The 144,179-nt window shown below is 41.2% G+C and overlaps 3 protein-coding genes and 27 non-coding genes across 30 annotated transcripts; 17 read left to right on the forward strand and 13 right to left on the reverse strand.

Annotated features, from left to right (window-relative positions):
- The first annotated feature begins 22,345 nt into the window (after window positions 1-22,345).
- Window positions 22,346-24,058, forward strand: LOC116682811 (tripartite motif-containing protein 16-like). The gene has a single exon (XM_032509788.1). The coding sequence runs from the start codon at window positions 22,379-22,381 to the stop codon at window positions 24,041-24,043; it is 1,665 nt and encodes a 554-aa protein (XP_032365679.1). The 5' UTR covers window positions 22,346-22,378; the 3' UTR covers window positions 24,044-24,058.
- A 1,673-nt stretch (window positions 24,059-25,731) lies between these two features.
- LOC116682819 (U5 spliceosomal RNA) lies at window positions 25,732-25,847 on the reverse strand. The gene has a single exon (XR_004330490.1). It is a non-coding gene; the product is annotated as a U5 spliceosomal RNA (small nuclear RNA).
- Window positions 25,848-33,003: 7,156 nt separating this feature from the next.
- On the reverse strand, window positions 33,004-33,075 carry trnaq-uug (transfer RNA glutamine (anticodon UUG)). Its single transcript has one exon. It is a non-coding gene; the product is annotated as a tRNA-Gln (tRNA).
- A 4,919-nt stretch (window positions 33,076-37,994) lies between these two features.
- Window positions 37,995-38,077, forward strand: trnal-cag (transfer RNA leucine (anticodon CAG)). The gene has a single exon. It is a non-coding gene; the product is annotated as a tRNA-Leu (tRNA).
- A 2,295-nt stretch (window positions 38,078-40,372) lies between these two features.
- On the reverse strand, window positions 40,373-40,444 carry trnac-gca (transfer RNA cysteine (anticodon GCA)). The gene has a single exon. It is a non-coding gene; the product is annotated as a tRNA-Cys (tRNA).
- A 1,203-nt stretch (window positions 40,445-41,647) lies between these two features.
- On the forward strand, window positions 41,648-41,720 carry trnav-uac (transfer RNA valine (anticodon UAC)). The gene has a single exon. It is a non-coding gene; the product is annotated as a tRNA-Val (tRNA).
- A 494-nt stretch (window positions 41,721-42,214) lies between these two features.
- Window positions 42,215-42,287, forward strand: trnav-uac (transfer RNA valine (anticodon UAC)). The gene has a single exon. It is a non-coding gene; the product is annotated as a tRNA-Val (tRNA).
- Window positions 42,288-43,616: 1,329 nt separating this feature from the next.
- On the forward strand, window positions 43,617-43,689 carry trnav-uac (transfer RNA valine (anticodon UAC)). Its single transcript has one exon. It is a non-coding gene; the product is annotated as a tRNA-Val (tRNA).
- Window positions 43,690-43,996: 307 nt separating this feature from the next.
- Window positions 43,997-44,069, forward strand: trnav-uac (transfer RNA valine (anticodon UAC)). The gene has a single exon. It is a non-coding gene; the product is annotated as a tRNA-Val (tRNA).
- Window positions 44,070-44,580: 511 nt separating this feature from the next.
- Window positions 44,581-44,653, forward strand: trnav-uac (transfer RNA valine (anticodon UAC)). Its single transcript has one exon. It is a non-coding gene; the product is annotated as a tRNA-Val (tRNA).
- An 856-nt stretch (window positions 44,654-45,509) lies between these two features.
- trnav-uac (transfer RNA valine (anticodon UAC)) lies at window positions 45,510-45,582 on the forward strand. The gene has a single exon. It is a non-coding gene; the product is annotated as a tRNA-Val (tRNA).
- Window positions 45,583-54,143: 8,561 nt separating this feature from the next.
- trnap-cgg (transfer RNA proline (anticodon CGG)) lies at window positions 54,144-54,215 on the forward strand. The gene has a single exon. It is a non-coding gene; the product is annotated as a tRNA-Pro (tRNA).
- Window positions 54,216-55,152: 937 nt separating this feature from the next.
- LOC116682818 (U5 spliceosomal RNA) lies at window positions 55,153-55,265 on the reverse strand. The gene has a single exon (XR_004330489.1). It is a non-coding gene; the product is annotated as a U5 spliceosomal RNA (small nuclear RNA).
- A 3,712-nt stretch (window positions 55,266-58,977) lies between these two features.
- trnaa-cgc (transfer RNA alanine (anticodon CGC)) lies at window positions 58,978-59,049 on the reverse strand. The gene has a single exon. It is a non-coding gene; the product is annotated as a tRNA-Ala (tRNA).
- Window positions 59,050-59,150: 101 nt separating this feature from the next.
- Window positions 59,151-59,222, forward strand: trnaq-cug (transfer RNA glutamine (anticodon CUG)). The gene has a single exon. It is a non-coding gene; the product is annotated as a tRNA-Gln (tRNA).
- A 301-nt stretch (window positions 59,223-59,523) lies between these two features.
- trnae-uuc (transfer RNA glutamic acid (anticodon UUC)) lies at window positions 59,524-59,595 on the forward strand. The gene has a single exon. It is a non-coding gene; the product is annotated as a tRNA-Glu (tRNA).
- A 19,052-nt stretch (window positions 59,596-78,647) lies between these two features.
- trnal-uag (transfer RNA leucine (anticodon UAG)) lies at window positions 78,648-78,729 on the reverse strand. The gene has a single exon. It is a non-coding gene; the product is annotated as a tRNA-Leu (tRNA).
- An 8,721-nt stretch (window positions 78,730-87,450) lies between these two features.
- Window positions 87,451-88,900, forward strand: LOC116682810 (cystatin-POGU1-like). The gene is given in 4 exon segments (XM_032509787.1): window positions 87,451-87,740; window positions 87,923-87,962; window positions 87,965-88,053; window positions 88,880-88,900. Coding segments are annotated over 4 exon segments (372 nt in total). The 5' UTR covers window positions 87,451-87,518.
- A 3,357-nt stretch (window positions 88,901-92,257) lies between these two features.
- trnal-uag (transfer RNA leucine (anticodon UAG)) lies at window positions 92,258-92,339 on the reverse strand. Its single transcript has one exon. It is a non-coding gene; the product is annotated as a tRNA-Leu (tRNA).
- An 896-nt stretch (window positions 92,340-93,235) lies between these two features.
- On the forward strand, window positions 93,236-93,307 carry trnaa-ugc (transfer RNA alanine (anticodon UGC)). Its single transcript has one exon. It is a non-coding gene; the product is annotated as a tRNA-Ala (tRNA).
- Window positions 93,308-96,696: 3,389 nt separating this feature from the next.
- On the reverse strand, window positions 96,697-96,779 carry trnal-cag (transfer RNA leucine (anticodon CAG)). The gene has a single exon. It is a non-coding gene; the product is annotated as a tRNA-Leu (tRNA).
- Window positions 96,780-106,119: 9,340 nt separating this feature from the next.
- Window positions 106,120-113,915, reverse strand: LOC116682812 (E3 ubiquitin-protein ligase TRIM39). Its single transcript, XM_032509790.1, has 2 exons — window positions 113,658-113,915; window positions 106,120-108,570 (listed from the first exon to the last, which is right to left on the reverse strand). Exon 2 carries the CDS (start codon window positions 108,566-108,568, stop codon window positions 106,922-106,924), a length of 1,647 nt encoding a protein of 548 aa, XP_032365681.1. The 5' UTR covers window positions 108,569-108,570; window positions 113,658-113,915; the 3' UTR covers window positions 106,120-106,921.
- Window positions 113,916-119,656: 5,741 nt separating this feature from the next.
- Window positions 119,657-119,729, reverse strand: trnaa-agc (transfer RNA alanine (anticodon AGC)). Its single transcript has one exon. It is a non-coding gene; the product is annotated as a tRNA-Ala (tRNA).
- Window positions 119,730-123,023: 3,294 nt separating this feature from the next.
- Window positions 123,024-123,105, forward strand: trnal-aag (transfer RNA leucine (anticodon AAG)). The gene has a single exon. It is a non-coding gene; the product is annotated as a tRNA-Leu (tRNA).
- A 10,843-nt stretch (window positions 123,106-133,948) lies between these two features.
- On the forward strand, window positions 133,949-134,030 carry trnal-aag (transfer RNA leucine (anticodon AAG)). Its single transcript has one exon. It is a non-coding gene; the product is annotated as a tRNA-Leu (tRNA).
- Window positions 134,031-135,389: 1,359 nt separating this feature from the next.
- On the forward strand, window positions 135,390-135,471 carry trnas-uga (transfer RNA serine (anticodon UGA)). Its single transcript has one exon. It is a non-coding gene; the product is annotated as a tRNA-Ser (tRNA).
- A 1,932-nt stretch (window positions 135,472-137,403) lies between these two features.
- trnat-cgu (transfer RNA threonine (anticodon CGU)) lies at window positions 137,404-137,476 on the reverse strand. Its single transcript has one exon. It is a non-coding gene; the product is annotated as a tRNA-Thr (tRNA).
- Window positions 137,477-138,215: 739 nt separating this feature from the next.
- Window positions 138,216-138,289, reverse strand: trnat-agu (transfer RNA threonine (anticodon AGU)). Its single transcript has one exon. It is a non-coding gene; the product is annotated as a tRNA-Thr (tRNA).
- A 3,062-nt stretch (window positions 138,290-141,351) lies between these two features.
- Window positions 141,352-141,433, reverse strand: trnal-aag (transfer RNA leucine (anticodon AAG)). Its single transcript has one exon. It is a non-coding gene; the product is annotated as a tRNA-Leu (tRNA).
- Window positions 141,434-141,642: 209 nt separating this feature from the next.
- trnam-cau (transfer RNA methionine (anticodon CAU)) lies at window positions 141,643-141,714 on the forward strand. The gene has a single exon. It is a non-coding gene; the product is annotated as a tRNA-Met (tRNA).
- Window positions 141,715-144,179: the final 2,465 nt, after the last annotated feature.

Genomic DNA, 144,179 nt, shown 5'->3' on the forward strand with positions numbered 1-144,179 from the left:
TGAGAAGAACAATACAAACATAACGTTCAAGGTCTCTATTGTAGAGATTAAATTAAGTAACAATTGTAACTTCACCATTCAATGTAACTATAAAACAGATTTGAATTGTAAAAACATGAGTTACCATTGCCATTCCAGCAATCGTTTATTTTAATGTCTAATACCTTTCTATTAACTCTCTTAATCATTAAAATGACCCATTTTTACCAGTTGCATTTCAAAACCTTTTATTCAAGAGCCCAAACTTCAACACTCAAAGAATCTGGTCATTAACTAACATTCAAGGTTTAAGTGTCCCTTACAGACACAGGTACATATTTCCAAACTGTTACGCGGCCTTCAGTCCGGCCATGAATTCACCCTGTACATACAGCGGCTGCATAAGTGTACAACCCCCATGCTTAAAAAGAGGATTAAAAAACATCTTTAGGAAATTGATCTTAATGCCTTATTTTAAAAAAATAAGAAAATCCGACCTTTAAGGTCACCACTTTTCTTTGTGAATGAATTATGTATTGTAAATAAATAAATAAATAAATGTTCTTCTTTAAAATACACGGGGCATAAAGTCTTGCTGTGATCCTGCGTGGAGTTTGAGGTGTGTTTAGGATCATTATCCATTTGTAGAAGACATCCTCTCTTTAACTTCAGCTTTTTCACAGATGGCTTCAAGTTAGCGTCCAAAATTTGCTGAAATTGTATTGAATCCATTTTTCCTTCTACTCGTGAAATGTTCCCTGTGCCATGAGAACAGCTGATTGTGTTCAGGGGGAGGTTTGCGAGCTTTTGGCTAATTCTGGGATTTTTAACCCATTTATAATCATTTGTTTAATTCCTTTGATCTGTCTTCTTCTTAAATAAACGGAACTAAGTTGAAATTTGACATTTAGTTTCTTCTTATTTTACAGATTTATTCTTTTTTATGACACTGTTATGACATCATACTTCAGTTTATCACAAACATTCAACATCAACACACATCTGGAGATACGTGGTTTTCATTGGACAAGAAGGGAAAAAACCTGAAAAGTAACTTGAAACTCCCCTTCAGAAAATGGCGTAGTGTTGTGGCGATGTTGTGCGTCCATGTCTGGTTAAAACCAGAGATGGCAAAAGTACTCACTTTCCGTACTTAAGTAGAAGTACAGATACTTGTGTTAAAAACTACTCTTGTAAAAGTGGAAGTACTGATTAAACTTCTTTACTCAAGTAAAAGTAACAAAGTACAGGCTTGAAAATTTACTTGAAGTATAAAAGTAAAAGTAGCCTTGCGAATGACAACCATTTTTTATGCAAAGCTACCTGGACCACACACATGTTACTAGAGCACGCTGAGGAACTTCAGTGGACATGGAGAACAAGGTCTTTATATGGCAATGGCTACATTTTAAATGGATGTCTGCCAATAGGCCTAAAACATCACATGTATGATTATTATGACAGAAACTGCAATCTGTAAATGCAGACTGCTGAATCTGTTGAGTAGCGTCAAATGCAATGTACATTAGATATATTCCCATCTATTTAGATTGAATATGGTATTGATGACGTAAACAATAACAATGATAACTCCAGTGAAATGATGTGAAAGTTGAGGACTAGATTAGGACTGGATTAAAGCTGATTCTGGTTTCCAACGTCCCCCCAGGTGTGTCTGTTAAAACAGACGGAGACAACATCTCTCTAGCTAAGTTCCCATCCACTTGTCAACTGAACTACAGTATCTGAAGTTGGTGAACAGGTGAAGACCACACCAAAACCACTAGCTAACAGGTGAATAACACACCAAACCACTAGCTAACAGGTGAAGAACACACCAAACCACTAGCTAACTTGCTTTAAATGTGAAGAACTGTAGACTAATACAACAGGCATAAGTGAACTGAAAACATGAGTTATACGACTTACAGTTCTCAAAGACGCACACACACACACAATCTCAGCTGATTATCCTCCGGACAGTGCTTTTTCTTTTCTCTCACTTTTATCTCCGTGTGACGCGCGCACCCGCTCACGGTGTGAGGCGCGTATCCGCGCTATTTTCCGTCATAACATCTTGTACAAAACGAAAGTAACGAGCCAATTTTGTAAAATGTAAGGAGTAGAAAGTACCGATATTCGTGTTAAAATGTAAGGAGTAGAAGTAAAAAGTCGCCACAAAAATAAATAGTAAAGTAAAGTAAAGATATCTGAAAAACCTACTTGAGTACAGTAACGAAGTATTTGTACTTCGTTACTTCCCATCTCTGGTTAAAACCTCGGCGCTCTGTATCGACCTCTCTTTCTTTCCCATGAGCTGATGTTTTTGAGGGATACCAGCTGATTCCCGTCCATGTTAATGTCTCCCATTCAGGTCTCAGCTCGCCGCCACAGGGGTCAGACCGTTCTCTTAACACAGGGGTTCTCAACCTTTTGCAAGCTGGGCCCCCCCAAAGCTGGTTCATTGTAGTTGGGGCCCTAGTGCCCAACGCCCCACACACCACGAACGATAGATAGATAGATAGATAGATAGATAGATAGGCTATTATTTTTAGGCCCACATTATTATTATTATCATCAGTAGCGGTAGGTATGCCTATTATCATTACTAGGCTATTTTTATAATTGGCAGTAGTACCAGACTTCTAATGTGAGTTTGCAGATATTATTATTATTATTAGTAGTATTATTATTAGTATTATTATGAGTAGTATTAGGCCTATCATCATTACTAGGCTATTGCTATATATTTATATGAGGTTACATGCTTTATTGTTATTATCATCATCATCATCATCAGTAGGCCTATTATTATTACTAGGCTATTGCTATAATTGGGAATTGGCACCAAACCTCTGATATTAATTTATGCTTTATTATTATTATCACTAGATCTAATAGTAGGCATCATCAGCTTGCAGGTTGGTGATATTAATGTGAGACCTGAGCCTGCTTTGCCTTGCAAAGATCCTCAATTCTTGGCTCAATGTTTGATAAACATAGCCTCAAATCATCCTCGATTTGTGCACGATTACGGTATTTAGTTTTTTTCCGTTTTTTCTCCCTTTATTAGATAGAGTGACAGTGATGTGTGAAAGTAGAGAGAGGGGGGTGAAAGGACAGTGATGTGTGAAAGGAGAGAGAGGGGGGAAGTGACATGCAGCAAATGGGCCACAGGCCGGATTCAAACCCGGGTCCGCTGCGTCGAGGAGCAAGACTCTGTACATGGGCACCCGCTCTACCCACTGAGCTGTCTGGGTGCCCAGTATTTAGTTTTGAGTGCAGTCATTTTTGAGAATCCTGCCTCACACAAATATGTTGACGCGAAGGGAAGGAGAATCTTCAAGGCGACGTCACAGAGTTCAGCGTATTCCTGCATCAATGATGCCCAGAAGGACGAAAGAGGGCAGGAACTAAAGAGTTCCTTCAGTCGACTGTTACTCTTCAGCTCAATAAGCTGTTCCTGCATATCCATTGATAGCTCGTTTGCTGTGCACACAAACGGATCTCGAACCCACGCAAAAGATCGATAATCCTCTTTAAAGTACGTTGCAAATTGTTTTAAAATAGTTTGACTCACCAATTGGTAGATTTGTACATAAAATCCATCCGACGCTTTCTCGTGAAGGCGTCAATCACATCGTTGTAAAACTCGTCTTTACGGCGCTTCAGTTTGCATCGTCTCTGACTCGGCGAGGGCTGGAAGACGTGCCGGCCCGGTCTGGTTCCGACTGGATGTTTTGATCCGTTTCAGGGTGGACAATGTGCGAAGCTGTAGTTGCCGGTATTATATGAGCTGACGGTTTTTCCTGCTTGGTTAAAGCTGCGGGCAGGTTGTTCAGATCCAGGACCCGTAGAGGTCCCGCCGCTCACTGTTAGCACGGCCACATAGCCACATCTCTTCTTCCGTACCAGTCAGTTTGAAACGATGCGACGAGTATTTGTCCCTTTTGCTGCAGTAGTCCATTTAAGGCTGGCGTAGACCTCCATCTTGCTATTAGTTCTTTTTTTGAATTAAAATCGAGTTTAGAGAAATTCCTCACCGCTGTGATATCGGCGGACACCGCTGCTGTTATTTTGACTTTGAATTTCGCGGGGATTGCGCTTACAACGTAGCTGGTGTAATGACGTCAGCTACGCAAAGGGACAGTAATATCTCGATTTTAATTGGTTCATGTTTGATATCTAACGGAGACGATTACTGGCATAACACATTTACGTACAAAGGCACGGCAGAGTTGTGCCTTTTGACGTACATGTTAAAGAATACAGGATCGAAGTGCGCATGCGCGGAGGGGTGTGTGTCTTCTCTCTGCTCTGACTGCAGGCTGTGCCTGCTGCGCGAGGCTACTGCTGACTGGGAGTGCTTTTGGACGGGAGAGGGGCTCACGGCATCTCCCGTGGTTGAGCACAGTAGGCCTAACTGCAGAGTGATTCGTGCTTTCGAGTCTACAAACACTACAAAAGTCTCCAAAAACACCATTAAAAGTCGCTAGATTTTTAGCTTTTGAAAAAAAAAAATATATATTATTTTTTTTTTTTTCAGTTTTTTTTCCCCTCCCATCCTGTAGTCTACTCGCGCCCCCCCGGGAGAGAGTCCGCGCCCCCCCGGGGGGGCGCGCCCCACCGGTTGAGAACCACTGTCTTAACACATCCATGGGTCCGACCGCTCCAACACGTTACACTTCTTCTACTTCTTTTTAATTGCGCCTTGCAACCACAGAAGAAGAAGCTGCATACATTGGCACAAAAAAAATGCCCAGATCTGGTGTAGTGGTTATAGACGGTGTGATTTATTTATTTTTTCTACCTTTCAGTTTTCATTAGTCAAACTTCTTTTTACTCAGTAACAATAGGATTTGTAATGTAGCAAAATACAATCCTTTACCTTAAAGTCAAGTACATTTTAACTTGGAAAAATACAAAATACACAACAAAACTGCTCAATACAGTAACTTAAGTAATGTATTTCGTTATTTTCCACCTCTGCCAATACCTCACTGTCCAGTGTGTATTAAATGAACCAAACTGAGTGAACAATGTGAGTTTCCCCTCACCAGATATACGTATAAAGGGATGTCATTCCTCTACATCTGTGTTACTTCTTAACATTAATAGAATAATTCTACAACGTATGAATTTCTGGTGTCAATGTGCATTTGATCCGATGACGCCGTGACATCTTCATAACTTCGGAGTCAGAGAGACGTCAGAACCAGTCCAACCTGGTCCCAGAGCCAGTCAGTGTGAGAGAAGTCCCCCATCAGATGATGGAGTTCTACTATCTGTCCACTAGATGGAGCTAACTGACAATCTAATGAGCTGAAGATCAGCAGCTTGTACAGCAGCAGGTATCTCTCCAAGTGGCCTCCATGGGACATGTACATTGACCTATACATTGTACATTTAGCTTTTAGTACTTACTACCTTGATACTTCCCCCACAACAACCCCTGTTCCTCATGTGGCCCCTTGTGAAAATTAATTGCCCACCCTTTCCCTAGGACAACGTATGTACAAGACTAAATTAATTCACATACATCTGCTCATACGGGCTATTTAGGTGTGTAGAAGCTAGCTGCTGGTCTGGGCTGTGGACATTAGCTTTAGAAGCTAGCTGCTGGTCTGGGCTGTGGACATTAGGTGTAGAAGCTAGCTGCTAGTCTGGGTGATTTGCATTATAACTGTTTATATTTGTGAAGAAAAGAAGGACGGCCCTCAGAACTAACCATGTTTGGTACTTTCACTTTCAAGCGACTGTCTGAAGACGTTTTATGGGACGGTCTGAACTAAAATTGCACATTAAACCTTTCTAAGAGTCTTAAAGGTCATGTGTGACATCTGTTGTTAATTATATTAATGTATCCCACATTATAACACGTGTATGCATTTCTATAGATTTTTCTTTAATTAAAAACAAAACAGTTGAAATTTATGACCCCTTGTCCTATTTTCACTACATGGGAGAGTTTTTTTAATGTAGGTTAGTAACTTTTACTTAAAGTACATTTTAAAATAACTGCTTATTACTTGAGTAATGTTTCATATAGGTATTTTTACTTGTACTTAAATAATATTTCATCAAAGTATTGGTACTTTTACTTGAGTATAATATTTTAGTGGTTTTTCTTTTGTGTCTTTTTTTCCAGAAACGTAGTTTGTCGTTCTGCAGAACCTGAAGAACTCTTTAAGGTTGGGCTGTTAAAATAAGAAGAGTGAGTCCGAGTCTGATCTGGCTCTGGGCTGCAGGGCAGGTGGACCCTGAGTTCTTGCTGCCAGGGTTGTTCTCTGTCTTAAAGGGCTGAGGATGAATACTACGTCTCTGTCTTAAAGGGCTGAGGATGAATACTACTTCCCATGAGTATTTTAATAATGTTCCTAACACTTGATCCGTTCTGTGTTGTTGATGCTGGAGGGACCAAGAAATAAAAACACAAACTCTCAAAACCCAAACCGCAGATCCGCTCACTGACAGTCATGAAGTCGTTTCCTGTATATCGGTAGTTTAATGTAAAAGAAATACAGACACTTTAGGATCCATTTCTGTGTGAAAGGCACACCTCGTAAAAAACACAGACTGTCGTGTTTGTCCGCGTGTAGAGCAGATAGTTAAGTTCTGGCTGTAATAGGCCTGTGTGGTTAACTCAGCTGCAAACGCAGTAATAGAACTCTATCTTTGGTTGGTCTGGAGTCCGGTCAGGTCTACCCGGCAGCACCGAAGCCCGGGATGGGATAGGAGCAACAACCCTCTAATACGCACCCCCCCGCTGCTCTCTGGCCGCTGTCGCCAGTTTGGTGATTCTGGTGAAGCGTAGTGTTGAACATCAGCTCCTCTTACGTTATGCGTGCAATGGAGCCGGCCAGCAGAGTTAAAACACTTCTATTGGAGGATTATAATATAATATATGGTCTATTGGTAAAGCATCATTAATCACTTTAAGGGGGGGGTACATATTGTCCCCACCGGGCATAAAGTAATTCAGATGAGTCAGGGACATGTAGACCAGAAAGGGGGTAGTCCCATAGACCGTTAATATTAATAATATAATCAATATCTATACAGTCTATGGGTAATCCCATGCATCCCCGTTATTTCTTTCCAGCTAGAATATAAAGCTTCCAGCAGGAAGCGTATCCCACAATCCACTGCAACATGAGGTCACACAGGTGGGACGCCGCCTGTGCTCCAGAGACCCGTCGACAAATGTGAGTAGATATTAAATTTATTTCTGCTGCAGTCAGGAGAAAGATGCTTTTATTGTTTTAATTTGGAGATATTCTCCTCACCCAAGAGGGAGGGAGCGGTTTATGTAAAGGTAAATGTCAGACAAAAACAAGTTGTGTTAAAAATATATATTAAGGTAGTAAATATTAACAGCTAAATGTACTTAAAGTATCAAAGTAATATGTGACACGGAGGCCCCTTGGAGAGATACCTGCTGCTGTACAAGTTGCTGATCTTCAGCTCATTAGATGGTCAGTTAGCTCCATCTAGTGGACAGATAGTAGAACTCCATCATCTGATGAAACTCAGTACACAGAGACCTCAAACTGTCTGACGACAGGAAGGTGACAAATGTGAAGGAGGATAAGTCATATCCTGATCATCCAGACAGATTTGACTTCTGGCCTCAGCTGCTGTGTAGAGATGGTCTGACTGGTCGCTGTTACTGGGAGGTCGAGAGGAGAGGAGAGGTTGAGATATCAGTGAGTTACAGAGGAATCAGAAGGAAAGGAGACAGTGAAGACTGTGTGGTTTGGATATAATGATCATTCCTGGAGTCTGTTCTGCTCTGATGAAGATGGTTACTCTGTCTGGCACAATGACAGAAGAACAGTCCTCACTTCCTGCTCTGTCTCTAACAGAGTAGCAGTGTATGTGGACGTTCCTGCTGGCTCTCTGTCCTTCTACACAGTCTCCTCTGACTCACTGATCCACCTCCACACCTTCAACACCACATTCACTCAGCCTCTCTATCCTGGGTTTGGGTTCTGGTCTGCTGGTTCCTCAGTGTCTCTGTGTCCTCTGCAGGACTGAGAGTCTCTCCTGTGGACAGAAACACTGACTGAAGACCAGCTGCTGAAATCAAAGTTCAGTCTGTTCACCATCACACACACTCTGCACTGTGAAGCAGATCTGAGACTCAAACACAAAAACATTCATCTGGTTTCATCTCTGGTTATCAACATTTGAACTGTTTGACTAAAACACTTCATGATATGTCACATCTAAAAAATGATCAACTGTTATTGGTCACTATTAATGTCCTTTGTATTTTAAATCATATTGCAATATATTTAAAATGTGGAAAACAAATGTTTCTATAAACAATCATCATATAGTCTAATGTTTCTAAATGCTTTTTAAAAAATGTATGCGTTTCATCATTTGTTAATTTGATCATATCATGATTTCATTCATCAGTTGTCTCTCTTTACTGGGATTGATACACCCCCCCATAATAAAAAACTATGTACCTCAGTGCAGCCTACTCAAAATAACTATTATATTTCCTTTACATACATAAGACATTTGCACCATAAATCAATGCAGAAAAGACACAAATTGTTGCAGAAAATGAAGTGTCCTCCCCCCATGTTGAACCCAAGGTTGTGTCTTATATTCAACTCCTAATTAAAAGGTAAAGTTTGCGTCCACTAAAGGTTCAGTTGTTGTCTCTGACAGACTCAGATTATTATTCTAAGAGTCTGACAACATTATGGGATGAATCCCTACAGAGATAGACCTTTAGTTAAAGAGTAAGATCCTTTTAGTTTAACATGAATCAGCCCCGAAATCACCATCACCAAACCCACCAGACTCCATGTAAATAATCACTACTTTTAGAGTGTTTAGAGCAGCATATCTCCACCAGACTCCATGTAAATAATCACTACTTTTAGAGTGTTTAGAGCAGCATATCTCCACCAGACTCCATGTAAATAATCACTACTTTCAGCGTGTATAGAGCAGCATATCTCCACCAGACTCCATGTAAATAATCACTACTTTTAGCGTGTATAGAGCAGCATATCTCTACCAGACTCCATGTAAATAATCACTACTTTTAGCGTGTATAGAGCAGCATATCTCCACCAGTCTCCATGTAAATAATCACTACTTTTAGAGTGTTTAGAGCAGCATATCTCCACCAGACTCCATGTAAATAATCACTACTTTCAGCGTGTATAGAGCAGCATATCTCCACCAGACTCCATGTAAATAATCACTACTTTTAGCGTGTATAGAGCAGCATATCTCCACCAGACTCCATGTAAATAATCACTACTTTTAGCGTGTATAGAGCAGCATATCTCCACCAGACTCCATGTAAATAATCACTACTTTTAGCGTGTATAGAGCAGCATATCTCCACCAGACTCCATGTAAATAATCACTACTTTTAGAGTGTTTAGAGCAGCATATCTCCACCAGACTCCATGTAAATAATCACTACTTTCAGCGTGTATAGAGCAGCATATCTCCACCAGACTCCATGTAAATAATCACTACTTTTAGCGTGTATAGAGCAGCATATCTCCACCAGACTCCATGTAAATAATCACTACTTTTAGCGTGTATAGAGCAGCATATCTCCACCAGACTCCATGTAAATAATCACTACTTTTAGCGTGTATAGAGCAGCATATCTCCACCAGACTCCATGTAAATAATCACTACTTTTAGCATGTATAGAGCAGCATATCGCCACATTTATTTCAGCTTGAATGTGTGATACACCCTTAAGGGATAACATAATAACCAGCGTAGCGTTTAGTACGAATTTCAAATTTTATTGGTAAGCAATATTAACGTAGCGGGGAACAAAGAAAGCGGAACCAATGTGCGGGTGTCGGTACACCACGGTGCCCAGGTGACGGACACTTTCCTCCTCTTTGGAGACGAGGATGGCGGTTTGTTTTCTCACTCACTGGTGCCGTAATTCTGCTTTCCAGGTTGGTACTCGGTAAAAATGACAACAGACGGTTTCCTTCTGACGTGTGTATGGTGGACTGAAGCTGTGGGGGGGTAGTTATGGAGTTTATGATGTGTGAAGGCGAGCTAAAGAGCCGCGTTTGTAACCGGAAACGGGTTTTGTAAACAATAGAGCTCGCGGCTAGCTAACAGGTGTGTATCTGGGTGGGATCATAGACAGTTAAAGAAGTGGACCAACAGGTCCCGTTGCTCTGGACGGAGACCAGTGAAGTCTATTAGTAGCTCTTTCCCGGTGATGCTGAGCGTTACTGCGCAGCCTCCAACTGAGCTTGAAGACGTAGATGTGACGTGAGCAACCTGTCTGAAAGTTGTAAGTCTTCTGGTAGCTGTGCAAGAGAAATCTCAATCATTCCCAATCAGCAGAGACGGAGAGGTAGGTATATGTTAGGAGATAGCATAGGTACAGGCTAATTACTGCTAACTAACATGCTACTTAACATTAACATAGGCACAGGCTAATTACTGTTAACTAACATGCTAGTTAATATTAATATAGGCACAGGCTAATTACTGCTAACTAACATGCTAGTTAACATTAACATAGGCACAGGCTAACATGTTAGTTAGCATTAACATAGACACAGGCTAATTACTGCTAACTAACATGCTAGTTAACATAGGGTTGTGTGTGTGATTCTGGGTGCTGGTGCTTCCATCCCCTGGTAATGTGTTATTTCGTGGTTTTTAACGTATCCTGACAGCATTGTTAATTTAAGTTGAACTATTATTCCCAGGTGTATGATGGTTCATGTTTGGACTCTGAAGTCGTTTGAAAATTTATTTACAGCTACAGAGGGTTTATGATTTCCATGATTAGTATAATGGAGGAGTTTTGGAGGTAGAAAGAATAGATACATATACTATAAAATTCCACAGAAATTTTATCAGTGTGCCTCCTACTTGGTGCACATGCAAATAGCAATGAAACCTTTTTAAGACATTAGAACGTGTGTGTGTGTGTCTGTGAGAGAGGGAGACTGTATGTCTGTCTGTCAACATCTATCTGAGTATGGTTGCCTGGTAACTAAGGACCAATAGGAAGCCTTTCATCTCTGTGATGTTATCTCTTTGATCTGTAATCGGTTAACGACTGCACCTGGCACCTGCTGTCACCAGCTATTCAGATACTGAACAAGCTCTCAAACAAATGATCATATCATCAGAGGGATACTAGATATCAATAAAATAAATAAAATAAAAATAAATAAATAAATAAAATAAAATAAATAAAAAATGGTTCTTGTGGGCACCAGAAGGCCTTTGTGAACGTATTGATATAAAATTTATGTGGATAAACTAAAAAATGTGGGCGTATCAGCGATGTAAAAAAGTGCTTTGATCTGCGTTCTGCTCAGAAATGTGGACGATGTTTAACATGGCAGTGAATGGAGGAAGATTGGGAACTCTTGTCATTTAGAAGGTCGCTGAGCGAAAAATATAATTCATATCATGAATTATATTATATTGGCTGAAATTAGACAATAAATGTACACGTTTAATGTATAAATTGGCCATGACAAATTAGAATTGTTGGCGTGGGAGCAAGTTATAGAGAGAGATGAGACCAAGATGATTTTTTTTATCTCCCCACTCTGTCCTCGACTCTAGCTCTGAACATTCCGCCACATGCACACACAATGGAAAATCTGAGATGGTCTGAAATCGGGACAATACGTGAACTGTGATTTTGGAGAAAATCTAAATTCTTCTTTTAGTGATGTTTCTACGTTAAAGTATGGCAATACAGCACGGTCCCAAAGAGAGGGGGTTTTGAGCGATGTTGAGCGATTTCCCGAACTTTTCTCATTCAAGTCAATGAGGAATTTTTCACAGTTTTTTGTTGATTCCATGAAAACCGCGTGGCAAATCTCTTAGAAAAGTCATAGCACACCATTCCCGATCATTACACACATTTCAATGTATTTTGGGTGCACGTGTTGGCAACGCTCCGGGACTAGTAGCGGGACGAAAACCTGGCGGAAGAGTAATAATAAGTATGGGCAATAATAGTCATTGCGCCGCTTGCTGCTATTGCAGCACCTCGGCACACTGAATTATTATTGAAACGGTACAGTAAGGGTGATATTTATTTTGGTAAGGACGAGACTATTTCTGGGAATTTGAGTGTGGAAGATTTTGCCCACTGAAAAATGGGGAGTAAAGAAAATGGTGTTATGGTTCTTAAATTGAAGTGAAATGTTGTTGTTGAGGACTGTTTTATGCTTTTGTGTTTCAGAGAATTTATAATAAACAGAGATTTGGAGACGAGGACGGCGGTTCGTTCTCTCACTCACTGACTCCGTGATTCTGCTTTCCAGGGTTTCTCCTATGAGAGTTAAGTAGTGAACCCCAATCAAGAAAAATCATTTGTTACCCCGGTTACTCGATTTGAACCCCCCCCCCCTTGGGGCAGACGTCAAGCTGGCGACCGGAGCAGGAAAGGAGGAGGAAGAGGAGGAGGAGCCTGCAGCAGTGAAGGAGGAGCCTGCAGCCGTGAGGGAGGAAGAGGAGGAGGAGCCTGAAGCAGTGAAGGAGGAAGAGGAGGAGGAGCCTGAAGCAGTGAAGGAGGAAGAGGAGGAGCCTGCAGCAGTGAAGGAGGAAGAGGAGGAGGAGGAGGAGGAGCTTGCAGCAGTGAAGGAGGAAGAAGAGGAGGAGGAGGAGCTTGCAGCAGTGAAGGAGGAAGAGGAGGAGGAGCCTGCAGCAGTGAAGGAGGAAGAGGAGGAGGAGCCTGCAGCAGTGAAGGAGGAAGAGGAGGAGGAGCTTGCAGCAGTGAAGGAGGATGAGGAGCAGCTTGCAGCAGTGAAGGAGGAAGAGGTGGAGGAGCCTGCAGCATTGAAGGAGGAGGAGGAGGAGCATGTGGTGGAGAAGGTTTTGGACCGCAGAGTGGTGAAGGGAAGAGTAGAGTTTCTGCTGAAATGGAAGGGGTTCTCAGAGTAAGTATGAGTCTAGAATATTAATGCTTGGTGTTCTTGGTCCTGAATATATATATATATATACACACACATTCTACAGCATAACCTTTGGCATTGTATCATGCCCTCAAAGTTGAAGGTTTGGTATTTTGACACTAAGGTGCAGACCCGCAAATAACCTTACACCATGGCAACAGATAAAAGGAATAATCCAAATTAACAGCTAGAGTGAGATGTATTTCCTAAAAACAAAGTGTGAGGAGATGTTCTTCTGTCTGCACTCACCTTTCCAGTGAGGAGAACACATGGGAGCCACAAGACAACCTGGACCTGGACCTTATTACCGAGTACCTGCAGAGACACGAGGAGGAGGAGGAGGAGAAGAAGGAGGAGGGCAAGAGGAAAGGTGTCAGGGAGGCCTCGGAAGACTCAGAGGAGCGAGGGAGCAAGAGGAAGAAGGAGGAGGTGAGTGAAGGAAAGAGGTTACTCCAGACTGAAGAGACCAGGAATCTAATCTCAATATTAATGAATGCACACAGACACTTTCACAAAGAGAGAGACACACACACACACATACACATAGAGAGAGAGAGAGACACACGCACCCACACATAGAGAGCGAGAGAGAGACAAACGCGCACACATAGAGGGAGAGAGACACACGCACACACACAGAGAGAGAGACAGAGACACATGCACACACACATAGGGAGAAAGAGACACGCACACAGAGAGAGAGAGACACACACATAGAGAGAAAGACACGCACACACACAGAGAGAGAGAAACACACACGTGCACACACATAGAGAGAGAGAGAGAGAGAGAGACACGCACATAGAGCGAGAGAGACACACGCGCACACAGAGAGAGAGAGAGAGATTGTCTCGATAATATTACTGTTGCTGTGTTTTTTATTGCGTAGCTGATAGATTTTCAGATTGTTTAATATGACTTGTGCAGCCTCCATATTCAGGTTGTTGATGTTCATGTTGTTGCCTAGCAACGTGTAATCACCAGTAAACAGACCAGCCTGTTGAGCCCCGTGCTTCACTGTTAAAGGTGTATTACACTGTTTGCTCCGTTATGGATGTGTGTGTTGTAATAGATGAGGCTTATTCTCAGTTTGTGTTACTGAGCAACGTGTTCCAGTGTTTCCTCTGTTGGTTGTATTGTGGTGCATCGTCATGGTAACAGTTCTTCTGCCACGCTATCAGAAATAGGGCTGACGCACGTTGGCCCCCGCTCACATTACAATTTAACAACAAGTATTCAGTAGTACACCAATTATTCAGAGGTTATTGGGTCGTCCAGTTACTCATCATGATGTTGTGTTGATGGACGATGAAACAAACAGCTCCTTCAAAACCATCACCGCGGGAGACGGTTTTGAAACGCAGATACCAAATTCAAGCTAAGAAGTGAACATCTAAAGCTAACGTTACATAAAGAGGCTAGCTATTTAACTGTTTATCATCTCACGACTGGACTCTTTGCTGTTGGGACAGACCCCCCCACTGCTAAAAACCCCTAAAGGAAACACTGTCACATGTTCATTATTACAGAGAAATAATTCTTAGTGTTGTTCCTTGTTCTACGATGGTGGCAATAACATTTAGTTTTGGTAAATATTGTTCGTAGTAAGTCAGATGTTTATTCAATTCAATTTTATTTATATAATCACAACAACAGTTATCTCCCAGGTCTTTCATAAAGAGCAGGTCTAGACCAGACTCTGGGATGTTAGTTACAGAAAGAGAGAATTGTAGCAGAGGGTGTCGACCACAGATCCAGACAGCACCAGAACCAGAACCATCTGCAGGAAGTGACAGGAGGAGAAGGGGAGAAAGACAAGACTACGGGAAAGGGAAGAAGTCGAGTTAGTAACATGCAATAACGGGATGAGGTTGCATACAGATGGAGAGAAGGAAGAGGAGAGAGGTGCTTGGTGCATCATGGGAAGTCCCCCAGCAGTCTAGGCCTATAGCAGCATAACTAAGGGATGGTTCAGGACTCTTCTGAGCCAGCCCCAACTAATTAATACAAATTAGTTTTAACTACATCTCAGAGTTTGAATGACAGAAATCTGCTCAGATGAGAACTTAATGAGTGCAACAGATTTTTTAGCAAACGACTGAAAGCAGCAGAACTGAGGCTACAGTTTAATATGTGTATTTATTATAAGTTATATCGTTATCTCGATTTTCAACAACGTTAAGGAATATCTCATATTTTCCTAATACTGTGCAGCACTAATAACTACCCTGAAATTGTCAGATGTTGCATAGTGTCACAATATTTTCATCTGTACTTATGTCATCTTTTAGTCTAAGTTGTTTAATATGTAAATAGTTTTTTCTTTCTAAATGATCTGATAATGTTGTGAAGTCGTTGTTTTCACCTTGGTTCGACTAGTTTATAACTGGACCTATTATCACTAAACCTAGCCATCACGCACCGCCCCCCCCCCACAAGTAACATTTCTAACTGAAGGTTAAACTGAAGAGTGTACAAAGGATTTAGTTTTTAAATTGCCAATCATTTAAATTGGGAAACTTCCCTGAAAAAATGTAGAATATTTCTGAACTTATAAAAGTTATGAGCACTACATTTGCTTCCATAATAACATGTCTTCAACCGGCACATATTTTCCTTCATTTTGTCATAAATTATTGTATGAAGAGTGAGAGCAAGTCCAGGATTTAAGAAGGTTGTTCACTAACACTCTCTCTCTCTCTCTCTCTCTCTCTCTCTCTCTCTCTCTCTCTCTCTCTCTCTCTCTCTCTCTCTCTCTCTCGGTTTGTCTGTTGCTATAGAAACAGAGAAGAGGAGAGAGAACAAAATGTCACCACTGTCAACACTGTGACAAATTCTTCACAAGATCTGGAACTTTAAAGATTCATCAGAGAGTTCACACTGGAGAGAAGCCATACAGCTGTGATCAATGTGGGGCAGCTTTCACAATGAAGAGATCCCTAATAATACATCAAAGCAGTCATACTGGAGAGAAGCCCTACAGCTGTGATCAATGTGGTAAAACCTTTTCTTGGACTGGTAGCCTAGTAGTCCACCGACGTGTTCACACCAGAGAGAAACCGTACCGATGTGATCAATGTGGAAAAACCTTTACTAATAATAGTCACCTTAAATCTCACCAACGTGTTCACACTGGAGAGAAGCCCTACAGCTGTGATCAATGTGGCGAAGCCTTTACTCATAGTTATGACTTTAAAAAACACCAGCTCGTTCACACTGGAGAGAAGCCATACAGGTGTGATCTATGTGGTAAAACATTTATTGTGAGCAGTAGTTTTAAGTCTCACCAGCGTGTTCACACTGGAGAGAAGCCGTTCTCGTGTGAACAATGTGGGAAAACGTTTTCTGGGAGAACTAGCCTTAAATCTCACCAGCGTGTTCACACTGGAGAGAAGCCGTTCTCGTGTGAACACTGTGGGAAAACGTTTTCTCAGAGGGGTAACCTTAACTATCACCTGCGCATTCACACTGGAGAGAAGCCAAAATAGTCTGAACAAGTACATTATCTTTAAACAGAGATGGCAAAGTATTCAGTTCCCGTACTCAAGTAGATGTACAGATAATTGTGTTAAAAAATACTCTGGTAAAAGTAGAAGTACAGATTTAACTTCTTTACTCAAGTAAAAGTAACAAAGTAGAGGCTTTGAAAATTTACTTAAAGTATAAAAGTAAAAGTAGCCTTAGATTGACAAAGCTGCCTGGACCAGAAACAAAGGCTCTTTATTCTTTATATGTCATTACCTACATTTTAAATGGCTGCCAATAGCAAAACATATATAAAACATATAGCTTATTGGGACTCCAGGTTAATAAGATTCTGACCGAGTAGCAAGATATGAATTCAAGTGTTATTTTGTGAGAAGTATGTGTGTATTCCCATCCAATTAGGATCAAGCATCAGTATGAACATGGGGGGGGGGGTGTAGCTCTGCTATGGCTGTGTGTGGTAATAAAAGAAATAAATAACATCGTAAAGGCTACCATACACAATGCATAGGAATCATAAATGCTATTAAATAAAAACAAACCCACTAATAATTACATTATCTTAATGAGCAAGGACGTTCAACAATCGCCATTATGTCGAATCAACAGCCAGGTGCAACCTGGGTAAAAGGTGCAACCTAGCTAACGGGTCCAACCTAGCTAACCTAGGTGAAGAACACAAACAAGCTAACTTTGAAATTTGCCAGAACTATAGACCAATATAACAGCTTAAATGAACTGACGACATCAGTTATACGACTTCCAGTTCTCAAAGACGCACACGATCTCAGCTGATTATCCTCCAGACAGCTAGTTTCTTTTTCTTTTCTCTCACTTTTTTCTCTGTGTGCCGTGCGCGCCCGCTGGCGGTGTGAGACGCGTGTCCGCGCTATTCTCTGACATGCACTCACAATCACACCTGATAGACGACATTTAGTACAAAACTAAAGTAACGAGCCAATTTAGTAAAATGTAAGAAGTAGAAAGTACCGATATTTGTGTTAAAATGTAAGGAGTAACAGTAAAAAGTAACAAAAATAATTGGTAAAAAATCTACTTGAGTACAGTAACAAAGTATTTGTACTTTGTTACTTCCCATCTCTGGCTTTAAATAAGCAAAACTACAAAGAGAAATATGAAAGTGCAGCTTCAAGAAAAAACAAACAATATCTATCTATCTAGATAGATAGATATAGATTGATATGTGTGTATATGTTAATTTAATCAAGTATCCTGTAATGGATACTTGATTGGGGGTGATGGACATACTCATAGAGAGACGTCTTACTCATTATGAATGGGTCCAGCAGGCTCGGTCTCACGCTGTTACTCTACCAACTGAAGTGCCCCGAGAGTAAGAGGAGAGATCCAAACAGGAACGGCTTTACAGAAGAAATGGGTCATGTAACGCAAACATAAACCATATTGATTTGCTTAGTATTTAGTATTATTAGTATTTACTATTTCCATTATTTACACTTTCAAAATAACAAACAAAAAAATGACGTCTGCAAAAGTTTGGGCCCCCTGCTTTTGGCTAATTCTGGGATTTTTAACCCATGTGTAATCATTTGATCTGTCTTCTTCTTAAATAAACTGAACTGAGTTGAACTTTGACATTTAGTTCCTTCTTATTTTACAGATTTAATCTTTTTTATGACACTCTTATGACATCATACTTCAGTTTATCACAAACATTCAACATCAATACACATCTGGAGATACGTGGTTTTCATTGGAACTTCCCTTCAGAAAATGGCGTCCTGTTGTGGCGATGTTATGCGTCCATGTTTGGTTAAAACCTCGGCGCTCTGTATCGACCTCTCTTTCTTTCCCATGAGCTGATGTTTTTGAGGGATAACAGCTGATTCCCGTCCATGTTAATGTCTCCCATTCAGGTCTCAGCTCGCCGCCACAGGGGTCAGACCGTTCTCTTAACACATCCATGGGTCCGACCGCTCCCACACGTTACACTTCTTCTTCTTTTTAATTGCGCCTTGCAACCAGAGAAGAAGAAGCTGCATACGTTGGCACAAAAAAGAAAGCCCAGGTCTGGTGTAGTGGTTATAGCCGGTGGGATTTTTTAAAATTTTTTCTACCTTTCAGTTTTCATTAGTAAACTTCTTTTTACTCAGTAACGATAGGATTTGTAATGTAGCAAAATACAATCCTGCACTTTAAAATCAAGTACATTTTAAAAACTACTTGAAAAATACACAACAAAACTGTCCAATACAGTAACGTAAGTAATGGATTTCTTTATTTTCCACCTCTGCCAATACCTCACTGTCCAGTGTGTATTAAATGTACCAAACTGAGTGAACAATGTGAATTTCCCCTCACCAGATATACGTATAAAGGGATGTCTTTCTTCTACAACTGTGTTACTTCTTAACATTAATAGAATAATTCTACAACGTATGAATTTCTGGTGTCGATGTGCATTTGATCCGATGACGCCGTGACATCTTCATAACTTCAGAGTCAGAGAGACGTCAGAACCAGTCCAACCTGGTCCCAGAGCCAGTCAGTGTGAGAGAAGTCCCCCATCAGATGATGGAGTTCTACTATCTGTCCACTAGATGGAGCTAACTGACCATCTAATGAGCTAAAGATCAGCAACTTGTACAGCAGCAGGTATCTCTCCAAGTGGCCTCCATGTGACATATACATCGAAGTATACATTGTACATTTAGCTTTTAATACTGTTGGAGCTAAATCCTGCTCCGGTCTCAGGGTTGATGTGTGAATCCTTTTTATTAAGTAGAATATTCTAGAGACAAATATGGAGTCAAACTAACCCAGCTCTCCCCCAAATTTTTCTGGCACTTTGGCTCTTACACCCCTAGATTTATCCACTAAGGGTGGGGTCTCCAGGTCACAGTGGTGTGATGTATTTTATTTGTTATCTTTTCAGTTGGAATGAGACTGAAAGTATTTGACCCTCAGTTCAGGACTTGCAAAGCAAAAGATAAGTAGTCTGTTAAAGAGGGACTGAAACCAGACTCAGGAAGCGTCCCCAACAATCAATTACTTCCGACACATTTAGGAGAGGCTGGATTATAATGGAATGTACCAGACCACCTTATTTTAGAGAAAAGGAGTATTGCAAACAACTTAATGCATGACCAACACGTCTTCTTTTATATTGAAATAATGCTTTTGCTTTTTGGCTTAAATGTATAATCTATATTGCAACTCACACACAGTGTTTAAACACATATAACATTTTAAATTCCAGCAGGTGGTAATGAGTTCCAGAGATGGGGAGCAGAATGGCTGCATGCCCACACCAGCTACCTATGGAAGCATATGGTTTGATTCCATGGTGAGGAGCCGTGCCTCAAACTCACTAAGCCTCGCCTCCAGAGCAGCGAATATACTCCTTTTTTAACATGTACCGTCGTCACTAAAGGAGGAAGAGGAATAGCTAAACATTTGACACACAGAGCAGGAGAGAGCAGGAGAGGGACAGAGATTAGCCATAGCTAATTGCTAAACTGGAGTAGCTAACAGCGTTCTAACAACTGTGTGATCAGAGAGGGAGTCGCTGTAAAATAATGAACCTATAAGTGCTTGAGTATAACCAGTGTTTAAATACAATCAGGCACTCAGCCACCAGACTTAAGCAATAAAGCAGAGGTGAGTAAGATTTTGCTGTAGCATAAAAATATTGTCCGTGAGATTGGAGCACCGGAAATGAGACAATACGCTTACCGTAAACATCATCATTACATACCTCTTCACTGAGGCTTATGGAATTTAATCTCTCCTGGCCACTTCTTAACCCCCCCCCCTGTTTGTTAAGCGTCCTTGGGTTTGTGAAAGGCGCTATATAAGTCAAAATTATTATTATTATTATTATTATTATTATCCCGTCACAAGGTAACAAGACTTTGTTTCAGCACCATGGACAGTTCCCTCTGTTTTAGTAACAAGGCTCGGTTTCAGCACCATGAGGTAAGCAATTTATGCGGAACATGTCTGATTCGGCCGCTTTAATAAAAAAACCAAATAGCGAAATCCATCGTCAGCCCACTAAAATGACAATAACAAGCGTGGGAGCTGCTTGCCAGAGAGAGTATCGTTAGGTGCTCGCTTTTCTGGTAGTTGTGTTTATAGCCAGAGTACGCATTAAATCGTTCCAGGAAGTTTAAAATCACAGGAAGTGAGACGGCTGGGGTAGAGATGAACAGGAACAGGTCGTCCGCATACAGTGAGACTTTATGAGTTGTGCCAGATTGCGTGATGCCCTCGAAACCTTCCTCCAAGTGAAGCCAAACGGCCAGAGGTTCGATGGCGATGGCGAACAGGAACAGGGACAGAGGGTAGCCATGTCTGGGGCCTTTCCAAAAGGAGAAAAGAGGTGACAACGTGTTGTTAGTTTGGACTGAGGCCATAGGGAATGAATATAACAATCTGACCCACAGGATAAAATTGTTGCCCAGGCCAAACCAGGCCATTGCCTCGTATAGGTGTCCCCACTCGACCCTGTCAAAGGCCTTCTTGGCTTTGTGGGATACCATGATTTCTGAGGTATCATTACTTAACGAGTGGATGATGTTAAGTAGGCATCTAGTGTTATGTGAGCCATGAACCCTGTCTGATCTAACAAGATAATCTTCCGCCCCCATTGCAACAACCTTTGCGGATATTGTTTTATATTACTTTACAGTGAAGCCATCCTCCCGCGGGGATTTACCGCTCTGTAATGAGTTAATGGCTCCTTGAACATCAGCAGTGGTTATTAGGCCACCCAAGTCGTTCACGGTTTCAAAGTCTATTTGGTGGAAACTAATATCTTTAAGCGGGCCGTCTGCAATGGGAGGGCAGTCAGAGGTATACAATTCAGATGATAATTTGGCAAATATTCCATTAATGGAGGCAGGATGGATGTGGATCGCGCCTGAGTAAGCTCTAATTGCAGGAATTAACCGTGAGGATTTAACTTCTTTTTTTAAACTGGTCTCACTCATAATTTGTGTTGAATGCAGTGGTAATATGTTCCAGTTTGGCATCGCCCTATACATGACAGTTTTCTTTATGGCATTCATTTTAGGTAATTCACTTCCCTAATCTTGAACCTTTTTGTCATAGAACTAAAAACTCTACTCAAGTCACTTTGATTGTTAAACAAACAACAAGTATTAAACTTGTAGAAACTGTAGAGCTTTTTCCATGAAACCTCACACTAAATGGGATTTCATATGATTACATGTAACTCTTTATTTCTTTACGTAATGAATCTGTTGTTTTATTGTTTGTATTGTCTCCTGTGTTTTTTATTTATATATTTGTGAGAATTACACTTAAGGTTTTTGTGCTATCGATGTTTACCTGATTCTTTGTGTAAAGACGTATTTGAAACTCCTGAGAGTTTCTACAGGGTGATGGTCAAAGGTTCCACTTTATCTTGTGCGTTGCTGGATAAGATAATGTGTTGTAGAAAGGTGAAGTGTTAGTGTTGGGTTTTAAACTCAGTGGATTACAGAGGAAATAACAAAGGGCATGAAATGGTATCTTGTTATGCACCTGTGTTCAGAGAACTTATCTCTGACACCTTGTACACACATTCTAGGATTGTGAGATTATTATACAGCAATTTAAGGGTTTATGACATTTTAGTTTCATAACTTTCAGTTGATTTTAAACCAGTAAAAGGAACATTTAAAATTGAGTCAGAGACGTACGGAGACATCAACAAAACCTGAGGAGAAGAGAAGGATTTTACAACTAGAAATGTCATGTTTTCTGATGTAGAGGACGTTTTAACTGAGGTGTCATTTAAAATGAAGAAACACAGTCCAACGTCAAGGTGCCAGTACTCATCCTGCCATGAGTCAATGTTTGAAAACCCCTCCCTGTATTGTTTAATGACAGAAAAGCTGAACCCTGGACCTGGATCCCTTGATAACACAGTCACGGATACTGTAAGTCACAGTCAGAGTCAGTCATCACTGAGAGGTGAGATGGCGCAGAGAGGAGTTCAGCTGGACCGGGAAACCTTCTCTTGTTCCATCTGTCTGGATCTACTGAAGGATCCGGTGACTACTCCCTGTGGACACAGCTACTGCATGAACTGTATTAAAAGCCACTGGGATGGAGAGGATGGTGAGTACAGCTACAGCTGTCCTCAGTGCAGGGAGACGTTCACACCGAGGCCTGTCCTGCTGAAAAACACCATGTTAGCAGATTTAGTGGAGGAGCTGAAGAAGACTGGACTCCAAGCTGCTCCTGCTGATCACTGCTATGCTGGAGCTGAAGATGTGGCCTGTGATGTCTGCACCGGGAGGAAACTCAAAGCCATCAAGTCCTGTCTGCAATGTCTGGCTTCTTACTGTGAGAAACATCTTCAGCTTCATTTTGAATCCCCTGCTTTTGTGAAACACAAGCTGGTGGAGCCGTCCAAGAAGCTCCAGGAGAACGTCTGCTCTCGTCATGATGAGGTGATGAAGATGTTCTGCCATACCGATCAGCAGCTTATCTGTTATCTCTGCTCTGTGGATGTACATAAAGGCCACGACACAGTCTCAGCTGCAGCAAAGAGAGCTGAGAGGCAGAGAGAGCTCGAGGTGAGTCGACAAAACATCCAGCAGAGAATCCAGGACAGAGAGAAAGATGTGAAGCTGCTTCAACAGCAGGCGGAGGCCATCAATCTCTCTGCTGATGAAGCAGTGGAGGACAGCGAGAAGATCTTCACTGAGCTGATCCGTCTCCTGGAGAAAAGAAGCTCTGATGTGAAGCAGCAGGTCAGATCCCAGCAGGAAAGGGAAGTGAGTCGAGTCCGAGAGCTTCAGGAGAAGCTGGAGCAGGAGATCACTGAGCTGAAGAGGAAAGACGTTGAGCTGAAGAAGCTCTCACTCACAGAGGACCACAACCAGTTTCTACACAACTACCCCTCACTGGCACCACTCAGCCAATCAGCATCCAGCATCCAGATCCGTCCTATGAGCTGCTTTGAGGACGTGACAGAGGCCGTGTCAGAGCTCAGAGATAAACTACAGGACGTTCTGAGAGAGAAGAGTTCAACCGTCTCACTGACGGGGACTGAAGTGGACGTTTTACTGCCACAACCAGAGCCCAAGACCAGAGCTGACTTCCTAAAATATTCGCATGAAATCACACTGGATCCAAACACAGCATACACATGGCTGTTATTATCTAAGGGGAACAGGAAAGCAACATTCATGAGTCAAAAACTGTCTTATTCTAGTCACCCAGACAGATTCACTGACTGGTGGCAGGTCCTGAGTAGAGAGAGTCTGACTGGACGTTGTTACTGGGAGGTGGAGAGGAGAGGAGGAGTTTATGTAGCAGTCGCATACAAAAATATCAGGAGAGCGGGGGGGTCGGGTAAATGTAGATTTGGACGAAATGACAAATCTTGGGTGTTATATTGTAAAAACAACGGTTCTACATTTTGTTACAACAAAGTCCAAACTCGCGTCTCAGGTCCTGTGTCCTCCAGAGTAGGAGTGTACCTGGATCACAGGGCAGGTATTCTGTCCTTCTACAGCGTCTCTGAAACCATGACTCTCCTCCACAGAGTCCAGACCACGTTCACTCAGCCGCTTTATGCTGGACTAAGGCTTTATGATTATGAATCCTCTGCTGAGTTGTGTAAAGTGAAATAGACAAAATTCATTTAAGGGTTAAATTCTGAGTTTTAACTCTTCGTCTTTAGTCTCCATGTTTGTTGCTGACAGCTGATTGTTGTCATTCTATTTTTTATATTTTTCATGTGTTTCCACGTATTGTGTTGGTTTTTCTTATTGTTTAGGCTTTTAACAACAAGCTCTCAATGAGCTCAGTTGAGATCTGACAGGTGTGTCTGCAGGTTCACAGCTGTGCTGGGAGGGGTTGACCGGCAGAGACACACAGAGACACACAGAGACAGAGACAGACAGTAGACACAGAGACATGCAGAGACACACAGAGACAGAGACACACAAAGAGACAAACAGAGACAGAGACACACAAAGACACATAGAGACAGAGACAGACATTTCCAGAGGAGAAATCTGAACATTGTAAAATGTTCTAAATTCTTCTTTTATTTTGTTGACATTTTAGAGTTAAAGGTTTTTCCAGACAGGATGTTGGAGATCTCCTTTTATCACTGCATCAATCACAATATGGTGGCAACAGCCATAAAAACACCTGTTAGATAGATATGAAATGTTCCATAAATAAGTTTGTGCCCCCCTCTCCCTCTGTAAAAACCTTCAGAATATAGATTGGAGTGAAACTGGAAAGTTGGGTGCATGGAAGTGCTGCTGAAGTGGAGATTTTTGGCTCAGTCTGAGAAAAACCCATTTAGAGAAAACGGCCTTTGAACATCTGGATTATACATAACATAACATTAACATCTGGTCATTAAAGGAGAAAAGGGTCCAACTAATGAACTAACACATATCAACAGGAAACTTCCCCAGTTAATTACTTACATTAACACAGAGAAATTTTACAGATTTTTGGATTACTACTTTTCTGAAATGTCATGTTTACATATGCAAATGCTAACTTTTGGTGAATTTAGGAGAACTTTGAATGTGCAAATAGACAAGGTTTGGTAAAATGATCACCTAAATGTGTATTTTGGTATGATGGTTTTTAATAAATCTAATTTTTCTTGTAACTGTTATGTTTTCTTTCTCATTTTCTCAGCTTGACATTTTTAGTATAGAATGCAAATCAAATGCTTCTAATGATGAATTATTCCAACTTGATGTCAGATTGGATTTTGACACTTTTTGCTTTTAGGGCAGGAAGGGAAAAGATTATTTCTGTATTTTGTTCTTGCTTTTGATTATTCACTAAAGAAAAAAATCACCTGAGCTTGTTGTGAGCTAGGGGACCAAAAAGATTTGTATTCCTTGATTTTAGTCATTTAATTTCTCTGTCTCACTCCTTGGCCGTCCGAGGGAAGAGGTTTCCCCCCCGTCAGGGTAGTTAAGACTCCTCTTTAACTTTGGATGTGGTAAAGTTTTAGTTCTTTTTACTAGAGACACACACACCCTAGTTAAACTAATGAGGAAGAATTTGACAAATCTAAATTAACCAAAAGCAAGTCCAGGAAATTAGTCTTTCAAATGTTCCAGCTGTATCTGTCAAGTCTTGCTCCCTAAAAACAATAACAGGTCCGACATTCTTTTCCCTCCTTTCTCCTTTTACTTCTTCATAACTATTCTTTTCACTCGTTCCCACTTGGACCTCCACAGGAAATAAAAGATGGATCGTTCCAGGTCTAAAATCTCTTTTCTGGGTGGGATAAAAACAGAGCTGATGAGTAAAAGCAAAGGTAAGCAAAAGCAAGTTGTAGGCTCGGCCAAAAAGCAAAGCCCACCAAAAATAGTTTCAACTCATCGGCGTTCCCCTCCAATGAAGTCTTTAGTAAAAGGCGAAAGACTTGTGCATTATGAAGAGAAACCAGAGTGAGTACAGCCGTCTGCTCGAGAGCAGCAGAAAACCCTAGTGTACCCAGTCGAAACCATCGTGGTAAGCCTCACTGGGTGTCCAAACTAAAATGATAAGAGGCAACTTGGTAGACTCCTTACTGATGTTTATATCTGTACTCACATTTCACTTTTTTTTAAACACCAGCTAATAACAAGTGTTACATGTGAATAATCAATGTGTGAGTAATCAGAAAGCTCACATAAAAGATAGTTGCAAGGTCTACCAAATGTTTAACTTTACAACCTGTAAGCTGTTGGAACCTTGGTTGCCACAAGTTCCCAAACCTCCCCTCAAAATGTCTGTATATTAAAGATTTTCCAGCCCTAAAAATTGACCAGCAGAGCAGAGTGGTGCAGTGGAAGCGTGTTGGGCCCATAACCCAGAGGTCAACGGATCGAAACCATTCTCTGCTATTCCCTATGCTTTGTATAAGCATTAAGTCTGTTGATGTCTAACAAAGCATCTGTTGCTGCAAGTGTCTGGTGTGAAATGTCTCCACCTGCTGAAGAGTAAATTTAATGTCATATTAAGTTTATTTAATCTATAAAAATGGAAACCACAGTGCTCATTTCCGCCGTTACACCCATAAAAACTCGAGTGTAATACAATAAATATACTACACTACAGTAAAACAGAAACTGTAAATCATGTACATTTAAAGTGCTTGTTGTGCTGTCTGATAGTCTGAGGTATAAAAGAGAGAGCATACCGCTTAGTTTGTGTGACAGGAGGTCTTAGTCTACCACTACGTTCTATAACCCTACCAGTCAGATTACCACAGGAGGTAATATCTTCTGCAGCTCTTTTAAAGACTCTACCATAATACCTGCTGGAGATGCCAGGTCCTCATACATGTAAAGCATGAGCTCTACCACTGAGCTACATCCCCTTTTTTCTGAGATAGACTTAGACTTATCTTTATTAATCCTTTTGGGATGACTCCCGCAAGGAAATTGAAATATCACTGAATAAAAGAAGAAACCTGGGTAAAACATGTAATGTTAATGTTGTATATGGCTTCAAAACCTGTAAATGCAACTGCAGTGGCTGGAACTCAAACCTGGGCAAAATGCTTGCGCTGCTACGGTAGAAATCATAGTCAAAAATTAACACACCTGTTGCTGTTCTGCTGGACAATACAATGTTTACTGCAAATCTTATAACACAGACTGAAGATACATGCTAAGAAATACATTGGTGGAGACTGGTGGCTTCCAGTACCTATGAGATAACACAATATTGTTAATGAACGAAAATGGTACATGAGTCATTGAGTCATAGTTGAGTCATTAGTTTGCTACCACCCTTAAAGAATGCCTTTCGTTGTCTCAATGTCAGAAATCTCTGAAGTAACCATCGAATCACAACTTCCATTCAGGTGTTCAACCACCTGTCAATGTATTTTCAGCATCAGTTGTGTTGTTTTTGTTATAGGCTATAAAAGCAGCTGAAATGATTGGGAAGATTTCGGAAAAGCTAACAATTTGGTCTTCAATCTTAATTAAAAAAATGTACGTGGAGACCTATATACTCACACAGAGGCTAAGACTGACCCTAGATGCTTTGTCATGACCCCATGAAAAGGCCAGGACAAAAGACCGTGTGCAAAGGTTGAAGAAAACCCGAGAATACGATTATAACAAAAGAAATGATAATTCAATGATGGTGGTAGTCACTTTAGTCAGTGGTGAGTGTGTATGCATGGATGAGTGTGAGGTATGATGTCAGTGATTTATGCTGGACAGAGTAAAACTAACAAAGATGAGTGGGAGAGGTGCTGGACTGAGAGACCTCTAGGGCCTAGCGGACACGGATTACATCTAGCAGCTCATGTTCATCTGCAAAAACTAGCAAGAATACACACACAACTTCCGTGTAGGCTACTTCAAAATAAAAGCATTTCTTGTGACAGTCTTCAGTATTAAACAAATAAAGTTGTGTACCTTTACATTTTAAACTAAACATTTCACAACAACATTCAGTCAGGTCCGCTATAGTCTGTTGGGCTTTTTCTCTCCGTTTGAGCCGTATTTCCCTTTTTGCATATTCTTCCCCTCCTCGTTACTTTCCATTAGAAGCTGCTGCTCAGTGGGTGAAATATATGGTGCATGCGTCTTCTCAATTTTGCATCAGTAAATCTGTGATCGATACCGTGTTCTATTTGAGAAAGCCGTGAACGTGCACTTATCCCATCTATCTACACCTGGCAAGACATAGCTCCACCTGTTCATCCTGGCTCGGCAAACGTGCAACCGATTAAGCCGCGATGAGCAGATCACACTAAGTCAAGCTGCGCTTTTTCACTTATCCTGGATATCTTTATTCTACTTTTGGGCCACAGGCCCCTGATGCTCTAGGCTACGCCCAACAGTCGGTGGCAGTAGTGCAACAACACATTAGGCTCGTTCGAGATGAGCCAGGTCTGCGCAGAATCGATCACCGGCGATCGGCGCCCGTTGCATGCCGGTTAGATTTGTGTCCGACTTGATCCCAACTTGCTCTGACGTCATGCACATGTGGGCAACGGAAATCTCACGAGAGCAAGGCGGCCGCAGTTCCGAGACGCAGGCGGCGCAGTTGCTTTTCACCGACTGCAAGAGCCAGGCGGACCCAGGCGGACCCAGAGCATGCTGGGAAACGCCAGCTTCTCAGCTGATTTAACAGCTGATTGGTTTACAACATGATGACGTTTTACATAAACTTTTTATTGTTTTTGAATCGGAGCGATTTTAATTACTATTTGTCTGATTTTAAGACTTATTCTGTAGAACACATGTTGTGTGACGGATAGTTAAGTTTAGAAGTCAGAGAGACTAAATCTGATCAGATCACGGATCATCTCCAGTGAGTTGTTAATTAAAATCAGCAACAGGTCGCATGTAGAGCACTTTGACAGCTACTCTGTCATAATTAAAACAACTGGAGACTGTGTACCAGCTGGTATGAGGGTCTGATTATATTTTATTAAATCGGAATCGCACCACAGTGTTTTCATCACTTCCTGTCCAGCCTGAAGGAGCTGGAATCGGCTGGAAACTGTCCGACTTTACCGCAGCTTTTTGTCACCGCCCCCCGCTGCTGCCGCCTGCTCTCGTCCACTTTACAGGCGAGGCGCAGTTCATCTCGAACGAGCCTATTTGCTGGCAGTCTGAAAAACAATGTACTGATGGGGGCGGTCCCTGATATTCCCAGGTGGCATGAACGCACCAAAAGGACACCCACAGAGTCCTGGGGTGTGGTCTAATCAGCCAGATTAACTGGAAACACCTGTATGGGTGTTCATCAACAGAAAGGAAACAGGTGTGTGTATGTTTCTCTAGACGGTATATTAACTCGGCTTTGAACTAGTCCACTCAGCACCGATAACAGGACTCCTAATAGCCACTGCAGAACAACCTGTTGCGATCATGCTGTTTGTCTGGTTTTGCGTTTTTGTTTCTGCTTTCACTGGCCGCTTTGTAACCGGACAATCTCCTCCGCCTCCCGGTAGCTATCAAGAAGTCCCGGTGAACAGTACTGATGTTTTAGAAGCGGCGCAGTTTGCTGTGGTTGAATTCAACAAAGCCAACACAGAAGACGTGTTTAATTACGCAATTCTGGACATTACATCGGCTAAAGTTCAGGTAACGTAAAAAACCTTTTTTCTACTACGGAAGAGGATTAGGGCCAATGTCAAACTTATCACTTAATTTCTGAACTCATGAGTTTCTTCTTTTTGACATTGGCCTTTCATATTCATTGACTTGCATTGTTTTATTATTGGTGATCACATGTCTGAGTCCTGTTTCCTGTCACTTTAGGTTGTCCAAGGATTTAATTACTTACTGGAAATGCTCCTGGGACGTACAACGTGCAAGATTGGCAACACTGCTGCTATTAAAGGCAACGCTGCTGCTAGCGACTGTGATTCCAACTCTGAACCCAAGGCAAGTGTAAGACTTCAGGTTCAGTATGAAACTGGGGGGGGGGGGGGGGTGAGACAGAGACAGACACACACACACACACCTTAAAGCCTAACACTGGTCTGCCCCAGTGTATCAATGTCAAATGTTAAACAAGATGCACTAATTGTTTGCTATTTATATATTTCAGGAACTTAAGTGCACCTTCACCGTTTATGAAATCCCTTGGGAAGATTCACGTGTCCTTTCTCAAAAAGAATGTAAAGTCAACCACTGATTCTGACTGACGTTGTGAATAAACTTATTGACCTGGGTTTCTGTGCCAATATTTATTAAAATGGGCCACTATAAACCAGGGATGTCATTGGCTCACAGATATGCCATTTCTGAGTTGAGTCTCACATTATTCCAGTGAATGACTAGGGAAGCTTGTCTGGGCTGTAAAGCTCAGCTTGTGTCTCACACGGCCGCTAAATGGAGACGAGACTACACCTCCACTCTGCAACCACAGTTCTAGGGACTCTGCATTGAGGCAAGCATCTTAGAGATTCAACTACCCAGACTAGAAATACACATTTGTATATATTTTGCTGTTGGAAGGTTAGATTTCAACTCTGTGGGAATAAAACACATGACTAAATATTCTCAATATTTAGTTAGTGGTTAATGCCCCACCTGGTGGGCATGGTAAGTTCAAAGCACAACTGAATTGGGAACTAGAGGTGCACGCTGGAGTCTGGTTGTCAAAACATGCCAACAGTGGCTCCTGCTACAATTGCTGTAACACTCCACTTGTGTCAGACACATGGCTGCTAAATGGAGATGCAACCAGCCTGCCGAAGGACTCTCGAGGCCCAACTTGTCCAGACAACTAATATATTTTAAAATGGTTCAATTGTCTTTCCCTTTTCACTTGTGTTCTAGACCCACCTTTGGCCGCTTTTCTGTTCCAGTTACCAAATTTGGTAATGTAAAAGCCATTCCCCAGTCTAAAATGTTTTTTTCTTTTTTTTTTTTTCTTTCTCCCCTACAAATTAAGTGCAACTGTCTTGGGGGTCCAGACCCCCAGGTTGAGAACCCCTGAGCTACTGTACTCGAACACATTTCATTGTGGGAAGGCTGTTCTATTTAGTTCTTTTCATTCACTACACTTTTATACAGTGACTTTTGAAGTCCACCTGCCCCGTGTGAGGGTTGAACCTTCAGATTATGAGACTGCTGCCGACAAGGCTATGAAAGCACTTTCAATGGTTGGGAAAGTTTTGTTAAAAACTAACAATATGGTCAATCTTAATAAAAGCAATGTATGTGAAGACCTATGTACTCCACATACATTGCCAAACTTTGCGTAGGACTTGGTGTACGCCGGTTTTAGGTAGTATGCACATTTCATAAGTGAGGGCCAATGTGAGCACAAAGATTTCTTGAAGAAAGGTTTGTACTTTAAAGTTCTAAAAAATGCTGCATTGTTGACAGCCCATGAAAAGTGGCAAGTTATGGTCTGGCAGTTGACTGTCCCTTTTAAAAAATCAATATCCACTACCCTGTCAGAACCCTGTAGTAATGCTGACTTTCCAGTGATGTGATTGGTAAGTGGTTGGGCTGTATACAAGTTTTGATCATATCCATCGGTTGCATGGACGGGACTTCAATAGTCCGGTTCCACCGCCTGATCACTGATATTCTCCATCACCCAGCCAAGATACAGTAAGACAAAATAAATCAATATTAAAATCTTATATTAATTAATTTACTAGTACACCTTTAGAAGAGAGAAATCTGATGTTTAAGAGTCCACATTTAATTCTCCTATTCTTTTGCACTATTGCAAAGTTGCTTTATGTGAGAATTAAAGGACATGTCCTGATCAAAGATGACTCCAAGATTCCTCACAGTGGTGCTGGAGGCCAGGGTGATGCCATCCAGAGTAACTATATCTTTGGATAATGCGTCATGGAGGTGCTTGGGCCCCAGAGCAATAACTTCAGTTTTATTTGAGTTTAACATTAGAAAATTACAGCTCATCCAGGTTTTAATATCCTGAAGGCACATTTGAAGTTTAGCTAACTGATTAGTTTCATCCGGCTTGATCGATAGATATAATTGAGTATCATCTGCATAACAATGGAAGTTTATGGAGTGTTTCCTGACTGATTACATAACAACAACAGGGATTTCATGAATCAATTCATAGTCTGGCTGGAAACAGGCCTTCTCTTGTTTGTGAACGAAGAAGCTTCTTGTTGACAGGTTGATTTCTGTTAATAACAAACAACTAGTCAATAGAAAAGGAAAATATATATATGAATATATATATGATATATGTTCCTACAATCACCACTCTGGTCTGGTTGGAAACTAAAGGATCTAAACTAAAAGGATGTTCCTCTTTAACTAAAAGGTCTATCTCTGTAGGGATCCATCCCATAATGTCACACACTTAGAATAATGATCTGAGTCAGTCAGCAGCAACAACACAACCTTTAGTGGACGCTGACTTTACCTTTAAATTAGGAGTTTAAACAGAGACACAACAGGAAGAATAAATCCATCAAATCAAGTCCCCAATAATCACCATGTGGCCTTGTTTTATTTCAGGTAGTCAGCATGGAGCTGTTCCACATTCCCAGACATTTAAAACAAGTCAATCATTGGCGTTACTCTACGAGGCAGATGAATAAATCAGCTGTTTGCTATTTGAGCTGCTCTGTTTCCTGCTGCTCCGTCATTCTTTAGTGTCCTCTGGAGACAGGTTGCTGTCCTTTATGTCTCTTTTGGATGACATCATCAGTGTCTTTGCTTTAGTCTGAAGAAACTCCAACAGATTTAAAACCACATGCAGTCACAGAAAATACCAACAGGGAATAGAAAATGTCAGACAAAGAATATGAAATGAAAAGTCCCCAAAGTAGGAAAATATAAAGTTAATCTACCAAACAACAATAACTGGAGAGCATCCAATTAAACATGGCCAACTTCCAGTATGTCGGTAATGAAGAGAGGAATGTTTGGACATATTACAGATTCATTTTATTTTTATTTAACCTTTATTTATCCAGGAACTATCCCGTTGAGCTACAGTAACTCTTCTTCCAGGGAGTCCTGCCAAGACAGGCGGCAATAAGTTTCATAATACATAAAAGACAGGACAATGGTTCCATACTACACCACAGATCTCTATAGATACTACAACACATCACACTTAACTTGATGCATACATACAACTTAAAAACAGGTTCCACTGAGATTTGAAGTCAGATCACTGGATTCAAAGTCCAGAGTGCTAACCATTACACCATGGAACCTTCTAAACTTTTGCAAGGGTTTGCTTGGCAGTTTCTTTCATAATAGCCACATGTGTGATATTGAAGGCACACAACAATCACAACAAAGATGAAACAGCAACAATTATTGGCCAACTTAAGTCATTTAGTTAGCTAAGCGTTCAGAGGATGTGGGAAAAAGAAAGTCAAGAACAATTTTAAAGGACTTGCCACAGACAGTGAATACAGCAGAAGATATGTCTACTGTGTACAAACATACCATAACATCTCCACCAGACTCCATCCGAACAAGTTTAAAAAACAGGTGGGCTATCAAGTCTAAAAAATGCCTCCAAAAAAAGAGGCTAAACAGGAAGATGAATATGTGACAATTGACCGTGTAAACGAACTGCTGCAGCAACAAAAAGCAATGTTTACCGCACTACTGGAACAACAACACAGCAACTTCAAAGGCTTTGTCAAGCTAATAATGGACTCCACCAACACTAGACTGGATTCAATAACCAAGGAACTACAAGAAATAAAAACCAGCCTGCAGTACACACAAAAAGAAGTAGATGACATTCAAACTGAGACAGCAAATCTGAAGGAACGCAGCACCTCGATGCAAACAGATATTTTTAAAGTCTGTGACAGCTTGCTGGCTGTCACGGACAAAATGGAGTATCTGGAAAGCCAATCCAGACGAAATAACCTGGTATTTGACGGGATACAGGAGTCACAGGGAGAAAGCTGGTCAGAGACGGAGGAGAAGGTAAAACAAGTTGTGAAGGAAAAATTACAGCTGCAACGCGAGGTGGAGGTGGAGAGGGCCCACCGCACAGGAAAACCTGGAGGAGACCGACCGAGGCCAATTGTGGTAAAATTCCTAAGGCACAAGGACAGAACGGAAATACTACAGAAAACCAGAAATCTGAAAGGTTCCAGAATATACATAAACGAAGACTTCACGGAGGCAATCAGAAGGAAAAGGAAAGAACTCATGCCGGATTTAAGAGCGGCGAGAGAAAGGGGGGACATTGCCTATTTACGACAGGACAAATTGATCATTCATCCCCGGTCCAGCACACCAAAACAACCAAGGCCAGCTAACGTTAATACATAAACAGGTAGGCCTATGAAATTTTGAAACTTTTATCTCACTATGTCACTAAATAAAATACACACACAAACCGGAGATAGTCACTCACTACAAAGTCTGGTTGAATATGAACACCTGGAACTGAACACCTTCCAGTACACTGAACATCACTCACAGGATATGGAAAATGACATTGATCCTGAGAACAATTTCTTTGCTAACATAAACAATAACTGCAACTATTACACTGATGAACAATTTAATAGGTCAATCAAGACCGAACAGCAATTATCCATTATCCACTTTAACAGCAGAAGTCTGTATGCCAACTTTCACAGTATCAAACACTATCTAAAGCAATTGAAACAGCACTTTAACATAATTGCAATAACAGAAACTTGGATAAACAGTGAAAAAGAATCAGATTTTGGAATTGAAGGATATGAAATGTTTTCTATTAACAGAGTAAACAATAGTGGGGGTGGTGTGATACTGTATGTGGATAAGGATTTAAATTACAAGGGGGTGGAAAAAATGTCAATGGCGGTGAATAATTTATTGGAATGTGTCACAATAGAAATATGTATGGAAAAGAAGAAAAATATAATTGTAAGTTGCATATACAGGTCACCTGGTTCGAATATTGACACTTTTAAGGACTGGATGGAAGAGACATTTACAAAAACTAGCGAAAAAGTTATGTTCATCTGTGGGGACTTCAATATTGACTTGTTAAATCCAAATAACCATAAAATGACAGAGGAATTTATCAACACTGCATTTAGTCTAGGCCTCTATCCCAAAATTACCAGACCCAGCCGAATTACTTCTCACTGTGCAACACTAATAGACAATATATTTACAAATATCTTACACAACAATACAGTGAGTGGATTACTAATAAATGATATCAGTGACCACCTACCAATTTTTACAGTTTATGACAGCAACTACACTCTGAACAGACATGTTAATAAACCAATCTCCAAAAGGGTTAGGACAGAGGAAACAGTGGAGGCATCAAAAGTTGATCTGCTAGCACAAGACTGGGAGTTTATTGATAAGGAAAAAGATGTTGACAAAGTATATGAAGAATTCCTAAGAATATTTAAATTATTATATGATAAAAATTGTCCAACGAAAATATATAACAGAAAACAAAAACTAAATGATAGACCGTGGATTTCCAAGGGATTACAAAACGCCTGTAAAAAGAAAAATACACTTTATAGAGAGTTTATAAAACACAGAACCATAGAGACTGAAAATAAATATAAGAAATATAAGAATAAGTTAACTAATATTATGAGATCTTGTAAAAAAGAATACTATACAAAACTATTAGATAATAATAAAAACAATATTAAAGGTATGTGGAACATTTTAAATAATATTATTAAAAATAATAATAGACAGTCTACTTATACTTATCCCCATTACTTCATCGATAATGATAAAAATATTAATAACATGGAGGATGTGGTTAATAACTTCAATAAATTTTTTGCAAACGTGGGACCAAACTTAGCTGAACAAATCCCGGTTCCACAGTCTTTAGAAAGTACATATAAGAAGATAATAGAAAGAAATCCCAGTTCAATATTTCCGACAGCAGTAGATGAAAAAGAAATAATTGATATTGTTAAAGAATGCAAAAACAAACCATCCATGGATCACGATGGAATAGATATAAAAATTATACAAAAAGTAATAGAGGGGATCGCCAAACCCCTAACGAACATCTGCAATTTATCATTTTTAACCGGTAAATTTCCAACAAAAATGAAAATAGCAAAAGTCATTCCTCTATACAAAACTGGAAATAAACACCACTTCACAAACTACAGGCCTGTCTCTCTACTGTCACAATTTTCAAAAATTTTAGAAAAATTATTTAACAACAGATTAAATTTATTGATAAAAATAAACTACTCACTGACAGCCAATATGGATTCAGAAAGAATAGATCAACCTCACTAGCACTAACAGAACTCATTGAAGAAATCACAAACTCCACAGATAAAAAGAAATATGCAGTTGGGGTTTTCATTGATCTAAAAAAAGCATTTGATACAATAAATCCCGAAATATTAATCAGTAAACTGGAACGAATCGGCATCAGGGGGGTAGCTCTAGACTGGATAAGTAGTTATCTGAGAGACAGACAACAATTTGTGAAGATGGGAGATTATTTGTCTGAATGTCTGGGCATTGCTTGTGGTGTCCCCCAGGGGTCAGTGTTGGGACCAAAGTTATTTTTATTATATATCAATGATATTTGTAAAGTATCTCAAGTATTGAATTTTGTATTATTTGCAGATGATACAAACATATTTGGTTCAGGGGACAGCTTACAGCAACTCTTGGAGTTAATCACTTTAGAATTCAAGAAAATTAAACAATGGTTTGACATAAACAGGTTATCAATAAATTTGAGTAAAACTAAATTCATGGTATTTGGAAACTGTAAGTCAAAGCATCAGGCAGAGATACAGATAGAGGGGGTTAGCATAGAAAGAGTATATGAAAATAAATTCCTTGGAGTGATCATAGATGACAAGATTTGCTGGAAGCCTCACATAAAACACATCCAAACCAAACTGTCCAGAAGTATTTCAGTCCTAGCAAGAGCTAAGCACATTCTGGAACCCAAATCACTTCACATCCTATACTGCTCACTACTGTTACCTTATTTTAATTACTGTGTAGAGGTTTGGGGAAACACTTATCAACACTCACTACAGCCACTAGTCATTATGCAAAAAAGGGCAATAAGAATCATTCACAACGCCGGATTTCGGGATCATACAAATTCATTATTTCTAATGTCTAAATTGCTAAAATATCATGATTTAATTAAATATCAAACTGCAGTATTCATGTTCAAAGCAAGAAATAGTCTATTGCCTGGGAATAGTCAAAAGATGTTCACTGAAAGGGAGGGAGGGTACGATTTAAGAGGAAGAGGAAATTTTAAGATTAATAGATGTAGAACATCAAGGAAAAGATTATGTTTATCAATGCGCGGAGTTAAATTGTGGAACAAACTAGATGAGAACCTAAAGCAATGCCCAAACATATTCCTTTTCAAAAAAATGTACAAAGAAATTAGTTTTAGAAAGTATAAAGAAGCACTGTAGAAAGTTTTGTTTGTGTTTTTTGTTTTGTTTATTTATTTATATATATATGAGGGTATGTGTGTGTGTATATGTATGTATGTGTGTGTGTATATATATATAAATATGTGTGTGTATGTATATATATATGTATGTGTGTGTGTGTGTGTGTATGTGTATATGTATGTGGATATGTATGTATGTATATATGTATGTATGTGTATATGTGTGTATATGTACATGTGTGTGTATGTATTTGTGTAGGTATGTGTATATATATATATATAGCAACATAATTATAAATATTGTAAAGCAATGCAAGAATTAAAGGGGTAGGAGTACATAAGTTTTACTTCTTCCTACTCCTTTTCGCACATGTAATAGAGGGATGTTAAAGAAGGATACTTTGTTTGTTATGTTTCTCTCCAATTTTTTTGTTTTATTATTTCTTTTTATTATTATTTTTATTTTTATACACTTTCTCTTGCATGTTCGAAATAAAGATATCAATCAATCAAAACATGAACAGTCTGGTCAAAGACTTAGTGTTGGCACAATTAGCAACTAGCAGTGAATGGTTTTGCTTCATCAACCGCTGGGTTGTGGGCCCAGCACGCTTCCGCTGCACCACTCTGCTCTACTGCACTGTCGGCTTCGGCAGGCATGCCAAACCTGACATCATCCGCCACTACAACCACACCAATTGATTTACCATATTATCCTATTAATCCTCTGTTGGATCAGTCAGGATGGCCGAGCGGTCCAAGGCGCTGCGTTCAGGTCGCAGTCTCAACTGGAGGCGTGGGTTCAAATCCCACTTCTGACAACTAGTCTCTTCATCTGGAACTAATGTCTGAGACATGATTTTGGGAATAAAGAACTTAGCAGTTCTTTTTATTTAAGACGACAAGAATGTGCGCAAGAATGTGCGCAAGAAAAGCAATTGCAAGTACAGCGTTTCGTGAGCATCTTTATTGTCAACACATGTAAAGTTACCATGTGTTTGTACACAGTAGACATATCTACTGCTGTATTCACTGTCTGTGGCAAGTTCTTCAAAACCTGTTCTTCACTTGCTTTTTCCCACATCCTCTGAACGTTTAGCTAACTAAATGACTTAAGTTGGCCAGTAATTGTTGCTGTTCCATCTTCATTGTGATTGTTGTGTGCCTTCAATATCACACATGTGGATATTATGAAAGAAACTGCCAAGCAAACCCTTGCAACACTTTTAAAGGTTCCATGGTGTAATCGTTAGCACTCTGACAATGACCTGCAGAGCAGAGTGGCGCGAGTGTGCTAGGCCCATAACCCAGAGGTCGATGGATTGAAACCACCCTCTGCTAATTGCCGTGCTTCATATCAGCACTAAACATATTTCCAGTCTGTTGATGTTTAACAAAGTATCTGTTGCTGCAAGTGTCTCAAGTGAAATGTCTCCACCTGCTGAAGAGTAAACTTAATATTTATAATAATTCTGGAGGTCCAAATGGCATCTTTGATGGCGGCCAGGGTGAGACACTTATTTGCAAAGTGTATAGCTGTAAATCTGCTTCCTAAAAACAATAACAGATCCGGCTCTCCTTTCCCCATTTTCTGTTTTGGCTTCTTCATCACTCTTTTTTGCCTTACCTCTATTATAAAGTACAGTTCTGCAAACCATGTACATATTAATCTTTGCGGTCGTTGGTATGCAGGTCACTTGATGTAATACAAGCAAATACATAAGGCCCCACCCAACAGTTTTGTGATACGTGGCGTGCAACTGTATGTCAATGATCAAGCTTGTTGCTGTGACCAAGAAACTACCAAAAAAATGACTGATACATAAACAGTTCCAAAATTTCCTTGGATGCCAAATATTTGAATTCAAAGTCAGAATCCAATTGACATCCATTGACATGGACAATTGCTTCTTCAGGTCCTCACCACAAGGCTTTGTACTATGGGTGACCGAGCTTTTTGTTCAGCTGCACCACGGCTCTGGAACCAGCTCCCGAGTGACCTGAGAGCAGTCCAGAACCTGGACTCTTTCAAAGCTGAACTGAAGACTTTTTTATTCAGAAAGGCATTTTTGTGCTGATTGTTTTTATTGTTATTATTCTCCTGTGTAGCACTTTGAGATTCTTTGGAATGAAAAGTGCGTTATAAATAAAATACATTATTATTATTATTATTATTATTATGTAAGAACAAGACAATGCACATCCAGCTTCTATCATCAGTCAGCCATTGCACCCACACTGCTGCTGTATGTGGACTGTGGCTTCTGCATCAGTGGCAAAACAATGGCTGGGCCTCCACCATGTGGTTACCTTCACAGTCTGAGAAAGTATCCACATCTCATCTACTGTATGAAAGGGAGTTAAAAGAAAGAAAACAGTGTAATCTTCCATAAAGGCCAAGCTGAATTTATGTTAATTACAATAGATGTCAACACTAAGCGCAGAAACGTGGTCCACACAAGGATCCTGCATTGCTCAAAGTGTCTACGTACTTGTAATTATGTGGACCATGTTTCTGCCCTAGTTCAATTTTGCTCAACTTCACAAACTCCATACCAGAAATGTATACAGTGAAATCCTAACAGAAGTTATCTCAGGACAGTTTACATATAGTGAAGATCTAGACCACACTGTGTAAATGACAGAAACTTAACATTTCCCAAAAGAGCATGCATTTGTTGTTACATATATTAGGAAAAATGTCTTTTTAACAGGCAGAAACCTCAGACTAAAACTGGTTCATGGTGGGCAGTCATCTGACACAAACAGTTGGGGGAGAGGGGGAGAGAGAGAGAGAGAGAGAGAGAGAGAGAGAGAGAGAGAGAGAGAGAGAGAGAGAGAATGGAATGAAAAGATGACCAGTGGTAATTATGGCAGCAGTAAAGGTAATAGAACTATTACTAATAATAGTAGCAGTTATAGTGCAGGGCGTAGCAGGGCATCCAGCAGGACCATGGCAGCAGCTGCATCCACTACTCAGGTGCCACCACAATCCAAGGAAGTCTGAGAGGGGAGAAAGCACAAGGGCTTCTGAAAAGAAGCAACATTAGTTACCTGCATGCTTTTTTCAAGTATCAACAACTATCATAAAGATGAAAACCTACACACATCCATGCAGGGGGCACCCAGATTTGAACTGGGAACCTCTTGATCTGCAGTCAAATACTCTACCCCTGAGCTATACCCCCACATCCTCTATGTTGGATATGCTTATGGTGCAGCAAAACAATGGCTGGGGCTCCACCATGTGGTTACCTTCACAGTCTGAGAAAGTATCCAAATCTCATCTACTGTATGAAAGGGAGTTACAGTTTTTTACAATTGCTATGACAGATTTTTCAATACTTTTAACAAATTTCCAAAATTATTAACACAGTTAGCACTGCATCCGCATGTGTAAGCTATACTATTACAGTTTTTTTTACAATTCCTATGACAGATTTTTCAATACATTTAACAAATTTCCTAAACTCTTAACACACCAACACACACAAAACACACAACTGGCAAAACAGGTAAATTTCATACTCAAAATCACACATTGTAAACTAAACTCCAAAACTAATTTTCAAAATACAATACATACACACTATGTCTAACAAAACACTGCAAACATGTTTCAAAATCAAATAATTATTCCAAACACTAACACATGTTCTCCTCCAACAGGAACATTTAGTCAATCATAACACAATGACAAAAAACACTCTATCATCAGCTGACATTACAAAAACTAATTATTTTAGATGTGTCAGGTATGCCCTTATACAATAGACAGTATATTGTATTGATTATAGATTGTGTTTTGCACATGCATTTTCAATTCAATTTTATTTATAGTATCAATTCATAACAAGAGTTATCTCGAGACACTTTACAGATAGTGTAGGTCTAGACCACACTCCAGAATTTACAAGGACCCAACAGTTCTAGTAGTTTCCTCCAGAGCAAGCAACAGTGCGACAGTGGCGAGGAAAAACTTCCTTTTAGGCAGAAACCTCGGACAGACCCAGGCTCTTGGTAGGCGGCGTCTGACGGGCCGGTTGGAGTTAGAATGAAGAGTGGAAATAACAAAAATAGAAAAAATAGTAGTTTGTAGCAGTTCTTTGTAGTAGTTCATGGCATAGCAGGGCACTGTGGGCATTACAAGGCACAGCAGGAGAATTTTTTGAAAAATCTCATAAAGTCGTTACTACTAAGAGCTCTGGGAATACTTGACTCAGTAGAGCTGTGACCATCCGTCAGCCAGGCTACAGTGCTGAAAAGAAACCTCACTTCACTTCGTTCACCATTGCATTGTTTTCTGAACCGGAGCTACAATACAGCTACTTCTACAGTCTATGGTTAAGGTCACATTTATATTCAGATTATGTAAAGATATATATCACAAAGGTTCCGTAGTGTAGTAGTTATCACGTCTGCTTTACACGCAGAAGGTCCTGGGTTCAATCCCCAGTGGAACCAAATTTAAAGTTTAAAGTAAGAAATATGTCCTGTTACCGTCTTGCAGGCGTCCCATGAAAAGTCTTAGAAAAGGGAGTGAACGACACTTGACAATCAAAAAAAACCTGCTCCAAAGACATATCGTCTATCTGAAAGACTTCTTCAGTGCGTTTGCATTGGTTTCACTTCTTAGAACCTCATCTCCATCCATTTTGTTTACAGTTTGGTTCTGATTATGTTAAAGATGACAGTATTACAGAGGTTCCATAGTGTAGTAGTTATCACATCTGCTTTACATGCGGAAGGTCCTGGGCTCAATCCCCAGTGGAACAAGTCTTATGCTTTAAAGTAAGAACTATGTATTTGCTACAACCTGGCAATTGTCATTTGAAAAGTCTTTAGAAAGAATTGAATGCAAATAATGAAATATAAGCCCATGTCTTTTCAGAACCTCACCTCCAGCCATTATTTTTACTGTATTGTTACGATTGTGTTAATGATGACAGGACATCAGAGGTTCCGTAGTGTAGTAGCTATCACATCTGCTTTACACGCAGAAGGTCCTGGGTTCAATCCCCAGCGGAATCAGACTTATGGTTTGAAGTGAGAACTATACCCTCTTGCCACCTGACTTGCTTTAAAGGTGCTCTAAAGACGTTTTGTCTCTTCTCTGAAAGACATCTTAAGTTCTGATTTAACAATGGGGAAACCCAACTATTTACCTTTGTGGGGTGGTTGAATGGTGTTTACTGTGAGAATGGTTGATGGTCGTTCAGACTTGGCGTTGGGCATCTCCAAGAACCATAACGATTGTCAGAACTGAAGACTTGGTTGAAGCTGCTCCAAAGACATTTTGTCTCCTATCTAAAAGACGTCTTCAGTTCTTTTGCTTTTGCATTGGTTTCACTTTTCAGAACCTGAGCTAAATCCATTATTTTTACAGTATGGTTCAAATCTCATTTATACACCAGTCATGTTACCATATGTAAGGTTTAAAGTAAGAACTATGTTCTGTTACAACTTGGCAGGCGTCTCTTTAAAAGTCTTTAGAAGGGAGTGAATGACAATCAAATAAAAGCCCCTAATTATTTCTTAGTTCTGACTTGGCAGGGAAACCAAGCTATTTACCTTTGCGGGGTTGTTGACTGGTGTTTTGTGTGAGAATGGTTGATGTCGTTCAGACTTGGTTTCACTTTTCAAAACAGGAGGTCCAACCATTATTTCTACAGAATGGTTCAGATCACATTTATACACCAGAAAGTTCTGGGTTCAACCCCCAGTGGATCCAGACTTATGGTTTGAATTAAGAACTATGCCCTGTTACCACCTGGTAGGCATCAGTTGAAAAGCCTTCAAAAGTGATTGAACGACAATCAAATAAAAGCCCCTAATTATGCCTTTGAAGGTTTTCAGTCAACCAGGCCATATCCATATCTTATTCAGAGAAAAGTTAAACTTAAAGGAAACTGGACTTGCTTTAAAGGTGCTCTAAGACGTTTTGTCTCTATTCTGAAAGACGTCTTAAGTTCTGACTTAACCACAGGGAAACCCAGCTATTTACCTTTGTGGGGTGGTTGAATGGTTGATGGTTGTTCAGACTTGGCCTTGGGCATCTCCAATAACCATAACAGGTGTTTTTACCACAGCCAGGAGCGCTAACCATGGAACCCCTAGCGATCGTCTTGAAAAATAACCCACAAAGGTTAAATAGCTAAGTTTCTCTACCGTTGATTCAGAACTAAAGACTTGGTTAAAGGGCCAATAAAGACCTTCGGTCTCTTTTCGGAAAGACTTTTTAAGTTCTTTCGTTTTTGTATTGGTTTTACTTTTCAGAACCTGAGCTCCATCCATTATTTTTACAGTACGGTTAAGATCATATTTATATGCCAGTCATGTTATGGTTAACCCTGTCATAGAGGTTCCATAGTGTAGTAGTTATTACGTCTGCTTTACACGCAGAAGGTCCTGGGCTCAAGCCCCAGTGGAACCAGAATTTTGGTTTGAAGCAAGAACTCTGTCTTGCTCCCACCCGGCAGACGTTAGTTGTAAAGTTAACGACAATCGAATAAAAGCCCACAATTATGTCTTTCAAGGTTCTCTGTCAACCAGGTCATAGATATCCAGAGAACGGTAAAACCTAAAATAAACTGGACTTTCTTAAAGGTTCTCCAAAGACCTTTTATCTCCCACTGTTGGCAGTGTACCCATGGTTGTACTATCACTGGATTATGGCTGGGCTTTGTTGTTTGTCTAGTGATATATGTCAAAGGAATGAGACTGTTCTTGCTTTAAACAGAGGTTCCATAGTGTAGTAGTTATCACGTCTGCTTTACACGCAGAAGGTCCTGGGTCCAATCCCCAGTGGAACCAGATTTATGGTTTGAAGTATGACCTATGTCTTGTTACCACCTGGCAGGTGTCAGTTGAAAAGTCTTTAAAAGGGAGTGAATGACAATCAAATAAAATTTACTACAAAGAAATGTAGTCTCCTATCTGAAAGACTTCTTCACTTCTACACAGAGTTAATGGCAACATGTGCATATTGTATACACGAGTGGTTAAACATGGAGGTCTGGTTAAAGTACGATGGTATATTTCAATCCAGTCTGGATTATTGATAGACTAATGGCTGTCCCAGAAGGTTTGTTTCTATGTTTCTATGAGAATTGAGGGAAAATCTTGACCAAAAATTATGAAAAACTTTAATTTGGAATTATTGAACTATGTATTTGGTACCACCTGGTAATTGTCATTTGAAAAGTCTTTAGAAAGAATTGAATGCAAATAATGAAATATTAGCCCGTGTCTTTTCAGAACTTCGCCTCCAGCCATTATTTTTACTGTATTGTTCTGATTATGTTAAAGATGACAGTATGTCGGAGGTTCCATAGTGTAGTAGTTATCACATCTGCTTTACACGCAGAAGGTCCTGAGTTCAATCCCCAGTGGAACCACATTTAAGTTTTAAAGTAAGAACTATCTCCTGTTATCACCTGGCAGGTGTCCCTTGAAAAGTCTTTAAAAGGGAGTGACGACAAACATATTTAGTCTCCTATCTGAAAGACTTCTTCACTTCGTTCACCATTGCATTGTTTTCACTTTTCAGAACCAGAGCTACAGTACAGCTAATTCTAAAGTCTATGGTTCAGGTCACATTTATATGCAGGTTATGTAAAGAAAAAGCATTTTACCGAGGGTTCAGTAGTGTAGTAGTTATTACGTCTGCTTTACATGCAGAAGGTCCTGGGTTCTGTCCCCAGTGGAACCAGACTTAAGGTTTAAAGTAAGAACTATTTTGTGTTACCACCTGGCAGGTGTCTCTTTAAAAGGGGGCGAATGACACTAAACAATCAAAAAAAACTACTCTAAAGACATAAACGTCTATCTGAAAGATTTCTTTTGCATTTGTTTCACTTTCAGAACCTGACCTCCATTTATTTTTATTTACAGTATGAATCCGTTTAAGTTAAAGATTATATCGGTACAGAGGTTCCATAGTGTAGTAGTTATCACGTCTGCTTTACATACAGAAGGTCCTGGATTCAATCCCCTGTGGAACCAGACTTACGGTTTGACGTAACAACTACGTCCTGTTACCACCTGGCAGGCATCAGTTGAAAAGTCTTTAAAATGGAGTGAACGACAATCAAATAAATTGTTCTCCAAAGACGTTTCATCTCCTATCTTAAAGACTTCTTTCACCTTTGCATTTGTTTCACTTTTAGTAACTGGAGCTCCATTTATTATTTCTACTGTATGTTTCAGATCACATTTGAGCAATGATTATTTTACAGAAAACACGATAACTGAGGTTCTGTAGTGTAGTTGTAATCACGTCTGTTTTACAAGCAGAAGGTCCTGGGTTCAATCCCCAGTGGAATCAAAGTGCTGTATTATTATGGATCCTGTCAAGTGTGAAATCCATCACTGTAAAAATTCTCAGTTAAGAAACTGCCATTATAATGTTTGTTGTAAATTAACTTTCAATAATAACAATATAATGCATGTAGTCTGACACTCACAGGGGCATTTTGAGTATTTCTGTTTTGCAGTAGCCTAGTGAAGTAAAGAATCGTGCTCTACTACTGAAAACTAACCGGAGGAGCGAGTGCCAGTATTGTCTCCGTCTAACATATTTCGAACATTTCATATTTCATACCACGCCATGAATCGCTCAGTACTTACTTCCCGTACTCAAGTAGAAGTACAGATACTTGTGTTAAAAAATACTCTGGAAAAAGTAGAAGTACTGATTTAACTTCTTTACTCAAGTAAAAGTAACAAAGTACAAGCTTGGAAATTTACTTAAAGTATAAAAGTAAAAGTAGCCTTGCAAATGACAAGACAAACTGACAGCTAGTAAACCTTTGAACATGGAGTCTAATAATAATAAAAAATGTAATATGTCAGGCTCACAAAGTTTTCTTCATTTTCAATCATGTCAACGTCCATAATAGTACATAAACGTTACCGCTAATGTTACCGCTAACGTTACCACTAACGTTACCGCCATCAAGCAGCAATGATTTGCCAAATCTGTTGAGTCGTCTTGTAGTTGTGGGGAAGTGCAACGTATAGTCCCATCCAATTAGTTTCAAATGAAATTATTAGAAACTAAAGTAACAAGCCAATTTTGTAAAATTTATGGAGTAGAAAGTATTATCATTTGTGTTAAAATGTAAGCAGTAAAAGTAAAAAGTCGGCACACAAATAAATAGTAAAGTAATCTGTCTGAAAAATGTACTTGAGTACAGTAACAAATTATTTGTACTTCGTTACTTCCCATCTCTGGTCTACACCACAGATTACATTGAAGGGGTTTTTCTGCAAGATGTGCACTAATACATATCTCTGGCCACTTTGAAACTGAAGGAGTGTATATTAATGTATGTAACTAACTGGACTTCTTCCCTTTCCCGGAGTCTTGTGCTCTCTCGCCCCCAAAGTCTTGGACTCTCTCGCCCCTCTCCTCTCTCCTCCGATTGCTTCCTGCAGGTGTTTCTGACTCTGGAGCTGTGGAGTCTGGATCTGTGGTTGGAGTCACCAGCTGACTCCATGTTCCTGCTCGACACCCTCTGCTGCAATTCCTTTCTCTCTCTTGCTGTCTCTTCTCTGTCTCTGTCTGTCTTTCTCTTCTCTCTGTCTCTCTCTGTCTTTCTTTCACTTCTCTCTCTCTTTGTGTCTTTCTCTCTCTCTGTCTCTCTCTCTCTTTCGCTGTCTGTCTCTCCTCCGTCTCTGTCTGTCTGTATCTCTCTCACTCTCTCTTTCTCTGTCTGTCTCTTTCTCTCTCTCTGTCTGTCTGTCTGTATCTCTCTCGCTCTCTCTTTCTCTGTCTGTCTCTTTCTCTCTCTCTGTCTTTCTCTGTCTCTATCTGTCTCTTTCTCTATCTCTTCTTATTCTCTTGCCTTCTCTGTCTGTCTTTCTCTCTCTGTCTCTGTCTGTCTTTCTCTCTCTCTCTCTTTCTCTCCCCCCCAACCGGTTGAGGCAGATGCCCCCCCCACCCTGAGCCATGGTTCTGCTCGAGATTTCTGTCTCTTAAAGGAAGTTTTTTCTTGCCTCTGTCGCCTAGTGCTTGCTCTTGGTGGGAATTGTTGGGTTGCTGTAAATAACATCACAGAGTATGGTCTAGACCTGCTCTTTTATGAAAAGCACAGTGAGATAACTGTTGTTGTGGTTTGGCGCTATATATATAAAATTGAATTGAATGGAATGACCTGAACCTCAACTTCTTAGCCTCATAGTTGTTGTTTTTCGTTCCTGGATCTGTCTTTCATTCCTGCTGTCTTCCTATGTTCCTGGATCCTGAGGCAGGTGATCATATCGTCACTGAAAACACATCTTTGAAAAAAGGATCATTCTCAATCGTGTTGTAAAACCTTTGTCTTTCTTGGAGTGTATCCAGTCTAATACTTTCTTAAAAATGCATATCTTTTGCCAAACTGCAGGACTGCTTCAGCCAGACAGACTGGGACTTATTTGAACACCAGGAGCTGGAATCATTCACAGGAACAGTACTGGACTACATTAAGTTCTGCATTGGGAATGTGACTGTGGACAAAACCATCCGGGTCTTCCCTAACCAGAAACCCTGGATGACCAGCCATGTCCGTGCACTCCTCAGGGTCCGCGACGCTGCCTTCAGGTCAGACGGACCGAGCAGCCCTGTGTACAGGTATGCTCGAGCTGACCTGAAAAGTGGAATTAAAAGAGCCAAAGCGGACCACAAGAAGTGCATAGAGTCCCATCTGTCCAGCAATAACACACGGGAGGTGTGGCGGGGCATACATGACATCACCAACTACAGGGGCTGTGATTCATCATCAGGAGACTTCAGTGCGAAGCTGGCAGAGGAGCTGAATTGCTTCTTTGCTCGCTTTGAGTCACCACAACCCGCCCCAGCCCTGCCGACACCTCCACCTGGTTTCTGCACTACCCCATCCCTACCCCCATCCACACCTGGTTCCTGCACCACCCCTCTCACCGTAAAGGAGCACGACGTTGAACGAGTACTCCTAGCAGTGAATCCAAGGAAGGCTGCTGGCCCAGATGGAGTTCCTGGCAAGGTGCTCAGGGCGTGTGCTCACCAGCTCGCCCTCATCTTTGCTAGGATCTTCAACCTCTCCCTGGCCCAGGCAGTCATCCCCCCCTGCCTAAAATCAGCCACTATCATCCCAGTGCCGAAGAAGTCTCCCATCACCAGCCTAAACGATTACCGTCCTGTGGCCCTCACCCCGGTAATCATGAAGTGCTTCGAGAGACTTGTTCTCCAACACATCAAGGACTACCTCCCCCCAGATCTGGACCCCTATCAGTTTGCCTACCGCACAAACAGATCCACAGAGGATGCCATCGCCGTAGCTCTCCACTCTGCACTGAGCCACCTGGAGCAGCAGCAGAGCTACGTCCGGATGCTCTTTGTGGATTACAGCTCCGCCTTTAACACAATCATCCCGGACATTCTCATATCCAAACTAGTCACTCTAGGCCTCCCCCCTCTCACTTGTGCCTGGATAAAGGACTTTCTCACCAATCGGCCGCAGACGGTGAGACTGGGCCCCCACCTCTCCTCCACTCGTATGCTGAGTACTGGCTCCCCACAGGGCTGCGTGCTGAGCCCCCTCCTGTACTGCCTCTACACCCACGACTGCAGTCCGACCCACAACAACAACCTCATCGTCAAGTTTGCTGACGACACCACAGTGGTCGGACTCATCTCAAAGGGAGACGAGGCAGCCTACAGAGAGGAAGTCCTGAACTTGGCAGCTTGGTGTTCGGAGAACAACCTGTCTCTGAACACCAAGAAAACCAAGGAGATCATCGTCGACTTCAGGAAGAAGAGCACCGACCTAGCCCCCCTGTACATCAACGGCGAGTGTGTGGAGAGGGTCCACACCTTCCGGTTTCTTGGTGTCCTCATCTCAGCTGACATCTCCTGGTCAGCCAACATCACAGCGGTCATCAAGAAGGCCCAGCAGCGACTACACTTCCTGAGGGTCCTCAGGAAGTACGACCTGGATTCCAACTTGCTGCTGACCTTCTACCGCTCATCCATCGAGAGCCTGCTGACCTACTGCATCACAGTCTGGTACGGTAGCTGCACCGTGGCAGACAGGGAGAGGCTGCAGAGGGTTGTAAGGTCAGCACAGAAGATCACCGGCTGCCCTCTCCCCTCCCTGACGGACATCTACACCTCCCGCTGCCTCAGCAGAGCAGAGAACATCATAAAGGACAGCTCCCACCCCGGCTCTGATCTGTTTGACCTGTTGCCCTCAGGAAGGCGCTACAGGTGCATCAGAGCACGGACCAACAGACTCAAGAACAGTTTCTTCCCGAAGGCCATAACCACCCTGAACTCACATATGCACTGACTCCACAGCCCCCCCCGGCCCCCGGACTGTCTTCTTCATTCCGTCCAACTGTGCAATATTATTGTTATACTGTTACTGTTATATAATACCTCATAGGACACTGGAATCTGTGCAATTTCATTTCATACAGTGCAATATTTAATACATTAACCTTTCCATTACTGTGCAATATTTATTTACTTAATATTAGTACTTAATCATTTCATTCCATCACTGTGCAATATTATTTATTGAGTGTTAACACTTACCTATGCTTATTCAAGCTGATTTATATATGTATACTTGACAGTCACTACACTTTATATCTTTGACTTTATATTTTTGATATTTTATACTGTTATATTTTATACTGTTATATTCTTATATTTTTTTGTGTCAACACTGCAAAGGGATTGCTTTAATCTCGTTGCACAAGTACCGTGTACTTGTGTATAATGACAATAAAGGCATTCTATTCTATTCTATGGTTAGGCCTCGTATCCACACTACTCTGGCAGATGTAGTAGTGGCGATGTAGCCTTTGTAAATAATTAGCAGCTGGTAGATAAATCTCCCCATCGGGGAATCAAACCCCAGTCTTCCGTGTGACAGGCCGAGGCGGTCATCCGAAGTTTCAGTAGTATAGTGGTTATTGCTTTGGAACAAGTTGCACTATTTGAAATATGCCTTTGAGATACAAGAACTTCACTTGGGACAGCAACTGACTCCCAACTTGATGGGAGCAATCTTGCGCTTTCATACTAGGAAGGGCTGACTTTCATCCCGACTGCTTCACACTGGACTTTAATCTGCCCCAGTGGGCGCTATAGATTACTGCCTGATGAAGCCAACACAACCACATCATCTGCAAAGAGCATTAAAGGAACTCTAAGGTGCCCAGACTTGACACTCTCGCACCTCCTGCTGCGCCTTGAGACGTGTTGTTCATGTCCAGGAGTTGTGCTCTTTCCATCGCTTGATGTGAATATTCCCATTTAGGGTCAGGAGTTCTCCTCCCATGCTGAACACAGCCTGAGCCAAGGCCACTTTCCCCTCATGTATAGTCCAACGCGTTTGCTGGGACTTCCTCGAGGCCTAAGCTGGTAGAAAAATCTCCCCGTTGGGGAATCAAACCCCAATCTTCCGCGTGACAGGCGGAGATACTGTCCATAAGCCAGCAAATCAATCAATAAAGCTGCCTCCACAAGGATCCACAGACACAGGCAGCGCACTACGATTGGCACTTTGCCCGTGTCTGGTGACTACTAACCAATTGAAAATTTTATGCACGTTTGTGTAAACGTGTATCATATTCCTTTTCAGGTTGTTGTGGCCGAGTGGTTAAGGCGATGGACTAGAAATCTATTGGGGTCTCCCCGCGCAGGTTCAAATCCTGCCGACAACTAGAGGCATTCTTTAACCAATGACATACCACAGTATACCAAATTGCAGACATACCTTCACGAACATTATTGTGTTATCTCATAGGTAATAGAAACCACCACTCTCCACCAATGTGTAAGCATTTATTTTCAGTTTGTGTTACAAGGTTTGCAGTGAACGTTGTATTGTCCAGCAGAAAGGCAACAGGTGTGTTATTTTTTGACTATGATTTATACCAGCAGTGCAATCATTTTGCCCAGGTTTGATTTCCAGCCACCGCAGTTGCATTTACAGGTTTTGAAGCCATACACAACATTCACATTACATGTTTTACCCAGACTTCTTCTTTTATTCAGTGATATTTCAATTTCCTTGTGGGAGTCATCCCAAAAGGATTAAAAAGATAAGTCTAAGTCTATCTCAGAAAAAAGTAAAAAAAATCTGAAAATCTTCAGGGGATGTAGCTCAGTGGTAGAGCTCATGCTTTCCATGTATGAAGACCTGGTATCTCCAGCAGGTATTATGGTAGAGTCTTTAAAAGAGCTGCAGAAGATATTACCTCCTGTGGTAATCTGACTGGTAGGGTTATAGAACGTAGTGGTAGACTAAGACCTCCTGGGACACAAACTAAGCATTATGCTCTCTCTTTTATATCTCAGACTATCAGACAGCACAACAAGCACTTTACAGTCTCTATTGTACTGTAGTTATGTACTTGTACTGTTGTGCAGATTATGCAATGAGCATTGCAGAGATTTCACTTCAGACACTTGCAGCAAGGGATGTATGTTAAACATCAACAAACAGGAAATAGACTTAATTTGAAACAAAGCATAGTAATTAGCAGAGGATGGTTTTGATACATCGACCTCTGGGTTATGGTCCCAGCACGCTTCCGCTGCGCCACTCTGCTCTGCTGTTTATACCTTCAGGTTAGGGAACCTGTGGCAACCAAGGTTCCAACAGTTTACGGGTTGCAAAGTTAAACCTTTGGTAGACCTTGCAACTATCTTTTATGTGAGCTTCCTGATTACTCACACATTGATTATTCACATTTGCCCTTGCCAATTTTCATGGGCCATGGACAGCGACTGAGACGACAGGACTCTCCCTGACTGAAAAATGGCTAGAATCTCTTTTCTGGGTGGGATACTTGTCAATTTATCTACGAGTTTATGTGAATGTTTTTGTTTCCCTCCAGGAAATCCTGTATTAGCTTCTTTCGATAGCTCAGTTGGTAGAGCAGAGGACTGTAGAGGCATAAATCTGGAATCCTCAGGTCGCTGGTTCGAAGGCGCACTCTTTTTCAGAGTTTCCCTTCGGGGATCTATAAAGCATTTCTGATTCTGATGTAGAGATGGACAGACGACCCAAAAGCATAATACTTCTTGCCAAGACAGAACAAGAAACAAAAAGAAGATGTGAAGGAGATAGAGTTAAAGAACCTTTTTTCAGGACACCCAAATTTTGTCGCTCAGGCATTCTATGCATCCAGGGCCAAATGTTTTACCATTTCATCCACTACGGGCCCCTAAGGAAACGTGTGATTGTGAACTCTTGGTACCCATAGCAACGACAGGTGACAACGAGTGGAAGTACTTCTCTCTTTTCGTATAATCGCCACTATACGGCCCAGTTTAATCTCTGTAAACTTCCAAAATCCTGCAAACAGCTGCGATGACTGTTAATCTTTGTGGATTTTAAAATCTATCTGTCAACCCCCAAAACCCCAAAAAATTATAATATATTAAATTAAACATGATATAGTAGGTTCTCAGTCATCCATGTCATAGTTACCAAGGGAAGGTTTCTCAACTGTCAACCCAAATATATGGAGACATGGAGACATGGAAGAAAGTCACCAGGGTGGCATTGTGCTTGACAATGGCAATACATTGCTACAGGCTAAATCCTATGGTGGGAATCAAGATCCACCAATGTTTCTGTCCACAATGTCCACCTGAATCCAGAAATGTCCCTGCCAGATGGGATATAAACTGAAAATTGGGTCAACAATTTGCAATTATCTTTAAAGTTATGATATATAACTTCTCTAACAAAGGTTTGGACACAGTGACCACTTACTTCATTTTGTAGTTCAGGAGATTGTTTTTTCCACAGGTGGCAGTTTTAGAAGCCTGGGCAGCTCAGTCGGTAGAGCATCAGACTTTTAATCTGAGGGTCCAGGGTTCAAGTCCCTGTTCAGGTGTGAAGTTGCACATTTGGCTAGATGAGTTGTCCATTTGGCTTGTCTGAATGCTTCAAAAAACTTCCCAATTTCTTGTGTTCCATCCATAAGTCTTTAAAAAGAATTGTGGCTGTTTTTCAAGCAGGTTTGTATCATTACGATGTTGCTGGTAATTTTAAATGACAATAGGCAACCTACATCCATCTTGCTAGCACACAAATCTCTGTACTCATCTCCCTGCTTGGATAGAAGGTCATCTGGTGGATTTTTCCTGTCACGAGGGCTAAGTGTTGTGGTCTGCTGCATTCCCCAACCTGTGTCGTGTCTTCCCTTTCTTCTGTGTGTCTTGTCTGTCTTGCCGTGAGGGCGTTCCAGGGGATCTAGAGGCGTGGCTTTCCATCTACATTCCGTCATCCACTCAGCTGTTCTTCATCACTCATCACCCACTGCAATACATAAACCCGGGCTGACCGCCTCTTCAGCGCCAGATCATTACATGCACTACTGTGGTAACTTGGCTCCTAGTCATTTGCGCTCGTGTTGTTGTTTCTTGTTGTATTCTAGTAATAACTTTCTTTTTGGTTCTTATTTTATTTTTTCTAATTCTACACCAGGTATGTGTGATTGTGTGTGTGTGTGGGTGTGTGTATGTGTGTGAGTAAGAGAGAGACAGAGAGAGAGAGAAAGAGAGAAAGAGAGAGAGGGGGCAGGGGGCTGGGGGGGCAGCTGACTGTCAAAAAAAAAAAAATCTCCGATGGCAGAGACGCAACGGGAGTTGCATTTAAACCAAGCAGCATGTCTGAAACCCACGTTCACCAGAAATGTACTGGTTACTAAGTATGTAAGTACTACAAACCGAAGTTAAAAACAAACCTGAAGCTGAAGAAACTGATAGTCAGAAAGCTCAATCTGGCAGTGGAGCCATAAAAACACTACATGCCAAACAAACTACTTAACAATTGCCTTTCGAGTCACTGACTGATCAAATTGACCTGATAGAAAATTTCGATTTTAATGTTTTTACGTGACTCGTTGGTCTAGCGGTATGATTCTCGCTTCGGGTGCGAGAGGTCCCGGGTTCAGCTCCCGGACGAGCCCTAAAGGCAGTATCTGTTACTTTCGTAATCTGAAATTTAAAATCAAGTTTAATGTTAAATTAACCCAGATTAGGAACAATTAAAAATTGTAGTAGAGCATGCTGGCAATTTTTCATGTCCTGCTTCAACTGCACGCAACAGAAAAAACTCGGAAAAAATAAGAGGAACAGGACATGGCTCTCCTTTTTCATACATCGCGTCTCTGCCTGTCAGAGATTTTTATTTTTATTTTCTAATTTATTCAATCTATTTGATCCATAGAACACAGTCTCCCCCGCCTCTGATCAACCCATATCAATTGCATGCTTAAAATAACATACAGGTTAAAGCCCCGCCCATTTCAAGACGACCCGACACACTTCCGGATTAATTGCTGTCCACTTCCGGGTTAGGCCCCGCCCAGTCCGAGCACAGAAACAGATACAGATACAGATACAGATAATGCTGTACTCGCTCATCCCTACCAGGTACTTTAAGATCAGAGGGTAAGGTCTTCAATCTTCTGAGGTATGAATCCATCCAGAACCGTGCCATAGCTGCATTCTTAGGATTTCTGGATGGGGCCATGGCTGCTGTTATGTGTATAGCTGTAAATCTGCTCCCTAAAAACAATAACAGGTCCGACACTCCTTACCCTCCTTTCTCCTTTGGCTTCTTCATCACTCTTCTTTGCACTTGTTCCCACTTGGACCTCCACAGGAAATAAAAGATGGCTCATTCCAGGTCCAAAATCTCTTTTCTGGGTGGGATAAAAACAGAAGATTAAAACCGTTGCTTCTAGTGTTAGTCCTCTAAGTCTCCAGTAGCCTAGTCCCTGCCCAACTTTCCCTAACGTGTCTGGCCAATTTGTTTTCTCATCCCCCTGCCAATTGAATTTTACCCCAAGTATTTTTTGGTCGGTCCGGGTCACAGTCAGGGGGAGTCCTGTCGGCCAGGCACGGCCAAACAGCAAAGCCCACCAAAAATAGTTTCAACGCATCGTTGTTCCCCTCCAAGGAAGTCTTTAGTAAAAGGCGAAAGACTTGTGTGTTATGAAGAGAAACCAGAGTGAGTACAGCCGTCTGCTCGAGAGCAGCAGAAAACCCTAGTCGACCCAGTCCAAACCATCGCGGTAAGCCTCACTGGGTGTCCAAACTAAAATGATAAGAGGCCACTTGGTAGACTCCTTACTGATGTTTATATCTGTACTCACAATGCCCTTTTTTAAAACGCCAGCCAATCACAAGTGTTACATGTGAATAATCAATGTGTGAGTAATCAGGAAGCTCACATAAAAGATAGTGGCAAGGTCTACAAAATGTTTAACTTTACAACCTGTAAGCTGTTGGAACCTTGGTTGCCACCTTCCATCAAAATGTGAATGACAGATTTTCTAAAGCCTGGTTAGATGCTGCAGAGCAGCGGAAGCGTGCTGGGCCCATAACCCAGAGGTCGATGGATCGAAACCATCCTCTACTAATTCATATACTTTGTATCATCAGTAAGGCTATTTCCAGTCTGTTGATGTTTAACAAAGCATCTGTTGCTGCTAGTGTCTGAAGTGAAGTCTCTACAATGCTCATACCTGCTGCAACACTCATAAAAACTGGAGCATAATACAAGAAACAAAAACATAACAGTACAAGCACATAAATACAGTAAAATAGAAACTGTAAAACATGTACTGTTAAAGTGATTGTTGTGCTGATATAAATCATAGTCAAAAACTGACACACCTGTTGCATTTCTGCTGGACAACACAACGTTCACTGCAAATCTTGTAACACATTGGATGAAAAAGGTTGCTTCCAGAACTTGAGATAACACAATATTGTTCATGAAGGCACAACTGTGATGTGTCATGGGTTTGCTACCACTTTTAAAGAATGCTTTTTGTTATCAGCAGGGTTCAAACCTGCTCAGGGAGACCCCAATGGATCTCAAGTCCATCACCTTAACCACTTGGTCACAACAATCTGAATAGCTGTGCCATATCTGTTTGCACAAATGTTCATAAACTTTTCAATTGGTTAGTAGTAGTTAACAGGCAAAGTGCTGCCTGTGTCTGTGGATCCTCGTGGAAGCAGCTTGATTGATTGATATGCTCCCTTATTTGTACCATAACAGAGATCTAATATTTTATCAAATCGGGTTGGGCGAGTAACCTTTCTGGCAAATCTTCACAAATAAAGCAAGTAACCACACAATGAAAACTACTGTGATGGCTGGGAATCTAACCCAGGTCAACTGCTTGGAAGGCAGCTATGCTCACCACTATACTACCATCACTGGACAGCGCAATGTTCACTGAAAATCTTGTAACACATCTGGGCATTGACACTCAAAATGTGCTCTATCACTGAGCTACAGCCCGTGAAGATTTTCTGATTTTTTTGAATTTTGTGAGATCACGGAATTAGAGAAGAAACCTGGGTGGAATATGTAATGTTAATGTTGTGTATGGCTTCAAAAGCTGGTAGTGGCTGAAAATCAAACCTGTGCAAAATGCTTGCACTGCTATTGTATAAATCAAAGTTAAAAAGTAATATCACTTTTCTGAATAAGAGCTCTTCTAGCTGCCAAGCAAACACAAGTAATACTTTGAAAGGTTCCGTGGTGTAATGGTTAGCACTCTGGGCTCTGAATCCAGCGATCTGAGTTCAAATCTCAGTGGAACCTGTTTTTAAGCCACAGAACAGGTGAAAAAGATCAACCTTTCAACTTTCCACATCTAGTTTAAAGTGAGCTTACAGGTTCAAAATGGAGCTGAACACGGAGGAGGATTCCGCGGCGGTGAGAGCACCAAATCCTAGCCACTAGACCATCAGGGAGTCACGTCTATCAACTTTATCTTTGGAGATGTGAGTTTCCTTTTCACTTACTGGAATGACTCATTGTTTTAGGCGAGGAATGGCGCCTGGCTAGAGCTTCAGAAGGCAGGACATGACAGATTACACATCTGTCACATAGTCAGTTTGTAGTCTTAAATACCAAGTCTCTTGCTGTTCCTTGACTAGTTGGCCCCCCCTGCTCTGCATCGCTCCAGGTAAGTAGAAAGCAATCTGTTATGCACCTTTGCATTGCACTAAAATGTCCACATTTGGACCTGAATCCAACAATAACATTACTTGACACTCACATACATTGGTTTTCAGGTAAAAAATGTTGGTCAGGGGTTTAGTTACTGCTTGAAAAAAGTGTTTATGACCCATCAATGATGACAAAAGGATACATCCTGTCAGACCCGGCTGGCAGAATAACCCAAACGCAGACAAGGAGAAGTTCAATGAGAGTTTATTGATACTAATCCGTGCACCAGATGACCAACCAAGGTGAAACAGAGGGAAATGCTGTGACAGCAGGTGAGTGAAGACAATCCGGGGGTGAAGAGTGTTGATGGTCCGTAGCAGGATAACTGGAGGTGAAGACAGAGAGACAGACGTTACAAAACACGATGACAGACACGGAGCAAAACGACGACAGGCAAAAGTCAGATGAGGCGCCAAAACACATACTGAGAAGACTATCGATCCGACAGGGACTGGATGTCAGGTCATGGTATAAGAGCTGGTGGTGATGATGATGAGACACAGGTGGGTGCTGGTGATTAGGCTGAGCAGGAACAGGTGATGGTGATTAGGCTGAGCAGGAACAGGTGATGAGTGAAGTAGGCCACACCTCCCCAGGTTAAATGGTAACAGGAACCATGATGCACAGACTGAGACAACAAACATACAGACAGACAACAGGATCAGAGCGGGGGATGCCTGACACATCCGCTGTCGGGGGTTTGATTCAAAGGAAATGGTACTCTTTAAAAGTGTTGGGGTTCTAGCGTTCGGATCATCACTATCAACAACTAACCTGAAAAGAACAGGAAAATTATGAGACTGGCAACAAGTAGTGTGTTTCCTTCTCTCGCTTCTGCCAGACTAAAGACGAGAGGCTAAAACCGCACTGTGCCGTCTCACTGGGAGGCGCGGCCCCCTTGTGGTGAACTTTGGCATAGAACTTACTAAATAAATTTACACCAAATGCAAGAACTAAGGCTCTTATAAAACAATATACATCACATACTTACTATTCAAAACATCCAAAATGAAACCACATAATGTGACCACACATTGCTGGGCGTCACACACTGCTATGGTATAAATCATAGTCAAAAAGTAACACACCTGTTGCCTTTCTGCTGCTTTCTGCTCTGTTGATAAACTTTTTAATTGGTTAGTAGTAGTTACCAGACACGGGCAAAGTGCAAATCATATTGCACTGCCTGTGTCTGTGGATCCTCGTGGAGGCAGCTTGATAGATTGATATGCTCCCTTATTTGTCACTTTTTCAGAGATCTAATATTTTATCAAATTGGGTTGGGCGAGTAACCTTTCTGGTTACTTCTTCACAAATAACCACACAATGAAAACTACTGCGATGGCTGGGAATCAACCCCAGGTCAACTGCTTGAAAGGAAGCTATGCTCACCACTATACCACCATCACTGGACAATGCAATGTTGACTGCAAATCTTGCAACACATCTGGTCATTGAGACTGATTTTTGCATTAAGTACCATAAACACAAGGAGGTCACTACAACCCACAACACTGTGCTATACAAAAATGCTCAAATCCTTCTCACTTGTTGAGTAAAGGAAGACATGGGTAAAGTGCAGAGTTGGTAGACACTTGTTAAGTTAAACATCCACTTTATTGTTTTGTAATTCCTGCTGCATTATTTCCATTTTCAGAATAAGAGATCTTCTATAGTCAGGACAACAACACTAATAGAGATGCCGGGGACTGAACCCGGGGCCTCATACATGCGAAGCATGCGCTCTACCACTGAGCTACATCCCCTGAATGATCGTTGATCTGTTGTGAGATTTGTGTGGCTTCAATATCACACATGTGGATATTATGAAAGAACCTGTCAAGCAAACACTAGCAACACTTTTAAAGGTTCCATGGTGTAATGGTTAGCACTTTGGACTCTGAATCCAGCGATCTGAGTTCAAATCTCAGTGGAACCTTTTTTAAAGCCAAAGCACAGGTGAAAAAGATCAATCTTTCAACTTTCCACATCTAGTTTAAAATGAGCTTACAGGTTCAAATTGGAGCTGAACACGGAGGAGGATTCCTCCCTAACGGCCGCTCTGCTCTGCTCCGTGCCCCCGCTGTCCGGTAATAGTTAAAGCAGATAAAAACCTAGAGAACACTCAAAAGCTTCAAGATAAAACTTACTTAAGAAGCTTCTTCACGTTCAAGAGAAGGCCTGTTTCCAGCCAGACTATGAATTGATTCATGAAATCCCTGTTATTAACATGTGGTCAGTCCCATATGGTCTAGCGGTTAGGATTCCTGGTTTTCACCCAGGTGGCCCGGGTTCAACTCCCGGTATGGGAATTGGTATCTAGCCGATGAAGGTCTGCAGCAAAATCAGTAACATCTGTGTCATTGGTCCTGTATTAAATGAGAGCTTCCTGGCATATCTATGGATGTATTCATAAAATCACTGTTGTTATTATTCAACGTGTCAGTCCCATATGGTCTAGCAGTCTGGATTCTGCCTAAATAACCTTTACACACATTCTTAAGGAGTCCTCTGGAGACTACAATCAGTAGATCTGAGAAAGCTTTCAGTTAGTTTGATTTTACATTCATTTGGCCTAAGTGGTGTCCAAAAGGTCTTGGTTTCTGCTCTTAAAGACTTCTAATAGTAAGGAAAACCCTGGTTTTCACCCAGGTGGCCCTGGTTCAACTCCCGGTATGGGAATTGGTATTTAGCTGGTGAAAGTCTGCAGAAAGAGCTTTACGATCTCTGACATTGGTCCTGTATTAAATCAGATCTGTAGTTACGTACGTAAAAAGGCAAAAAAGTGGAAGATTAACTCAAGAAGTGTTTAATAAAGATGAGCAAGTACAGCTGTATCTGTATCTGTTAACCATATGAATTATTACAGTATTGATCACAAACTTCCAAGATGCCGTCTCTGTCTGTTGGTTGTGTGGGTTTTGACAACAGTGTCATATGCATTTATATATTTATCTATTTTATAGTTATTTTATGTTCACTTTGGTAGTGCAAAGGCAGATGTTCTTATCTGTGTAGTACTTAGGTCTGTTTGTAATCTGTATACACATGTTTCATTTATACATACATATACACCCTGTCTACATGGTGTGTTGCATATCTGTTTCAGTTATCACTGTTTTGAATGTCATTGATGTTCACAAAAACATTTTGTAAACAAAAATCTGTCTTTAATGCTGATAAATTGAACATAACAGGCAAAAACATTACATAAAATTATGTTACAGAACCATTATCAACTATTAGAACCATAACTAACATGTCACACACATAAAAAGGCACTCATGTGTGTACAACTAAAAAAAATACACACAAGACCACAAACAAACAAATTAACTACAGCTGTTCTGATATTCCAGACCAGTCTGAATCCTGTTGGCCAGTAACCCCCCCCTCACATATCATCAGTGTCCCATATCAAAACCAACAACAATATACAAGTGCATGAACAAGAATTAATTACAAATTATCACAATAACACAGTACCAATACAATAATGAATGGGTACAACATGAACACATGATTTAAGAAACTTCTGCTCGCTGTCAGCCCCAAAGTGGATCAGCTGTTGATTCCTCCTGTTTCTAGTAAGCTTGTGTCCTCCCTTGATTTTGTAATTCACTGTCTATGGTTCCAAGGGCCATACACCCCTTACCGCTTGTTCAAAAAGAGTATTGGGACAGCACTAGGTTTTGCGTGAACCCGCAAAACCAAGGGGAAGGGGTAAGATAGAGAAATGAGATTCAGCCCAAGACCTCCTGGAACACAAACTAAGTGGTATGCCCCCTTTTTAATACCTCAGAGTATCAGACAACACAACAAGCACTTTAAATGTACATGATTTACAGTTTCTACTTTACTATTTATCTATTTACAGTATTGTACTGTAGTATATTTATTGTTTTGTGTTTATGCTGCAGTTTTTATGGGTGTTAGATCAGGTTTGAGTGCTGTAATTTCTGTTTTTATGGATGAAATAACCTAACATACCATTATGGACAACCAATGCATCTCTCAGCATTTATTTTCAGTTTGTGTTACAAGATTTGCAGTGATCGTTGTATTGTCCAGCAGAAAGGCAACAGTAGTGTGTTACTTTCAACTATAATTTATACCATAGGTTTTGAAGCCATATACAACATTCCCATTACATGTTTTACCACAGTTTTTTCCACAGGTGGCAGTTTTAGAAGCCTGGGCAGCTCAGTCGGTAGAGCATCAGACTTTTAATCTGAGGGTCCAGGGTTCAAGTCCCTGTTCAGGTGTAAAGTTGCACATTCTGCTGCATGCCTGAACACTTCAGACACTGTCATATCATGTGTGTTCCATGCACAATTCTTTAAAAAGAATTGTGGCTGTTTTTCAAGCAGGTTATGTATCATAACAATGTTGCTGGTAAGTCTAAATGAACAATGAGCAACCTACATCCATCTTGCTAGCACCCAAATCTCTGTACTCATCTCCCTGCTTGGAAAGTATGTCCAAGGACATACCACATATGTTCTGTAACCCTTTTCATTGGTTTGCTACCACTCTTAAATAATTCCTCCCATTGTATCAATCTCAGAAATAACCAAAGACTGACAAATTCCATTCATGTGCTAGTGTTCAACCACCTGAAAGTCACTGTATTTTCAGCATCAGTAGTGTTTTTTTTGTTTTTAAAACACCTGCCCCGTGTGAGGGTTGAACTCACGACCTTCAGATTATGAGACTGACGCACTGCCTACTGCACCAACGATGCTATGAAAGCTGTTGCAATGGTTGGGAAAATTTCAGAAATAGTAACAATTTGGTCTTTAATCTCAATAAAAACAATGTTTTCAGAAACCTATGTACTCACTTAAAGGCTAAGATTGACCCTAGATGCTTTGTCATGACCCCATGAAAAGGCCAGGACAAAAGACCGTGTGCAAAGGTTGAAGGAAACGCGAGAATATGACCACAACAAAAGAAATGATAATTCAATGATGGTGGTAGTCAGTTTAGTCAGAGGTGAATGTGTATGCATGGTTGAGTGTGAGGAATGGTGTCAGCGGTTTATGCTGGACAGTGTAAAACTAACAAAGATGAGCGGGAGAGGTGCTGGACTGAGAGACCTCTAGGGCAATCACAGATGCACAACCAATAATAAAACACTACTGAGTGAATGTGTTCAGAAAATGAAGAACATTGTTCAGAAAGCTTAATGAAGTTTCATTTGACCATAACTAATAACCACCTGAACCTGGTAAAAGGTATGAGGTACTCCTGCATAGCTAGCCAGTGATTTACCTACTGTAGATGGTTAATTTTCTAAACTGTCCGCCTACAGTGCCAACGAGAGCTCTTCTCTAATATTACCGGGTACGCAATAGCTATTCAACTTTAGAAGGTATTGTTGATCTCAGGAACAACGATAGACGACACCATCTTATCACAACGTCCATGCTTGTGACTTTGTTATGCAAATACTTTGGAAGTCTACTTATTAGGAGTATGCGTTCCCCTTTTTTCCCTATTGATTATTAAACACCTGCCTGAGATTTTTGATCTCAGAAGTAACCATAGAATCCAGGAGCCATTCCTCACCTAAAACAATTTGAGTTGTTCCAGTAAGTGAAAAGGAAACTCACATCTACAAAGATAAATATGATAGCTGTGACTCCCTGATGGTCTAGTGGCTAGGATTCGTTGCTCTCACCGCCGCGGCCTGGGTTCAATTCCCGGTCAGGGAATTTTCTGGATTTGACACACTATAAAATAATCTGTAATTTTACATACACCAAAAAATAAACTGTGAATTTAAGGGACATCTAGCACGTGTGAAACCACCTGTGGGAGTGGAACATGGATGTGTAGAGATGGGCTTTCAAAACAATGCACCTTTTGACATTTTGACATGTCACAGTAGGAAACGCAAGGGTATGAATAAAGATAAAATTATGGCAGTAGACATAAGGCATTACAAAGTCAAGAAATTACAGTGAGGAAAATAAGTAATTGAACACCCTGCTTTTTTGCAAGTTCTCCCAGTTAGAAATCATGGAGGGTCTGAAATTGTCATCGTAGGTGCTTGACCACTGTGAGAGACATAATCTATAAAATAAAATCCAGAAATCACAATGTATGATTTTTTAACTATTTATTTGTATGATACAGCTGCAAATAAGTATTTGAACACCTGTCTATCAGCTAGAATTCTGACACTCTAAGACCTGTTAGTCTGCCTTCCAAATGTCCACCTCCACTCCATTTATTATCCTTGATTAGATGCACCTGTTTGAGGTCGTTAGCTGCATAAAGACACCTTTCCACTCCATACAATCAGTAAGAATCCAACTACTAACAGGGCGAAGACCAATGAGCTGTCCAAAGACACTAGCGACAATATTGTACACCTCCACAAGGCTTGAAAGGACTACGGGGACATGTCCAAGCAGCTTGGTGAAAAAAGGTCCACTGTTGGCGCAATCATTAGAAAATGGAAGAAGCTAAACATGATTGTCAATCTCCCTCGGACTGGGGCTCCATGCAAGATCTCACCACGTGGGGTCTCAATGATCTAAGAAAGGTGAGACATCAGCCCAGAACAACACGGGAGGAGCTGGTCAATGACCTAAAAAGAGCTGGGACCACCGTTTCCAAGGTTACTGTTGGTAATACACTAAGACGTCATGGTTTGAAATCATGCATGGCACGGAAGGTTCCCCTGCTTAAACCAGACCATGTCCAGGCCTGTCTTAAGTCTGCCAACGACCATCTGGAGGATCCAGAGGAGTCATGGGAGGATGTCATGTGGTCAGATGAGACCAAAATAGAACTTCTTGGTCATAATCCCACTAACTGTGTTTGGAGGAAGAAGAATGATGAGGACCATCCCAAGACCACCATCCCTACTGTGAAGCATGGGGGGGGGGGGGGGGGGGGTAGCATCATGCTTTGGGTTTTTTTTTCTGCACATGGGACAGGGCGACTGCACTGTATTAAGGAGAGGATGACCGGGGCCATGTATTGCGAGATTTTGGGGAACAACCTCCTTCCCTCAGTTAGAGCATTGAAGATGGGTCGAGGCTGGGTCTTCCAACATGGCAATGACCCAAAGACTACAGCCAGGAGAACCAAGGGGGGGCTCTGGAAGAAGCATATCAAGGTTCTGGTGTGGCCTAGCCGGTCTCCAGACCTAAACCCAATAGAGAATCTTTGGAGGGAGCTCAAACTCTGGGTTTCTCAGCGACAGCCCAGAAACCTGACTGGTCTAGAGAAGATCTGTGTGGAGGGGGGGCCAAAATCCCTTCTGCAGGGTGTGCAAACCTGGTGAAGGACTACAGGAACCATTTGACCTCTGGAACTGCAAACAAAGGCTACTGTACCAAATATTAACATTTATTTTCTCAGGTGTTCAAATACTTATTTGCAGCTGTATCATACAAATAAATTGTTAAAAAATCATACATTGTGATTTCTGGATTTTGTTTTTAGATTATGTCTCTCACAGTGGACATGCACCTACGATGACAATTTCAGACCCTCCATGATTTCTAAGTGGGAGAACTTGCAAAATAGCAGGGTGTTCAAATACTTATTTTCCTCACTGTATAACTGCATCCATATTGTTCTACATTCCTCTTATGTTAAAGTTGTACATACAGCTGCAACACATGGAAGTGAAAATTATCTGAAATAAATAGCTTAGGATATGTAGATATGTTTTTTTAAATGTTACTCTGTGAAAGCTCCTTCACTTGTTTTCAACAATAACTGATTAAAATAGCTGGGGAGGGGGGGCGATGGACGTACTAAAAGAGAGACGACTGACTCGTTATGAATGGGTCCGGCAGCTCCGTCTCACGCTGTTACTCTACCAACTGAAGTCAGTTGCATTCAATAACTTCTTCTGTGATGTTGCCGTGGCGACCGCAATAGCAGAGTTACCAGGGAAACACTGGTACAAATACAGGTTTGTGTCTCATGCTTAACAATATACAGCTGTGTTAATAATAATTAAAACTGTGGACAAATGTCAGAAATGTGGAACCGCGCTGTCGCTGCTCTGTCTCTGTTGCTGGGAGCCGTATGTGAGTAAATTGGGGGGTGTGGGGGGGGGGGGATCTAAACACAGGCACGGCTTTACAGAAGAAATGGGTCTTGTAACGCAAAATTAAACCATATTGATTTGATTAGTTTGTTGAAAAGCAACGGATGCGAGGACATTAGGTGCACCGGTGCAACCTGGGAAAATGTTAGCCGCACCCTAGAGCCCTGTGAGCTAACAGACACCAACTAGCACCCTAGAGCCCTGTGAGCTAACAGACACCAACTAGCACCCTAGAGCCCTGTGAGCTAACAGACACCAACTAGCACCCTAGAGCCCTGTGAGCTAACAGACACTAACTAGCACTGGTCACTGCTGTTGTCTGAAAAACAACACAGACGGTATGAAATGGTGCATTTAGGTAAACTAGTAAACGTTGTGACCGACGTATAACCGACTGCTATCTGTTGAGGAGTGTTCCTTCCGTCCCTCTGTCCTCTGGGACTGTCTACATGTAGAAACTAAGCTGCACGGTGCAGGAATTACTCTGACTGGCTCATGATCAGACGGCGGTTTACGGAGAGGTAGATTGGCTTTGCAACAAAAATCGCAGCGATCTATGAACGGAGTGACGTACAGTGGTGTGAAAAAGTGTTTGCCCCCTTCCTCATTTCCTGTTCCTTTGCATGTTTGTCACACTTAAGTGTTTCGGAACATCAAACCAATTCAAACAATAGTCAAGGACAACACAAGTAAACACAAAATGCAATTTGTAAATGAAGGTGTTTATTATTAAAGGTGAAAAAAAATCCTAACCATCATGGCCCTGTGTGAAAAAGTGATTGCCCCCTAAACCTAATAACTGGTTGGGCCACCCTTAGCAGCAACAACTACAACCAAGCGTTTGCGATAACGTGCAATGAGGCTTTTACAGCGTCCTGGAGGAATTTTGGCCCACTCATCTTTGCAGAATTGTCCTAATTCAGTTACATTAGAGGGTTTTCGAGCATGAACGGCCTTTTTAAGGTCATACCACAACATCTCAATAGGATTCAGGTCAGGACTTTGGCTAGGCCACTCCAAAGTCTTCATTTTGTTTTTCTTCAGCCACTCAGTGGTGGACTTGCTGGTGTGTTTAGGATCATTGTCCTGCTGCAAAACCAAAGTTCGTTTCAGCTTGAGTACACGAACAGATGGTCGGACATTCTCCTTCAGGATCTCTTGGTAGACAGCAGAATTCATAGTTCTTTTTATCACGGCAAGTCTTCCAGGTCCTGAAGCAGCAAAACAGCCCCAGACCATCACACTACCACCACCATATTTTACTGTTGGTATAATGTTCTTTTTATGAAATGCAGTGTTCCTTCTACGCCAGATATACTTGGACACACACCTTCCAAAGAGTTCCACTTTTGTCTCATCGGTCCACAGAATGTTGTCCCAAAAGTCTTGGGGATCATCAAGATGTGTTGTGGAGAAATTGAGACGAGCTTTGATGTTCTTTTTGCTCAGCAGTGGTTTTCTCCTTGGAACTCTGCCATGCAGGCCATTTTTGCCCAGTCTTTTCCTGATGGTGGAGGCATGAACGCTGACCTTAACTGAGGCAAGTGAGGCCTGCAGTTCTTTGGACGCTGTTGTGGGGTCTTTTGTGACCTCTTGGATGAGTCGTCGCTGCGCTCTTGGGGTAATTTTGGGCGGCCGGCCACTCCTGGGAAGGTTCACCACTGTTCCATGTCTTCACCATTTGTGGATAATTGCTCTCACTGTGGTTTGCTGGATTCCCAAAGCTTTGGAAATGGCTTTAAAGCCCTTTCCAGACTGATAGATCTCAATTACTTTCTTTCTCAATTGTTCCTGAATTTCTTTGGGTCTCTGCATGATGTGTAGCTTTTAAGGATCTTCTGGTGGACCTTACTGTGTCAAGCAGCTCCTATTAAAGTGATGCCTTGATTGTGAACAGGTGTGGCAATAATCAGGCCTGGGTGTGGCTAGAGAAATTGAACTCAGGTGTGGACAACCACAGTTATAGTATGTTTTAACAAGGGGGGTAATCACTTTTTCACACAGGGCCATGATGGTTAGGATTTTTTTTCACCTTTAATAATAAACACCTTCATTTACAAATTGCATTTTGTGTTTACTTGTGTTGTCCTTGACTATTGTTTAAATTGGTTTGATGTTCCGAAACACTTAAGTGTGACAAACATGCAAAGGAACAGGAAATGAGGAAGGGGGCAAACACTTTTTCACACCACTGTAGTTGAAGTTGACGGATGAAATGATTACGCTTACGATCTGACAGGGAATGGATGTCAAGTCATGGCTTAAATGGAGCAGAGGTGGTGATCAGGACCAGGTGTGCAGACTGCAGGTGACAGCAGGTGTGTGTAGTAGAGAATCAGCTGTGATACCCACAACACCGGCAACACCAAGTCATGATGCTGGAGTCATGATAGTACCTCCCCTCCGACGAATGCAACCGGGCGGACTGCCAGGAGCACCAGGATGGAGCCTACAGAAGTCCCAGAGTAGGTCCGCACCCAGGATCTGACGCCGAGGTATCCAGCACCTCTCCTCAGGACCGTCAGCCTCCCAGTCCACCAGGTACTGGAAGCCCCGCCCGTGACGTCTAGAGTCCATGATGCAGAGAACTGTGTAGACCATGTAATGTGAAAATGACGTGTTTTGCAAAGAAGTATTCTGCTTTTGGGTGGGTCGTCCATCTCTACATACGTATACACTTCCCATTCTTGTGAACGTGACAACACACGAGGGAGGAAGGAATTTCTTCAAATTTTGCAAAACCTTTCACTGGAACTTGCAGATCAATTGATGAGATTTTGGAGGTCAAAGGTTTAAGTTGACTGTGTCCTCATGTCTGTCCATCCGATTCTTGTGAATGCAATATCTCTGAACTCCCAGAGGAAATCACTTTACATTTTGCAAACACAACCACATAACGACTTAGAGTCACGGCTGAACCGATTAAGATTTTGCATTTTCAGAAGAGCACCTTGTTTTCTTTTAACTGGGAAAAAGCCTTTCACTCATAACAAGGTACACAAATTGCACTTTATTGGCCTTATTAAAACATTTAGGCAATTTTACATTTAGGCAACCACATTCAGTCACAGAAAATATGAAATTCCACAAGGTAGGAAAACATAATGTTAAACTACAAAACAACAATAACTTGGGAGCGTACAATTTAAAATAGCCAACTTCTACTGTTTGGACCAATTTACACAAATATTAAATTTGCGCTTTTTAAACTCACAATGCTCAAAGGTTAGAGTTTTTGCCAACTTTTGGGAGTTTAGAAATATATAAGGGTGACAAAAATGTATTCCTAAAATGAAAATTACACTGACTTCCTGTCAGCCAAAAAAATGTGCACGTTTCTAGAGATGAGAAGAAAATAAACATGTCTATGTCTACGTTTTCCAACCAAAACATCTTTAAACGTCTTAATGTTTCTCCTTTGGGCCTTCTCCTTCCCACGGTGGGTACATTGTGGTTAGGGTTGGGTACCAAAACCCGGTGCAAGTACGGCACCGGTGCCTTAACACCCGGTATCTATCGGACCGAATAGAAACGGGGATTTTGGTGCTACTGAAACACCAGGGCTGCCTTTTTCCATCTAGTGGTTGTTTGTCATTAAGCAGCAATTTACTTGAGAAATATTACATTTTCTTTTTTTACATTTAATTTGGACCATATAACAATAGAGAAGCCGTTCTTAAATGTCAACTGTCTTTTTGTGCTCCTTTTTTTTATATATACATTTAAAATATATATTTTTAAAAGGATGGGTTCAGGCACCAACTCTGGTCCCTAAATGGTAAAGGGTTCTGAGGACAGGCAGAAAACAGTCCAGCTGATCCACAGTAACATACATGTTGATCAGAAGATAAAGTTACTGCTGGTCAGCCTTCAATGTGGAGAGAAGATCAGAATATAACAACACAGCTATCAGGGCATGAGGAGGAAACAGCTTGGCTCTGAATCATGTTCACAACGAGGCAGTGTGAATGCGCTGATGTCTTTTAAGGTGACTACTATTAGAAAACATTTCCCCACATTGTTCACACCAGTACGGCTTCTCTCCAGTGTGAATGCGCTGGTGTCTTTTAAGGGTACCACTATGAGAAAAGGTTTCCCCACATTGTTCACACCAGTACGGCTTCTCTCCAGTGTGAATGCGCTGGTGCATTTTAAGGCTACTATGCTGAGAAAAGGTTTCCCCACATTGTTCACAGCAGTACGGCTTCTCTCCAGTATGAATGCGCTGGTGAGTTTTAAGGTTACCACTCTGAGAAAAGGTTTCCCCACATTGTTCACACCAGTACGGCTTATCTCCAGTGTGAATGCGCTGGTGTTTTTTAAGGCTATCGCTATGAGAAAAGGTTTCCCCACATTGTTCACAGCTGTACGGCTTCTCTCCAGTGTGAATGCGCTGGTGAGTTTTAAGGTTACCACTACGAGAAAAGGTCTTCCCACATTGTTCACAGCTGTACGGCTTCTCTCCAGTGTGAATGTGTTGATGTCTTGTCAGAGTACTCTGTTGTGTGAAAGCTGCCCCACATTGATCACAGCTGTAAGGCTTCTCTCCAGTGTGAACTCTCTGATGAATCTTTAAATATCCTGGTGATGTGAAGGATTTGTCACAGTGCTGACAGCGGTGACGTCTGACTCCTCTTCCTCTCCGTTTCTATCAACAGAGAAAAACCAAGAGAGTGAGTTAGAGCTCTACAGCAGGGCACCTCACTATCTTAAACTAGAAACAACATTTAGAGCATGTCTATGGAACATTGTTTGACTGATGCATTAACTTTCTTAATTAGCTGCCAACATCACTATTATGGAGTTGCATTATGGGAAATATGACATCCAGTGTTAGTTTGAGATAAACTACTTTTGATCAATTTATGTGTGGCCTCCATTTTGTTGCCACCCTTTAGCCAGCCGGTAAGAAGGGGATTATCTGGGATTTTAGTACTGGGAAAGTTGTAAATGTAACATTTTTCCACAGATTTTTAGCTCTCACTGGTATCTGTAGGGGTTACTGTGTTGTCTTCAGGTTGCTGGAACAGCTCTTCTCCAGTAAAGTAAATTAGAACCATCGTCCCTGATAGGCATTAGCAATGAGGGGCACCAGTTGACCTTTGACCTTTTGTTTTTTTAGGTTGTGTTTACTAAATCAAACTTGTATAGCAAACAGTATTGTGTAAGTAAGTAATATGGTAGTGTAATGTGGTATTCTCCATACAAGCTCCATTTCCTCAAGCATTTCTGAAGCTCAGCAGAGCTTTCTGCTGTGCTCTGGAATAAAACTGCTGAGCATCACTGACGCCTCTAAAAAACACAGGCGCAAATGTCGTGGTCATGGATGTTTAAAAAATAGCTTTGATGTACAGTTGTGTTCAAAATAATAGCATCAGTAAACTCATAAATCATATTTTTGGTAAATGTGATATTTCTACATGGCAAATCATTTACTAGTAAGTGTTGTAGAGTCCTAGAAAAACAACAGTCATGACATGCATGCTGCTCATTCTGTGGAATTGAATCTGTCATTGAAAGGAGCATGTTCAAAATAATAGCAGTGTTGTATTCAATTAGTGAGCTGATTGATTCTGTGAAGAAACAGGTGTCAGTTATGGCCCATATTTAATCTATATACTGTATATTTAAGGAAGGAAGCACATGTTGTGCATGCTGGTTATAGTGCATTTCACACTGAAATACTCAGCAAAATGGCTCGTTCCAAACATTTCTCTGAGGAACAGAGGACTTTGATTAAAAAGTTGATATGAGAGGGAAAAACATATAAAGAAGTGCAGAAGATTATAAGCTGCTCAGCTAAAATGATTTCAAATGCCTTGAAATGGCATCCAACGCTTGACCGACGTGGGAAACAACCAAAGGACACACTGACTGGCCAACGGAGAAATGGAGCAACATTCTGGGGACTGAGGAGAGGGAAATTGTTCTTTTTGGGTCTAGGGGCCACAGACAGTTTGTCCTCCGACCCCCCTGCACTGAAATCAAGCCCCAGTCCACTATGAAGACAGTAAAGCATGCTGGTTATGGGATGTTTCTCATACTGTGGTGTTGGGCCGGTTTATCACATACCAGGGATCATGGATCAGTTCCAATACATCCGAATACTTGAAGAGGTCATGTTGCCTTATGCTGAAGAGGAAATGCCTTTGAAACGGGTCTTTCAACAAGACAAGGACCCAAACACACCAGGAAGGAGCAAAGTCTTGGTTCCAGATGAACCAGATGGATGTTATGGTGCGGCCAGCCCAACCCCCGGACCTCAATCCCAGAGAACACTTGTAGGGTGACATCATAAACGCTGTTTCTGAGGCCAAACCCAGTAATGCAGAGGAATTATGGGATGTAGTTCAATGGTCCTGGGCTGGAATACCTGATCACAGGTGACTCCATGCAACACAGATTTGAAGCAGTTCTCAGAAATAATGGTTATGCAACTAAATATCAGTGCAGGGATTCAAACCCTGACACATTTTTCAGTTTATACAGTAAACATTTGAGTTTGTAAAGAAAAATGCAAATACTGCTAATATTCCTTTTTCTCCATTTCCTGTAAAGGTAGAACACAGACTTGATCCATGTTGGTCATGTTCTGATTTGGAAATGAATGGCCAGTGTTCCCAATGCATTGGTATTATGGAATTAAAAGCTATTCTAAGAATTTTGAGCATTATTCACTTCTTTAAAAACACTGCTGTTATTCAGAACACAACTGGATGTAAAGGTTTTACATACAAAGATGTAATGATTGGTCGAAAGGGGGGTGGCCTGATACACCCCCCCCAACAATACATGCATGTCCATTGATCTGCGTTTGTAGACTGAGTGAGTGAGTTAGTAAGGCGCCATGGTGGAGCGAGCTAAGTAAAACCAGAAGCATCGTTTTACAGCATGTCTGTGTCTAAGTTCCCCTGCTGCATTACCATGGTTACGCTCTGTGTGTGTGTGTGTGTGTTAATAAAGTTTGGATTGATATATCTGTGTGGCCTTTTTGTTGGCGGCCATGAGCCAGGCGGTAACAACCGGGGGACGGTCTGGGATTGGTAGTGCTGGAAACTTTTCTTTGTGGGAGTGTTTGACTCCCAGTTGAACTTGATCTAGTATCTGTAGGGGTCATCAGCCTCTCAGACTCAGGGGATTGGTTGGCACTCTTTGTTTCTTAATTAGATCAAAAATCTAAATTTGATCACAAAAAGATAATACTCTACATTACAACCATAATCCAGAAAAACAAAGCATGAATATATTGTTGAATCTGTTAAGTTAAATTGGTAGAAATGTACATTACGATAAATGTGACTGCACATTATATGAAAGGCACCGAGGAGATTATCCACACTGATTTTTCCCGGCCTTTATCAGTATTACCCCCCCCCCGACCCGTATCAGAGGGCCGCAGTTTAATTGACTACCGGTTTTTCTTTGAGGAATGACGGTATGATCTATAAATCCTAAAAGACATTTGTTAAACCCTCGGTGTGCATTCATTAATATTGAGATTAGATTTCTGGGACTCTTCAGTCTGGAGTACCCTCTTTCCTTCACTCACCTCCTCCTCGACAACTTTCCTCTTGCCCTCCTTCTTCTTCTTCTTCTTCTTCCTCTTCTTCTCCTCCGTCTCCGTGTGTTTCTGCAGGTACTCGGTGATAAGGTCCAGGTCCAGGTTGTCTTGTGGCTCCCATGTGTTCTCCTCACTGGAAAGGTGAGTGCAGACAGAAGAACATCTCCTCACACTTTGTTTTTAGACAATCCATTCTCACTCTAATTATCATTCCTATTACTCCTTTTTTCTATTGCCATCTTGTAAGGTTATTTGTGGGTCTGCAACCTAGTGTCATAATACCAAACCTTCAACTTTGAGGACATGATACCATGCTGACACCTATTTGCAATATGTAAATATATATTATATATCTCAGGACCAAGAACACCAAGCATTAATATTCTAGACTCATACTTACTCTGAGAACCCCTTCCATTTCAGCAGAAACTCTACTCTTCCCTTCACCACTCTGCGGTCCAAAACCTTCTCCACCACATAATCCTCTTTGTCCTCTTCCTCCTCCTTCTTGCCCTTCTTTCCTGCTCTGGTCGCCAGCTTGCCGTCTGCTGAAGGTGCCTTTAGTAGACCCAAGGGGGGGGGGGGGGGGGGGGGGGGACATGCAGAGATAATGATACAAGGGTTAGAAGAACTAATGGGAGGTGTGAGTGAATTCTAGTTGACTGTGTTTTACTATATTTAAACCAAGGCAGGCCTGGTCGCTTCTTTAAGGGAATACAGTGGGGTCCGTTTGGGGCAAGTTTGAGGTGATCACAATTTTGGCTTCCCACGATGAAATTTGCGTAATCAAGCGATTTTTTTTTCATTTCATAGAACGCCCCGGTTTTTGGCAAAAGCCCATCTACCGCTCCGTAAACCACTGTCTGATCATGAGCCAGTCAGAGTAGTTCCCCGCACCGCGCAGCTTAGTTTCTAGATGGAGATAGTCACAGAGGACAGAGTAACGGCAGGAAAACTCCACAGATAGCAGTCGGTTATACTTCGGTCTCAAGGTTTACCAGTAAACGCAACATTTTGTCCCATCTTTGTTATTCAGAGAACAGCAGTGACCAGTGCTAGTTGGTGCTAGTTAGTGTCTGTTAGCTTACAGGGCTCTAGGGTACTAGTTAGTGTCTGTTAGCTCACAGATCTCTAGGGTGCTAGTTAGAGTCTGTTAGCTCACAGGGCTCTAGGGTGCTAGTTAGAGTCTGTTAGCTCACAGATCTCTAGGGTGCTAGTTAGTGTCTGTTAGCTTACAGGGCTCTAGGGTGGTAGTTAGTGTCTGTTAGCTCACAGAGCTCTAGGGTGCTAGTTAGTGTCTGTTAGCTCACAGGGCTCTAGGGTGCTAGTTAGCTCACAGGGCTCTAGGGCGCTAGTTAGTGTCTGTTAGCTCACAGGGCTCTAGGGCGCTAGTTAGTGTATGTTAGCTCACAGGGCTCTAGGGTGCTAGTAAGTGTATGTTAGCTCACAGGGCTCTAGGGCGCTAGTTAGTGTCTGTTAGCTCACAGAGCTCTAGGGCGTGAGTAATATTTTTCCTCTAGGTCGATCCGCTGCATCTCCATAAACAAAGCAACGTTGTTTATATCAATATGGTTTATGTGATTTTGCGTTACATGACCCATTTCTTTTTAAAGCCGTACCTGTGTTTGGTTCTCTCCTCTCACTCTCTATCCTCTTACTCTCCGTGCAGACCCCCCCCCCTTCACTAACACAGGCTCCCCAGCAACAGAGACAGAGCGGCAACAGCGCCAGTGTCAAGCTTCTGACATTGGTCCACAGTTTTAATTGTTTTGTTGTCTTCGTACAGAAACAGCATGTGAGACGAAACCAGCTGGACCCATTCCTAATGAGTCAGCCGTCTCTCTGTGAGTATGTCCATCGCCCCCCCATCCATTCCTAATGAGTCAGCCGTCTCTCTGCGAGTACGTCCATTGCCCCCCCCATCCATTCCTAATGAGTCAGCCGTCTCTCTGTGAGTACGTCAATCGCCCCCCCATCAATTCCTAATAAGTCAGCCGTGTCTCTGTGAGTACGTCCATCGCCCCCCCCCCATCAATTCCTAATAAGTCAGCCGTGTCTCTGTGAGTACGTCCATTGCCCCCCCCCCATCCATTCCTAATGAGTCAGCCGTCTCTTTGAGTAGCATCCATTGCATCCCCCCCCTCTCCCCAGCTTTTTTTTTATCAGTTATTGTTGAAAACAAGTGAAGAAGCTTAATCAGAGATACTTTATATATATATATATATATATATATATATATATATATATATATATATATATCCTAGGCTATTTATTTCAAATAATTTTCATTTCCATGTGTTGCAGCTGTATGTCTATACAACTTTCAACTTCAACATGAGAAGAATGTACCATAATATGGATGTGAAAGCAGTTATAAATACCCTATGTGACAATAAAATTAGTTTTGGTTAAAATCAACAAATAATCGTGATCACAATATTGATAAAAATAATCATGATAATCATTTTGGCCATAATTGTGCAGCGCTACATATAATACGGAAAGTAACGAGGAGGTGAAGCTAGCCTCGCTCTGGACCAGGCTAGCTGCAAAGAATTAATCTCCATGGTAACTTGGCAGGGTTTAATTTAACCTGGTTTCGTGCAACCAAGTCAAAGCTCAATTCATCCAGGATAACTTGAATATCCCGGTTTATTCCCTTATCCTGGTTTTGTGCAACAGGCCCCTGGAGGGGGAAAACCCAGAAGGCACATAACACCGGATCAACATCAAAGGAACAAAGGTGCGTTCAAAGCCTCGTGCTGCAGGGCCAGTGTCTATCATAATACTGAAGAAAAGAAGAAGAAAATGAGAAAATGATGCCGCTTCCCTACCTGTAGGCGCTCCAAAACCTTTACCCCCCGTCCTTTCCTGGCTTGTTAATATTCCTGTAGTCCGGAAGTGTCCCCAGATGTAAAGAATTCATCCAGGTTGGGAGTATTGTCCTGTAGAGTCCGTGCTAACTAGCTGCTAACTTCACGTGCCAACCTCGTTCCGTCTCCTCGCCCTGCACCGTGTTTCTGGGTATGTTTGTATTCCTCATGTTGCTGCCTACACAATCAAACTATCCCCGCCTTTTCCGGTTTAGTTTTCACCCCGGGACACCCCCCGACGTCCAGCAAGCGCTCCCACTGTGGAGCGCCAATACGCTGCGTCATCTCTCTGAGCGGCCATCTTAGAAACAGCTCTCATTGGCTATCAACACGCCAATCAGGCCAGTTGTAGCCAATCACGTTCCCTTTCCAAGGGTTCATGGCGTGATAGGAACATCCAATGGGAGCCTAAGCCCCGCCTCCCAGAGCCAGCAGGCTCACACATGTGATTTATGAAAACAAAGCTGTTCAGCAGTGAGTTTTTTCTTTTTCTTCATGTCATCTTTATTGCAAAAATAGGAAACAGAACACTAATGACATATAAAAGTATATAATACAAACATAATAAACATAATACAATACAATTTTGCCAGGGGAAGCTTAAAGGCCGTTACAAAGATAATGAAGACCAAATGTTAACAGTTTTAATTACCTTCAGAATCAGAATCAGAAATACTTTATTGATCCCCGAAGGGAAACTCTGTGTTGCAGTTGCACAAATATTATAAATATCAGAGTAGAAATACAAATAAAGAAATATAAGGAGTGTGGACATGTACGGTATTTACATAGTTAAAAGAATGTTACTATACATCATTTACATAATTAACATCATTTAGGAATTGCAAAGGTGAAAAGTAAAATAATAATAATAATAATAATAATAATTGTAGCAGTTGAGTATTGCACACATGTCAGGCCAGTGTTATTGCACAAAACAGATAATACAGATAATATTGTCCAGTTTCAACCTCTCTGAGTGTCTTAGAGCGAGGAGTTATAAAGTTTGATGGCCACAGGCAGGAACAACTTCCTGTGGCGCTCTGTGGTGCATTTTGGGAGAATGAGTCTGTCACTGAAAGTGCTCCTGTGATTTAGTAGCAAGCCATGGAGTGGGTGCAAGACATTGTCCAAGATGGCATGTAGTTTGGACAGCGTCCTTCTCTCTGACACCACCGACAAAGAGTCCAGATCCACCCCCACGACGTCACTGGCCTTGCGGATCAGTTTGTTGAGTCTGTTGGCGTCCGCTACCCTCAGCCTGCTGTCCCAGCATGCAACAGCAAAGAGGATAGCACTGGCCACCACAGACTCATAAAACATCCTCAGCATCTTCCTGCAGATGTTGAAGAACCTCAGCCTCCTCAGAAAGTAGAGACGGCTTTGGCCCTTCCTGTAGAGGGCTTGAGTGTTCTTGGCCCAGTCCAGTTTATTGTCTAAGTGCACTCCCAGGTATTTGTAGTCCTCCACAATGTCCACACTGACCCCCTGGATGGAAACCGGGCTCACTGCTGCCTTGGCTCTCCTTAGATCCACCACCAGCTCCTTGGTCTTTGTCACGTTGAGCTGTAGATGGTTCAGCTCACTCCATGTGAGATAGTCCCCCCCCCACAGCTCTGTACTCAGCCTCGTCCCCCTCGCTGATACATCCAACCACAGCAGAGTCATCAGAAAACTTCTGAAGATGGCAGGACTCTGTGTGGTAGTTGAAGTCTGTGGTGTAGATGGTGAAGAGGAATGGCGCCTGGCTAGAGCTTCAGAAGGCAGGACATGACAGATTACACATCTGTCACATAGTCAGTTTGTATTCTTAAATACCAAGTCTCCTGCTGTTCCTTGACTAGTTGGCCCCCCCTGCTTTGCATCTCTCCAGGTAAGTAGAAAGCAATCTGTTATGCACCTTTGCATTGCACTAAAATGTCCACATTTGGACCTGAATCCAACAATAACTTTACTTGACACTCATATACATTGGTTTTCAGGTAAAAAATGTAGGTCAGGGGTTTAGTTACTGTTTGAAAAAGGAAAATAATTGTTAGATGAATTATGATATAATTGCAGATGAAGTATTAATGACCCATCAAAGACGACAAAAGGATACATCAGTTGTCGGGGGTCTGATTTAAAGGAAATGATACTCTTTAAAAGTGTTGGGGTTCTAGCGTTAAACTAATGAGGAAGAATTTGACATATCTAAGTTAACCAAAAAGTTTCTCTTTCAAATGTTACATCTGTATCTGTCAAGTCCTGACCATTCTCTGACCGGGAATTGAACCCGGGCCGCGGCGGTGAGAGCGCCGAATCCTAGCCACTAGACCATCAGGGAGTCACATCTATCAATTTTGTCTTTGTAGATGTGAGTTTCCTTTTCACTTACTGGAATGACTCATATTGTTTTAGGCGAGGAATGGCACCGTAGTTTTAGATGTTAAAATGTGCGCACAAGAAAGCTGAGGGATTACTGTGGGGAAATGGAGAATGACTAGGTTAACTGAAGATTTTAAACATTGTGAAAATTAACAGAACATATGAACACGTTAAACATATACGGGCATATAACATATACCTGCAGTCTCAGTCTTTGGATGGTAGTGGTAGCGTATGCGCCCCGTCATAGTTACCGACAATTTTGTTGATGAATGAGTATTTCACATTGAACACTTAAGATTGGGTGTTCATTTAAAAACAGGGAATTGCCAGTAAAGATAAAAACAACAGATTCAGCAAGGAGTCTAATACGTTGCCACTAATGACTTTAGTCACTTCACCAAGCTATGTCATAAGAGTATAATGTAACTGATACAAATTCAAGTCAACATATGGTTTGTCTTCCACCTATGTAACATCAGCAAATGGCAGTGGTGGGATTTGAACCCACGCCTCCAGAGAGACTGGAGCCTAAATCCAGCGCCTTAGACCACTCGGCCACACTACCTGCATGTATCAGCTCTCCACATCGTGAGACACACAGGGACCGTAACTAACGGTATATTTGTCAATGTTGTCACTCTTTGTCATTTTTCTCTTTGTCATTTTTGATTATTAGAATATTGTAACCAGCATTAAGTGAGTAGGTTTAGGTCTGTGTGAATATGGGCTGAGCATTTACCTGGGCTGAATTTATGAACATCTTTTTTTGCATATTCACTGTAAAGAGCCATTACTCCTCCAACTGCCAACTATTGTTCCAGAGATAATAGGATATACAGTTTTAGATTGGAAGGTAACTGTCCAAGACCAAAGACTTCATTGAAATACCTCAAGTGATCAAAACAGTTTGTCAAAATGGGAAAGGTCATGTTTTTGATTACAAATTCCAGCACAGTGGTTCATTTACCATTCAAAAACAAAAGTACAATCATGAAACACATACTACTTAGACAGAATGAACCTGGTCAGGTGGCAATGAAATGATTCCAGAGACGTGGACCCTCTGGCACAGCAATACTTGGTCAGGACAACACCCCCCTCTTGATAGTGCCCTTCTTGATGTGCTCCATGCGCACCTGGTCCAGCAGTGGCACCACCATGAGGTCCCTTCCGTTTGCCCCTCCCAGTTGCTCGTAACAGAGAGAGGTCTCCTGCATCCCACTCAAATATGCAGGCAGAGAGACGGCTCATGAAGGTGGGACCAGACGTGAGATTTTTTTCGCAGCCCACGCTCATGTTCAAATTGATAAATGCCGTACTCTGCGTAGGAACCGGCGTACCCCCGTCCTACGCCTGTTTTAGGTCGTATGCACATTTCATAAATAAGGGCCCTTGTGAGCACAATAAAGATTTCTTAAAGAAAGGTTTGTACTTTATAGTTCTAGTTTTTTTCCAGTTCTTCTGGTCACACTTGGCACTATTTCACATGGTTTGTCTGTAGTTCTCTATTCTGTCAGGGCTTAACTCTGTCTCCCACACCTATTTCTTTTTTGTTTCTTGTTATGTCTCGGGAAGAAGTATTGTGCTTTTAGGTCAACCATCCATCTGTACATCAGAATCAAAAACACTTTATTGATCCTTGAAGGTAGCCTCTGGAAAAAAGGTGCTCCTTCGAGCCAGCGACCTAAGGATTTCAGTTCTATACCTCTACAGTCCTCCGCTCTACCAACTGAGCTATCGAAGCGAGCTGCCATAGACGTACGCACTTCTCATTCTGTGAATTTGAATGTGATAACACGGGGCCCCCCTGGATCTGACAATCTTTAGGGGATGTAAGTCAGTGGTAGCGTGCATGCTTCACAGGTTTTTATGGTTGATCGTATGAAATTCTTTCATATTGGAACTAGTTTTGCTTGAACACTGTGACAACACATATCCTGTACTGGATATGGAGGCACTGACTATTTTTTGTCTAATCTTCTGGATTTTGTCTATGAAGAAGGAGGCAAAGTCATTGCAGGCCTTGGTAGATAACAGTTCAGATGCTACTGGTACTGGAGGGTTTGTTAACCTATCGACAGTAGCAAACAAAGCACATGAATTATTATTGTTTCCAGAGATAATATCAGAGAAGACCTCCTTGTCTTCGTTAGTTCCAAATTATAAATGCAAAGTCTCTCTTAAGCAGAAAATGCGTTTGGATTGGTAGGAAATGGAGATGGGCGTTGCCAAGAGGAGGCGCCTTTTTGATTGACAAGAAATGGATATGAAGTCTCTCAGGATTGGCAAAAAATGGAAGGGAGCTTTGAGTTTGATTGGTGAGAAAAGAAGATGAGAAAGTGGACAAATATGTTCTGGGTCATGACAAAGCATCTAGGGTCAGTCTTAGCCTTTGTGTGAATACATAGGTCTCCACATACATTGTTTTTATTAAGATTGACGACCAAATTGTTAGTATTTCTGAAACTTTCCCAACCATTGCAATAGCTTTCATAGCCTCGTTGGCGCAGTAGGCAGCGCGTCAGTCTCATAATCTGAAGGTCGTGAGTTCAACCCTCACACGGAGCAGGTGTTTTAAAATAAAAAACACATCTGATGCTGAAAATGCAGTGACAGGTGATTGAACACTGGCACATATCACATACATGGAAGTTGTGATTCTGGTTATTTCTGAGATCAACAATCTCAGGAAGGCTTTTTTCAATCAATTGGGAAAAATGGGAATGCATACTCTTAATAAGTAGACTTCCAGAGTATTTGCATAACAAAGACACAAGCATGGGCGTTGTGATAGGATGGTGTCGTTCATCATTGTTTCTGAGATCAACAATAACTTCAGAAGTTTCGAATTCAATGCCTACCTATGGTTTCTTTCTAGGAGCGGTTCAAAATTACATTGCACTATTTTGTCTAATTGCTTAGGTCATAATATTTCCGAAGACTTAATTTCTTTCAGGTGGTTAATAGATATGGTCAAATGAAGCTTCATTAAGCTTTCTGAACAATGTTCTTCATTTCTGAACGCATTCACCCAGTAGTGTTTTATTATTGGTTGTACATCTGTGATTGCCCTAGAGGTCTCTCAGTCCAGCACCTCTCCCGCTCATCTTTGTTAGTTTTACACTGTCCAGCATAAATCACTGACACCATACCTCACACCCATCCATGCATACACACTCACCTCTGACTAAACTGACTACCACCATCATTGAATTATCATTTATTTTGTTGTAGTCATATAATCGCATTTCCTTCAACTTTGCACACGGTCTTTTGTCCTGGTTGTTTCATGAGGTCATGACAAAGCATCTAGGGTCGATCTTAGCCTTTGTGTGAGTACATAGGTTTCCAGAAACATTGTTTTTTATTGAGATCGAAGACCAAATAGTTAGTTTTTCCAAAATTTTCCCAACCATGTTATAGCTTTCATAGCCTCGTTGGCGCAGTAGGCAGCGCGTCAGTCTCATAATCTGAAGGTCGTGAGTTCAACCTTCACACGGGGCAGCTGCTTTAAAACAAAAAAAACACAACTGATGCTGAAAATACAGTGACATTCAGGTGGTTGAACACTGGCACTATCGCATGAATGGACTTCTTTGGTTATTTCTGAGATTGATACAATGAAAGGAATTATTTAAGAGTGGTAGCAAACCAATGAAAAGGGTTATAGAACATATGTGGTATGTCCTTGGACATACTATCCAAGCAGGGAGATGAGTACAGAGATTTGGGTGCTAGCAAGATGGATGTAGGTTGCCCATTGTTCATTTAGACTTACCAGCAACATTGTTATGATACAAACCTGCTTGAAAGATAGCGACAGTTCTATTTAAAGACTTGTGCATGGAACACACATGATATGGCAGTGTCTGAAGTGTTCAGACATGTCAAATGAACAACTTATCTAGCAGAATGTGTAACTCTACACCTGAACAGGGACTTGAACCCTGGACCCTCAGATTAAAAGTCTGGGTGCTCTACCAACTGAGCTATCCAGGCTTCTAAAGCTATTGGCTGTGGAAAAAAACAATCTGCTGAACTACAAACTATAGTGCAAGTAAATGAAGACCATTAAGCTGTTGCCATGATCACGGTCTTCTGGACAGCAGGAGGGTAGGCCATGATTTGCACATTGCCTGAGAACACCAAATGTTATTGCACAAACTGGTTGAAAATTGGCCAAAACGGTTAAAAAGCTCAAAGTCACAACTCATCATGGCCACTAGCAGACTGTGAACATACTGCAAACCTGCATGACAGATGCCAATAGCGAGCACTTCATACATATCCTAGAATAAACCTGTTGCCGTACCCGGGACTTGAGCTGTGGTTTTCTTTTTTGCTGAAAACGTTTATAGCCTAATGCAATTTTATGGCTACAGACAAATAAACTTTACTGCTAGTAGGTACAATAAAACACTCTCCCTCTCATCAGCTTCCTCTTGACGGGAAAAATCCACCAGATGACTTGCCATCCAAGCAGGGAGATGAGTACAGAGATTTGGGTGCTATCAACATGGATATAGGTTGGCCATGTTCATTTAGAGATAGCACCCGCATTGTTATGATGCAAACCTGCATGAGAAACAGCCACATTTCTTTTAAAGACTTGTGCATGTTACTTACATGATGCAACAGTGTCTGAAAGTGTTTAGAATTGCCAAAGTGTACAATCATTCCAGAACTCGGCCAATTTTGCTCGATTTAGCCTTAATTGTTTCTGGACATCTGTTCTTTTTAAACAGTTAAAAAGCAGGCCGGTTAGCTCAGATGGTTTGAGTGTGGTGCTAATAATGCTATGCACCCGCAGACACTTTAGGGGTGATAAAATCGCCAAACCCTACGCCCAACATCATCTATATCCACCTTGTGTATGCACAAATCGGCCATTGACGCAAAACAAGTCTCAATCTCTATAGCTCTGCTTTCCATGTCTTTTGTAGCAAGGCCAAAAACATACAGTTGAAAGGTTGTCTGCTCAGCAAGTGCAAATATGAGTCACAGGTAACTGATGTGCCTCACATTCAATCTATTTCCTTCAACAAAAGCTAACTGATAAACGATTGACTTGTTTTAAATGTCTGGGAATGTGGAACAGCTCCATGCTGACTACCTGAAATAAAACAAGGCCACATGCTGATTATTGGGGACTTGATTTGATGGATTTATTCTTCCTGTTGTGTCTCTGTTTGAACTTCTAATTTAAAGGTAAAGTCAGCATCCACTAAAGGTTGTGTTGTTGCTGCTGACAGACTCAGATCATTATTCTAAGTGTGTGACAACATTATGGGATGGATCAATACAGAGATAGACCTTTTAGTTAAAGAGGAACATCCTTTTAGTTTAGATCCTTTAGTTTCCAACCAGACCAGAGTGGTGATTGGAGGAACAGTGGAAAGATGAACCAAGACGGCTTTTCATAAATATATATTCTTTTTCTATTGACTATAGTTGTGTTTGTTATTAACAGAAATCAACCTGTCAACATTTCTATTCATCATAAAGTTCCGATGTTAAGTTTTTTACCGCCAGTTCAAAATGGAGCTGAACACGGAGGAGGATTCCTCCCTAACGGCCGCTCTGCTCTGCTTCGTGCCCCCGCTGTCCGGTAATAGTTAAAGCAGATAAAAACCTAAAGAACACTCAAAAGCTTCAAGATAAAACTTTCTTAAGAAGCTTCTTCAGGTTCAAGAGAAGGCCTGTTTCCAGCCAGACTATGAATTGATTCATGAAATCCCTGTCAATAAGGTGTGGTCAGTCCCATATGGTCTAGCGGTTAGGATTCCTGGTTTCACCCAGGTGGCCCCGGGTTCAACTCCTGGTATTTAGCTGGTGAAGATCTGCAGCAAGGTCAGTACTGTATAATCAGAGCTGTAGTGCCCTATGCCCTTACAAGCATGTGTCAAAAACCATATATGCTAATAACTAGACATGATATGCATCTCTATAATCAAACATCATAAAACTATAACTGGACAGGGTGGCGGGAAAACTTGAATCCTTACTGCCAGACTGGACTTATTGCTCTGTTTTATCAACAAGTGATGTATGTATTATGTGCCCTGTTCCTGGCATATCATATATATTTATGTATTCATAAAATCACTGTTATTATTCAACGTGTCAGTCCCATATGGTCTAGCAGTCTGGATTCTGCCTATATAACCTTTACACACATTATAAGGAGTCCTCTGGAGACTACAATCAGTACATCTGAGAAAGCTTTCAGTTAGTTTGATTTTACATTCATTTGGCCTAAGTGGTGTCCAGAAGGTCTTGGGGCTGCTCCTAAAGACTATAATAATAAGGAAAACCCTGGACCAATGGCAGATAACATGGAGTTAGAGCAGGTTGTTTGCTGGGAGAAACTGCATTGGCAACATTCAGATGAAGTAGAGAAGGACAGTTTTTATTCATGCAGGACTAGAGTTCGTCTTTGCCAGCTGGAAATTCTCGTACCGGGAGTTGAACCCACAACTTAACAACTTGTGGAACCAACCTTGAGTTGCTTAAAGATCGAGTTCCCGCTCATAAATCATCACTCAGGCACAGTCTCTGTGGCGCAATAGGTCAGCGCAGTCAGCTGTTAACCGAAGGATGGTGGTTCAATTCCACCCAGGGATGTTTGTTGCTTACATAGCCTGGTGTGAGCCAACTCTTGGATTTATCCTTCTGCAGAAGACCATAGAGCAGCCCAAGACAACCAAAGTGGCCCTACCTCACTTAGAAGGTACAGTTCTGCAAACCATGTACATATTAATCTTTACAGTCATTGGTATGCAGGTCACTTGATGAAATACATAAGGCGCAACCCAACAGTTTTGTGGGTGGCGTGCAACTGTATGTAATGTTCAAGCTTGTTGCTGTGACCAGGAAACCACCAGCAAAACGACTGATACATCATCAGTCAGCTATTGCCTCCCCAAGGAAGCTAGCATATACACACACACTTCCCATTCTTGTGAATGTGATTACACAGGACCCCCTGGAGGGAATTTCTGAGACATCAGGGCCTGTAGCTCAGTGATAGAGCGCACTTTCAGTCTCAATGCCCAGATGTATTTCAATATTTGAAGTGCACGTTGTATGCCCATGATGGTGGTATAGTGGTGAGCATAGCTGCCTTCCAAGCAGTTGACCTGGGTTTGATTCCCAGCCATCGCAGTAGCTTTCTTTGAGTGATGTTACTTGCTTTTTTTTTTACAAGAAGTCAGCAAAAAGGTTACTTTCCCAACCTGGTTTGATTAAACATTAGATCTTTTTGGGCTGCACGATTATGGCCAAAATGATAGATCAATATGGAGGTCACGATTAATTATCACAAGTATTTGTTGATTTTCTACTCCAAAGTGCTGGAAAGGAAGGTTTCACCATTCATTGAACCTCAGGTTAACAAGCTCAGCAAGGTGATTGATGGATGATTCTAATTACTTCACCAAGATCAGCCCAAATGACAGCTGCAAGACATCACCTTGGTTGCTTCCAGCTATGTAATAGATGCCAATGGCAGTGGGGGATTTGAACCCACGCCTCCAGAGAGACTGGAGCCTTAATCCAGCGCCTTAGACCAGTGATTCCCAAAGTGGGGGTCGGGACCCCCAGGGGGGTCGCGAGCCAGAGAGGGGGGGGGGCGAGTTGATTTCCAGAAATAAAATAAAAATTAAAAACAATTAGAAATAGCATAGAGTTAGCCATGATTTTAACACAAGATAAAACTAGTGGCTAAATTTAAAATAAAACCAAGCAACAAATAAAAAGGGAACAGCTGTTTTGATTTTCTTTCTTCCGAGTAGCGGTCTCCAACATTAACACTACAACTGCCGGATTCCAAAAAGTACTGGAACCAAGATTCTAAACTCTATAATCTGTCATGATAAATACCTAATTGCAATTTTAATGCAGGTATTGTGTTAGGATATCTTTAGAAAAATGAAATAACACCAAAATGTACAAGTTAACGTGTTTAATTATACACTTGAGTTGCCCAGGTGCTTCAATAACTCATACCATGGCATAGTAAAACGTAATTATTCCATTCACATCTGAAAAATATGGTATGTAAACATGCAAAAAACACCTAAAAGTATTTTCTTTGAACATTTATAACCTAACCTAACCTGTCACTGCCTCCGTGTTGGTGTCTGCTGTGGTGCGCATTGCTCCTCGGACCGCGCCCCCCCCCCCCCCCCCGCTGCTCGGACCGCGCCCCGCTCCCTTTCCTCCTCTAAACTCGTGTCTCAGCTCCTCTGCCAGTTCTGCCTGAACTTCCTCCAGACAATGTCCCTGCTGGTGCCCTCCTTGGAGAGGATGTGTGTGATTCCAGCCAGTTTGAGGATGTATAAAGTTGTATAAACACGTAGGCAGCCACCGGCCATCTAGCTCCGTGTACCGCTCCTTCCACAGAGCGAGCGCCCGGCGCTGCCTTCTGGTCCAGAACGGAGTCCATCCACGCCGTACTCATGGTGGTAGCCTGCGTTACCAACCCGGGCTTTACCTTCACCCCATCGCTGATGCCCACAGTTGTTACTCCAGACCGATTAAAACCAACACCACGAAATACCGAATACTGTATGGCCGAAATAGGTAAAAGGGATTTTTCTTTTTTTTGTCCTAGTGTGTAATGTATATAAAAACTATTTTAAATTAAAATATAGAGCTTTTTAACTTGCTGTGCTCCAAACATACTGCACATCCACCTCATTAGGTGAGATTAAGTTCAAATTAAGTAATGAGTAAATTACTGTAGAATAATGTCATGGCTGTTGTGTTATTTTGTGTCGTCAATATGCTCATGTTTGGATACGCCTGTAGTGCGTGCGCGGTTGCGCGCAATGTTTATAGTGGGGGGGGGGGTCGCGAGTCACTTGCACCGTTACTTTGGGGTCGCGGGCTGAAAGTTTTGGGAACCCCTGCTCTAGGCTATGCCCAACAGTTAGTGGCAGTAATGCAACAAGTTGTTATGCCAAACGCCAATATGACAGAAAAGAGGAACACACATCTGTTCACTCCCTATCTCACTCCCTATTAAGCCCCTTTGTACCAATCCGGAAGTTTCCCGAGACTGGGAGTTCTCCTTATTAGACATTTGCTGGCAGTCAGAAAAACAGTGTTATGATGGGGGCGGTCCCTGATATTCCCAGGTGGCACGAACGCACCAAAAGGACACCCACAGAGTCCTGGGGTGTGGTCTAATCAGCCAGATTAACTAGAAACACCTGTGTGGGTGTTCATCAACAGAAGGAAACAGGTGTGTGTATGTTTCTCTAGACGGTTTATTAGCTCGGCTTTGAACTAGTCCACTCAGAACCGATAACCGGACTCCTAATAGCTACAGCAGAACAACCTGTTGCGATCATGCTGTTTGTCTGGGTTTGCGTTTTTGTTTCTGCTTTCACCGGCCGCTTTGTAACTGGACAATCTCCTCCTCCTCTGCCTCCCGGTAGCCCACAAGAAGTCCCGGTGAACCGCACTGATGTTTTAGAAGCGGCGCAGTTTGCTGTGGTTGAATTCAACAAAGCCAACACAGAAGACATGTTTAATTACGCAATTCTGGACATTACATCGGCTCAAGTTCAGGTAACGTTAAACTTTATTTTTCTACTATGGAAGAGGATTAGGGCCAATGTCAAACTTGTTACTTAATCTCTGAACTCATGCGTTTTCTTCTTTTTGACATTGGCCTTAATCCTTACATATTCAATGACTTGTGTTGTCTTATTGGTGCTCACATGTCTGAGTCCTGTTTACTGTAACTTTAGGTTGTCCAAGGTTTGAACTACTTCCTGGAAATGCTCCTGGACGTACAACGTGCAAGACCGGCAACACTGCTGCTATCAAAGGCAACGCTGCTGCTAGCGACTGTGATTCCAACTCTGAAGCCAAGGCAAGTGTAAGACTTCAGGTTGTGTTTGAAACTCCGGGAGAAACACACCTTAAAGCCCAACAAAGGTTTGCCCCAGTGCATCAATGTCAATGTTAAACAAGATGCACTAGTTGTTTGCTTTTTATATTTCAGGAACTTAAATGCACCTTCTCCGTTAATGTAATCCTTTGGGAAGATTCACGAGTCCTTTTTCAAAAGGAATGTAAAGTCAACCACTGATTTGACTGACGTTGTGAATAAACTTATTGAACTGGGTTTCTGTGCCAATATTTATTAAAATGGGCCACTATAAACCAGGGCTGTCATTGGCTCACAGATATGCCACTTCTGACTTGAGTCACACATTCCAGTAAGTGACTAGGCAAGCTTGTCTGTGCTGTAACTGCCGCTAAATGGAGACGAGACTACACCGCCACAGTTCTAGGGACTCTGCATCTTAGAGATTCCACTACCTAGACAAGAAATACACATTTGTATATATTTTGCTGTTGGAAGGTTTAATTTCAACTCTGTGGGATTAAAACTCATGACTAGTCTGAATATTTAGTTAGCTGTTAATGCCCCACCTGGTGGGCATGGTGTGAGTCTAAAGCACGACTGAATTGGGAACTAGAGATGCACGCTGGAATCTTACTGTAGCTAACGAGCCAACAGCGGCTCCTGCTGTAACGCTCTGCTTGTGTCAGATACATAGCTGATAAATGGAGATGCAACCAGTCTGCAGAAGGACTCTTCATTGAGGCCCAACTTGTCCAGACCACTAATACTTTTAAAGTTCAATTTTTTCCCTTTTGTGTTCTCGACCGACCTTCAGACCCTTTCTCTGTTCCAGGTTCCAAACTTGGTTATGTAAAAACCATTCCCAGTCTAATGTGTTTGTTTTTTTTCAACTACTTGACGATTCCCCTATAAATTAAGTACGACCCTGTTGAGAACCCCTGAGCTACTGTACTCAAACACATTTCATTGTGGGAAGGCTGTTCTATTTAGTTCTTTTCATTCCATACATTCTTATACTCTGTCACTTCTGTGTTCTTTCAGTTATTTAAACCATTCAAATCTTCAGCTCTTTAAGAAAAACATGTACATTTAAAGTCCTTGTTGTGCTGTCCATCAGATTACCACAGGAGGTAATATCTTCTGCAGCTCTTTTAAAGACTCTACCATAATACCTGCTGGAGATGCCAGGTCCTCATACATGTAAAGCATGCGCTCTACCACTGAGCTACATCCCCTGAAGATCTTCAGATTTTTTTGACTTTTTTCTGAGAGACTTATCTTTATTAATCCTTTTGGGATGAAATATCACTGAATAAAGAAAAAACCTGGGTAAAACATGTAATGTTAACGTGTATATGGCTTCAAAACCTGTAAATGCAACTGCAGTGGCTGGAAATCAAACCTGGGCAAAATGATTTCACTGCTATGGTATAAATCATAGTCGAAAAGTAACACACCTGTTGCCTTTCTGCTGGTCAATACAATGTTCACTGCTAATCTTGTAACACAGACTGAAAATAAATGCTAAGAAAGGCATTCATGGAGACAAGTGGCTTCCTGTACCTATGAGATAACACAATATTGTCAATGAAGGCGTTTTTTTTTTTTATACTGTGATGAGTCATCGGTTTGCTACCACCCTTAAAGAATGCCTTTTGTTGTCTCAATGTCAGAAATAACAAAGAATCACAACTTCCATTCATGTGCTTGTACCAGTGTTCAACCACCTGAAAGTCACTATTTTCAGCATCAGTTGTGTTTTTTTTGTTTAAAAAAAAAAAAAAAAATCGTAAAAACTAACAATTTGGTCTTTAATCTTAATAAAAACAATGTATGTGGAGACCTATGTACTCCACATACATTGGCGAACTTTGCGTAGGAATCGGCCTACACCGGTTTTAGGTAGTATGCACGTTTCAGACATGAGGGCCAATGTGAGCACAAAGATTTCTTGAAAAAAGGTTTGTACTTTAAAGTTCTATTTTTTTTTCCGATTCTTCTGGTCACACTTGGCACTATTTCATAACTTTTGTCTGTAGTTCTCTATTCTGTCAGGGCTTAACTCTATCTCCCCCGCCTCTTTTTTTTGTTTCTTGTTATGTCTTTGCAAGAAGTCTTATGCTTTTGGGTCGTCTGTCCATCCGTCAGGCCAAAGAAACAGATACCAGCATGTAACTCTGCAAATCAGTGGCTCACCCTGGCCGCCATCAAAGATGCCATTTGGACCTCCAGAAACTTTCTGGTAAGAAAGCACATGCAGATCCCATTCCCTCAAAACGTGAATCACAGATTTTCCAGCACCTGGACTTGATCAGACTGGGAATATGCCAAAGAGATGTTCACAAGTTCAGCCGAGGTAAATGCTTGGCCCACATTCACACAGACCTAGAACTACTCACTTAATGCTGGTTACAATATTCTAAAATAAAAAATGTCCATGCAAAATTGCAAAGAGTGAAGGGTGTTGATAACATTTTTTAACAAGGTATTGGCTCATTATTGCTTCAGTAGAATCCTTCAAGACTCTTCAAGAAGCAGGAAGCTCACATAAATGATAGTTATAAGGTCTACCAAATGTTTAACTTTGCTTAGGGTGCGCTAGGTCCTGGATGGGACTACTTTGCCTTTCGAGATACTGACTAGTCACATTCACTTGATGGAAAAATGCTAATAAGATGTTTTTAAGTGGCTCGTATGATTCTTACTTTGGGTGCGAGAGGTTGTGGGTTAAACTCCTAGACAAGCCCTGAAGGCAGGAGCTGTTACAAACCTAATCCGTAATTTACTGTCCAGTTTATCGTTAATTTAACACAGATGAGGAGGAAGCAAAATTGTAGTACAGCACGTTGGCAATTTTTCATATCCTGCTTCAACTGCACACAATGGAAACATTTTTAAATGTTTTGTGTCAAAAGTAGTCTTTTGTCCAATATAATCAGAAAGCTCAATTTGGCAGTGGAGCCATAAAAACACTACATGCCAAACAAACTACTTAACAATTGCCTTTCTAGTCACTGACTGATCACATGTACTTGATGCAAAATTGCTAATTGCTGAGAATGGCTTTACTGAGTTCATTGGTCTAGGGGTATGACTCTCGCGTTGGGTGTAGGAGATCGCAGGTTCAACTCCCGGACGAAACAAGCAGGACATGACTCTCCTTGTTCATTGGTCTAGGGTTTATGATTCTTGCTTAGGGTGCGATAGGTCCTGGATGAGACTACTTTGCATAGAAGTGGAGGCATGGATTGAATAATCTTGTTTATGTATTGAAAGTGATGGAAAAGAGAGTGTCATACGTGACGCAAATTCATCAAAATACTACTATCACTTCTTAGCTTTCCAGCCACTGTATTTATCAATGTACGATCATTCTTACGCTCTGATTGGTGTGATACGAACATTTCATGAATCTCACGTAAAGCCTGTTGTAAAAGGATTTCTGCGCTCATATCATGTTATGTCTCGGCAAGAAGTATTATGCTTTTGGGTCGTCTGTCCATCTCTACATCAGAATCAGAAATTCTTTATTGATCCCTGAAGGGAAACTCTGGAAAAAAAGTTCTCCTTCAAGCCAGATTTGAACCAGCGACCTAAGGATTTCAACTTTATGCCTCTACAGTCCTCCGCTCTACCAACTGAGCTATCGAAGAAAGCTAGCGTTACCACATGAACTTCCCACTCTTGTGATTGTGATAACACAGGACCCCCCCTGGAGGTGCTTTCAGTGATAGAGTGCATTTCCAGTCTCAATACCCAGATGTATTACAAGATTTGAAGTGAACATTGTATTGCCAGCGATGGTGGTATAGCGGTGAGCATAGCTGCCTTCCAAGCAGTCGACCTGGGTTTGATTCCCAGCCATCGCAGTAGCTTTCTTTGAGTGATGTTACTTTCTTTTTTAACAAGAAGTCAGCAGAAGGGTTACTTGCCCAACCTGGTTTGATAAAATCTATTTGAGCTGCACCATTATGGCCAAAATGATAACGACAATTAGAAATCACAATTAACTATCGCTATTATTTGTTGATTTTCTACTCCAAAGTGCTGGAAAGGAAGGTTTCACCAATTGTTTAAACTCAGGTTAACAAGGAACAATCTCAGCAAGGTGATTGATGGATGATTCTAGTTATTTCACCAAGTTCAGCTTAAATGACACCACAAGTAGGAAACCACATCGGTGGGCTTCCAGCTATGTAATATATGCAAATGGAAGCGGTGGGATTTGAACCCACACCTCCAGAGAGACTGGAGCCTAAATTCAGCGCCTTAGACCACTCAGCCACACTACCTGCAAATATAAAATCGCCACATCGTGACAAACACAGGCACCCTAACTAATGTTATGCTTGTTAATGTTATTGGAAAAAAAACCTTTGCAAGGAAAAAGCCAATACTTTTTTCAAAAACTGCCAATATTACTATTAAAAATGTTATCACACTTTATCATTTTTCTCTGGCATTGATTTTAGAATATTATAACCAGCATTAAGTAAGTAGGTTTAGGTCTGTGTGAATATGGGCGAGCATTTACCTGGGCTGAATTTATGAACATCTTCTTTTGCATATTCACTGTAAAGAGCCATTACTCCTCCAACTGCCAACTATTGTTCCAGAGACAATAGGATATACAGTTTTAGATTGCAAGGTAACTGTCCAAGACCAAAGACTACACGGAAATACCTCAAGTGATCAAAACAGTTTGTCAAAATTCGCAGCACAGATATAAAACCACTCTTTAAATATGTTCATGTACCATTCAAAAACAAAAGTACAATCATGATTTCTATGGTCCCCATAGAAATCTTAACCGATCAGAAAATTAACTGAACACTGAAGGAAGTATACTCCTGTTAGGGATCTGGGGCTTTAAAACAACACCCTACATAGTTTGTGGCTTCATGAACAATATTGTATTATCTCATAGGTACTGGAATCCACCCGTCTCCACTAATGCATTTCTCAATGCCCAGATGTGTTGCAAGATTTGCAGTGAGTGTTGTATTGTGCAGCAGAAAGGCAACAGATGTGTTACTTTTTGACTAGATTTGTACCATGGCCAAGCTTCAATTTCCAGCCACCGCCACGTTTTGAAACCATATACAACATAAATATTACATACTTCACCCAGGTTTCTTCTCTTATTCAATGATCTCAGAAAAAGTAAAAAAAAAACTGAAAATTATAAGGGGATGTAGCTCAGTGGTAGAGCGCATGCTTTGCATGTATGAGGCCCTGGGTTCAATCCCCGGCATCTCCAATAAGTGTTATTGCTGCAGAAGCTCTTATTCTGAAGGAAAAGGACTAAAAGTGTTCATGATGATTAATGCAAAAATCAATCTCAATGTCCAGATGTGTTGCAAGAATTGCAGGGAGCATTGCCCAGTGATGGTGGTATAGTGGTGAGCATAGCTGCCTTCCAAGCAGTTGACCTGTGACGGATTCTCAGCCATTGCAGTAGCAGGGTCTTCTTGGCCTTTCTTTTAATTGTCCTTGTCGGTCCATCATGTGCAGTCGCTGGCGTCCTGACATTACGCTCTAAAAATGAGAAAAACATCAATTTGTTGTGAATTATAGCTGCTAAATGTTTTTAATTGTTTTTTTTATTATTCCACAGTACTGATCACAGTGTGATTTTCCTTGATCTCACACTAACCTCGGATTCTCCTTAGGGTCGGAGAAACAAGAGTCTTTGCACAATCTTTCTTCATGATAATGTTAAACAAGGTTCCAACACGATAACTTCAGAGTAAGGAGTGAATGTAGATCCAACCCTTCAACACTTAAGTTTCTTAAGAATGAGCTTCCCACTGTGTGTGTGTGTGTGTGTGTGTGTGTGCCTGTGTGTGTGTTTGGTGTGTGTGTTGTAAAGGTAAGGGACCGGAACACCAACTGTGATGACATGTTCCATCATAAGGAAACGTCAGTGACATCACAAAGACGTGTTCTGGAATATGCAAATTAGAGTTCCGAATAGATTGTGTATGTGTGTGTGTATATTTGAATAGGTAAAGGTATAGATATACACAGATTTATCACTTTTTAAAACCTATTTAAGACCTTTCTGTGTACCAGAAACAGCTATAAAGTAGCTAGCGCTGAACCAACCAGACTCCATTTAAAAAACAGTACTTTTAGCGTGTATAGAACCAACATAATTTCACATGTAAATCGGTAAAGTATGTGTTTATTTCAACAAACACTAGATTTATACATGTTTGGGAAGTTGTAGAGAAGACCAAAATGGCTTTTCATAGTTTTATTTGGTTTCTGTTGCGTTTGAATGAAGTGTGTTGTACTATCCTAAAATTACTATTTATTTACATGGAGTCTGGTGGGTTTAGTGATGTGAGCCTTAATAGACTGTATATAAATAAAATACCCCAGTTTTGCTAAATTTTTAAATACATACAGTTTTGTTTTAATGATGAAGTGTTAAGTGTCTTAACCCTTCAAGATAAATAACCTTTTATAACCTATTTAAGGTCTTTCTGTTCCACAGAAACAGCTACGACGTAGCTAGCACTAAACCAACCAAACTCCATTTAAAAAAACAGTACTTTTAGTGTGTATACTTGTGTGTGAGAGAGAGAAAATGTGTGAGTGTGTGTGTGTGTGTGTTTGTTTGTGTGCGTGTGTGTGTTCGTGTATGTGACTGATTGTGTGTGTGTGTGTGTGTGTGAGACAGCAAAGTCTCTGATTGGTGGAGACTGTTGCCATGCTAATACTCTGTAACTTTACGAATTCATTTCATCATTAATATTTAAACACTAACTGAATAGACAGGTTTATTTCTTCTAAACGTTTTGTTTAGATATTGATAGTTACATTATAAATTGATAAAAAGAACTTTTATATAAAAGATTGATTTTGATTTTTTAAAAGAATTTCTCACTAATTTAAAAATATTCAACATAATTTTTTTTTTTTTTAAGATTATTTTTTTGGGCATTTTAGGCCTTTAATAACAGGACAGTTGAGGATTTGAAAGGGGAGAGAGAGGGGGAGTGACATGCAGCAAAGGGCCGCAGGCCGGATTTGAACCCGGGCCGGCTGCGTCGAGGAGTAAACCTCTACATATGGGCACCCGCTCTAACCACTGAGCTATCTGGGTGCCCAATATTCAACATAATTATATCAAACTACACTGTATCATTTCTTAGCTAAGTACTACATCAGTGAAACCCAAGTTACATATTTAAAAGACACAAAAATGCATTCATCACATATACAGTGGTATACAGTTCTGGCCTGGACATTTCTGATCACACCATCTACAGTAACAGGACATTTATGTTGTTTTCAACAAAGTTCAACCTGAAAATCTGCCTGAATGTACAAGTTACAGTTGGTTATATCCTATTGTCTCTGGAACGATAGTTGGCAGTTGGAGGAGTAATGGCTCTTTACAGTGAATACGCAAAAGAAGATGTTCACAAATTCAGCCCAGGTAAATGCTCAGCCCATATTCACACAGACCTAAACCTCCTCACTCAATGCTGGTTACGATATTCTAATAATCAATGTCAGAGAAAAATGACAAAGTGTGATAACATTTTAAAACCCTTGAATTGTCCTTCGGGTCCCCGGGACCAATGCAGTTTGACCCATCGTGCTGTCCTTTGGGTCACGGGATCCGTGCGGATGCCCTTTGGGTCACGGGGACCCATGGCATTGTCTTTTTAGGTCATAGGGTCCCGTGGCGATGTCCTTTGGGTCACAGGAACCCGTGGCATTGTTCGTCGGGTAACAGGGACCCATGGCATTGTCCTTTGGGTCATGGGGACCCGTGGCATTGTCCTTTTAGGTCACAGTGTCCCGTGGCATTGTCCCTCGGGTAACAGGGACCCGTGGCATTGTCCCTCGGGTAACAGGGACCAGTGGTGATGTCCTTTGGGTCAAGGGGACCCGTGGCATTGTCCTTTGGGTCACCGGGACCCGTGACGTTGTTCTCAGGAGAGGTGAAAAAAATCAGCCGTTCAACTTTCCACATGTAGTTTAAAATAAGCTTACAGGTTTAATGTCCTTTAAACATTTACAGTAAATTATGAATGATACATTTCTCCACAGGGCATGCAAGAAAACTTGTTTCATCAGTATCTGTAGACAGACAGTGTTTGTAGACATCTAATATTTTATCAAATTATGTTGGCTGAGTAACCTTTCTGGTTACTTCTTGACCAATAAAGCAAGTAACCACACAATGAAAACTGTGATGGCTGGGAATAAAACCCAGGTCAACTGCTTGGAAGGAAGCTATGCTCACCACTATACCACCATCGCTGGGCAACACACTGCCCTTATTTTCGTTTTTATTAAATGAAAGCATTAAAATAAATTTCCAAAAGATGATTTTTTTAATTTTTCTTTATAGTCAACTTCAGCATGGATTCCTAAACGCATGCATACTACTGTATGCATGTATACCTGCATGCATTTCAAAATGTAGGCCAAGTATGTGTTAAAAAAAAGAATTTGACAATCACAGTAAGTAATTTTACATGTGTTGACAATAAAGATGCTCACAAAACACTGTACTTGCACTTGTGCTTCTCGTGCACATTCATGTCCTCTTAAATACAACGAACTGCTAAGTTCTTTATTTCCAATATCAACTCTCAAATATTATTTCCAAACGAAAAAAAATGTTGTCAGAAGTGGGATTTGAACCCACGCCTCCAGTGGAGACTGCGACCTGAACGCAGCGCCTTGGACCGCTCAGCCATCCTGACTGATCCAACAGATGTTCAGTGGGACCTGTTTGAAAAATTATAATATAGTGAATTAACATGTCATTATATAGTAGGTTCTCAGTCATCCATGTCATAGTTAACAAGGGAAGGTTTCTCAACTGTCAGCCCAAATATATGGGCTACTGTCCAGCGATGGTGGTATAGTGGTGAGCAGAGCTTCCTTCCAAGCAGTTGACCTGGGTTAGATTCCCAGACATTTCGGTAGTTATTTTTGAGGGATTTTACTTGCTTTATTTGTCAAGAAGTAACCAGAAAGGTTACTTGTCCAACCCGGTTTGATAAAACATTAGATCTGTGTTATGGTACAAATATTGGAGCATATCAATCAATCAAGCTGCCTCCAAGAGGATCCACAGACACAGGCAGAACACCACGATTTGCACTTTGCCCGTGTCTGGTAACTACTACTAACCAATTTAAAAGTTTAGTGAAGTGTTACTTCAAAGATACTGTGTTACAAGATTTGCAGTGAACATTGTATTGTCCAGCAGACAAGTAGTATGGCAGTCGAGATGATTGAAAATGAACACAACGGAGATCCCAGAGACTCGGCAGAAAAGCAGCAAGACATTCCCGATCACCCTTGGCCTTATCTGAAAGAGATGTTTGACATAGTAGGCATCAAGAATGACTCCTGGCGAATGTGCTGCAAATTGTGCCAACCAAAACACCATGTACTGCTGGCTTTCAAGAATTCACCATCGAATTTGAAAAAGCATATAGAGGTAAATGCATATTTTTGTTGTTATCAAAAGTTATTTGTTGTTTGTTGTCTTTATTAAGTGTATGTTAATGGTCAGTTATATTTGTTCTCCTGCTAGCTATCAATGACCATGCCTTGGTGCTCTAGCATTTATTAGCAAGTAACTCAAGTGACGTTAGCTAGGTTAGCAAGCGTTCACTTTATTTGAAATTCTAATACCAGCTGGCTGATACAATATCTACATGTATAACTTTATATTACAAACAAATTCAGTCATTTTGTTTAGTGTAATAGTGCTGTAGTAACGTTTCAACGGCGTAATATAACACTACGTTAAAAAGCAACTCCATAATGATATTGACAAAACTTCAACGATAATATCTCCACACAAAAGTCAGAGTTAAGCTAGCTGCTTCTTTACGACCTTATTTTTTTTAGCCTTTTTTACTCTCCAGAAACATGTCGACCTGCTCAAAATGGACGCTAACATTTTTTACACAACTATAAATGCCGAGACAAGAACGTTGAGGGATGAAGAAGAAGCCCCGGTTAAACACAGACAAACAAGCCTTATCACTTTTACAAACCACCATGTTTGTTTGTGGCTAGCTGTACCAAGAGGCGAGGAAAATAAAGAAAGCTTACTTGTTTTTTGATTATGGCTGTTATTCTCTTGTCGTGTAGCTGTCTGTTTTCGAGACCACTTAAGTTAACCTTACTCGGTCTTGTCTCAAATCGAATTTATTTTGGGCTAATGTGTAACGATAATGTCTCAAACCTCCCAGACGTAAGTTAGAGGACTCATGTTTTTATTTCAAGACTTTAATTTTCTTTCAAACTGTGTGAGCTGGTTAAGGGATGTGGGGAGCACAAGTTAAGAAACGTTACATTTGTATCTTATGACCCTTGCTTGCACTCCCCAGATCAGTCAGTCAGTCCCTAGAATCAAGGATGACATCAATTCAAAGTTTGACTTTGCTAGTCATAAATAATTTGCAGGTTCACACAAAAGAAAAAAAACAGTAATAGCTGTCATACAGTTGCTATACCAGTGCTTTACCCATTCAGAGGTAGAGGCTACATGTACAGTGTATTGACATGTTAAGAAATAATTATGGGCTATGTATACTGTGATATTTTGCTAGTTGAAATTATACCAAGATATAGGTTTTAGGCCATGGTGCCTAATGTTTCACATTTCATAGTAAGTTACATCAGACAGTCTTGTCTACATCACTGAACAATTTGTTTTGTGTGTTTGTGTGTATTTTCACTCACAGAGGATGCATGTCAATCATATGGAGAGATACAGAAAGCTCACTTCAGCTGTTCAGAAAAGAAAGTCAACCCCGGATGCAGGCCCATCACGCAAACAACCAAAGTTATGGGAAGCCAAGAGAGTGTCACAGGTCAGTGTGGATAAAGGAATCATTGACTTTGTCATTCAAGGACTACACCCACTCAGTGTAGTTGAGCAGCAAGGATTCAGATACCTTCTGCTTCTCCTCCAGCCCAATCTAACAATTATGTCTTGTGGCACTCTTAAAACAAAGTGGAGAAAGTTACACAAGAAATGAAAAATAATCTGAAATTGAAAAAGTTGAGGTATATGCAACCACCACAGATTGCTGGACCACACACCGACGGGGTTTTATAGGTGTCACTGCGCATTGGCTAGATAGTGCAACTCTGCAGAGGCGCTGTGCTGCCCTGGCTTGTAAACAGCTAAAAGGCTCACACACTTTTTCTGCCCTTGCTAGTGCTCTCAACAATGTACACGTGGAGTACAACATCCGAGAAAAGATTGTTTGCACAACAACTGACAATGGTTCAAATTTCATAAAGGCCTTTAGAGTCTATGGTGAGCTGGATGAAAGTAACAATCCAGATACTGCACTTCAGGGTGAGAGGGAAAGTACGGGAGGAGAGAGTGATGAAGAAGAGGGGGGAGATATCACAGGTGTCGAGTTTGTTGAAGCCGGGACAATATTGGATGAAGATAATGGCTTGGAATACCAGCTGTCAAAGCACCAACGTTGTGCATGCCACCTTCTCAACCTGATCTCCACTGCTGATGCCTTGAAAGGAAATGGAAATCCAGTGTACAGGCGACTGTCTCGTTCAGCATTCTCCAAGTGTTCAAGTCTGTGGAGCAAAAGCTCAAGATCTACCACAGCTGCTGAAATCATAGAAGATAACTGCAAACTTCAGCTCCTGAGGCCAAATGAGACACGGTGGAACTCCCTTTTCTTTGCCGTTGAGAGGATTGTGAGAATCCTAAAGGAACAAGGAGAAGGAGCAATCACAGCTGTCTGCAGTGCGCTAAAGATACCTATGTATGTACTTACCATTTTATTTTGTAGATTTATTGACTGCAATATGAGGTAGCTTTATATTTATATAATGTCTTGCAGTTAAGGATGGGTTTAAAATTTCTTAATGAATACTTTGATTCCCACTATGATTGAAATTCTATATTCATTAATTGTTTTAGTTTTTATTGTCAGGTTCACTCCTGTTGAGCTTGCGTTTCTGGCAGAGTATACCAAGACTATGAGCCCAATTGCAAAGGCGCTTGATGTTCTCCAGGGAGAGGCCAATGTACAGATGGGATGGTTGGTACCTACAATAACACTACTCCAGGCGAAGCTCCAGCACCTCTGCATTTCCTCCAAGTCCTGTCGGCCTTTGATTGAAGCACTTCTAGCAGGGCTTGAAAAGTGTTTTGGACAGATGCTTACAGATCCAGAGCTAATTGCCGCTGCCATTCTCGTCCCCAAGTTCAAGACCTGCTGGACAAGTGATGAATGTATCCTAAAACTGGGTATGTCTTGCAATGTTTACTTTACACTTATAATAGTTTAAAGTCCAGCATTTGAAGAATCCCTAACGTAGTGCAAACAAAATGGCAATATTTATGTAATCATTATATTTTTTGTTCAAAATAATGTTATAAACCATCTTAGAGTGTTGACATCTTATTGGTTTTTGTGTTCCACAGGCCTTGACTACATCAAAAGTCACCTGAAGGAACAAGTTGTGGTGAATGAAGGTGATACGTCCCATTCTTCGGAGGAGGAGGACTTTTTTTTCAGCAATCAAGCACTCTAGTTCCCAAGAAAATACCAAACAGCTGGAGACCTACCTGGGGTGCCCAGGTGATACAATGGATGTACTGAAGTCTTTCCCAGCAGTATGCCACCTGTCATTGAGGCTTAACACGGCACTAACTGCCTCTGCTGCCTGCGAGAGACTGTTCAGCACTGCAGGCCTGATGTTTACACCAAAAGGGCCCGTGTCGATGCCATGAACTTTGAAAACCAGCTTCTTTTGAAGCTAAACAGAGATTTCTGGTAGTTTGGATTCTTTCTCTGTATCATGCAAACACACATTCACACTGATACCCATGTACACACCCACACACACCACACACACACACACACACACACACACACACACACACACACACAGATGCTAAAAAAAGGTTCTATTTGTTATGTTGACTTAGAAGTTTTTCCACAAGTTTTGAAGGGTCTTGGATGTTCATCCTACATCAAGCACACACAGACTTTGAGCTATAGCAGACCTGGGCATCTTACGGCCCGCGGGCCACATCCGGCCTTTGTGCGTCCCTGTCCGGCCCGCGTGAGGCCAATCATAAATTACAAAATAAATTTAAAAAATATCTATGTCGAGTGTGCAATACAACGGTGCTGCTTTTGTTTTGAAAAGCGTTATTTGTATTACTTCCGTGTGGACGTATGAGCGTTCGTGATTGTAAAAGAAGGTGAACAGCGGCAATCACAAATTACAAAATAAATTTAAAAAAACATCTATGTCGTGCGTGCAATACAACTGTGCTGCTTTTATTTTGAAAAGTGTTTTTTATTGACGTATGTCCGTGCGTAACCTGTGAGTGAAGGTGCACAGCGACAAGTGATGCCCGGTTACCCCCGAGATGTCCGCTCACGCTAAAAAAAGAACAGTGGATGACAAATGCCGTGTTTTCAACAAGACGTGGACTGCCAAGTATTTCTTTACAGAAATTAAAGGTAGAGCCGTGTGCTTAATTTGTGGTAGACAGGACGAAGCACGAGGAGAAATACCGGAATCCGTCTGATGAAGAGCACGCAAGGGAGGAGTGTGAACAAGTTAAAAATAAATTGCAGTGATTCGATGATTGTTTTTGTTTTCTTATTTTAATTTCACATAGCCTAATATAATTATTTAAGGTTTAAGAGTTTAAATAAAACCATCAAAGGAATCAGCTTTTGAATAAAGTTAAGTTAGGTTAAATGAAATTATTATTATTATTATTGTTATTATTTATACATTATATCAAAAATAATATTGAGCAAAATTTAATTGAAATATTGTCGATGTGGCCCTCCAGCAGTGCTCGGGTTGCTCATGCGGCCCCCGGTAAAAATTAATTGCCCACCCCTGCTCTAAGTGGTTCAGTGCTTCACCAAAGCTTCATTTGCCCTTCACTATCAGCACCTAGTTTCTTGACTTTGTAATGCCTTATGTCTGCTGTAAAAATGTAAATTGAGTTGAGCCATAATTCATTTTTATTCATACCCTTGCTTTTCCTACTGTGACATGTCAAAATGTCAAATGGTGCATTGTTTGAAAGCCCATCTCTATACATCCATGTTCCATTCCACAGGTGGTTTCACCCCTGCTAGTTGTCCCTTAAATTCACCGTTTAATTTTGTAATTTATTGGTGTTTTTTGTATTTAAAAAAACAGAAATAATCTGTAAAGTTAACAGGAAAATGTATGTACAATTTCAGAATTTATTTTACAGTGTGTTAAGTCCTGACCATTCACTGACCGGGAATCAAACCCGGGCCTAAGATGCCATTTGAGATTAAAACTTAACAGGACAATAGGACAATAATGTCAATAGTTTAAGAATACAAACCGACTATGTGACAGATGATTAATCTGTCATGTCCTGCCTCTGAAGCTCTAGCCAGGCGCCATTCCTCGCCTAAAACAATATGAGTCATTCCAGAAAGTAAAAAGGAAACTCACATCTACAAAAATAAATTTGATAGATGTGACTCCCTGATGGTCTAGTGGCTAGGATTCGGCGCTCTCACCGCCGCGGGCCGGGTTCAATTCCCGGCCAGGGAATGGTCAGGTCTTGACAGATGCAGGTGTAATATTTGAACTTCTTTTTGGTTGATATAGATTTGTCAAATTCTTCCTCATTAGTTTAAGATAAGATAAGATAAGATAATTTGTTTATTAGTCCCCAATGTCGAAATAACTGCACTACACTCTGTGTACACACTTTTTGTTAGTACTCACACACAGGCCTGAAATACACACACATGCTCAGGACCTATACATGCACTATACATGGAGAGATGTCAGAGTGAGTGGGCTGACTAGACAAGGAACAGCAAGAGACTTGGTATTTAAATGTACATGTTTTACAGTTCCTATTTTATTGTATTTATGTACGTGTATTGTACTATATTTATTGTATTATGCTCCAGTTTTTATGGGTGTTACAGCGGGTATGAGCACTGTAGTTTCCATTTTCATAGATGAAATAAACTTGACATGCAATTACTTTTACTCTTCAGCAGATGGAGACATTTCACATCATACATTTGCAGCAACAGATGCTTTGTTAAACATGAACAGACTTGAAGTAGATTTAATGTTAAATACAAAGCATAGGAATTAGCAGAGGATCGATTTGATGATCACATTCGTTGCCTTCCAGCTACTTAACATTTGCAAATCGCCTTTTTGTTTTCCATTACGAAAAAAAGTCGCTGGGACCTGCTACCAGGTACTTTCTGTAGTACTACCTCGGTCGAGGTTCCAAGCGAGCTGAGGCGATACCGAAAGGTGACGTGAAAACCTGTAGACTGCTGGTTGGTCGGATCACCGCGTTTTAGCAAACACGAGTGTGGAGTTTGTGTCCAGAACAAAAGCGACATTTAAAAATTAATTAGCCCGACACCAACAGATTATCTACTCTCTGCACTATTCTCACTTTTCAACTGTTCAATATTAAGGGTTATTAGGTGCTTTATGTCATTTCCAATATTGCACACTGTAACTTTGAAGAAACAAGACAATATATCAAAGAAAAGGTTTTATTTAGCTATTCAAGTAGCGCATCAAACCCTCCCGCACATCCCGGTCTTCTTCCTCTGCACCCTGTGACGGTGCCCCCCCCCCCCCCCCCCCCCGGCTCTGCTGGCCCAGATGCATCCCAGTCGTTGTCATAAGCCTCTCCATGACTCTCATAAAGATTATACAAAGCCCAGCAGGTCAGAACCAGATATCTCACCAGTCGGACATCGCCCACCAGACGGTCTGCGGTGGCGATTTTGCAAAGCGTTAATACTCTGAATCACAAACAGTGCACAGATACGTTTTGGTGTGTAATCATGGTTGCTAAAATTCATGTACTTTATATAGCGTATAGTAAATACTGACTGCGACGCTGAACACATGCAAATGTTAGCTAACGTTACCAGGAAACTTAACTTACCCTTTGGTGTCGGCGAACAACAGTCATGTCGACGTCAGAACTCCGTCAGAATTCCCAAATTCCTGTTTTTTTTAGCGGTGATTTTTGTTGCTTCCTTCAGCTTCTTTTGAAACAAAACATTTCTTCTGGCTGTGGCAAGTAGCCAACGCGCTGTTGTGAGTCGCATTGAAAATTACATCATCACGCGTAGCTATGGTGACCAGCCACGCTGAGGCGTTACTCAATCTGCAATGGAAAACGGACGCAGAATGCGTTGAGTCGAGTAGAGGCGAGTTGAGCTGTTACCAGCAGTGGAAAAACGCCATATGCTGGCTGGCTCTCTTTGTCCTGGTCCATCCAGTGGTTGCTCTGTGCCATAACACCAGGAAGTGGTGTACATAGAAGCTGGTTGCTGTTGTTACTGTAGTGCAACAATCACCATGACTGTGGAGTCAGCACTGCCGTTTTTATGGTGTTCACCTGTTTAAGTTGAATAAAATAACACCTGCATGATTTCAACAATACTATTAACTATTGACATTTGTCTTGACAGGGCTTATATACAACAGCAGGACGGTTTTCATGCACAACTTTTAGCTACAAATAAAACGCTTCTTGCTTTTTAGATTCCTAATCCAAATCTAAGCTCATCCTGTTCACTTAGATACATATTTTAGTTTTCTGCAGTGATGTGTGTGCCTTTGACCACTGAAACTAAAGGAAAATATATTTGTCTTTGGTATGATTCTTGAAATAAGAACCTTCATCCAGTTTTTCTTACAGATGTTTTGAATGTAGTTTAACCTTAAAATCACTGTTGTTGGAACCAAACATTTCCTCCTGCCAATGCTTCAAATTAAAAGTTTAATTAAATCCAACTTGTGTGTAAACCAGCTTTTCTGTTCTCACGGCTTACTCAGGCCTTGTTTCAACACCTGCTTTATTTTACAGTTGTTATTCCACAATCACATATTTACAGATTTCTTTGACTCATAAACCATCTTACAGAAATCATGAAACAAATAGAAAATGGCCAAAGTGACCAGTAATTATCCAAAAGACTTTCACACAAGATAGACACATCCATTAACTTTTTCTACCCGGTATAACAAGGACACACACTGTGTTCTGGAGACATTATGGGATGGAATAGGACTCACTCTTAATTGAAGCTTCATGACACAATGAAATATTCAGCAGTATGTTTTCTGTGGCTGCACATCAAATACTAATAAATGTGGATGTTCTGCATCATTTGTTTGCAAATGAACTCAAACATCATCTTGACATATTTGGTGTCTTTAGAAACTGATTTCTTCTGGAAGTTATAATAAATGTCTGTGGGTTTAACAGAGGTTTAAATAGATAATGTCGACATAACGTGTGTCATGATGTATCAAATTAATGTGTTGATTACGTAATCAGATACATATAATACAACCTGTTAACTATGAAGTGTAAATCAATCAACACAGGAAATAGAAATAAATCAATAAATGAAATAAGTAAGAGGAGAGTGCTATTCAAAATACTATCTACGACTCCCCCCCCCCACCACACTCGACAGCAAACTGGCTGAGACCCCTCCACCCAAATAGGGCCCCAGAAGGTCATTGCTGCCTGTGGCTATCAAACTATATAACTCCTCCTCAAGCATTACACACTTAGAGTGTCAAAACTGGACTAATAACACACATGTCTACACCCTGAATCTCTATATACTTGGACAATTATGTGCAATAATTACTCTGTTACATGTGCAATATCTATTTATTCACTGATGCCACTCATGTGCACGCTGTACTTTATGTTCATACTGTAGGCCTACTCTATATTTACACTATACTTCAGTAGCATTATTTAACAACAGAATCTTTTCCACCATGGCCGTATCTACCATTAAAGGACATGGAGGTCCGGATCTCCTCTGTATTACCCTTACCCCCCACCCCAAAAAAGAGAAGTATAAATAAAACTTGTACAACACCAAGATATGACTTGTTCCTCTGTCTGATCATCTTGTGTGCGGGGGGGGGGGGGGGACTGAGTAGGCAGTGAAGTGGATTTTGCCGTCGTAACTATCCAGTAAATGACCGTCACCATTGTTTTGGGTTTAGTGTCAACAAACGACTTTTCTTTCTAGTGACTACAGCAGGTACTTAACATAGACAAATTAGTGTATATAACTAGTAGAAATTTACTTTTCAATGCTATTAATCTCCAGACATCTGACGAAAAGCTCCTTTGCTGTCGCGCTGCATATAAACAGTGCAGTGGCCGTTGATGCCATCCAATATTAATGTAATGTTAGCTAGTTTCCCTTGGATGAATGCTAACGTTACCTTATATGGTGTTCTAGCTGGTTAATTGTATGATTAATGTTGTTATCTTAACATTGTGAGAGAACAGTAACCTTTAATGTAACCATACACTGTTACTATATAAATGGATCAACTGAGCTCTGCTTAATTTCTTCACTGAGACAATCTGAAATGAAGAGACTACTTCAGACAAAGCTTTCCCTTGGGAAGGGACAAGATGAACAAGATCATGATGAGACCCAAAGAAAAAGGAAGGCACTGTATTGACACTGCCCCCCCCCCCCCAACCCAACTGTTGTGCAATAGTTGCTCTCCAAATGTGGTGGAATGTGCATATTTAGGTCAGGGAAATAAAAACTAAATTTGGATGTCTGTAATGCTCAAATCCTGGACACGGTCCTGTTTTTGACCTAATCTTACTTTTTCACATAATCTCACTTTACTTCTGCTTAACTTTTTATTTCTTGCAATGTACTCTAGCTATGTTACTTTATACATTTATCAACTCTTTTTTATTACTCTTATTTTTCACCTTGACTGTGAGCAATTGCAACAAACAAATTCCTGAGGGATCAATAAAGTATTCCTATTCTGATTAGTTTACTCTTACAGGAGAGATGATCAGAGGGGCAGAGTTTTTACGGCCATAAATATAACCAGTAAAGAAGTATGGGAAGAGTTTCTCAGTGAAGGAGCAGCCAGTAAAGGAGTAGATAAGAGCTGCAGTATCTACGTCATAAAAGGAGACCAGACCCTCCTCATAGTCCACAAACACCCCCACCTTCTGAGGCCGAGGCTTCAGAGAGAGACAGACTGAAGTGTCATCATTAGCTTCGTACTGATTTCTCTTTTTCAACAATATTGTCCAGTAACCATTCTCAGGGCTCAGTGTTATGTCCTTTCTGTTGATCGACTCTCTGGCCACTCCTAAATCCCATTCAGTCTTTCCTTTGACTTGAACCTCAAAGTAAAATCTGCCTGAAGAGAAACTCTGTTTTCCTAAAACACAAGGATGGTTAGAAAATCTCTTTCGGTGGTTGGGGAGATTCTTCTTCACATCACCAAGATTCACTTGTTTGCCATCGTCAGACAGGATGAGTTCTGGGTATGCTGTATTAGGATCAAGAGTCACATCCACTGCATACTGCTGGACCCTCTTCAGCTCAGACTCAGCAAGCAGCTTCTTCATCTCTTCACTGAGAGTCTCTGTCAACTGAACCACAGCTTTAATCACAGTCCCCTCATATGATGATGGATGGACGCTGACCTCTCTCCAGTCCTTGGTGGGTGGAGGTTGTTGAATGTTTAGGGACTGGACCCCCTGGAGAAGATGGAGGTGGTCTTCAGAGCGTGAGAGCTGCTCCACCTCAGTGCTTCTCTTCATCAGCTCAGAGATTTCCTGTTCCAGCTCTGTGATGAAAGCTTCAGCCTGTTTTTCTGTTGTTTTCTGCTTCTCTTTGATGGTGTTGATGATCTCATTCAGGCCTCTCTCAACAGACTCCTTCAGAGAAGTGAAGACCTGAACACCTTCTGCTATCTCTCTGTCTGCATCTTCCTCACTGAGGTCCACTGAGTGTTTGATCTCCTGAATCTTCAGCCGTCTCTTCTGGATCATCTGCTGAATTTCAGCCTCTGTCTTCCCCAGCTCCACCTTCTTTCCTTCATATCCTTCTTTCAGAGGAACAACATCATGCTTCTTGTGGTCTAAAACAGCGCAGAGCATGCAGACACATGTCTGTTCGGTCTTACAGAACAGCTCCAGAGGTTTATCGTGCTCCACACACATCCTGCCTTCCAGGTTCTCCACAGGGTTGATCAGCTGATGTCTTTTCAGACCTGACATGGTCAGATGAGGCTCCAGGTGAGTCTCACAGTAGGAGACCAGACACACCAGGCAGGACTTCAGGGCCTTCAGTTTGGTTCCAGTGCAGACGTCACAGGGAAGTTCTCCTGGTTTGGACACTTGTTGCTCTGAGCTGCTGCTACTGGCTTTCTGTTGAGCTGACTGTCTGAACTGAGCGACTATCTCAGAGATGAAAGTGTTGACGTGCAGCTCAGGTCTTGTGTTGAAAACCTTTTTACACAGCGGACACAGGTACTGGTCTTTAGTATTCCAGTGCTCCGTGATGCAGTTTTTGCAGAAATTGTGACCACATGGTGTGGTGACAGGATCAGTGAACACATCCAGACAGATGGAGCACAGAAACTGATCTTCAGACTGCAGATAGTTTGCAGCAGCCATATCTACACACAGTGGGAATAAAAAGAGAAACATTATATTCAAAATCTGTGAACAGACTGATCTCAGCCTACAGCCTACGTGTTACTTAGCAACAAGTAACATTATCTGTCCAAAACTCTTAATCACCTTGATTCCGAGTTCACTCTCGCCAAACTGGTCTTATGTCTTAGTGACAGGTCCAAACTTGTCTTATGTCTTAGTGACAGGTCCAAACTGGTCTTATGTCTTAATGACAGGTCCAAACTGGTCTTATGTCTTAATGACAGGTCAAACTGATCTTATGTCTTAAAGACAGGTCCAAACTGGTCTTATCTCTTAATGACAGGACCACTTTATTTGACGTCAAGGTAAATATTTATAAGTTAATATTTATGACTTACTTACAGTCTAATGTGATGTCAACACACACAAGTAGTATGATGGGGCGAAAATTTGCATAGGGAGGTTAGTTGGAGACTCCTTAAAGCTGCATTATATCTGATCTCCAGCAGGGAAAGCTTATTCATGTTGGGAAACTCACGCCCCTACTCTGCACCTAAAATACCAATTTTAAAATTATCTCAATACAATACTGAATTTAGTGCTGTTGACTGGAATGACGAGCTGTCACTGGAAAATCCAGAACAAATTTTGACGCAATTTCACACTAAACTTAAAAAAATACAGAATAAATATGCTACTGCCAGCAAGGTTTGACCTAGGCAGAGTAAATTACCATGGATTAATTCTGAAATATTTCTACTCCTCAAACAGAACGCCTCTCTTCTTAAAATGAATAGGTTGAGTCAAACACCAGAGAGTAAAACTAATTTCATCCAAACTAGAAATACATGTACAGCTGAACTACGCAAGGCCAAGGCGATTATTTTCAACAGGTGATTACACAATCTGCTACTAATCCGAAAACTTTGTGGCAGACCCTTAAGGTCATCACAGGTGAAACTGAGAAAAGGAAAAAAATATTATTCAAATTTCTCTCCAGGGTGCTTTCATCTCAGATTCAGAAAAGATTGCAAGTGCTTTCAATGAAAATATTAAAGAATTGGCAACAGACGTTCCCACTCCCTGCTCTCTATCACCAGTTCTCTCTTCAACGCCTGATCAGTTTTTATTCTCTGAGATCTCTCGGAACGAGGTGATTAAAATACTGCACTCACTAAAAATTTCTCATTCCCGTGATATCCATGGTGTGAACTCTTCATTTATAAAGACTCATGCTGATAGCCTAATACCTCTTTTTCAGCACCTAATCAACCAATGTATCATGCTATCTGTCTTTCCTTCTAATTAGAAAATGGCTCAAATCACTCCAATTTTTAAATCTGGTGATCATACTCTTGTTTCAAACTACAGACCTATTGCTATACTTCCAGTAATGTCTAAGATGCTTGAAAAAGCCCTGCATAACCAGCTAAGTTCTTACCTTGAAACAAACAACAGTGACTGTCAACACGATCAACCATGTCTTCATTACTACTCTTCACTGAACAAATACGTGGCTCTCTTAACAAAGGTCACATTGCTGGAGCTATTTTTAGTGACTTTCATAAAGCTTTTGACACAGTGAACCATCAGATTTTGCTTAATAAATTTGACTCATTTAATATGTCATCATCTGTGATAGAAATGCTTTTGTCCTACCTAACAAAGGTTGCAAACCGTTAAAATAAATCATGCAACATCCTAACCTGAAATCTCTGATATGGGCGTTCCACAAGGAAGCATTCTTGGACCCTTACTTTTTGTTTTGTACATCAATGATTTCCCTCAAGTGTGTAATCTTTCAAAATGTCTACAGTATGCTGATGATACTGTGATTTTTCTCTCTGATTCAAATCCTAATGTCATAAATTCCAAATTATTATCTGATCTTCAGCTTCTACACGACTGGTTGAAAAAGAACCATTTAACAATCAATGTAAAGAAAACTGAATGTACGTATTTTCAGTCATCCAGAAAAAATCTTTCTTTTACTGATTCTATGACTTTTGCTAACCAAGAACTTGTCGTCACAAAGACTTACAATATCTTGGTGTGCTACTTGATTCGCACCTTACGTACCGCGAACACATGTCTAACTTAACAAAAAAGTTGAATCAGAAACTTTATGTCCATAAAAAGATCAGATAATATCTTTGTTCTTCTGTTTCTGAGACCTATTTACATGCAATTGTGTTTTAACTATGTCCTACTTTCTTCCTATTTAGTCACTTTCCACGAAGGAAATCACTGAACCAATAGCACGACTATACCATCTCAAGATCCACAGGGACCTTCCAGAGTGGTCTCACCATTGCATTGCACTTGCACGTTCTAAGGCTTTGACTTACCAAAACTTCATAAACAGCCACACAATTTCTTTTTATTTTCAGATTCAAAATGTCACCTTACCAGCACTTGTGTCACTTCTTCCGACACATATGAGACCAGGACGCCTCACTAGGTTGGTCTCACAGGCATTCCACTTCCTCCATATAAAACAACTTTGGTGAGAAATCTTTTTTCTATACATACACCAAGATCTGGAATGACATCCCATATCACATCAGAACACTATCATCCATCTCATATTTCAAAAAGGCACAACCATCTCCTAAACAGTTACACCTGCACACATTAATTCTCATGTATCGTCCAAGCCTTGTTTTTCACTGTCTGTATTTGTCTAGCCCAGCTGATGTCTTATATAAATGTCTCTTTTCTTAAGTGCCAAAACTGTATTGTTGTTTTTAGTTGTCCGAATTTGTCTAGTCCATATGGATGTCCTGTACAAATGTCCTGACGTGCTGTAACCACGTTCAATGTTTTATGTTTCTGCAGAACAGGAACCTGCTTAAATGAGTTTTTAAACTGAGTCAGGCCCGTTAATATTGTAATGTAATGTTACTTTTAATCTTACTGTATAATAAATATGAATGAATGATCCTGATGGAGCGCTGGTCAACGTGGCTGTGCATTTCTGGGATAATCAGACACTGTGTGTGCATTAGTTAGACATTATTTGGCGTGGAGTGTGTGACACTGAAAAAGACATATTGTACATTTTGTACCACTTCCTGTGGCCACAATGTGGCAACAGTGAACACACACTAATGAAAGGTCATGTTGCTGTATACCATGTGTAGACAACACCTCTGTGATGCTGATTCTGAACTTCATGTTAATCAGATGATCGGTGTCACATAAAACTAACTTCCTGCCTCAGAAATATAAAAACATCTGTACAAAACCAATATCTTTTAGTGCCAGGGAGCATTGAGCGCCTCATTGTGTAAAAAGAAACGTGTGATGTGATGTTTCTGCATTCCATGATACTTTCACATGTGAACTATTGCATCACTAGCTGGCCTATGTCGGGTACTACTACCCTAAAACCAGCTGATGTATGTCGGTTACTACTACCCTAAAACCAGCTGGTCTATATTGGTACTACTACCCTAAAACCAGTTGAGCTTCTGTACAAGAAGGCGCTTAAGACTCTGGATAAAAAACCTCTCTCTTATCATCATTGCAATATCTTAGATAAATATAACTTCTTGAGTTTTGATAATTATTGTAAATTTTCCTCATTGTGCTTAATTTTTAAAGTAATTCATGGCCTGGCGCCACCTCCACTGTTGGAGTTTATTAAATATAGACACACTCGGATCACCAGAGCTGTTGTAAGCAGGGACTGTGAGGTTCCTTTCAGAAAAACCTCCTTCAGCCATATCTTTTAAAGGCAGTGCATTATGGGACATACTACCCCCAACTACAAGGGAGCATCCCTCTTTGGCCTCCTTTAAGAGCCAGGTAAAGCTTAGAGCTAACCAAACATGTAACCACCGCTAACTTGTGTTTCCATTTTAACTTCTACTAATGAATTGTCCTGCTGTTTTTTTTTTTTCTTCTTTTCTTTTTGTTTTTTCTTGTTTTATATATTAAATGTTACTATCCTATGTTTTATCTGCCTATTGGACTGCAGATGAAAATTAACCCCCGGCTACAATCTGGCACATTTACGTGTACTGTTGTACATGTGTTAGATTTGTGGCTTTCTGTTAGATTTTCTCTTTTTATTTTGGTAACTCTCTCTCTATCGCTCTATCGCTCTCTCTCTCTCTTTGAGTCATTGTGTGTCCACGCTATATGAGCCAATTTTTTAAAATGTAAGGAGTAGAAAGTACGGATATTTGTTTAAAAATTAAGGATTAAAAGTAAAAAGTCGCCACAAAAAAATTGTAAAATAAAATTATCAGAAAAATCTACTTGCGTACAGTAACAAAGTATCAGTACTTCAATACTTCCCATCTCTGTAAATCACATGATGGTCACATTGTTAGCGTTGTGGGTTTTAAATCTTGCTCTCTCTCTGTTTCTCTCTCTGTTTGTCCCTCTCTCTCTCTCTCTGTCTCTCTCTCTCTCTGTCCCTCTTTCTTTGGGTCTGACCTCCAGCTGTTCCCCGTGTTTTTATCTTCCTGTTCTAATGAATTCTCCAGTCACATGATGATGGTCACGTTGTTAGTGGGTTTCTGTTAGATTTCTTCTTTTAGTTTGGTAACTTTTGCTATCTCTCTTTCTCTCTTTTGCTTGCTTGCTCTCTCACGCTCACTCTCTCTCTTTCTCTATCTGACAGAAGACAGAAGTGTGTTAGCGTGCACCGAGCTGTAACCACCACGCACATTAAAGCTGTACTCTGAGAAAACAGACCAGGATCTGTCCACACCCTGTTGGTACACCAGTTTTTTTTAAAGAACACCACTGCTAACAAAGCTCTGCTTACTCAACATTTCCTCCTGCTCCTTCACAATAAAAGCCCCCTACTTGTTCTCTGGTGGACAGCTTTTATTGTGACACAGCCAGAGGAACTAGAGGAAGTAGTGTGTGAGGCGATCAGTAACCAGGTCCTAAAGTCCTGAGAGCGGCCCCAGAGAGACTGGTTAAAGCTGTTAAATTGGGCTACTGTGTAGCGGCCTGCAGACAAACAGCCGTCGTTATATTGTTCCACATCTCACAGGAAATGAAAAGAGAGGAAGTTCCTTTCTGAGTAGAGCTGAAGTTTCCTGTTAATCCTGCTTGGAGAAAGTTAAATCTGATCAGCTGGACTCACCAGTGGTTCAGAGACTCTGCTGTGTTGTTGAAAAAGACCTGGTGTAGTCCCTTTGACTTTTCTTTCAGAGTAAAACAGAGACTTGTCTCGACTGCAGCGCGGCCGACACTCTGACAATCTTAACTTTCATTTCTGGAGTGTGACGTTGAAGCTCTCCTCTTTCCAGTGCTGCTCCGCCTCTTACTGACGCACTGGTGGTGTTTCCTCCCTCTTATGTGCACTCTTGTTGTGAAATACCCTGCTGGTGTCTGGTTGCTATGGAGCAAAGGTCATGCTAGAACTGATTTATTATGTCCTGAAACTTTAAGGGGCGAACTCCCATCAGATCATCCAACAAATACAGGAAAATATAGTTTTACAGATTAACTACTGGCCGTTGCACACATGGAATATGTAACATTGGGGAGATTGCTGTCATATTGGATGCAGAGTGTTTTATGGATATTCATTCATCTGCACAGTGCCTTTGTAGCAGAATTCTAGTATTTAACATGGTAAAGTGCAGTAGTGTGTAAGTTAAGAATGTTCTAGATGTGTTCCTTCTGTTAGGGTTGGGAAACGTGCCGTTCAACCAGGAAACCGGAGCACAACGCTATTCGTGCTGTGTGTGTGTGTTATCAGCTGTGTGTATGTGTGTGTGTGTGTAAGGTTAATGTAGGCTATTATATGGCTATTTGAGGGATGCACTGATCTAACTTTTTAATTCCCGATACCCACAATGCAATGCAGATGCCAGGGTTTGATAAAGGAATTGATTTTATGCTAACTGGTTGAACAGGCATTTGTTAATATGAAGTGGTTTAATAATAAAAGTGGTATCCAGCACTAATAACAGTATCCACATAGTTACTACCCCAGCTCAGTAAAATGTAAAGAAGTGTCTGAGTATTTTGGAAAAAAATAAAGTCAAGGCAGTAAAGCATCTGTTATCAAGACGTTAATGTGAAGCCACAGACTGAGACTGTTGTTATCACTGAGACAAGGCAGGTGCTGCTTTTGGCCCTTGGCACTCCTCCAAAGAAAAGAGATTGACTACCTTTAGTACCACACTGTCCTTCCCGGTACCACACATCTAAAAAACGACAGTATGTTTAGTACAATACATCTGACAGAGAGCAAGACAGGCTATTAATGGGGGACTCTCGAGGTACAGAACCCCCTATCCCTGACACCCCATTTATTCTATCGGGCAGGGATGATATCATTCCCACCCTCGGAAAATAAGAAAATCATTTTAAAATTTGTGTATATAAAATGTCCATGTATAAAAACATCACGCATTTGCACAGTGCAACGTAGTGCAATTTCATTAGGTCAGTATACCTTTTTCCTTTTTATGTTCTTTCATTGGCACTTGTGAAGATTCACACACAGACCCTATCACACCCATGGTGTTTTTATTTATTACAAATGTAAATACTTTTCTGTCAAATTCTCTGGGCGGGCAAAGATCCCGTAACACAGTCGCCAGTTTTAAATCAAACCTGTAGACATTTGGATTCTCTCGCTTTAAACTCCCTTTCATCTTTTTTTAACAGAGAAATGAACCAAACTCAACTTTTTCTTATCTTGTTGTATTTCCAGATAATGTTCCATTGTTGTTTTATTCTATGTAACATTATCTGATGTTACCGTTGCCTAACTCCATTCATATACAGCATATTGCACATTAAATATGGATCTTTGAGGCGTATTGTTTCTGCCTTCCCTGCTGTAGCTGAGAAGCACTTTGGGTCAGCTGTTGTTCATTTAATGTGCGATATTAAATCACTTGACTTGAATGTATGGATCATACTGAATATCCATATTTATTCTGTTTTTTCTTATAATAAATTCTGTTAATACGCTGCATATATCTATATTACTATTAGAATGTTCCTGCTACCTTGCTCATATCTGTAGATGTTGTTCATACATTGTTCATGTAACATAGCCATTTTTATTCTGCTCTTATAAGTAACTGCTAATACAATGCACATATTCTAATTTCTATGACTCTACACCACCTTCTGTACACCGCCTGTATATTACTGTCTGTACAGCTCTATATTTCCTGACCTGCCTATGCACCACCTGGGCTTCCTATATCACATTGCACTTTTCTGCTTTTTTGCACTTTGCACTGCATTTATTGTCTTTGTACTTGTACTCTGCACAAATACACAATGAAGTATAATCTAATCTAATTATTCTGGCAAATTAAAAGTCGCCTACATCAGCAGCCAGGGCTGACGGCGCAGTATTGGGAAATAGTGTTACTAGTTTTACTATATCTTAATAAAACAACACTGGTTCTGAGAAGCTTAGCTCTTTTATGAAGTACAGTCTGAAATAAAACTAGTACGGATCACTGGCGTCACCAAAGAATATTGAGTACAAGTTATTATTCCAGTCTGTGATTATCCATCAACATCCATTCCTTTAATTTTATTCTAAATAATTCCTAATTTCTGCTTTTCTAACTCAAACATTAGGTATAATTTCCTATAAATGAGGTTTATTGACAGACCTCACAGCTCACTCTGCTGGCTCACTCTTTCATTTCTGGATTTCTTTTATGAATAGTATATTACAGTACTGCTGCTGTGTTCAGGGACAAAATAAAGATCATCATAATGTCATTTAATTGGCATTAAAGGAACTGCTCTAAGCTGGTTTAAGTCTTATTTATCAGATCGATCTCAGTTTGTTCATGTCACCCTGGCCTCCACCACCTGGGAGGAATCTTTCAGTTATCTTTGATCAGGACATGTCCTTTAATTCCCACATGAAGCAAATTTCAAGGATCGCCTTTTTCACCCACGTAATATTGCAAAAATCAGGAATATCCTGTCTAAAAATTATGCAGAAAAACTAGTCCATGCATTTGTTACTTCTAGGCTGGATTACTGCAATTCTTTGTTATCAGGCTGCTCGAAAAAGTCCATAAAGACTCTACAGCTGATCCAGAATGCTGCAGCACGTGTTCTGACAGGAACCAGGAAAAGAGATCACGTTTCTCCTGTTTTAGCTTCTCTGCATTGGCTTCCTGTAAAATCTAGAATAGAATTTAAAATCCTTCTTCTCACCTACAAAGCTCTTCATGTTCAGGCACCATCTTATCTTAAAGAGCTTATAGTACCTTATTACCCCACCAGAGCACTACGCTTCCAGAATGCAGGGTTACTGGTGGTTCCTAGAGTCTCTAAAAGTAGAACGGGAGCCAGAGCATTCAGCTATCAGGCTCCTCTCCTGTGGAACCAGGTTCCAGTTTGGGTTCGGGAGGCAGACACCTCCCGAACATTTAAGAGTAGGCTTAAGACTTTCCTTTTTGATAAAGCTTATAGTTAGGGCATAGAACTGAATATTGTTAGGGAGTGAGGAGCCGCAGCGTCCGCCTAACCTGGCCCACCTGCTTCTCGTCATAGTTGTCAGATTTATCTATCATATAATCAAGCATATAATAAAACTAAAGGGAGACTTGGCATACAGCCCGATCTGGTTGGGGAGAGTTCTAGCCCGACCAGGCTCCTCTCTTTACCCTGTCTCTCTTGGTTTTGCTGTAATAGTTTTAGACAGCTGGGGACTTCCTTTGATACACTGAGCTCCTCTCTCCTTTATCTTCATATCCTCTATCTTCCTATCTTTTCATTTATGTGCATCCATGTCCCAGAAATGCTTGTTACTAACCTAGCTCTGGGGAGTTACTCCCTGCAGTCCTTATGTTCTTTTTTCCCCAGCATGTTCCCTCGGATCAGGGAGGCTCCAAAATCATGGTAGCAGCTCTCGCCATGGTCCCGCTACACGTTCTGCGGTGCCATGTTCATCTGCTACACTCTGCGGTGCCCAGCTGCGTCCTGCTGTGCCTTGTAATGCCGCACAGTGCCCTGCTATGCCATGAACTACTACAAAGAACTGCTACAAACTACTATTTTTTTCTATTTTTGTTATTTCCAATAACCCCAACCGGCCCGTCAGACACCGCCTACCAAGAGCCTGGGTCTGACCGAGGTTTCTGCCTAAAAGGAAGTTTTTCCTCGCCACTGTCGCACTGTTGCTGCTCTGGAGGAAACTACTTGAACTGTTGGGTCCTTGCAAATTCTGGAGTGTGGTCTAGACCTACTCTATCTGTAAAGTGTCTCGAGATAACTCTTGTTATGAATTGATACTATAAATAAATTGAATTGAATTGAAATTGAATAGTATAGTATGACAAAAATTCATAAAATGTCATAAAAAGTCATAGTTTAGTATGTTGAAAAATGTCATAAGAAGTCATAGTATAATATGTCGAAAATTCATACAATTCATAGTATAGTATGTCAAAATATTTATAAAAAGTCATAGTATAGTATGTCAAAAAATACATAAAAGTCATAGTATAGTATGACAAAAATTCATAAAATGTCATAAAAAGTCATAGTATAGTATGTCAAAATTCATAAAAAGTCGTAGTATAACAAGTCAAAAAATCGTACAAAAATCATAGTTTAGTATGACAAAAAAATCGTAAAAAACTCATAGTATATAATGTCAAAAAAACATAAAAGTCAGTATAGTATGACAAAAATTCATAAAATGTCATAAAAAGTCATAGTATACTATGTAAAAAATACATAAAAAGTCAAAAAATCATAAACAGTCATAGTATACTATGTCAAAAAATTCATAAAAGGTATAGGATAGTATGTTGAAAAAATCATAAAAAGTCAAAAAAGTCATAAAAAGTCATAGTATAACATGTATAAAATTCATAAAAGTCATAGTTTAGTATGACAAAAAAATCATGAAAGTCATACTATAGTATGTCAAAAAATTCATAAAACTCATAGTATAGTATGTCAAAAATTCATAAAAAGTCATAGTATAGTATGTCAAAAAATTCTAAAATAGTCATATTATAATAAGTCGAAAATTTGTAAAAGTCATAGTATAGTATGACAAATATTCATAAAATGTCATAAAAAGTCATAGTGTAGTATGTCGAAATATTCATAAAAAGTCATATTATAGTATGTTGAAATATTCATAAACGTCATAGTATAGTATGATAAAAAAATTATAAAAAGTCATAGTATAGTATGTAGAAAATTCATAAGTCATAGTATACTATGTCAAAAATTCATAAAAAGTCATAAAAAGTCATAAAAAGTCATAGCATGTCAAGATTTTTTTTAAAAGTCCTAAAAAGTTATAGTATGTCGAAATATTCATAAAAGTCATTGTTGAGTATGTCGAAACATTCATAAAAGTCATTTTTTAGTATGTTGAAAAAAACATAAAAAGTCATACTGTAGTATGTCGAAATTGTCATGGTCTGAGCAGACCAAGATTTTATTTCTGTTTCTTTACACACGTTTGGATATAATTGGCTATGCTACAGCGCCATCTACTGACGGTAGTAGGTATTGAGAATGGACTGCTGGGTAATTTGAACGGTATATTTCCTGTTTACCGTGCTGACACACGAGAGTAGTCACCGACAAGACTGTTTGTTCTGCTGTCTCCGGACAAGTTATTATTTGCAGTTGTTTAATGTTTTTACACCCACACGAAGGCAATGCCCGTAAGTACAACAGTCATATTCAAAGGTTTATGAAATGTATAAGCAGTTTGTTCTTGGCAGTAACGGTGTTTGTTGCATGTGCGGTGCTAGCAAGTTTGTTTGTAGCATATACGAGGAGACAAAATGGACTAAAAGTAGTTTTATGTTTGTTCAGTTTTACAGCATAAATAAAGGAAAGGAGAGAAGGAATGAAGATCTCTTGCATCCACGTTCTTTGTTCGTCCTAGCTTGATGGTTGTAAGCTTGCTGGATAGCTGAGTAGCGCTACATTTAGTGAGGCCAGTACAGAAATATTTATAAAAATGTATAGTATAGTTGTCAAAAAATTCATAAAAAGTCATAAAAAGTCATAGTATAGTATGCCGAAATATTCCTAAAAAGTCGTAGTGTAGTATGTCATAACAAGTCCAAATTTGTAGTTCTTGTTGTTAACCAAGAAGAATCTAAAGTCCTCTGGAGAATGCGGGCATTGATCCCGCTACCTCTCGCATGCTAAGCAAGCGCTCTACCATTTGAGCTAATTCCCCTTTTCAAAAAAAGTCATAGTGTAATATCTCAAAAATTCAAAAAAAGTCATGGTATGGTATGTCAAAAGAATTCATAAAAGTCTTAGCATAGTATGACAAAAATTCATAAAATGTCATAAAAAGTCATAGTATAGTATGTCGAAAGAATTCATAAAACGTCATAGTATAATATGTCAAAAGAATTCATAAAGGTCATAGTATATTATGACAAAAAATCATAAAATGTCATTAAAAAGTCATAGTATAGTATGCCGAAATATTCCTAAAAAGTCGTAGTGTAGTATGTCGTAACAATTCCAGATTTATAGTTGTTGTTGTAAACCAAGAAGAATCTAAAGTCCTCTGGAGAATGCGGGCGTTGATCCCGCTACCTCTCGCATGCTAAGCAAGCGCTCTACCATTTGAGCTAATTCCCCTTTTCAAAAAAGTCATAGTGTAGTATATCAAATTTCATAAAAAGTCATGGTATGGCATGTCAAAAAAATTCATAGTATCGTATGTCAAAAAATTCATAAAAGTCTTAGTATAGTATAACAAAAATTCATAAAATGTCATAAAAAGTCATAGTATAGTATGCCGAAATATTCCTAAAAAGTCTATAACTTGTACAGTTGACAAAATACATGCATTTTTTCACAGAAAGTCCAGACGCTTTTGCCCTCATGACATTTACTTATAATAATGACATGTATTGATATTACAACCACAGCAATGCTACACAAACATTTTTGTTGTCTAAAACAGTTCTCCTGTATGCAAAAATAAACATAATAAACATTATAACTCAAATAAAGCATATACTATGTACATTTCTTCAAATAAAAAAAAATAAAAAGAAATAAGGCCCAAATATATCCCAAATCTCAAACCACTGGGGCCATTTTCCTCTATAAAACGGTAGATATCTATCTTGTTCTGCTATAGCATCTTATATCGCATACTAGACTACTGTGACCATAGTGTGACTAGGAAGATTGACCTCTTTAGGACTCCATACTCTTTGGGTGACGTTGTCTCCCATACATGGGCATATTACTACCTTTTCTTCCGTAAACAGAGGGCAGACAGGGAGCCGAGAGCAAGTGGCATAAATAAGCAAAAACGCGATGAATTATGGACATAAAGTGGTTTGGATTTAATGCTCAACGACCCCGAAAAAGGCTGGAAATTCCAGGCTGGATAGAAAATCAACTGTAGAGGCTAGAAAGACCCGGAAGAGACCTCCTTAACAGCTAACTTGTTAGCTTTTAGCTACAACTTTTGGTAAGTTTCTATCTTTTATGGTTATTAAATGATTAAACTATGAATCAGAGGTGCTGTTTTTGCTCGTGGGCAAGTCTCTCGGGTTCAGAGGGTTGGCCATTTAGACTGTAAACAGTATGTTGGTCACCTGGTCGTTAATGTAATAGGAAGGAGCTCGAAATTTGACATTATTGACTGGAAGTGATAGGCTTTGAGTTACATGGGGGATACACACTTTGCATTCAGTCTCATAATCACCATAAAATTAGGTATCACTGAAATATGAACTTGTGTTGCTGCAGTCAGAGTATACAGTGCTCATCCTGAATGGGCCAGTATAGTTGATCAGAATTGCTTGTTGAATGGTCTCTTAGCTTTGGAACCCCCCTTTCTCCACAGCTTTCAATTGTCAGATATGGGTGGGGGAGTGGACACTGTGTCTAACCCTTTCTGTGTAAAAAAACAACTAAAGAAGTCTCTTGGATGAGAGACAAAACATCTGTGGAGAACCTTTTACCAAGTCAAGTTGCCCTCGGCCTAAGTGTGCACTTTTGGGGTAATCGCATAAATCAGGAACCAAAACGGACACATCTGGACTCAATGTGGGCATTGTACGGCAATTTTGACACGTTCAGACCATGAAGACAGTTATCAGTTTATTTACCATCTGGCAGGTATACTTGTGGACTCAGTTGGACATTTTGAAGATAATTGCACAATGTTGACCCAATTGTCAGTCTATTTCCCATCTGGCAGGGACATTTCTGGATTAAGGTGGACATTGTGGACAGAAACATTGGTGGATCTTGATTCCCACCATAGGATTTAACCTGTATTGCACATTGCCTTCACATCCCGTGCAATGTATTGCCATTGTCAAGCACATTGCCACCCATTTTAAATGTCATTGCCATGACATTTAAGTTGGCTAATAATTGCTTTGTTGTTATTGTTGTGTGCCTTTAATTTCACACATGTGGATATTATGAAAGAAGCAAACCCTTGCAACCCTTTTAAAGGTTCCATGGTGTAACGGTTAGCACTCTGGACTCTGAATCCAGCGATCTGAGTTCAAATCTCGGTGGAACCTGTTTATGAGTTGTATGTATTCATTAGCTGAAGTTACGTGTAATGTCTTGTTTGTGTTGTAGTATGGAACCACTGTCCTGTCTTTTATGTATTAGAAAAACTTTTTGCCGCCTGTCTTGGCAGGACTCCCTGGAAGAAGAGTTACTGTAGCTCAATGGGATTGTTCCTGGTTAAAAAAAGGTTAAATAAAAATAAAATGGATTTGTAATATGTCCAAACATTCCTCTCTTCATTACCGACATACTGGAAGTCGGCCATGTTTAATTGGATGCTCTCCAGTTATTGTTGTTTGGTAGATTAACATTATATTTTCCTACTTTTTTCATTTCATTTCATTTCAAATTCTTTGTCTGACATTTTTTATTCCCTGTTTGTATTTTCTGTGACTGCATGTGGTTTTAAATCTGTTGGAGTTTCTTCAGACTATTCTTCAGGCCTGTATTAAATCAGAGCTGTAGTTAGGAAATCTAAGTTATATGTGTTTCATGATCGTACTTTTGTTTTTGAATGGTAGATGAACAACTGTGCTCGAATTTGTAATCAAAAACATGAACTTTCCATTTGGACAAACTGTTTGGATCCCTTGAGGTATTTCCGTGTAGTCTTTGGTCTTGGACAGTTACCTTGCAATCTAAAACTGTATATCCTATTGTCTCTGGAACAATAGTTGGCAGTTGGAGGATTAATGGTTCTTTACAGTGAATATGCAAAAGAAGATGTTCACAAATTCAGTCCAGGTAAATGCTCAGCCCATATTCACACAGACCTAAACCTACTCACTTAATGCTGGTTACAATATTCTAAAATCAACAATGCCAGAGAAAAATGACAAAGAGTGATAACATTTTTTAGTATGTAAGTATTGGCTTTTCCCTTGCAAACATTTTGTTCCAACAACATTAACAAGCATACCGTTAGTTACGTTCTTTGTGTTTGTAACGACTTGGGGAAGTGCTATTTGCAGGTAGTGTGGCCGAGCGGTCTAAGGTGCTGGATTAAGGCTCCAGTCTCTCTAGAGGCGTGGGTTCAAATCCCACCACTGCCACTTGCTGAAATGTTACATACATTGGCACACTCCTTGCTGAGGATTGTCTAAATTTGACTTTCCAGCACCTTGGAGTAGAGTTTACCAAGGAGCCTGAGCAGTGTGATACTCCTGTAATGGGCAGATGCCATTCTTCTTGAAGAGGGGAGCAACCACCCTGGTCTGCCACTCCTTAGGCACTGCCACAGACCTCCACGCAATGTTGAAGAGGTGTCAACCAAGACAGCCTCTCCTTACAATATTTCTCAATGGATTTAATCAATCCCTGGGGCTTTGCCACTGTGGAGTTCTTTAAACAGTAAAACTAAGGGTATTTTACTACTGTAAAACTAAGTTACAGTAAGGGTATTATACTGTAAAAAAAAACATGTACAGTTATGATACTGTAATTAGGAAGTTACAGCACGTTGCCAGTAAGTTAACGCAAATTTACAAAAAAAAGTCTAACAGTGTTCAGACAAACCTCATTGACTTTCTTTCTTGTAAAAAACACAACTTTCTGGACTTTCTTTACAACATAGTTTATAATTGTCCCTTGCTTCCAAATTCCCATTTTTCATGGCTGAATTTCAACTAGCACTGACTCTGCAGAGAGAACCAATCAGAGCTGATCAGCAACAGCTGTGCTACCTGCATGATGGGTTTTAACCTGGCATGTAGCACAGGAACCAGTTTCTTTTGGTGACTGGAGTGATGGCAGCTGTTTGGGCCTTTGTTGTTTGTGTGCTGACTGTTTGGATTAACAAAGGTTGTTACATTTCCTCTGTTTGAAGCTTGTATTCAAATATGTAGTGGAGTATAACAAATGTAAAGAGTAGAGTAAATTACTTGATTACTGAAATAAAATTTAGCTGTAACAAGTCCATGATATGTGTCGTCAAACAGCAGAAATATTTGATTAGACTTAGACTTAGACTTAGACTTCTCTTTATTGATCCTTTTGGGATGACTCCCGCAAGGAAATTGAAAATTCCAGCACCAGTTTTAGCAAGAAAGAACAAATTAAAAAATAGATTAAAAAAGAAAAGAAAAGACAGTATAAAGACAACAAAATAACAATAATGATAATAACAACGATAAGAACATTTGTCAAATAAAACAAACAAAAGACCATAAATTATTATTAAAGTGTCAGTGTTGAGTCCAGTATTGAAGTGATAAAGTGATAAAGTGACCAGGTGTGCGTGTATGTATGTATGTATGTGTACTGTGTGTATGTATGTATGTATGTGTACTGTGTATGCATGTATGCATGTATGTATATATGTATGTATATATGTATATATGTATGTATGTATGTATGTATTGTCCTCTGCCCTATTTCCTCCTCCCCCCTAGTGAGGAGTTGTAGAGTCTGATGGCATGAGGGACAAAGGAGTCCTTGAGTCTGTTGGTCCGGCACTTGGGAAGGAGCAGCCTTCCACTGAACCGGCTCCTCTGGGTGCTGATGACGGTGTGCAGGGGGTGGCTGGAATTTTCAGTAATAGCCAGCAGTTTGTCCAATGTCCTCCTCTCTGCCACCGTCACCAGTGAGTCCAGCTTCATGCCGACCACAGAGCCGGCCCGCCTGATCAGTTTGTCCAGCCTGTGGGTGTCCTTCTTTGATATGCTGCCCCCCCAGCATACCACAGTGTAGAAGAGGACACTGGTGACCACAGACTGGTAGAACATCCACAGCAGTTTGCTGCAGATGTTAAAGGAGCGCAGCCTCCTCAGGAAGTACAGCCGGCTCTGTGTCTTCCTGTACAGGTGGCTGCTGTTTGTTGTCCAGTCCAGTTTGTTGTCCAGCCACAGCCCGAGGTATTTGTATGATTGGACTGCCTCCACCTCAACTCCCTCCAACAGGACTGGTTGCGGTTTTGGTCTGGACCTCCCAAAATCAACGACCAGCTCCTTTGTTTTAGAGGTGTTGAGCTGTAGGCAGTTAGTGCGACACCAGAGAGCAAAGTCCCCCACCAGACTCCGATACTCCTCCTCCCTGTCACCGCTGATACACCCAACGATGGCTGTGTCATCTGCGTACTTCTGTATGTGACACAGCTCCGAGTTGTAACAGAAGTCCGAGGTGTACAGGGTGAAGAGAAGAGGGGCCAGCACTGTGCCCTGGGGGGCTCCAGTGCTGCTGACCACAGTGTCAGACATGATGTCCTTCAGCCTGACGTACTGTGGCCTGTCGGTGAGGTAGTCTCTGATCCAGTCTACCAGATAGACTTAGACTTAGACTTAGACTTAGACTTAGACTTAGCTTTATTAATCCCTTTGGGATGACTCCTGCAAGGAAATTAAAGTGACCAGCATCCGATACAGCATATGAAGGAGAAAAAATAAGAATACAATAAACACAAAGTAATACAATGATGCACAGGACAACACACAGAACATGTGGTTACATGAAGGGATTATTTGAGGTGACTGGGGTGAGGGGTGAAGAAACACAAAAAGAAGGTCCCCGAGGCAGTCAGTTTGGAGTGGGGTAGGGATAGGGACGGGGTGTGTATGTGAGTATGTGTGTGTGTGTGTGTGTGTGTGTGTGTGTGTGTGAGTGATAAGGTGTGAGGCCGCAGACTGTCTGTGTTGTTGTTACAGAGAGTTCAGTTCAGTTTGGCCTTGACCTTGGGAGAGATAAAGACAGCACAGGAGGAGAGGCCAGCTGCAGGTTGTTTTCCCGAACGGGTGAAGGGGTGTGGGGGGGGGGGGCAGTCAGTTTAAATCCAATTTAGGTCGATTCGGTGGTGTTTGTCCGAATCTGTGTCCATCAAATTCTCTCATCCTCAGCGTCATCCGTGCATCCAATTCATGTATTGTTTTCGACAGTTCCCCTATCTTCATTGTCAGTCCGGCGGTTGCACGAAGCAGGTCCACCGACTGAGCCCCGATGGCATCCATCCATCTCTGCGCTTCCACAGCCCGGTCTGAGATGTTATAAGACAGTTCACCGGTCTGATCAGCCCTCTGATGTAAAACCTTCAGCTCCTCGTCCAATACATTCAACCCTTTTTTAATTCCCCAGACAGCATTGAGGCAAATTTAGTGGCTGCTGCCCTACCAATTTCACGATGATTCAGGAAGATTCCAAGTCCCATGGCTTGAAAACCTCCCAGCAAATTCCAATTATCCACAAATCTTCTACAGCTCTCACGTTCAGAACATCCAAGCAGACCGCTCGCCAATTCTCCCAAGAATCGCGAGCGTAGCCCGCAGCGTATGTTCCACCCGGTGAAGCGCACTTGGGTGAGAAAAACTTCCAATAGCGCTGAGTGACCGCATGATCAATTCCATTTCGAAAGTTTCCCAGGAAAACAGCAGGCAGGTGGGAGAGAGAAAGAAAGTCTCCACACAACAAAGTAGACAAAAATAGGAGATAGTAGGGGAGAGGAGGAGAGAGACTGCACTCGAGGAAGTAAAAAAGAGCTAGAAAACCGGAGAGCTACTGGAGAGGCAGCCGTCTTCCACAGCGCCTACATGATGACCATGATAGGGGTCCAATCCCATCCTGATCAGTTTGTCCTGGAGTATAGGGGGCCGGATGGTATTAAAGGCACTGGAGAAGTCCAAGAAGAGGACCCTCACTGTGCCATTCCCCTATCCAGATGGAGTGGACCCGGTGTAACAGGTAGAGGATGGCGTCCTCCACACCAACATCTGGCTGGTACGCAAACTGCAGAAGGTCCTGGGCGTGCTGTACCTGGGGTCTGAGGAGGCTGAGGAAGAGCCGCTCCAACGTCTTCATCAGGTGTGAAGTGAGCGCCACCGGTCGGAAGTCATTCAGCTTGCTGGGCCTGTTCTTCTTGGGAACCGGAACGATGCAGGATGTCTTCCAAAGGGTGGGCACTCTCCCTAGCTGCAGGCTAAGGTTGAAGATCCGTTGGAGCGGCTCCCCCAGTTCTGCTGCGCAGTCTTCAGCAGTCTCGGACACACTTTATCCGGGCCTGCTGCTTTCCTGGGCCGGAGCTTCCTCAGCTGCTCTCTGACCTGGTCCGTGGTGATGTGGGGCGGGGATTGTATTGAGGAGGAGGAGGGGGGTATTATTGTGGTGCTGGGGGGGAGGTGTGTAGACTGGGATGTGGTGGTGTCAGGGGGGAGGTGTGTGGAGGGAAGGGAACATTGCTGGGGTGAGGGTGGGGGCAGGGGGGGCAAGGGCTGGTTAAACCTGTTGAAAAAGTTATTCAGCTCCTTGGCCCTCTCCATTGTCCCCCCTGTTGTTCTGGTCTTTGTGTTGTGACCTGTGATGGTCCTCACACCTTCCCAGACCTCCCTCATGTTGTTTTCCCTTAGCTTCTGCTCCACCTTCCTCCTGTAGCTGTCCTTAGCTTCCCTCACACAATGTTTCACCTCCCGCTGTGCTGCCTTCATGGCTTCCCTGTCCCTGGTCCTGAAGGCAGCCTTCTTCTTGTTGAGGACAGCCTTGACCTCCTGTGTTACCCATGGCTTGTTGTTAGGGTAACATCGGACGGTCTTGATAGGGGAGACCACGTCTGCACAAAAGTTCAGGTAGTCCGTCAGACAGTGTGTCATCCCCTCTATGTCCTCACCATGCGGGTCGATCAGCACATCCCAGTCTGTGGTGTTGAAACAGTCTCTCAGGGCACTTTCCATCTCAGGGGACCACCTCCTGCTGTTGCGAGTTGTCACCGGCTGTTTTTGGACCAGGGGGGTGTACAGTGGCTGTAGATGAACCAGGTTGTGATCAGACTTCCCCAGTGGGGGAGGGAGTCGCTCTGTATGCATCCCTCACATTAGCATACAGGAGATCAATTGTCCTGTTGTTTCTGGTCGGACAGTCTACAACCTGGTGAAAAACAGCCAAAGTAGAGTCCAAAGTAGCATGGTTAAAGTCCCCAGAGATGATCATGAAGGCCTCAGGGTGCTGTGTCTGCAGCGCTGCTGTGACGGAGTGAATCTTCTCACAGGCAGCGGCTGCGTCCGCTCTCGGAGGGATGTAAACACAGAGAGTAACCACATGGCTAAACTCCCTGGGTAAATAATATGGCCGTAAGCTAACGGCTAGCAGCTCGAGGTCCCGGCAACATGAGGCTGTCTTTACGGAGACATGTCCTGGGTTACACCAGCGGTCGTTGACATACATGATGAGTCCCCCACCTTTGCTTTTCCCACTTGCCTGTGTGTCTCTGTCGGCTCTCACGGCAGTGAATCCAAGCAGGTCCACGTTAGCATCTGGTACGAGGTGGTTTAGCCATGTCTCTGTAAAGATGAACAAGCTGGTCTCACGGTAAGTCCGCTGGTTGTTCAGCGCGGACAGCTCGTCGATCTTGTTTGGCAGCGAGTTCACGTTCCCCATGATAACGGAGGGAATCGATGGCTTGTAGCGCCTCCGATTCTCCGCTAGCTCGGCCTTTAGCTTCGCCCCGGCCTTGCAGCCCCTGGGTCTCCTCCTCAGCTCCGTCGGGATAGGGTGCCGTGTCCCGGCGCGTCCCTTTGTGTGCAGAGCCAGCAATTCCTCTCTTGAGTAAGTGAGAAAGCTGGCTCCTGGTTGAATTTTACGATTGGAAATATCCATAGGATATATAGAAACACACTATCTTCGCAAGAAGAGTTAAAAAGAGATACAAAAAAGAGGTTTAAATAAGTAAAAAGAGCTAAAAACTGGAGAGCTACTGGAGAGCTACTGGAGAGGCAGCCGTCTGCCACAGCGCCAAGTAGATGAACAGTTTAACAGATTAACAGCAGTTGTATTGTCCTTAGGCTTGAGTTTGCCAGTTGGCGGCACAAATGAAAGACATGAGGACGAGCTGCAGAGGAGAACGATTAGAGGTAAGAACGTTGGTGACAGAATCTTTCAAGAGCTACTTACGGACACTAACTGAATTTATTTTGTATTACAGATGTGTCTTCCAATGATATCTCCATGAAGAGGGCCTTTGCACTTCTCCAGTCAATGGAGTCCAAGTTGATGCAAGCCGCTAAAGAAGGTGAGCAGGTTCTATGAAACCCTATTGGGGAAAATGCTGCAATTGTATTTACAGCTGAGGTTCTTTGAGGCACACTGTAGTAAATTAAGGTTAAGTTGTCTGGCTTTTTGGATTGGGGATTCCAACCCATGTTTGATTTAAGCTATTTTGACCATACAATGTGGGTATAAAGCTGGCTTCTCAAATTATTCAGACATTTATAGTCAGTCAGCCAACTTAAGGTAAGGTAGCTCTGTAGGGATTGTGGAAGTTCCCAAAAAAAGTAAATGCAGCACATGAACACAACTGCTGTGCTAGCTAAATCTAAATACAGATTCTGTAATGTAACAAACTCCACTGGCCTAATTACCAATTAAATGTTTTGGAGAGGTCAAGTCTTAAAAGGAAGTCTAAATACTTGCTTTATTGAATCAAAAACAAAGAAGCCTTCATGGTAAATTCTTTACAGTATTGATGTCAAGGGTAGTTGGGACTTAATGATTTCTACATATTATTTTTCAGCACAACTGGAAACCAATGAAGTGGAAGCTCAGGCAGCTATTCAAAAACTTGCAGATGTTCAATTGCCCCTGAACGGACCAAAACTGCTCAAAACCAACCAGACGCTGGGCGACCAGGCTGCCAACCAGACGCGCCTTTGACATGTTTCAGCATGTATCTATTTATATCTGTGGTGATATTAAACTGAACTGATTTTACCGTACTTCTCGGATTAATTCTATGCAATGAATGATTTCATCTGCCAGGAAGCACAATGGTTTCCCTTTGCCATTACTTTATGCATGCCTCCAAACTAAAACAATTGCAGGAAAAGGTGATCACTTTGGGATCAACACTGTTGCAGTTTAGATGAACTAAAACAGTCAGCATGGCAAGTACCCACTAGTAGGCTTGAGTCTTTTTTTAGTTTAAAACTTGTTTTTCATTTTTGTCTTGGGGTCAAATTTGACTTAAGTTTCTTTATCAGAAATGAGTTTCTATTAACCAAAAATAACATGGGTGGTTATCAATGATCTTTGCTAGTAAAATTACTGATTTCATTGAATTTTAGGGCTTTAAATACATAGTGTTTGGTTTTCCTAGGTCAATTTTGACCTGGTGGTCCAATAGAGCGCTATTGTGCTTTACAGAAGATGAGCACATGTAAAGACCCACTAAAACACCTGCACACATACACGGCCCACCACAAATACACAATCATACAACCAGCAGCTGCAAACTACCTCATGTAATGGTAACATTGAGCTTTCCAACACATGGAAGTGCACAGTACCAGAGACCTGCAAAAGATCACATTGTGCACTCAGCCTAAACATGCGCGCACACACACCTGGGGAAATGGTTATATATTGTACTTTTCAGCAGACGGAGACATTAGTCCGTCCAGAATTTTTGGGCCTTTTTTTTTTTTTGTGAGAATTGCAGTCCAAAATGCCAGATTTTTTTCGCGGGAGCTTTTGTATAGCTTTTTTGTCTTGCAATAAAAGTTGCAATGTCTTTTTTACGTTTAAAAATAACTTTACTCTAGGCTAAGTTTTTGTACTAACCTTCTGAAAAAGGCTCAGGATGCTGCAAATGTTGGCGTAATAAGAAACTGGCTGGAGGATTTAAGACAATTTGTTGAATTAATCAAATTTGAACATATGTGTCTGTGGCTTGTTTATCTTTACGTTAATTCCTCACCTGGCCTCGGACACATTCCTATGGTTTGATAAAGTATTTGTTAGCCTTTAACGTATCATTGCACTTACAATGAGTGAAGCTGTTCTCAGTTTAGGTCATCCTGTACGCCTCTTCTCCAGTTTTTCCTGCATCCCTCATGTGTCACATACTGAGACAAGACTGGCGCGTGGGACTGCTGGGATTTGTTGAAGTCGCGGAAGATTCCGGTTCTTGGTCAAATTTACAGAAAAGTTCCAGTGATTGGTCAAAATTGGGGGTCGCACCAAAGTCACGGTGATTGGTTGAATTTGTGTGAATTGTACAATTACGACATTGCGAAATGCTGGAGGGACTGACACACACAGTTATGTTCAGATTAATAGTGAATAAAACAGTGAATAATGCTCAAAATCATCCTTAGAATAACTTTTAATTCCATAACATAAATACAATGGGAAGGCTGCACATTCAATTCCAAATCACACTTATGACCTCAATAGTGTATGTGTGTGAGTGAGACTGTATGTGTGTGTGTTTGTCTGTGTGTGTGTGTATGCGTCTTTGTGTGTCTTTGTATGTGTGTATATATGTTTCTGTGTGTGCTTGTGTGTGTGTACGTGATAATGTATGTGGGTGTGTGTGAGAGTGTATATGTGTGTACGTGTGTGTGTGTGTGTGTGTGTAACATGGTCGCCTGGAAGTCCTCCTGGTGTTCTGACACTGTCGAGATAAACCTCTTTAAACCATATTATTCTGCTTTTTACCCTGCTGCCTTGTGGTTCAAGTTCCAAAAGACGAGCTCCAATAAGCTGCGGGTCTATGCTAATGACGGCTGTATATATATATATATATATATATATATATATATATATATATACATATATACGTGTATGTGTGGGTCCCTTCTAATGACGGCTGGTGTCTTCTACTCAGGAAACCCAGGTGGTGTAGTGCAGGTGTAGTTCTGTCCAGAAGGAGTTATTCCATGCTCTGCTTTACTGAGGAATCTGATGTAGAACTGGATTGGTCTGTGGCCGGGGTGGATCATGGGGGGAGAGCGGGCACACGTGTATTTTGAGGTTTATGCCTCGACGCAGAGACTGGCCCGAGGTCCGGTGCTTTGTGATACCAGTCCCCTGATGGGATTACTGGTAGAGCGGCCATCTTTAATTGGTGCCTGTTCTTGTGTATTTGTCTTTTTATTTAGTTTTTGTTTTATGGACCAGGAGTCTAATAATAAAGGCTAAGTATTGTGTAATCAGCTTCTACAATCATATCAGCACCATCAGGGCCGGCCTGTGGCTTAGGCAGTATAGGCAAATGCTAAGGGCGCAAACCACCAGGGGGCGCCCGGCCTGTGCTGTACCTATAACGTCACCTTAATTAAAAATAAATAAGCCCGACTTCCTTTACCTGCATCTAAATCTCATAATGTCAAAGCGTCCTTAACTGTCTGGTGCCCAGGGGAGGAAAAAAAGAAAAGAAGAGGAGGAAAAACGTGACAAAGACAGAGGTAATGTTACAGTAAAGGTGATGATGATAATGATATTATTTTGCTGTTGCAGAACAATGATCGATAATAGCATTAGCCGTTAGCATGACATAGTTGGCTAATCAATAAATAGCGAGCGCTATCTGTTAGTTTTAACATCGGTTAATGTTATGGAAGGGTTGTTGGAAAATAGTGATTTAAATGCCCCCCCTCTTGCCATCCTCAGGCAAATGTGTATATATTAGATTTATTAAGCAGATATTATAATATTAATTGCATTGACATGGTTATTTTACCTTTTCCCAGGTGGTAATAGTCGTTCAAAGTACTACTAATTTTTCCTACTTATCAGCCTAGCTATTAGCTGTGTTATAGCTCATATTATCTTAAGTGTGTTCATCATGTTAAACTATGTTAGTGTTAAAATGTACATCATTAATGTTACAGCAAAGTTAGCATTCCCACATGCTATAGTATATTATTCTGCAGTTTACCGATCCATTGCATTATTCTAATTAGCATTTCACTGTAATAACAATAAATTACAGTAATAATTTTTCTAATCCAAAATTTATATTGTATATTATAAACAATAGTGTACATCATGCATGCATCTCTTTTTTGTTTATATTATTTAATTTAATTTTACTTTATTCTTGAAATAATGTTTATTATTAGACTGGGGTCACATATTCCTCTTCTGTCTACAGATGCACTGCTGAGGTTTCTCAGTCAAACCCCTGCAAATCATCTCACCTCAGCAGCACAACCCAGCACTGAAGAAGCAGCATCAAGTGCCCCTCCTGTTGCTCCAGTAGACCGGGCTGACTGGCCACATCCGTTAACTGATAAGGTACGAACAGAGTTGGTTTACAGAGGTCCATTTCAAGTAGAAAATAGCTTTACATTCCCTAAAACAAAAGACGGACGAAGGTGTCAGCATGACTATTTTAACAGACTCTTAATCAATGGAGAAAAAGTCAGAAGAAGCTGGCTTATGTACTCTACAAAAGACCATAGCTTGCACTGCTTCTGTTGCAAACATTTCTCTAAAAGAGAGTACAAACTTAACAGGGAAGGACTAAAGGACTGGAAAAATGCAAGTCACTTGCTCAAGGTCCATGAGGATAGCCAGGAGCATAATGCTCACATGGCAACATGGAAGTGTAATAATTTCTATAGGTTATTTATATTGTATTTACGTTAATGTCACTTGTTTAAACTTTTTTGGTAGTATTTTAATTTAATACTTTATATAAGCTATTTATATTGTATTTCAGATATTGAGTTCATTTGTTTTGTTTCTTTAATTATTTTTAAGTTTTTTTAATGTGAATATTGTTTTATGTAAATAAAAAATGTCCAAGACAAATCTTTTTAGTTTCTTGTGAGTATATGTACACTAGCAGACATGCAAGTACTGTACAGTGATGCAAAGGGGCGCCACCTAAAATCTTGCCTAGGGCACCAAATTGTTTAGGGCCGGGCCTGGAGATAACACAATATTTCTCATGAAGGCACATCTGACAACCACATTGTGTCACAACGTCCAATCTTGTGCCTTTGTTATGCAAATACTCTGGAAGTCTACTTATAGAGCAAATGCGTTTCCCTTTTAACCTATTGATTATAAAACACCTGTCTGAGAATGTTGATCTCAGAAATAACCATAGAATCACAACTTCCATTCATGTGCTTGAGCAAGTGGTTGACCACCAGCAAGTCACTGTATTTTTATTTTGGGGAAGTGATATTTGCAGGTAGTGTGGCCGAGCGGTCTAAGGCGCTGGATTAAGGCTCTAGTCTCTTTGGAGGCGTGGGTTCAAATCCCACCACTGCCATTGCTGAAATGTTACATACATTGGCACACTCCTTGCTGAGGATTAGCTAAACCTGACTTTCCAGCACCTTGGAGTAGAGTTTACCAAGGAGGCTGAGCAGTGTGATACTCCTGTAATGGGCAGATGCCATTCTTCTTGAAGAGGGGAGCAACCACCCTGGTCTGCCACTCCTTAGGCACTGCCACAGACCTCCACGCAATGTTGAAGAGGTGTGTCAACCAAGACAGCCTCTCCTTACAATATTTCTCAACAAATTTAATCAATCCCTGGGGCCACTGTGGAGTTCTTTTACCTGATTTGATAAAACATTAGATCTCTTTTATGGTTCAAACAAGGGAGCATATCAATCAATCAAGCTGCCTCCACGAGGATCCACAGACACAGGCAGTGGACTACAATATGCACTTTGCCCGTGTCTGGTATTACTAATCCAATTGAATAGGTTATGAACACTGCAAACAGGTATAGCACCACTTTTTGAAGCCATACACAACAATAACATTACATATTTCACCCAGGTCTCCTCTCTTGGGAGTTTGGAGAGAGGGCATGTGACCAAAGTGAGGGCTCTGACACAGAGAGGGATATTCCAGAGGGTGAGGAGGATGAAGAAGAGGGTGAGGTGGATGAAGAAACATAAATGGGACAGAGAGAGGAACAGCCAGAGGGACAGCAAGTGGATCCATGTGGATCAAGTACTGCACCATCAGGTTTGTGATGAAGAAGGTTCTTACTATTTTCAAAGCAATGCAATTACAATTTCATTGTAGGTCTACTGTGTGTCCTTAAAATGGTGCTTTCTGCTGTCAAATTCTTTTTTTGTGTCAATACGGCTCTGTTTTTTTTTTAAGCCTACATTTTTAAATGCATGCAGGTATACATGCATACAGTGGTGTGCATGTGTTTAGGAACCCAAGTTGACTAAAAAGAGGAATTAAAAAAATCATTGTTTGGTAATTGATCTTAATGCCTTATTTAACGAAAAGGAAAAATCCAACCTTTAAGGACACCAATTGCACTGTCCAGTGATGGTGGTATAGCGGTGAGCATAGCTGCCTTCCAAGCAGTTGACCTGGATTCGATTCCCAGCCATCGCAGTAGTTTTCATTGTGTAGCTACTTGCTTTATTTGTCAAGAAGTAACCAGAAAGGTTACTTGCCCAACCCAATTTGATAAAATATTAGATATCTGTTATGGTAAAAATAAGAGAGCATATCAATCAATCAAGCTGCCTCCACGAGGATCCACAGACACAGGCAGTGCACTACGATTTGCAATTTGCCCGTGTCTGGTAACTACTAGTAACCAACTGAAAAGTTTATGAACGTATGTGCAAACAGGTATACCGCTGGATTTCAGGTTGTCGTGGCCAAGTGGTTAAGGCGATGGGCTTGAAATCCATTGGGGTCTCCCTGCGCAGGTTCAAATCCTGCTGACAACGAGAGGCATTCTTTAAGATTGGCAGCAAACCAATGACACAATATGGTAAATCACACATTACCGAATTGCAGATGTACCTTTGTGAGCAATATTGTGTTATCTCACAGGTACTAGAAGCCACCAGTCTCCACCAAAGTATGTCTTTTCAGTCTGTGGTACAAGATTTGCAGTGAACGTTGTATAGCAGTTCAATCATTTTGCCCAGGTTTGATTTCCAGCCATTTACAGGTTTTAAAGCTATACACAACATATTTCAATTTCCTTGCGAGAGTCATCCCAAAAGGATTAATAAAGATAAGTCTAAGTCTATCTCAGAAAAAAGTAAAAAAACTCTGAAAATCTTCAGGGGATGTAGCTCAGTGGTAGAGCTCATGCTTACATGTATGAGGACCTGGCATCTCCAGCAGGTATTATGGTAGAGTCTTTAAAAGAGCTGCAAAGATATTACCTCCTGTGGTAATCTGACTGGTAGACAGCACAACAAGCACTTTAAACGTACATGTTTCTATTTACAGTATTTATTAACTGTAGTGTAATGTATTTATTGTTTTATGCTCCAGTTTGTATGGGTGTTACAGCAGGTATGAGCACTGTAGTTTCTATATTTATGGGAGAAATGAACTTGACAAACTATTAAGTTAACTCCTCGGCCGGTGCAGACATTTCACTTCAGACACTAGCAGCAACAGACGCTATGTTAAACATCTGACTGGAAATATATTTACTGCTGGTGCAAAGCATAGGAATTAGCAGAGGATGGTTTCGATCCATCGACCTCTGGGTTATGGGCCCAGCATGCTTCCGCTGCGCCACTCTGCTCTGCTGTGCATACTCAGGGGCTGGACAAACAAGCCGAAATATGTCGGTCAAAGGCAGAAAGGAACTGTTCACTTGTGGCCATTAACGACAAAAAGACAAACTTGAAGAATAAAAAAAAATAGTATGCATTGTCATGTTTCCTGTATTGAGTATCATTGTCAGACATAACACCATACCTTTTGACAGCGATAAGTACGCCACTAACACAGAACGTTTAGAGAACGTTAGGGAACGTTAGTTTTTGGTTCTCTAAAGGTTAGTTCGAACCAAAAGCTAACGTTTAGAGAACGTTCCCTCCTGGTTATAACGTTCCCTGCTGGGATTTGGACCCCGGATCTCCTGTTTACAAGACAGGCACTTTAACCACTAAGCTACAGCGCCTTCTACAGATAAGCCTGTCTTGCAAGAATACAATGAGCTAATGAACACGGTTGCTTCCATCCATCCATCTTCATCCAGCAGCTCCAGCAGGGGACCCCTAAGAACTCCGGCAAATGAAAACAGCTGGACATGTCCTTGAGCGACGCCTCAGGACTCACTGTTCATAGGCAGGCCTACGAGAACAACAGAAGTCCTATGCAAAGACCTTGAGAGATGAGAGACCCTTTTCCCACAGGTCTGGTAAAATCTAACCTCCATGCCATAAGTCCCCTCATCACAAAGGTCATTAACCACTCACTCCAGGCTGGCCATGTTTCATGGAAAGCCATGAAAAGCTTAAATACAGTCTTAATTTAGTCCTCCTCAACAGTCAACATAGCGTTTGCTGTGTGGCGTGTCTGTTTTTATTTCTCTCATGTTAACAGTATTGACCAATACGGTAAGCATTCTAACCTCAGCTGGCACGCTCACGCCATGCAGGCAGTGTGCAGGAGCCCTAAGCTTCCAAGGTAAGACTGAAATTCATGATAATAAAAACTTTATAATCCTTACACTAAAGTTGCAAAAACACCTCCAACAAAAGGCTTTCATTCGCTTTACATGGACACATGTAATGTTATGGTAGAAAACAACACCACATGTCACTTAAGTGCTCTAGAAACATCAAGCATTAACTTGGTTGCACACGTTTAGTATTGGCAAACATATAGAAACAATTCATTAAGTGAGAACCAGGCACTGCTGGGATTTGGACCCAGGATCTCCTGTTTACGAGACAGGCACTTTAACCACTAAGCTACAGCGCCTCCTGCAGTGAAGTCTGTCTTGCAAGCATACAATGAGCTAGAGAAAAGGGTTCCCTCCATCCATCCATCTTTGTCCAGCAGCTCCAGCAGGGGACCCCAAACTGCCCTTTGCCTAGCCACATAAACCAGCTCCGACTGGGGGATCCTGAGGCGTTCCCAGGCCAGGTTGGAGATGTACTCTCTCCACCTAGTCCAGGGTCTTCCCCGAGGCCTCCTCCCAGCTGGATGTGCCTGGACCAGCTCTCTACGGAGGCCCCCAGGAGGCATCCTTACCAGATGACCCAACCACCTCAGTTGTTTACACCGAGTACCTCCATAATGGCCATGCATCCGTGTTCCTCCCCAGAGGTGCTGTGGCTTAGTTAGTTAAAGGGCCTGTCTAGTCAGCAGAACTTCCTGGGTTCACTTCCCGGCAGCACCTTGTTGTTGCAGAGATTACCTGTACTTGTTTTTAAGTTGCCTGCCAATCAGATGTTGTTGTGGGCGGGGCATTAAGTCTGACTCAGTGGTGAGGGAAATGGAGCAGCTGACTGACACAGAACTGTAGTGGAGTCAAAGTAGCGCATTTATTAATTAATTTAATTAGTTATCAGGCAAATAGAACACCTTGTGGGCATGTTATTGGTGTTTCTGTGTAAATGTAACATAACATTTTCATTTACTACCAGGGTACTTTCACAGGGATTGGGTTGACATGATGATGACGACACGCCAAAAGAGGTAAATCTCTCCAACAACTAGGTGCTGCTGGGATTTGAACCCAGGATCTCCTGTTTACTAGACAAGCACTTTAACCAACTAAGCCACAGCACCTCCACAAGTAGATACACTGTTAAGTCTAAATTTGTCTTTACCTTATATAAGCTAAACATACAGTATACTGACAGGTAGTATTGGGAGTAACGGCTTAGCTCGCCTAGGCTTGGCGGATCAATCCTATCCAGTCAGTCTGCAGAAGAGGTAGAAGTACCTGGCAGGTCTCTCCCTTCAGCAGTTTGAGAACGCCAGCCACTCCTTCTCATTGGTGCTGATCATCCACATCTCACCCCCATAGAGCCAGTGAAGCTCGGTCCACCAGATGGACCGCTCACCATTCGAACCAGACTGGGGGAACGTTTCAGAGCCCAGCACGGATCGTAGAGCAACAGCTACGGCCGCAACCTTCTGACGTCCACTGTTCCTTCCAACATGGAGCTCTTCCAGATTGTTGAGAATCTCTAGCAGCTGGATGTGCTGCCATACAAAAATGAGAAAGTGGTAACCAAGTCAAGACCAGGAGGCAGTAAGTCTGCTTGAAGAGAAGACTACGGGTGTGGAGGTGGACAGAATACTCCGCTATGCTGTAACAGTTTCCTTAACTCACCTGGCAAGGAAAAAGTACAACGCATAAAAACTAAGGTAATGGGTGGATCTCTGATATCTATCGGCTATAATCTAGTCCTGCCTACTTTATTTACACAACCCCAGAATCAATCAACCGTAAAAAAACCCTAATTGCATCGAATTTAACTCAATAAACATGCTAATAAAATTAAAAGAAGACCATAGAATATAAGTGTAACTGCTTAACTGTGTAACTAATTAAACAGGATGCACCATCTTCGTCCCCATCCCTTTCTGGCAGCCATATTTGATAAGAATGGCCGAGCAACCAAAGAGCAAATGTGAAGTAGGTACGGGAATGTACTGTTGAAAGTCGGTTTGCAATGTGTGCTGATGACTGTGTAACCCTTGCAAGCAACTTATCTTACCACCCCCCCCAAGCTACACCACCACAACAAACAAAAAAAAACAATATCCCCAATATCGAACCTACACCTCCAGTGGAGACTGCGACCTGAACGCAGCACCTTGGACCGCTCAGCCATCCTGACTGAATATTCCAACGTGTAGTAGGATCTCTCACAGAAATAATAATATGGTAAGTCAACTATGTCATGATACGGTACTCAGTCATCCAGGTCATAGTTATCAAGGGAAGGTTTCCCTATTGTCAGCCCAAATATATGGGTTTATGGGACCAGAAGAAAGTGTTTGAAATGTGCTTGACAATTGTAGTACATTGCATGGGATGTGAAGGCATCTACCGACTCCCAATGTGCAATGCAGGCTAAATCCTGTGGTGGGAATCAAGATCCACCAATGTTTCTGTCCAAAATGTCCACCTGTGTCCAGACATGTCCCAACTAGATGGGAAAGAGACTGACATTTGGGTCAACATTGTGGAAATATCTCAATATGTTCAACTAAGTCTAAATTTGGAGGTCTTTTAAGTTAACGTGAAGTACAGGTCACAGCTCAACATGCCACCACCAACATACTGTTTCAGTCAAACAGCCAAGAATACTTTACCGTTAGCCTAGATGTGGACAGTGTAGAGGTTGATTTTTTTATTTCAACAGTACTCTGGCTTAAAACCAGGTTCCACTGAGACTTGAACTCGGATCACTGGATTCAAAGGCCAGAGTGCTTACCATTACACCATGGAACCACTGTTCTAAAAGGCAACATTGGTTTGCCAGGCCGCTTCTTTCATAATATCAACACTTATGCTATTGAAGGCACACAACAATTACTGGCTAATTTAAGTCATTTAGTAAGCTAAGCGTTCACACAGGATGTGGAACAAGGCAAGTCAAGAATAGGTTTTAAAAGCTCTTGCCACAAACAATGAATACAGCAGTAGATAGGTCTACTGTGTACACATGGTAACTTTACATGGGTTGATAATGCAGATGCTCACAAAAGGTGCGGCTGTACTTTCAATTCAGTATCTTGCCCAAATTAATGTCCACTATAATGTAGAGAATAGCTGAGTTCAAGCTTCCCAATAACATGTCTCTGAAATTAGTTGTAGAAGGAAACAATTCATGTAAGAAGTGGGATTTGAATCCAAGTCCCCCGTGGAGACTGCGACCTGAACGCAGAGCCTTGGAACACTCAGCCATCCTATAGTTTTTAAAATAAATTAATTCATAAAAAATATGACTAACATGTGATTATTTTTAATGTTATATTAATAAATAATGTTACAAGTATATGGCTAAGTAAGCAATAAAACCTTTAAATAAGCCCTTCTTGTTTTTTTTTGTTATGTCTCAGCAAGAAGTGTTATGCTTTTGGGTCGGCTGTCCATCTCTACACCAGAATCAGAAATACTTGATTGATCCGTGAAGGGAAAACTCTGGAAGAGACTGCTTTTTTGAGCCAGAAACCTAAGGATTTTGGATTTGTGCCTCTACAGTCCTCAGCTCTACCAACTGAGCTATTGAAGGTCAACATGTTTATGAACGCACTTCCCATTCTTGTGAATGTGATAACACAGGACCCCCTGGAGGGAATATCGGAATCATCAGGGGCTGTAGCTCAGTGATAGAGCGCACTTCACAGTCTCAATGCCCAGATGTATTACAAGATTTGAAGTGGACATTGTATTTCCCAGTGATGGTGGTATAGTGGTGAGCATAGCTGCCTTCCAAGCAGTTGACCTGGGTTTGATTCCCAGCCATCGCAGTAGCTTTCTCTGAGTGATGTACTTGCTTTTTTTTAACAAGAAGTCAGCAGAAAGGTTACTTGCCCAACCTGGTTGGATTAAACATTAGATCTCTTTGGGCTGCATGATTATGGCCAAAGTGATAATCACGATTATTTTGATCAATATGGAGATCACGATTAATTATCACAATTATTTTTTGATTTTCTACTCCAAAGTGCTGGAAAGGTAGGTTTCACCAATTGTTTAACCTCAGGTTGACAAGGAACAATCTCAGCAAGGTAATTGATGGATGATTCTAGTTACTTCACCAAGTTCAGCCCAAATGACACAGCTGTAAGACATCACCTTGGTTGGCTTCCAGCTATGTAATGGATGCAAATGGCAGTGATGGGATTTGAACCCACGCCTCCAGAGAGACTGGAGCCTTAATCCAGCGCCTTAGACCACTCGGCCACACTACCTGCAAATAACAGGCAACTTGGCGGAGGATTGGCTGAAGCTTACTTTCCACCACCTTGGAGTAGACCAGGGAGGCTGAGCAGAGTGATACGCAAGTTGCAAGGTCTACAAAATGTTAAACTTTGCCACTCGTAAGCTGTTAGAACCTTTGTTGCCACCTTCCCTCAAAATGTGAATCACAGAATTTCCATCCCTTGAGCCCAAACAGCAGAGCAGAGTGGCGCAGCGGAAGCGTGCTGGGCCCATAACCCAGAGGTCGATGGATCGAAACCATCCTCTGCTAAATCTCATCATTTGTATGAGCACTGAGTCTATTTCCAGTCTGTGGATGTTTAGCAAAGGAAGTGTCTGGGATTTAAGGTTTCCATCTGCTGAAGAGTAAACCTAATAGCATGTCCAGTTATTTCATCTATGAAAATGGAAACTACAGTGCTCATACCTGCTGTAACACCTCTAAAAACTGGAGCATAATACTAAAAACATACTGCAGTTTAAGTACAAAATACAGTAAAATAGAGACTGTAAAACATGTGCATTTAAAGTGCTTGTTGTGCTGTCTGATAGTCTGAGGTATAAAAGAAAGAGCACACCGCTTAGTTTGTGTAACAGGAGGTCTTAGTCTACCACTACGTTCTATAACCCTACCAGTCAGATTACCACAGGAGGTAATGTCTCTGCAGCTCTTTTAAAGACTCTACCATAATACCTGCTGAAGATGCCAGGTCCTCATACATGTAAAGCATGAGCTCTACCACTGAGCTACATCTCCTGAAGATTTTCAGTTTTTTAAAACTGTTTTCTGAGATTGACTAAGACTTATCTTTATTAATCCTTTACTTACTTAGGTGCTTTAGGTAACTGCCTTCCAAGCACTTGACCTGGGTTTGATTCCAGCCTTTGCAGTAGTTTTCGTTGAGTGATGTTACTTACTCTATTTGTCAAGAAGTAACCAGAAAGGTTACTTGCCCAACCTGGTTAATACAATATTAGATCTCTGTTATGGTACAAATAAGGCAGTATATCAATCAATCAAGCTTCCTCCATAAGGATCCACAGACTGAGGCAGTCTACTACAATTTGCACTTTCTACTCCTTACATTTTACGAAATTGGCTTGTTACTTTAGTTTTGTACTAAAAGTCGTATATCAGGTGTGATTGTGAGAGAAAGAGCAAGAGACTAGTTGTCCGGAGGATAATCAACTGAGATTGTTTGCGTCTTTTAGAACTGTAAGTCCTAGAACTGATGTTGTCAGTTCATTTAAGCCTGTTCTTGTATTGGTCTGTAGTTCTGGCAATTTAAAAGTTAGCTTGTTTGTGTTCTTCACTTGTTACCTAGGTCAGGGGTTTCCCAAAACTTTCAGCCCGCGACCCCCAAAGTAACGGTGCAAGTGACTCGCGACCCCCCACCCCCCCCACTATAAACATTGCGCGCAACCGCGCACGCACTACAGGCGTATCCAAACATGAGCATATTGACACACAAAATAACACAACAGCCATGACATTATTCTACAGTAATTTACTCATTACTTTAATTTGAACTTAATCTCACCTAATGAGGTGGATGTGCAGTATGTTTGGAGCACAGCAAGTAAAAAAGCTCTATATTTTAATTTAAAATAGTTTTTATATACATTACACACTAGGCCAAAAAAAAGAAAAATCCCTTTTACCTATTTCGGCCATACAGTATTCGGGATATTCGTGGTGTGGTTTTTAATCGGTCTGGAGTAACAACTGTGGGCATCAGCGATGGGCCGAAGGTAAAGCCCGGGTTGGTAACGCTGCTACCACCATGAGTACGGCGTGGATGGACCCGTTCTGGACCAGAAGGCAGCGCCGGGCGCTCGCTCTGTGGAAGGAGCGGTACACGGAGCTAGATGGCCGGGGCTGCCTACGTGTTTATACAACTTTATACATCCTCAAACTGGCTGGAATCACACACATCCTCTCCAAGGAGGGCACCAGCAGGGACATTGTCTGGAGGAAGTTCAGGCAGAACTGGCAGAGGAGCTGAGACACGAGTTAGAGGAGGAAAGGGAGCGGGGCGCGCGGTCCGAGCAGCGGGGGGGGCGCGGTCCGAGCAGCGGGGGGGCGCGGTCCGAGCAGCGGGGGGGGGGGGGGGGGCGCGGTCCGAGGAGCAATGCGCACCACAGCAGACACCAACACACAGAGGCAGTGACAGGTTAGTTAGGTATAAATGTTCAAAGAAAATACTTTTAGGTGTTATTTGCATGTTTACATACCATATTTTTCAGATGTGAATGAAATAATTACGTTTACTATGCCATGATATGAATTATTGAACACTGGGCAACTAAAGTGTATAATTAAACACGATAAATTGTACATTTTGGTGTATTTCGTTTTTCTAAAGATATCCTAACACAATACCTGCATTAAATTGCAATTAGTGTTTATCATGACAGATTATAGAGTTTAGAATCTTGTTCCAGTACTTTTGGAATCCCGGCAGTTGTGGTGTTAATGTTGGAGACGCTACTCGGAAAGAAAGAAAATCAAAACAGCTTTCCCTTTTTATTTAGTTGCTTGTTATTTTAAATTTAGCCACCAGTTTTATCTTGTGTTAAAATCATGGCTAACATGCTATGTCTAATCGTTTTTTAAATTTTTTTTTATTTCTGGAAATCAACTTGCGACCCCCCCTCTCTGGCTCGCGACCCCCCTGGGGGTCCCGACCCCCACTTTGGGAATCACTAATGTAGTTTAATGTCATTGTTTTTGTT

The sequence above is a fragment of the Etheostoma spectabile genome, unplaced genomic scaffold (genome assembly GCF_008692095.1).
Source record: "Etheostoma spectabile isolate EspeVRDwgs_2016 unplaced genomic scaffold, UIUC_Espe_1.0 scaffold00018856, whole genome shotgun sequence".
Classification (NCBI taxonomy): Eukaryota; Metazoa; Chordata; class Actinopteri; order Perciformes; family Percidae; genus Etheostoma; species Etheostoma spectabile.

Excerpts from the sequence above, each read along its gene's own strand:
- LOC116682811 (XM_032509788.1), top strand. The coding sequence starts at position 22,379 with ATGGCGCAGAGAGGAGTTCAGCTGGACCGGGAAACCTTCTCTTGTTCC.
- LOC116682812 (XM_032509790.1), bottom strand. The coding sequence starts at position 108,568 with ATGGCTGCTGCAAACTATCTGCAGTCTGAAGATCAGTTTCTGTGCTCC.